Consider the following 132,962-nt stretch of genomic DNA (forward strand, 5'->3'; position numbering starts at 1 on the left):
CATCTTGGAGCATGTTCTTGAATGGGGAGGAAGGGTTGTGTCCCTAATCAGTCCTGCTGACCATCGTTGCAGTTCCCTATTACCCCAGTGACCCCTGTTGGAAAATGACTTATGGGGGATGAATTTATGACTCAGAATGCCAGTCACAGCCTGGTGGGACATTTAGGGCAGACAGGTCTCGCATGAATGTTCAGATATCTGTTTTCACCTCGAAATGACAAACTGTACATATATCACAGCTGTCAGATAGGAGGACAGTCATGAAATACAGGGAAAGATTAGACCTACGTATTCACACACACTGCAAAACCCTTAAAACTACCAAAAAATAAAGTCAGTCAAGATATTTTGTGAATACTAACAGCTGTTTTTGAATAGGTTTTGCCAGTAACCTAAATATGTTATCAACCTGGAAACAGCCAATTAGCAATCTCTATAATGAGAAAGTTGCTGTCTGCACGAGATTTGACCTTTTTCAGGTGTTTCTTCATCTATTGGCACTTTTGGCCATCTAGACTTTTAAATGAAATGCCCTTAAAATACCTTAAAAATTACCAGTTCATTTACTTTGACCACCAGGTTCTGAAGTGCAAAATTATTAATTTTGGTAGAAATAACACCGCAGCTAGGGAGTGTCATAAGTTGTGTAAAAACATATAATTTAAATATTGAACAGTGTACTTATTTGACTCTTCATTTATCAGCATTTAAAAAAATTATTAATACTTCGTATGATGAACTAAATTAATGATAAATGCACTGCAAAAAGTTCCCCACTTAATGTGGACTTCATATAACAAAAGGAAAAACACTGAAATCTATTATTTTAAAAATAAATGTGCTTATTTGAAAAGAAAAGAAGAAAAAAAACTTCCAGAATTCCTCCTACACAAGGTGAACAGACCTTAAAAATGTTTCTTTTTTTTTCCACCACAGTAGAGAACATCTTTCTCTTAAATGAGAAGTTGTTTCTTATCTGTGTCCTAACAGGCGTGCAGCAGACTCAACTTGCCAGCACATTTATTTCACCCCACTGCATTTGAACTGTCACACCTCCCTACACTTTCCAAAGCATTTAAATGAATACTGATATACATGTTCTTTCAATGCACAAGGCTGCACTGATCTCTATGAACTGTTCAGTGATAAGGCAACTTGCCGTCTTTGGTCTTTAATTTGAAACAGCAGTTTTAGATAAGGTCGTAATGCTATATGGTTTAATCTCTTAGCGACAAGGGGAAGTAATACCTAAGGGTTCAGGACTGTCGTCTTGATTATCTCCCTGCGTTTTGTATTTTCTCTGCGGCAGTAGAGTTATTGTGCTAGCTCAGAGTTGATCTGCAAAAATCACATCTTACTGCACACTTTATAGGGCAACTATAAAGCTAATCAAGGGAAACTGTCATTTCTAATAAGTTGTTAAAGGTGAACCACCCAACTGAAAAATTCACTTTAAGATGGCTGCTGTGTTTTAGAATGTGGAAGCTGTTTTCTAGGTGGTCTAAGATGGTCATTAGCTGGTGCAAGCTGGTAGCTTTAAGTTGAAAAAGCTGTTTCTTACCATATAACATGATGGCTGGTTGACTAATTAATGCCCAACAAAAAACCAGCTGCCATGTTTCAAAACAAAGCTGGATTTTCCAAAAGGATGACAAGCATGCTTGTCTTTGATCTCAAGCCTCTATAGTATGAAACAGTTAGTTCTGGCTCTCAAATTTGGTTAACAAAACAGCATTCCAAGAGCAATGATACAGTCCAAAAGCACTGGGACTTTTTGTATCACTCTGCTTGTTTGTGCTTCTTTCAGGAGGTTTTGCAATTGGTCCTTCTGCAGCTTACATATATTCTTTAAGAGCGATTGTTTAAATAATAAGTTTAAAAAGTCTGATTCATTCAGGAACAAAACAAGCTGAGCGGGGTGAGTCATTTGAATCACAGATTCAACTGATATGTTCAAAAACTGATCAATTTCAGAATGAAACAAGTGATTTTATTAACGAATCATTAAATAATTAGTTCAATCAATTTGTATGTTCAATTCATTCAATGATTCATAAATTTTTTTCCAGGAATATATTCAGGAATGAAATAAGTGACTGTCACTGAATCATTCCGTTGACAGATTCATTAAAATACAGTGATTCATTCAGAAGTGAAACAAGTTGACTGGAATGAGTCATTTAAATTAGATTCAACTAATTTGTTCAAAATCTGTGATTAATTTCCAAATTAAACAAGTGACTCTCTTTAGTCATTGAATCATTCGTTCAATCAGTTCTTTCAGGAGCTAAAAAGGTTACACTGATTCAGTAAGGAACATAACAAGTTGCCTTTCTTTAAGAGCGAGTCATTATTTTATTTATTCAAGCCACATTGATTCATTGAACAATGCCGGCACTGTATATTACTCACAGATAGTCAACAGTTTTTTTTTTTTTAGCTTTGACTTTGTTGGAAATACTTACCCTGGTGATGCAAAAATGGAAAAACTAACTGCCAATATCTTGTCTAAAATGTAAGTTACACAATATGAACTTTCAAACTGTTGTGTAAAATCATTTTCTCAATATTCTAATTTGTATGTATGCTACAGAGATGTTAAAATAGTCAAACACTAATTGTTTTATTCTACAAACAATTATTGCATTTAAAAGTGCTTCACAGAACTGCATGAGGACATTTTAAAGCTCATACATGTAGCATTTATAAGTTAAGCAGATCAAACCTTGCAGTTTGCAGTACAAGCAACAGACCTCTACGCACGTCCTCAGTCCTGCCGCAGTTCACATCAGCATGACTGAAACATTCGTTGGAGATCTGGGGGGTGGGGGAGCGTGGCACAGGATAGAGCTCACAGCATTTGTCCGATGAAAGAAGGGCGGCCTGTCAAACGTTTTGTAGATTAATCAGCAATGACACATCCAAGGGGTCAGCGGGAGAAGAAGGCCTCCCCCGGGCTCCTCAGCTCTCCTAATCAAGCGTGCTGTCGGCTTTCAGAGCTTTGGGTTTCTGACTTTGAGGATGAGGCAGTAATCCAGCCTGAATTCTCTTTAGAGAGCTGTGCTACCTGGAATTCAAAACAATTATAATCGACATCCTGCTGTGATCAGATCAGGTTTCGAGCATGCGGTCAGAAATCTAATCGGATTCCCTCCCCACAGGTCTCGGGCAATCAGCTAAGACATCTGAGGACTTAACACCATTTTATAGGAAGGGTTAAAGAAAAACTGAACAGCATGTTGCTTGTATTACCTATAATTTGCAGGGTAATGCAGTACATGTGAAAGCATGTAGCCCTAGAATTACAACAAAGAACAAGACTTGAACTGTAGGTTGGATTTGAAAAGCAGGTTCCACAATGTAACGGCTGCTCTGGGAGTTACTTCCGTGAGAACAAGACACTTTAGGCTGACCTTCACAATCTAGCATATCTAATGAAGGGAAAATAAACTAATTGCATGACCAGTGAGGTTGTGGTTAGCTATTGTTCTCATTGGGAGCTGTTTGAATCATTTTTTCTCTCTCTACTTTCACTTTCCAGTTGGATTACAGCAAAAAGCTAATACATAAACTTGAGAAAAAAAAATTGATAAATTGAATATTTGTCAAACAAGGACATCTAATAGTTTCCTCAATTAAGACCACAGACTAATCCATGCCATTTATCACAAATGTGTGTATTGAGTCATATTGCAGCATTCAAAGTGGCTGCAAGAGACAGAGGAGAATTTCACCAAAGATAACAAAAAGAACTAATTGTCAGTGCTAGAGAGGAACGGAGCAATACGCAACAGCAATTAACTCAATCTCTGTAAGGACTACAAAGAGAAGAACAGGATGAAAAAGTGTCACTGAGTGTTGGAGTAAAACAGCGAGTCAGTTGTCGCCCCAAGCTGTAAAGAGAGGAATGTCCTTACTTCGCTAATTATGTCAGTGTTCATTTTGTTCTTTTTTTTCCCCTTCTTGGCACTTCACAGTACAGAAAGGGCGCACACGAAGCAAAATGAGAATTCTGGAATATCTCTATGCTGCTTTTGTGTTCCAGGACTCTTTATATGGAATAAAATAGACTAAAATGAATAAATGAAAGATTATCCATATACAGTACATACACATAGTTTGGGGCTGATAAGTTATTTATTTATTTGTAATTTAAAATGTAATTCGTTCCTGTGAAAGAAAAGCTGAATTTTCAGCAGCCAGTCTTCAGTTTTACATGATACTAAAATGCAGATTTGGTGCTTTTGGAACATTTCTCACAGCTAAAAACAGATGTGCTGCTTAATATTTTTTGTCAAACCCATGATACATTTTCCCCCATTTTTTAATTAATTCATTTAAATTTTAATTTTAATTAATAGAAATTTCAGCATCATTTATTTAAATAGAAATCCTGTGTAATAAATGTATTTACTGTAATTTTGCAGTTTAATTCATCCTTGCTGAATAAAACTATTAAAAATCTTACTGACCCCAAATGGTATTCTGCACCAGTTGTGTAAATGTCTATGGATTATATGGATTTGAGCAAAGTTGGTAAACATGGCCTAAAATTGTATTTTGTATACTTTTAGGTTCTTCTCGGATTAGCCAGCCGTAAAATGTCTTTGGGAGAAGATATGCTGTAGACCCAAACCCAAATTCCAAAGAATTGTCCTTCCACTGAGTAAAGCTGGCTTGTCATCAGAACTCCAATCAACAGTCGTGATAGAATCTGAACAGTTGCGAGTCAATTTGGATTAACTCCCTGAGTCTCTCTCCTCGTGAATTGGAGAACCATACTTCCATATGATGCTCTAATCCAGTGCAGTCAAGGAAGATCATCACACTGGGGGAGATGCTGGCTGGGACATTGGAGGAGTACACAGTTTGCAGTCCAGACAAAAAATACACAAAACTCAGCTTGCAAATATTTAGTCTATAATTTTTAAATTAGTTTTAATCAATGGCTCTGCATTTCAGATTACAGATTAACTGAAGTAAAAAAACGATCTATCTATCTATCTATCTATCTATCTATCTATCTATCTATCTATCTATCTATCTATCCATTCATCCATCATCTATCTATCTATCTATCCATCCATCCATCCATCCATCCATCCATCCATCCATCCATCCATCCATCCATCCATCCATCCATCCATCCATCCATCCATCCATCCATACTTCCCATCCAGCACACTTTCTCTTTGAACTGTTGCCGTCTGGTCGACGCTACAGAGCACTGAGCACCACAACGGCCAGGCGCAGGAATAGTTTCTTCCCTCAGGTAATCCATCTCATGAACACTTGACAATAAATGTGGAACACACAACACTATTATGCAGTACATTTATTTATTTAACACACATACTTATTACATTTAAAATTTGCACCTTACATTCTTGTACATATTAAATTATCTGTTTTGTATATTGTGTTTTTGCTATTTTGCACATTGTCTATTTTGTATGTTTGTATATTATTATTTTTATTATCTGTGTCTTGTCTTGTCACTGTCATTCTGTCGCACTGTAGAGCTTCTGTCACTAAAACAAATTCCTTGTATGTGTAAACATACCTGGCAATAAAGCTCATTCTGAATCTGCATTACATGTCCAGTTGCTGGCAGTGTTAACATTATTTTGAACCTCTTAACCACAGTAACTATTACTCCTCTAATGAGGGCTAACCATTGCAGACGTGCCGTCTGAAAGAGATGTTCTCTTCAATGAACAATGGAGCCCCATCACCACTTTGGATAGGTTTCGGTCACACATGCCACTCCTGAGATTGACTGTCTTTCAGGTAAAACCAGCCATGCTTGCTTTAAAAAGGGTTTCAGAGCATCTTGTGACACCTTCCCACCTCCTATTGTGTCAGCAGCCTGGGCAGACAGAACTTCCATTGATCCACTCCAGAGCTACGGTAATTGGGCCATTAAGACATCAGAAAGACAGCCAGCACATTGCTTAACTGAATCTCTAGGGAAGTCATGGTATATACTGTAGATCACAATCTCATATCATTTCATAGTAGCCATATGTTTTCATGTCATTGGACAGTTTAACTTGTAGACATTATGGAATTTGTGTGGTCATCCTGAATGGTTATGTTATTGATCTTTTAATCATAGTTATGGCAGAATGACTCTAGCAACAAGCTAGACAAAGGGGAGTTTGATGGGGCCAGGGGTATCATATGCTCACAGCCTTTTATTACCAGTGTTGGGGAGTAACTAGGTACATGTTACAGAGTAGCGTAATTTAATTACAAAATATATGTAACTCAAATAAATTTTACTGAGAAAATTATGTAATTAAATTACAGTTACTTTAAAATGTTAACGATTACATGTGAATATTTTTACCTTGACACACACAAACACACAGATTTAATTGATTTATTTTCCAAAATGCACTGACTGCTCTAAAATATGAGACACCAATGTTTCAGGAGTTTAAAACACATAATAGGACACATGCTTATTCGATTACTGTTTTATTTTCTATTTGGGGTTATGTATATGTATATATTTTTCCCCGAGGTATTGTTAGATATCAGAGTTTCATGTTAGAGACATCATGCCCATTCAAACCGAGTGGTTGCATGCCCCCTCAGATTTTTGAGCGGGAATTTGAGAGTGAATTTTGAATGCAGCTTCCAAAAGAGAAAACAGTAGCATAATAACTTTTTTTTTTTATATATGTGCACTAACGCAATAAAGAGACAGGTGTGTTTTTACAGCACTGCACATTATAACCAATCACATATGACTCTGTTGAGATTATGAATGCAATGGCCAATCAGAGGCATTCAGAAGAGTCAGGGCTGTTTTTGAGAATGCTTGAAATCTAGGCTGAAGTGATATTGTTTTTTGATAATGTAAATGTTCTTTGCTCTCTTCTGTACAGTGAAAGTGTTATAATTAATAAATTACAATGTTTGAATATGTTTTAACATTTAATTTTTTTAATTTTTTGATTGTTTCACGTTTTATGTATTATTTCCAAAATTCTAAAACATTTGTTTATTTTTAGGTCTACACTAGATTTTGAATCCTCAGTGTGAACTTTTGCATGCCTCTGCATGTGACAGCTTACACAAATGCCATATATTTGCAATACGTACTTATCAAACATTTTTTTTTTTTTTTAATTCTTATTTCTTCATGACATTTCACTCTAATATCCAACTAGCAACTCAATTTAAAAGAATGCTTGAATATTCCGTATAGTAGCATTAAACAAAAGGACTCCTGATTGAACCTAACTGTTAACAGTCTCCGAGGCCGTCTTTACCTCTTCACTCTCTATTCAACTGGATTTCAAAGATAAGTGTGTGTCCTTGGAGACAAGCAGTTCTAGCTTTCAGCAAAGCAGTTTGCAGAGATCCTATTAGTTAGACATTATTGGATAGGGTGAATTTGAACAGTTTCTCTGTCCACATAGATCGGTTCACCTTGTCCCTTAGGCATCTATTTTCAGTCATCTAGTTTTGTACTTTCCTCTTTTACCATTTTTGGGGTGCCGTTTAATGTCAAAGCCAATCTTATCCACTGTATTTGACTCTTCGCTTGCATCAATGAGTGTCTCTATTGCTGGTTCCCTCTATAAAGACATTTCTTATTGGCTTTGCTTCATTTTCTCTGTCCATAAAGAAAGTGATGGTAGACTGCGTAGACAACAGAATGCACTTTCTGAAGACGTGAATGCCTCTATAGTAAGAATGTACCATATGAGTCTCAAAATTGCAGAACCTATACTCAGAATTGAAGATCGCAAATTACATTGGCTCTCCGAAAGGTCGTCTCTTTATTACTGTTCTCATTTTTTCCTTTTCTTTTACAGGACTTTTATCCACTGCTCTTGTTTAACAAAAAGACTGGTATTACAGAAATAGGGTATTACAGTTTTTCTCGATTGCTAACACACTATAACTGAGTCATTTAGCTCAATTTTTTAAACCATTCATCCAGTTCTCGAAACAAAGACACATTTCTCAAAACTTTTAACACATTTCACCTGTTTGCAAACACGTTCCAATTTGTTCAGTGTTTTCTACAAAACCCTGTACAAAAACGCCATAATTTTGCACAGGTTTAACCATGTTCTCATTCAGAAAACACAAACACACAATAACTACCTCAAGAATCACAAAATGGACTCAAACAGCACACATTTATCCGAAACTGATGACACATCAGTCAGAATCTCAGGGTGATATAAAAAGGAGCACAGGTGATAATGTGATTTGGAAAATGAAACCTACTAGTGGGAGACAAAGAGGAAGAGAAGGGAAAAGAAAAATGAAGGGGATGGGGTAAAAATACATTTATTCCTGATGAAATACACAGCCCTGTAGTTGATCATATTCTTGTGCATGAGTACAGCTGGCCTACAGGCTCATCTACAGACTTTCAATACTACTTACAGATAAAATATAATGACAGAACAGTAGCAGTACTTCAGATGACAGAACTTTTACTTTTTATATATATGTACAGTAAATAGTTGTACACCCTTAAACTCATACTGTAACTGCTGAACTGATTTGTAGCCAAGTACTTCTTACATGTACTGTATTTTTGCAGAACTACAGTAAGAGAGGACTCTATATTCTGTTGTGTGTTCATTTGCAATTCTTTGGCATTTAACATTTTCCTTTCTAGTGCTTTTCATCTACTGTACTGTAAGATCTCTTTACAGCAGTGTAATCTTTTCTTACTGTAAAGCGTATTGTTGAATTTCACTGTATCTGCTATATTTACTGTAATGTGTATCTGCTCTAATTATGTTGTATACTGTAAGAGACATTGAGCTGTAAAATTATACCTGATTGCCAAAAGAAGATTTTTGCAACAGTGTTATGAACTGATCTCATTAGTGTGTAAGACTATGTTGTTGCGTGTGTATTTCTGAGGGCTTGTGTGTTATGTCTGAGGGCAAAGTTTGTTTGTTTTTTTCAGCAAGATTGAATAGTTTTGAGTGGAGAGCTTCACTGACCTGAAAATAGGAAGTATGGGGATTTGGGTGATAAGTTATGGATTTGTGTTTAGAGTTTGAGAAAAGGAGTCACAATTTCAAGAAATGTGTTTAAGCAATGGAGAAAACTGTAATTGTGAAAGAGCAGAAAGAGGTGGGAGACAGAGAGGAAGGGGCCAAAGAAAATTTGTTCCTGACGAAATACGGGCAACACTAGTTGACCATGTTCTTGTGCATGGGATGACCACGAGGGAAGCTGGCCAACATCTTCAGCCGAATGTGAGCAGATTCCCAGTCACATCTATCATTCGAACATTTAGAGAAGATAACAGGTACCTGATATTTGCCAAAGACACTGTGCAGGTGCTGATATTTCCACAGAAATGACTGAACTGGTTTCTAAAATGATCAAAGTTTATGTTAATGAATGAATTATGTGTTTAATTACAGTATTGTTTAATGAAAACACATTATGAATGCAAAAATAGTTTTTTTGGGAAGTGGCAGGAATAAGGATTATACACTGCACATTATACTATAACAACTGTAACATTGGCTAATTTTGAAGTATTATACAACACTATGGCAAATTATTGGTGATTGGTGTTTTAGCACAATTTATTAAATAAGAGTAGTTGGTCTTGATGTGATTCTGAGGATCAACTTGCACCATGAACTGTAAAGGGATCCAAAGCGTCATGGAGAATTGCACATCTCTTTTCTTTCCTGACTGCCAAAAGGTCATTTTTCTCCCTGATGTATGACAGACGACCCTCAGCAGTCTCATGGGGGTGTGATGGAATCAATACAGAAGTTGAAATAAGACCATAACCCTCTTGGTCTAGCTTCACTGTTGTGGATGACATATGTGACACATTGAGGGGCTTTGGAATGTTGCATAGCCATCGCTTCCCTATCCTCTCAGTCCAGCTCTTTTAAAAGAAACACAAAGAAGCAAAGAAGAGAAAAACGGTGCTCATTAAGTTTCCATTCAGGGCTTATTTTTCCTGTTGCTAGCACAGAACAAGCCCTCTCGTCTCGCCCCTGACCCTTTTTCTCTCTCTAAGTTCTCTTACTCACAAGGCCTGTCATATTGTGCTACCCTTGGTGAATCACACAGAGAGCTGGATGTGAGTGCCATTCACTTCGCATGAAGAGTGATCGTCTCTTGGCCGGGGAGGAAAGGGCCGAGTGCATGCCTATAGTAAACCAACCAAGAATTAATATAATTAACAGATTGTGCCTGAACCCATAATTATTGTCATGAACAGCTCACGTCTACGAATGAAGAGTTTAGATGAAAATAGTAATTTCAGGCCACATCTCTGTTGTAGAACTCATAAGGCATTGGTCCCCAGATGCACTTGATGAGTAATCAATGAGATCACTTATGTCAACATGAGCTCGTAGCCTACGGAATTCCATGAAAAGGGCAGATTGCTTTTACGGTAGCAACAAAAGAGGGCAAATTCCAAATGGAACTGAGCATCCTTGTGACCCACTCACTCTGAAGGATAGAGCCCTTAAAGTGGGGACTTTGGGAGCAGGGTACTTGCATGTCATAATGAAGTTATTAGAAACTCATTTGGAAGGGAGCAATGAAAGACAATGTAATTTCCTCATTATCTTCACCTGGATTGTTAACATAATAATGCAAGTTGGCAACAACAGGAATATCTTATTATCTTGTTAATATGTTGCAAATAATGATACATTTCATAATAAAGTTTTTAAAATTTACTTTATGACTTGCCATCTCTTCTTTGAAGCCTGCAGGTATAGTCACATTTATTTAACGTATACTATTAAACACATTTCTAATCTATGAAATATGTTTAAACGTTATATGAAATTCATGACGAAAATGTGTGTAATACTATATATCACAACAAAACTTTCTTCTGGAATGCCCCTATAAATGGTGTCCCCTTCTTGAAGTGCCCTTCAAGGGTGCAAAAACGCAGTTTGGAATTTTCCCAGACTCAGCTATCCACTTTAACCAGAGATGCATTTATTATTGGGAGATATGAGGGTTTATGGCTCTGTCATGAGAGAAAGTGTAATAGTCAACTTGGATCACGTGTCCCTTGATAGCCAATCACATCACAGATTTGACGTAGCTGAATTTCAATCAGAGTTGTGCGAGAGTCAGGCGGTGTTTATGTTTACTCTAGGAATGTATGAGCAGTGCCGTAAACTGAATTCTTTGGGACATGAACACCACATTATTGTGCCATACCAAACAGGCAAAAAATCACTTTTACAGATTTTTAAATAGACTGTTCGCTCTTTTTGGAATGCTCTGGCCAACTCTGCCATCTTCAAGAAAAGGCTAAAAAGCTATCTTTTTTTGACCCTCTAACTCTAGCACTCTCTATTCTAATTCTATTTTATCTATTTTTTTTTTTAAATTTTATTTAAAAAAAGCCCTCTAACACTATTCAACACAAAAATGTCTGTTCTATTCTATTCTATTCTATTCTATTCTATTCTATTCTATTCTATTCTCTGACTGAAGTTTTCTAGCACCCATAACCTTATATTAAAGAGAGAGAGAGTGAAGGGGACAAAAAAAATCATACTTGGGGAGATTAAAAAAAATATGGAAAATATAAACAGAATGAAGAAAACAATTTAACAGCCTTCTTAGTGCCGGAGGAGAAGGCAGATAATGAACACATAGAGCAATAAATACAGAAAGCAATACCTGGATTATACGTGGCCTTGCAGGCTGCTGTCCAGTGCTGTTTATTATTTAGCAGGCAGGTTAGTAGGCCTGCAGCAGCAGATTAGATTGCATTGCGAGCCATGCAATAACATAGTGAAGACAGCCATGGGCCTGTGCGGTTTTGCACGATTCCCTCCATGCAGAGAGGAAGCAGCCAGGAAGCCATTAGTCGACTTACTGCTCTGTGATTCGCATGTTTTTGTCCAATTATAGGCTAATGCAGAGCTATGTGCATAGAAAATCATGTGGGAGCTGTTGTCATTGGAAGATGCTGCAAAGTAGTGTTGCATTTGGACCAATCAGACACACAATAGTTCATTAGATTCAACAAATCAATTATTCATTAGATTAACAAACAATCACAGACCCGTCACCCAACATCAGACTTGGTGCCTATATGTCTGTGAACGATCTCCAGGCCAGGGCACCTCATCCAGATCAGATAAACTTTACGACCTAAAAGTATGTAGAGAGAATCTTCCTCCCTACTCAGTTCTCTATAAAACAGACACATACTGCAATAGGAAATTACTTCTTTCATTAATTCATAGACAAATTTTTCTCTGACTTTCCTATCATGCATATCCCCAGGTCTTTGTGTATGATTACTACATCCTTGTATATCATCTTGTGTATTGTATACTGTTTTATGCATGCTTAGATCACTAGTTAATGTAAACTCACCTATAACATGTTTGGTCTCTATGTAATCATCTTCGGATGATCTACTTGAGAGTGTATATTATATGTTTATACCTATGCAACATATTAGTGTTCTAAGAATGTTTAGTAGTCTTTGTATCAACATTCAATCCAGTTACATATGCAAATGACCATGTTCGGAGACAAAAAGTCATAAACATGGGGATGCTGAGCTAGAACTCTTCTGGACCCCTAAGTTTGAGCCAGACTGCGGCCTCGTCTTTTCATTCAACAAAGATTTCAGCTGTAGCTCTCTTAGCTTTTTTTCACTTTACACTGGGAAGAAACTCCCAATCACCATCAAGTCAGAACATCTTTGGAGTTCATCACTCTTCAAACCCAGAAACATGTGATTGCACAAACAAACCTTGAAAACCATCAAGACTTTCATCTGAGACTGCATGTGGACACTCGTTCAACGACCAAGGCAATGCAAGTATTGTACATTTAACTAAACAAACAGAGGTTTAGTATAAGCTGTAGACACCATTGTAAAACGGCACTGATGGTTTCACTCAAAGGTTAACTGATTAATTTTCCATAACTGCATTCTCTTGTTTCTCTAATGGCTTCATTTATCCAGTTTAGCTCCCCTTTGTATGTACGCATGAGTGTATGGTTATTTGTTTGTTTGTTTAGACTAGTTATGTGTTAGTGTTTAGTTCATAAAACTTTTGTGCACATGAGTTTCTGATACTTCCCTTTTACGATGCCAATCAAGCTACATGCTCTAATGCATCAATACTGTGAGAAGGTTATTTTCTGTGGCCACAAAAGTATAATTTCTTAGAGTTGATATGAAATCGTACTGATATGTATGTTATGTTGGTCTCTGAATTAGTTTTTTGCATTTAATTTGTTTTTTGTATGGCAGCTGATATAAATAATTGTATGATATGAAATTACACTGAATGTTCACTGGACGAGCAGATTAGTTGATGACAATATTAATTCTGCTACAGTTACTGCTGGCAGCTGATATAAATAATTGTAATTAATTATAATTAATTGTAATTATTTATATACATTTCACTTTTGATCTACAGTAATTTGCTACAGTAGACATAGTATATCAATAAGGCAATACAAATCTTTACGTTGTTCCTTATACTCTATTAATTCTTTTGTATCATGATCCGTGGTTTCTCATAAATATGCATGGACTTGGCACTGAGTCAGTTTCTAACTGCGGATGGCTAAACCTGCCCAGAGACTCTGCAAAATGTAAGCCTTAGAGAGAAATTCTGAAATTCATCACATTCACATGCTTATTATATTTGACGTGGGGATATCTGATGAATACGATCTTGAAATTATTCTTGTGATTTTAAATGAAGACAGCATTTTGTTAAATATAATACACTATATAAGGTTTTTTTTTTTCTTTTTTTTTTTTTGCACAGAAACCTCATTTTGGGACTTCATGGTGTCAGACTAATTAATATATTATTATATCTCTGAACACACTTATTCATCAACAGTGTCTATTTGGAGTTCATCATGAGTAAAGAAACACACATGTACTTAAAAATAATTCATAACTATATATTCTTGAAATTCAATATTGCTGTATTTCTAATAATATTTCTAATATGCTCCTGTATGATAAATTGCTTGTGTTAAAGGTACACTCTTTTTTTTTTTTTTTTCTTTTTTTTTTGAGGGCTTTTGCCATTTTTTCTTCTAGCAGTATGGAGAGAGACAGGAAGTCAGGAGAAAAAAGAGGGCAACATAATTGCAAACCAGTGTAGAACTAAGTTCTCCCTTTACAGCTCTATATGTTTAGTATGTAGGCCGTTAGATATAGGCCATTTCTGAGATGGCAAAATAAAGGCTATGTGTGTGTGTGTGTGTGTGTATATATATATATATATATATATATATATATATATATATGAATATATATATGAACATGGTCAAGCCATTCATTCATTGTCATTCTATCCTCTTTCTGAGCTGTACTGGACAACAAAAAGCTCCTTGATGCTCCTTGATGGACAGAGAAAGTGAGAGAGGGTCAGAAGGTCAGAAGGCTCTCGGATTTCACCAAAAATATCTTAATTTGCTTTCCAAAAATGAACTACGGTCTTTTCGGTTTTGGAATGACATGAGGCTGAGTAATTAATGATAGAATTTTCATTTTTGGGTGACAGGAGTAGGTCTTACAACTGTTTGTTCCGGACAATAGGAAATACTTTTCACTGAACATTCTTTCTCTGATCATTATGTTTTTACTGAAAGACAGCCACACTCTACTTCTAAGTGCTTATAAAAGTGTAAATGCATGCTGAAAGAATAATCCACTTTGATTTCCTGCCGATCTGACTGTACGCCATCTCTTTCTTTAAAAATAAGACATTTATCAACCACAACATGCTGTTCAGTATTCCCATGAAGAGAAGACAGACAGCTTGTGCTATTTAGGAATGGAGTGCATATAATTGTTGTGGCATGCTCTTTGCACTTTCTTCAAACTGAAAAACATTTGCGTTTGCTATCACAGATGAATATCTTTGCAGAACTATCATGAATTGTGCTATCACGACAGTAAGCATCACACTGTCCACAGCAGTAAAATCTGGAAGACATAAAATATATATTTCCTCACCCTCTTGATTCAGTCTTTAGCTGTCTTCTGCATCATCTGAATATTAGGTTTGGAGTATGGAATGCCATAACCGTTTCCCACGAACATTTCTTTTATTCAAAGGACCTTGGTTTCCATGGCAACTTGCAGATATCCTTTACTAGCTTGTGTGTCAGGGTTGTCAGCTTTGGCAACAAGTTAGACTTTCAGTAATGCATTAGCAGATTGACTTAGTTGAACTTAACACTTAATGAAAAGGTTATTTGTCCTTCTTAATGAGTTGATTGTGTCTTTATATCAGCAGCTAGCAACTAACTAGCATATATCTGAATATATAGTGTGAAGAAGCTTACAAAATTAACATTTTATAATGCAAAACAGAATTAAATCATATCAGACAAAAAAATTATTACTGTGGGTTGCAAATAAATGCTAAACTTAAAACATTTCCAATATGCCATTAAAATACTGTTGAACATGCAGACCTTCAAAAACACAGTGGGGAATCAAACTAATAGCCATTTATGAGGGTTACACAAAAGGGAACATTTTGTCAGATCTATCAAGAGCGCCATTTCGGTGACCTTGGCAGAATGAGAGTCTTTAAAGATCAATTTAATTGATGTCTTCAGTCTGAAGTTCACTTCAACTCATAAAACCTGTGACCTTAGCTTTAATTACAGACCTGAAGTTTTACTCCCCTCTGTAATAAAACCACTTCATGTAACTCAAATGGTCGCATAAAGCACCATCCATCTCATCCCATTCATTTAACACACATCACATGGAGATAAAGAACTTCAAATCAGATATTATTTGCGTTGTACTTGTCTGCCTCATGCAGAATTAAATCAAATGAAACATTACTTTAGGTTTAAAACCTCATGCAGAAAAAAAAAAAAAAATTTAAACAAACTTCTTTTAAATTACTTCAAAGGAATCAAACTAATATCACTTCATTGAATTCATAAATTCACAAACAGGCTGCAAGCTTTGATTGAATCTTTAACCCAGCTACAATCCATGCCCACACATCAAACAAAAAATAAAGAGGAAAATAAGCTTTAACTAATGCATTTGTCAAAGTTAAGTTACATAACTTAAAAAACAAAACAAAAACAAATGAAAAATAAAATGAAACTGAAGAGGAACATCAATGATTGTGCAAAATGAAAAGTTCGTCAACATTCATGCCACATTCCTACTCCTTGAATTTTTAAAAGACTTTTTAAAATCTTGTCTGAACACCAATTCAGCTGGCGGTAATTGCAGTAATTTGGTGCTCTGATTGGTGAATGGGTTTGGGGTGCACAGGAAACAGGTATAAAAAGGTCTATACAAGGAAAAATCTATTAGCATTCCAGAATGGCATAGTTATGAAATATTCCAGCAGGGATTTAACTTAATCATAGGACTCCTGGACAGAAGACTACAAAGAAAAAAAACTAACACATTTTTGAAAGGGAATTAAATAAATACCTTGTCCTCCCTCTCCTAACTGTCTATTTGTTTATGTCAACAGTAAGAAGAAATTTCCACAAACTGCAACAACTGAACCACATACTTTCTAGTGTGTACATGCTTATATGGCTACTCAGTAAACATCTCTGTATGAGATCTTCCTGCCTGTTTATTATTTCTTGAGCTAGACCAGCCAGAGGTCCCCTTCAGGGCTGCCTGAGTCTCCACATTAACTGACCACTTTGGCTTTCTTATTACTTATGCATAGGCCTGTACTTTCCTCCTCATTTCTTCTTACTTCCGGGGCACTTGACCCTTTGGGCTGAGTCTTTATAAGTGATGCAAGGCCCCACAATTTGAACTGCATGGTGCTTAACTGCTACCATTGCTGACCTGCAAGTGGAACACAAAGGTTGTTTTTTGTGCCAGACCCTCCATGACAGATGCTTTTCTTTCTGCCTTCAATTGTTCAAGCACAGGATTCATATCAGTACTACTTGACATAGGGACATGCTATTTATTCCGATTTAAATTGTCTTATTAAAGCTTGGTTGAAAAAAAAAAAAAAAAAGCCTTATTCACTGGTGTTTTGACCAATATTGTTGCCAAGCATGTAACTGAAACACATAGACACTGAATTAACAAATGCAAAACATAATTTTTGATGACTGAATGCCTCATTGTTATGTGTGCATTCTAAAGCAACTGCATTTAATTTTAAGGAAGATTACCCAGATGCAGTGTCATAGAAAAAAAAAAAAAAAAAAAAAAAACTGAATGTCAAAACAACATGCAACATTGCATTGATTTAATTAATCTATTGCATGGTTAAAAAAAAAAAAAAACTAATATTAGTTTATATTTGCCTTATATCAACCACTAAAATATTTTTGCAAGTGTTAAATGCATTTGCTTCTTGATATGCACATGTATTGTTCTCTCTGTATATTGGAGAATTTTAAATATGTTTAGTGACATGCTAAAACAGATATTTCTGATGATGCATATTACTGAATCTTTACCATAAAATATTCATGAACAACATGCAAACAGACAACATTTTGGTAATCTCATTTGTGGCCTTATGTAAACCAAATGATTTTATCTGTAAATGGATTTCGAATGTAACATTTCCAAAGACAGATTTCTATCTTTCTTTGTGTCATTAGCGTTGAATTAGCACCACCAAAATTTAGTTTCACATGACTTTGTAAAACTAATGGTTTGTACTGTGTTAATGGTACCTATGGGATCTGCTGAGATTTGCACACATACATATTTTAGAGCTGTCAGCGTCACTTTCCATCACCTGCAGGCCATGTTTACACCTGATGTTAACATCTGTCTTGGGTGATCACGACTGGTTGTGTGAGACAGATTGTTGTTTACACACATGCATCGCAAATGCGTCTTTTGTGACCATTGTGAGTCTTGTCAAGTATAAGGTCTTTGATTTGTGACTATGCACCACAGTACAGTACTACAGTGCACTACTGCACTACAGTTTGCTGCTGCACGCTGGTATAGCATATACTGTATATATACAAAGTGAACTGTCCAGTGAGTGGTGCTAAAACGCAGGTTCAATACGCGACCCAGGCACGTATTTGTTACATTGATATAGGAACCTATTGCTGTGTTCATAATTCAAATATTCGAGGAGTGTTGCTAAAAGTTATTGCTCTTTCGTGTCGGAAATATCCCCTACACCAAACCCAAACCTACCCGATAGTGTTAACAAATGCAAAAGTGATATAAAAATGCATTAGCTGATGCAGCCGTGCTATCTTAACTTCCTTATGCGGATTTGTGCTGTTTTGTTGAACTGTTGTTTCACGGGGTTTGTACCAGAGTTCCATATCGTTCCAATGCCATATCGTATGAGCAACTGAGCAAACCTATTGAATTAGAAAACCCATGCATATGAAACTCTATATGTGTCGACAACATTCAAATGCATCAGTTTTCAAACCTTGCAGCATGTTAAAATTGTTTTGAACAGAATATTCCTCAAGTAATTTTGGCAAAATTAGGCTTTATTAATCAAAACTGTGGACCTGCAAATCATACTTTGTGTGTAAAGGAATAAAAGTTGTGGGAGTTTTACTGCCGAGGGAGTTCGTTTCAACTGGAAACTGCAGTGATTTGTATGTAGGTACATTTTTTGAGTTTCGCAGAAATGTAGGATAAAGGGTGCTGCTAACTACATCTGTCTGGTGGATGACACAGAGCATCCTAAAATGCAAACTTTTTTTTGTCCTGAAATGATATTTACTTACATTTCACTGCTAGTCATATGCTCTCCATATAACCATGTATGTGACAAATAAAAATCTTGCATCTTGAATGTATCATTTTAATAATATTAATATATAATGTATAGTTTTAAATAAGCAAAATGTTTATTTCAAGAATGAACAAATTGGTGTTGATATATATATTCACGAATCGATGTTAGACATTCAAAATTGTCCCTGTATACGAACTCAACCAGTTTTATATGCTGGGTCTCATTTAACTCAGTTATATAAGCAGCCCCTGTCCACCTTTTACTAGAATACTGAGTGTCAAATTTAGTTCCAGTGTTTATGAATTACTAATATGTGCCCTGCAGGCTTTCTTTTTCCATCTATAGCCAGCAATGAACATGAAATAGAAGTGAGAGATGGAAGCAAATGGGAGAACAAAGAGCTGCTGATTCACTAAACTTTATTTATTTATTTATTTTTACACATCTTATTTTTTGGCTGGTTGTACTCTGCCCATACTGTGGTCCTGTTTTTCAATATATGTTGCAGGCTTTCATTTTTTTCTCATGGTCAAGTGTTTAAGTCGACAGATGTGCTAGATTGCCGTGAGTTGTGTATTTATTCTCATTAAAACAAATCTCAGCTGAAAGCATCATGCATCATGTTTTGGACTCTATGAACTCTATGAATGAGTGCTTTCCTTGACTGCTTATTAAACTGACTGAATGCACCTGTCACTGTTTTAAACAGCTTTTCCCATTTCAGGGCTCTCTCAATATGAATAAATATTATGACTTACTGACTTAAAATGAAATGTTAACTTTCTGCAAACACATTTTGGCAGATTGGCTTTATGGCAGATTTGAAAAGGTTATATTTTCTCTTCAAATATTTTTATCTTATAACATACAACTGGATTCTTTGTCTTTTAGCTGTCTAAATTTCTCTTTAATCATATGTTTAGTTCATACCCTTCTAACCCAGACTACTAAAACATTTCTCATATATTCTCTTTGATGTTATCGGGATTGTGTTCTCAGTGGCGTTGCCCTCGTCCTCAGCTATTTTACTTCACACACTGAAATCTCAGTCTTCCTTTCACAGATGCTGCCTTTGAAATGGATTTTCTTCATGTAAAGAGCGGTAAGCACTCTTCTCACTGTAGGTCATGGAACAGGTATGAGAATTTAAGCATGCAAATATTCAATGTCGCCAATGATTTCAGAATAATAATTTTGGGCTGAACAGAAATGTCTCAGCACAATACATCTGATTTACGCTGAAAAGCTGAGTCATTTTAGCCGATTTGATTTTGTATTAAAGCAGCAGTTTTGCTTTAGGGTTCAGATTTTATATTGGACATCAAGGTGTGACCTAGGACTTTATTATGACACAAACATTAACAAAAACAGCATATAATATTGAAATTCTTATTAATATTCGAATTAATTTTCATAAGTTATTATTATTAATAAATATTATTGGAAATATTAATACATACATTTTGCATGAACTGCATGAATCGAAGAATATATGCAAAATTATTAATTGGATGCAGGCTGAATGGGAAAGCCAATTTATTTAGATTTTCTAACTACACACCAGAATTATATGGTCTTTTGCATTATATTGTTTTCATTTAACTATCTCTGACCATATTTTAGATTTTTGATGGAAAAAGTTGTATATAAAAAAAAATGTTTTTAGCGGCATAACCCATATGTTTCATTTCTAGTACTTTGCTGTACATTTAGTTCATAACAGCACTGCACTTAAGAAATACTTTAACTATCACCTTCCACACTTACTTTATTATAGCGCAAGCATTTTGTCTTCTTTAAAAAGACATATGCTTCTCTATACAATACTTCACTGTCCGATAAGACACCATATTGCATTATGCATTTGTTGTTCATTATTTGAATGAGGATTTATGTGAAGCTAAATACAATTACGCACTGGTAACCTAACTCCTAACATAATCATTGCAGTAAACCTGTAAGCCAGTGAGGTACATCCCTGCCTTTCTGCCTTGTATTAGATTAGAACCTATTGGTTGCAGGAATGTGCGTCTACAAGTTATCAAGGCACATCAGATTTCCAAGTCTGCACTTAACCATTGCAACAGAGTGGAAAAAGATGCCTTTACTATAAAACCGGAAAGAGGTTGTTGTTTACATCTTAATATGACTAAAGCACACTTTTTAGTGGGACAAGGGGAAAACAATCAAGCAAAATTTTAGAAACTGGGATTGTGGAAACACATGCTGCTGTAAAACACATACAACATTCCCGGTTTCGCTTTTATTTAAATAACAGCAAATTTGCATGTCTAGTTGAATTGAATTGTCTTTGGAGACCTTGAATGGTGACAGGCAAGAGTGTGTAACAAGTTGTAGAGCAATTTGTGTTGGTTGGTTTGAGTCTCAGTGGTGCGATTACTACTTCTGACAGGTCCAAATAAAGACAGATTGAATAAACATGTTGGAACCACATCACATGACCTGAGCAATCCAATCAGATATCAGCAGCATGAATGTGCCTGTAAAACATACATGCATGGATGCATTCAGAACTTAACTCCTTTTGGAAAGTTGTGTTGGCTTTAATAAAACCAATAAGTAGTATTTTTTCAGAATGGCCCCTTTAGCATGAAGTGCTGTAAAATTGCTTTTCAGATCTGACATTTGAGTGGCACAATAGGCAAATTGCCATTTTATATTACAGCTGGACGAAAGTGTTTCACACAGATTGAAATGCAGAATTGTGGCCCTGACCAAATTGGCATGGAGTTTGATGTGTGACCGTCCTCCTTTTCTTGTCACACACATCAGCCCCTGCCGCCCTTCCTCTTATGCCTCAGTACATCCGTTGACATCTTGCTTTTTGTTGTTTTTCCATCCACAGCCATGAATCTCCTCAGTCAATATCATTCCTTTTAACTGCGCTCTCGCAATATCTGAGCATCTAAATCAATTGTCAGATCATTTGATAAGAATGCAATCAGATCTCTCAGAATTGGGCTTAAAAAAAGACAATGCCCTTTAAGAGAACATAATTGGAGAGGAATGTCTGGCAGTAGTATGATTGATGTGGGTATTCTGCTTTTGTTGATAACTAGCAGATTAAAGATTGGATAACACTCACTGTTGACACTTCTCTTTCACTGAAGCAACAGTGTCCCACTTTCCTCACAACAGAATACAGCAGGCTAGAACTTTTGCTGTAACTTTTATAAAGTTATTATTTTTTAAAATTATTATTTTAGGTTTTGTTTAATAAAAAAAATGACAGCAATGTTGGGAGTCTTAACAAAAATGGATTTTGAGGAAACTCTAATAGGGAACCTGAGGTAGACAGGCTTATGCCCAATTATAGGGCAAGTGATTAGACTTAATAAAACTCTCATATGGAACATTGATCTTTGCGGGCAGAAGTGAAGGCCTTTCAGTCTGACTAAGAGCCAAGGACAGACATGTTCTCAGATATATAGTAAATATATCCAGAAAGATGATACGGGATGGGAACTGGGAAGAATTTAACAATTTAGGTTACTTATTGCTAAATTAATGTACAACACATACCAAATGAATAAATTATTTATTTATTATTATCTTTTTTAATATTTATGAAATGCTACTGACAGAACACTTAACACGTTGCAATATAAACGTAAATATCAATACAGGTTATTTAGATGTGAAGAGCCATTTATTCAGGAATCAGACTACACTGATTGTGCTATATGTCTTTGAACAGAATCACTAGATAGAGCTGGCTCTTAGGGGTCATTCAGTGTGTAATTGAAATACAATTGCTGCCCTTTATGTTTTTGATTTATTAAAAAGAACCTGCCATAGTCATTCATTCTGGAGTTAGACTAACATGTGCTGCATGTTTATGATTAACTAAAAATATCCTACTCATGAGAATCATTCATTTAGGAATAGGATTGGTTGTGTTTTGTATTTCTAATTTTCTAAAAAAAAAAAAAAAAAATGATGATGGTCATTCGCTCTGGAGTTGGACTAACAAAGCTGTACTGTGTGTTTTTGATTCACTAGCATATAAGTGCCATTTGTTCATTGTCTCGCGCTATTGACTATCAAACAGTAAACAATAGAAAATGTTTTCACCTTTTCTAACTCTACTATTCAAAACGATGACTCACAACCACTTTCTGCAACATTTGTTTCCTGAACTGTTCACTATGTACCTGAAACACTTTCTCTTTCAGCAGCTTCTATATTCCATGAAAGTAAGATAGGAATAACATGATACTTTACCTGAAATTGACCTGATTCAAGAAGAATCTGCACTACTGTAACATTGTAGACTACACATTATGCGCAAAAACAAATCATAATTCAGTCATTGTCAGATTGTCAGTGGTGCCTCAGAGGTCTTTTGGAACCAGTTATAGACCTCATAAATAAAACTCAGTCATGCAAAATGTTTTTCTGTATGACATCCTGGAAGATATTCCTCAGTACCTCAGTCACAGCCCTACAGGGTTTCTCTAATTAAATTTGCTCTCTAATGAACAAGCTGATGTATGTGTTTTTTAACACATAACACAGAGCCAAATTGTTTTAAACAACAGAAGATATAAAATAGAAATTTTCTGTCAGAATTAGGTATAGAATCTTTTTGTTGACACATACATCGCACAAGAAGATAAGAAAGATATGTGAGTAGATTTAAATGGTACAATATTAAATAAAATCTACTTAACTTTTTAAGGCAGTGAATAAATCTAACTCAAACCATTTTGAGTTCATAGAGTACAGTAAATACAAAGTGCATGAATGTCTAGATACCGCAGGTCGACAGGTTCTAACTCAATCTGAGATAATAAGGAAGGAAAGGAAGTGACATTTAGCCAAGTAAAGGTGAAGGAATTTTTGCTCTGCATTTCACAACCTGCAACAAACGATGGAAACAATAATTTGTGTATTTAAAACATACTTGTATTTCCATCTCTTTTGCAACAGCTTTGGAAGTGTCTAAAAGGACTGTACCCATATGTACAAGTCATTGGTGTTTGGTGATGAGTTTTTGGCTCAAGGTCTACATTTCAAGTCACACCAGAGGTGTTCAGCTGGGATTAGGACTTGGCTTTATGCAGACCAGCCAAGTTAACACTGACTAAATTAATAATTTCTTTTTGAACCTTGCCTTATGCACAGAGGCATTGTCATGTTAGAATAGAAAAGGGGTCAGTCCAAACTGTTGCTATAAAAATTAGAAGCACACAATTCCTTAGAATATCACTATATGCTTAAACATTAAGATTTGTACCAGTTTCCAGTACTCATGGAAATGACTAAAGTAGTCAAACCTGTTCATTAGAAGTGGGTGCCTCAATACTTTTGGCAGTATAGTGTATATAGATATTGAACATGGTGGACTTTAAAAGGCATACAGACATGGCCAAAAAATATTGGCACCCTTGGTAAATATGATCAAAGAAGGCTGTGAAAATCATCTGCATTGTTTAATCCTTTTTGATCTTTTATTAAAAAATTCTCAAAAAATCTAACCTTTCATTGGATAATAAGAATTTAAAATGAGGGAAAATATCATTATGAAATAAATGTTTTTCTTTAAAACACACTAGCCACAATTAACGGCACCCTTTTATTCAATACTTTTTGAAACCTTTATTTGCGAGTTTAACAGCTCTTAATTCTCTCCTATAATGCCTGATGAGGTTAGAGAACACCTGACAAGAGATCAGAGACCATTCCTTCATCCAGAATCACTCCAGACCCTTCAGATTCCCCAGCTCCATGTTGTTGCTTCTTCTCTTCAGTTCACCACACTAATTTTCTATAGGGTTCAGGTCAGAGGACTGGGATGGCTATAGCAGAAGCTTGCTTTTATGCTCAGTGACCCATTGTTGTGTTGTTTTTGAGGTTTGTGTTTGGATTATTGTCCGTTTGGAGGATCCAAACGTGGCCCATTATAAGATTTCCAACAGAGTCAGTCACTTATTGATTTTTTTTATCTGTTGGTATTTGACAGAATCCATGATGCCATGTATCTAAACAAGATGTCCAGGACCTCCATCAGAAATATAGGCCCACAGCATCAAAAATACAGGAGTATATTTCATTGTACACATCGGGTACTTTTTATCCCTGTGTTCACCAAAGCCATCTTGAGTGTTTGCTTGCTAAAAAGCTAATTTTTCTGACTATAGAAGCCAGTCCTGTTTGAAGTTCCAGTTGTGTCTGATAACTGAATATGCTGGAGTTTGTTTTTGGATGATCGAGGAGAATTTTTCTTGAAACCCTCCCAAACAACATGTGGTGATGTACTGTAGGTGCTGTTTGACAATTATTTATTTTTTTTGTTAGGTTTTCTGACCCCGAGACTATTTTCTGCAATTCTCCAGCTGTGGTCCTTGTAGAGTCTTTAGCCACTCAAACTCTCCCTTTCACTGTGCATTAGGACGATATAGAGACACCCTCCTCCTTCCAGGCAGTTTCGTAACATTTTCTGTTGATTGGAAATTCTTAATTATTGCCCTGATGATCGAAATGGGAATTTTCACTGCTCTAGCTCTTTTGTTAAAGCCACTTCACTAATTTGTGAAGCTCAATAATCTTTTGCTGCACATCAGAAATATATTCTTTAGGTTTTCTCATTGTAATGGATGATTAAGGGGATTTGGGCTTTGTTTTCCCTCCTATTTAGATTTCTGTGAAACAGGAAGCCATGGCTGGAAAATTTCATATTCATAATCACCCTGGAGTGCTTAAAATTGTGAATATGAATGGGAATATATATTTCCAGAGATATTTTACTCACTATAAGAATTTCTAGGGTATACTAGCAAATAATTATGTGTCCCAACGTGTACTTGAGAAAAACACTTATTTCATAATGATATTTATCCCCATTTTAAATTTTTACTATCCAATAAAGTTAGATTTTTGTGTGATTTTGTAAAAAAATAAAGATTAAAAGGATTTACAATGCAGATATTTTTGGCCAGGGTGCTGATATTTTTTGGCCATGAGTGTATTTCAAACATCTATGTATATATGCTGAACGTATGTTGTCTAACCAACAAAACACATATAACAGTAACAATCAACAACCAACCAATAAACAAACAGATAAACAGGGATGAATTTGCTTCCTGTTTGGTAGATGTGTACCTTGTGAACAGTTTAGGTACATCTAAAAGCTTTCAAAATTTTTTGTCAAGTTTTCAGATGGTCTGTACAAAATTTTGGTGAAGACCAGATGAAAGCTTTGGAGTTAAAAACATATGCATTTTTAAGGATCAAAATGTCTGAAAATCTAGACTTGAAGTCAAAATCAATTTGATGGTGCAAGAGAGTTTAAGGAACAACCTGCAAACTGGCATCAAGAAATTGAGAAAATAAGTGACCTGCCATTATTACATAAGATCAACATACTGTGACAGCAAGCACAAAGAATAAAACAGGCAGGACGCTATTCAGGGGATTTACCATGTCACACATAAGAAGAACATAATATTTAACGCAATCAAACATTTTAAAGTTTGAGTTTTGCACACATGTAGTTTGAGAAAGGACTTTGTAGGGACTTATTGAGGTCACAGATGATTAATTTACGGACATCGGTGTGTGGCTGTTGTGAGCGTCGGGGATGTTTTTGTGGAGTAAGTTTTTCTAATCCCCTTGAATCAGTTATCGAAAATGGCACGCAGTGCAGCTGACCCATTAACCGTAGTCAACCTAATTTTTAGTTTTTTCTCAGCAATAGCATAAGTGTCCTTCTTCTGTCCCAGAGGGACCACAATAACACAGACCCAAAGGAGTGAAAAGGGCCAATGAAACAGTTTTTTTGCATATGTCCTTTGGGTTTGACTGAGATTAGAGAAATTAGAATATTTCCTAATGTTGGCCAGTAAACCCCACAAGTGTCTTTGGGGAAATTAATAGAGTTACAAAACAGACCACAGTCGCAAATTAGGTCTCCCTTTGGCAGAAGTGGGGATTCTGTTTTGATGGGTGGCTTTATGGTTAGTGCACAGCCTTATAGTCCTGGTTTTAAGACACTTTTTTCAGGTAACTTCATATGTTTGGTGTTCTGACTTTTTTAGAGAAAGACTATGGGAAAAAAAAGAGGACAAAAAGTTCTAACTAACAATTAAGAATCCATAAAAACATCTCTCCCTTGTCAATTTGTATTAATTAGTGCTATCATCCACTGTGATTTTCATGCCTAGTGTGTTTTCTCAACACATTGTTTATTTTGCATGATGAATGTAGGATGGATGTGACATGATGGATATATCTTAACCTACTCATTTCCCTCATGTCACAGGTTAACCAGCTTTTTCTAGAGATGTGTTCTTCCTAGATAACATGTGCTTCCTGCTGTGAAGAGAATACATGCAAAGTATCTTAGTTCAGCAGCATTCGGTTTCATCTTATCCTCAGGTACATTTTCCTCTGATTCATCCAGTTTCTTAGTTCTACCTCCTCAGATTGCCTAACCATGTTTGGACAGCAGAGTTATATGCAAACCACTTAATTATATGTAATTAAATTGTCTTTCAAAGTGTATAAAATAACATTTCCTAAGAAACACTGTACTTAGCAGTGTGCAAAAAATATAAATTTAAATATAATATATATGCAATTAGATAAGTATAAATACAACATCAGAATACACGATGCAATATTCTTTATTTCACATACATGTATTTTTTTTTTCTTTACCTTGAACTGTTTACAATCTAAATGATTCAACAACAAAATTGAGAAACTACCACAACAAAGTCAGAATTCTTCTTACTCGCGCAAGGAAAGAAAAAGAATTATTAAAAAATGAATAATGGTAGAATTGACTGGAAAATGGAGAACATTTGGTATTTTGTATCAGATGAGGGGTTAGAGTCACAGAAATGGACAAGAGCACAACTAAAAATGGTGTGTATTAATTAATGTGTATACTTGCAGCAAAATCATAGGGGAAAAAATCATGAATTTAAAACCAATTGAAAATCTTCACCTTGTATTATTGTGTTTGAACATAAAGGCCTTTGCTAATAACATAATCTCTCTTCTTTTTTTTCCAGATTATAAAACAAAATAAAATTCGTCAACAAATATCAGATCAGGAGATAACTTTTGGGTAGACAAACTGGCACACATGTTCCCCGGAGTAACATTTCACACACCCGCTAAAGCCCTTTGGTCTCCATCCTCAAACAGTTTTTGAAGTAGCGAGACGATGGCTTTGGTCACACAGTATTTCCTTCGAATCAAGGCCTGTTCAAATTTTTGGCGGTCATTGCATTTTGTGAACAATGCAACAAAAGAAAGTGTTTTATACATGTTTAACATACACATACATAACTGGGGCATTACTTACATATATGCAGGATAATGAGGAATGAGAACAGAACAGATTCCCGAGCATCTGTTAGTCGCAGTGAGAAAGCATGTACGAGCCTCGGCAAATAAGAGTAATACTTGAATTTTACAATCGGGTTCTATACACAATTTGTGTTGGAGGTGTTGGTGAACATCCCCTCTTACCAAGAGGGTTTCATACAAATTGAAAGTTGGTTTCATTATTGACACTATATTATTCCCCTTGCGCATCCAGTGAAGTCTAAGCTTAACCAATACCTGGACTGAACCTTAGGGACTATTTTGAGTTCCCGGCATTGTTTGTGAAGGAGGTCCTGTTCCAGGTAGCATTTGAGAAACAAAGATCATGGTAAAATTCCCACTGGTATTACTTTCAATGTCTTAAATCATTTTCATGTTAAAGCGGACGTGGCCCAGCACCCTGGTCCACCTCCTCAGAAGAGGTCCCCATGGACTTTGAGCGTGGCATACGTACTCAATATCAATGTTTTGTTTTTATGTTTGCCTTTTCCCTCGACTCCATACAAACAGGAGCAGGAAGCAGAATAGAACCACTCCTAGGAATGTGAAACAGCCCATGGCTGTAGAAACTAAGATAGTCTTTAGGTCCAAGCCAAAGGTCACATTGGGGAGGGTGGTACCATTGGCAGTGGCATTGCTTGTATCCATGTAATGCTGGGTCCTGTTGGCATACAGCGAGCCCAGACTTTTCACTGCCAGTGATACCATAAGAGTGTCATTGCCTGCCGTGTTAGAGGCCACACACATATACACACCGTCATCCTGAACCTCTGCTGCCTTGATATCCAATGAGCCGTTGTTGTGGACTATCACCCTGCCATGGCTCCTGTTGGTCAGGTGCCTCCGGCGTGGGGTTACCCAGGAAATAGTGGGTCGTGGGGAACCCTCTGCGCTGCAGGGTAAACGGGCTGACCTGTCCCTCCTCCCCAGACACCATCTGAGTCCCGGTTTTCCTCTCGGATTTTCGGCTTGGTGCAGGTCACGTAATAGGATAGCAGGGTCTCTTTGAACTCCTTGAAGGGGCGTCCGTGAATTCCTCCGGGAGTGCTGCATTCAGGCTGGGTGTCACCAAAAGAAATGGAATGACGGCTCACCCGACTTGCAGCAACCACATGAGTCGGCAATCGCACACCAGAGGATTGTTTGTTGATCAACAGCACCTCTAGGTCCTCAGGAGCATGGAATACACCCCTCTCCAGGGTAATCAAGGCGGGTGTGGGGAGACATTTTCAGCGAACGGAGCCAGCGGATGCCCTGGAAAGCATATGGTTCGATGGACAGCAGTTGAGACCCCAGCCAACCTCAGCTCACGCAAATCGCACCAGGTCCTTGAAGCAGGCCACCCTCCCACCATCCGGATACGACTGTAGGAGAGGTTAAGGTGTGTGAGGTAAGGCAGGTGGCGAAGAGCCTGGTAAGGGAAAGTAGACAGGTTGGTGTTGGGTATAATAGAAAGCGTGGTGAGGTTTGAGACCATGCAGAGAATTAGCAGGGACCAAATCTAACGATGGCCAGTTTGTCGATCTCTAGGTGACGGAGGTGGAAGAGCTTCTTGAAGGAGTAGGGGTGTAGAGAGCTGATACTGAGGTAGCGCATATGTAGGCTCACCACAGTTGTGCAGGTGTGGACAGGGCATCTGTGGGCAACCACCGTCAAGTTACAGCGCTCCAGCGTCAGGCTCTCCAGTTGACAGTAGTCCACTGAAGGCCCGATGGGAGATGTAAACCAGCTCATTGTCTCCAACTTTCTAATGACCTGAGGTTCCGCAGGTCCTGGAACATATAGTCCACCAGAATGACAACTTTGTTGTCACTGATATCCAGGTTTGTCAGGTTGGAGAGGCGGAGAAGACACCTAGAGAGAGGAGCTTGATACGGTTGCTCTTTAAGCTCAGTGTGTGGAGGCTGTAGAGTGAGTTGAACGCTCCGGGCTCAACGTAGGCAATGATATTCCCACTCAGGTCCAGTTCTTCTATGTGTGGATAGACAACAAAGTCATCAGGGTTGACGGCCGGAATGCGATTCTTGCTGAGATCAAGGATTCGTGTCTCAAGTGGGACTCCATCAGGGATAGCGTTGGTAGCGCTTACGGTGGCAGATGACAGAGCGGCTCTGGGCGAGCACTCGCAGCGAGCGGGGCAGGCCAGAGTGGAGCCCACGAACACGGCCACCAGGGCCAGCCCCAGCAAAGGCTGCCAGCAAGACACGGCTGTGTGCAGCATGACTCGATTCAAACAGTCCCACCATACTGTCATGGCTCTGAAAGAAACAGAAAAACAAAAAGTTAATATATGTGAACTTTATTGCATAGAAGCCATAAGTAATATACAGTTAGCATCTTTAGCAAAATAACAATAAAAAAATATAAATAAGGTACTTAATCCCATTTATCAATACTGGTTAGTGTCTTGTAACATTATATGCACAACATGGATTCACCTAAAATGGCAGGAGACACCACTCAATGGACTTGATATAAATTTGTTTGTATTGCACATAAAAAACTAGCTGATCAGTGTAGCCATGCTCATACAAATGAACACTGCCTCAGTTCTTGCTTGTGGGTTTGTATGTGCATGGATTGATTCTTTATTGTTTTTCACATGAATTCACAGCCCTACGGGTGTCCTGCTGTTTTTCTTTCTCAGTTGGTTCAGTACTTTTGAACATTTGGACTTTCTCGCCATTGCATATCTGTGTGGTTTTGCAGTTTTCCTAAAGCTGCTTTTTAAATCAAAATCATTTCACAAAATCTATTCTCATTAATAGTAGTACACAGCATTATACCTATTTAAAAGAGCTGTTCAAAGTAATTTTTTAATTCATATTCATTAAATGCTAATTTAATTATAAACATTCATAGAGTATTACTTAGAGAACAAAGACCATAATTTACACAATTAACTTAATTAACTTAATACGTTCTTAGTTTCAAAGTGGACAGCAGCATAAATTATTTTTGGTGTTTGACAGATTTTGTTCATTATGTCTACAGAAAAAAACATTTTGCTTATCGGATTTAGCCTTGAACATAAAAAGTTTGGCTTTATTTTTTTCCTAATTTCCCTTAGAACTTTCAAAGACTATACATCTACATTAATCATTTGTACAGCACAAACATATACAGACACAAGACAACCAAGGATTATAGTGATTTCCAAACTGCACTCTGGTGCATCATAAATATAAATAGTTGGAGGCACAATCCACTGGTGCAGACATTACAGATGCAATTATGTAGATTATTACAAAGGCGGAAAAGATGAATAAATGAGACCTCAGAGGTTAATAAAACACATTTACTGCTTTTTTAGACATTCACCTTAATATGACCTTTGTGCAAGACTCAAAACAAATCATAGAATCATATAATTTCTGTCCTGACATAAACACTCACATAAATTCAGAATCTATGTATGTGAGCCCACCTCTAAAAGAGACTCTGACTGCATTTGAAGCCAAACACAATAGCCAAGTGACAATGAAACGTGCAACTTCTTGTTTTTGAACCACCTGTACTGTTTATTTTTTAACTTGTGACCTTGATGTTGGCCTCTTTTTTTATCACTCTTACCTGTTGCTAACCGTTTGTCATATATTATTCTCAGACCTTCATAAAGCCTTTGATTTTAAAGTCAAACATGAAAATCAAAATTCAACCTCGTTTACTTTCTGTGGACCTGGTGGTCTTCATACTCTTCAAAATATAATAAATGATGTTATGGCTCATGAAACAACTTCCTAGAATTCTTTGAAACAACCTTGCTTCTTGGCTGATATCTTGTACTTTTTTAACCCACCCTCTTACTCTACATGGCTTTATTGTGGTGACAACCACCTGATGGACAAAATAAAGCCCCACCCTCAAATAGTTCTAATTGAATATCCAGTTTAAACTGGAAATATATGTCAAATTGTGAAACAACATTTCCTGTTGACTTTAGAAGCCTTGGCAGTGTGATTACTCTTCTCTCTTGTTTGAGGAGGTATTTTTTTATTTTTTATTTTTGGCTCAGCATTCTCAGCATCATGTGAAAAATCTCACTGCAGTCAAGTCACAGTGGTGTCTGCCTGTGTGCATCAGCAAAAACAAGCACTCACACATGATGCATGTGGAGACACTTTCATAAACATCCTGCAGTGTGACTAAGTGTGCATGTTTGTTTGATTGTTTATGTAAATATGCAGTTTCACATGAAGTTTGCACTTGCACTGCATCTGGTATGAACTTACTTTGAATTGTGGGATGTGCTTGTCAATGTTTGACCTCTAGAGGGCAGGTTTGCATAATAGGGCAATTCAGAAAACAAGGACATAAGTAATAACAGATTTAGTCAAACGAGTGCGATTTATTTTAAGTGTGTTCATTTGTAAATTTATACAATATTTAAATTAACTATAATGTAATTTGAACATGAGTTTATGAGAGCTAGATTAAAAATTAACATTTTCCTGCTTATTTGTAACCTGTGCACTGTAAATTCTACATAGGAAATTACAATACAATAAATTAAGACAATATATCATCTAAATGAACATTAAAAAGAAAAAACTTTGCAGCCTTCAATGAACAGTACAAATGAATGAATGTCAGGAATGCATAATGAACTAGAGTTTAATGACGTAAGCATAATGTTTTGTTCCTACGCATTTGGCAAAGATAAAACAATGTGATGTTCAAGTAGAAAATGCAAAAACTTAACGATGAGTAGTGTGTAAGTGTGTGGGTGTATGCTGGTGGAGCAGACAGATTGTGAAACAGGTTGTGAAAAGTGCACGGGCACAGCAGCTCATCTGGTGTGTCATGGGCCACACTAAATTTAAAGAGAGAAAAAGAGGTACAGAAACCCCGCAGGCACAAAACACAGCTTGGTCGAGTTTAAAACATGTTTATGCACTCTCATTATATGACAGAAGACGTATACATAGGTCTAAATATTGACAGTAGTTTACCTCTACCCAGAGAAAATGACCAGTGAAACACAACAAAAAAAGAAAAAAAAAAAAAAAAAAATATTACAACTGTACAACTTTTATACATATTTAGACAGATTTTCCTTACCAAAATACAAAAAAATAATCACAAAAAATGAATTTGGTGTCCTGTTTATTTCTGGTTATATTCTGGCTTTATTAGCGTTGCCATGCTCTGAAACTAAACAGAATAGGAATAAATGAGACAGTATGATTAGACGAGAGCATATTCTCCCTTATAGTAGCCTATGTTTAGATTCCCACAATGAGCAATTTGAAGCATTAAGCTTGTGTTGACACGCGTCTCCAAGAGAGCAGGTGCTCACAGTGAAGAAACGCAAACATGACATCACCCTGTTTGTATCAGGAGTCATATTAGATGACAAAATTAGTCTTTCTTCCGCTAACATAAACATACACGTAGAAACTGACAGACCAATGTAAACAAACACGTATTTACACATCCAAAGACACTTCACATTTAATCAGCAATTTGTACCTAGGTTAACCTTGCACTGATCTTATTGGCTATGTCCCCCAAGCTGAATATAGATGCTTCTTTGCTAGCTATTCAATACCGTATTGATCGCCACTATCTGGGAGAGTTATATATGGAACCAACTGGTCTTTTGTCAAATCCATACAACACATTTGTTCATGACTCATGCCTCATGATAATAACGCATTTTCAAATCTCAGGTGGTTTGGATAGGCTAATTACAGCATTCCACACAATGGTTTGGATGTAATTTTGTAACGCTATAAATATAATGCTATTTAAATAAATAAGTAGGATTGGGTGTGAATTAATCCACTGGGTTTAGATTGGACTATGAAAAGTTCTCAGTATCTCTGCTGAAAAAAAAAAAAAAACTAAACTGGTCTTAGCTATCTTAAAATGATCTCCCAGCCTGTCTAAGCTGGTCTTCAGCTGGCCTACCTGTTCTCCCAGACTGACAAGTGCTCAAAACCCTTTTAAAACAAGCCAACAGAATCACCAAGCTAGGAGTCAAGCAAACCAATTTGTAACAAACTAGTAAAAGGTACTTCCTCGACAGGAGAGGTTGAAAAATAAGAAGTATTTGGTGACATCAGCTGAAACTGAAAAGTCATTATGATTTAATTTGTACGACGACAAACATTTTCTTTTGGCTTTTGGAAAAAAATGCAATAATTAATCGCTCCAAGATTTCGCTCACAATTGCTTCATAATAACATGTATAAAGAAAATAAATAGGGCCAATTTTCATATCATAACTTTAAAGCTTGACATAATCAGTGCATAAATAAACTAAATAAAGTCTATAAAATATCTAACTTAACCTTTTCATGAATGACATGTTCTCTTCAATAAGTGATGATGTGTTTTGCTTGCCATTCAATCTGCAAATTCATTTTATTTACTCTTCTATGTGCTGACATGTGAATGCATGCCTGTTACAGAGATAGGGAGAGAAAGATAGCATTTAAACACCTGGGACATGCATTTTGTCCCGACTGGGCTGTGATCGGCTTAAAGTGTGTGAATGGTTCTCCCTCGGCTCTGTCAACCAGACTAGAACCGAGTCTAATACCCTTACATGCACTCTCCAGCATTTTCCCGGTCTTTTGCCCTGGCAGTTTTAGGCTTTAAGATAACAAACTGGACTCCTGTGCAATTCAAGCAACAAATGTCATTTTAAGTCAGGATGTGCTCTATCTCCACTCACAAACTATCTTGGTCCTTCTGATGTGGACCACCTAATATGATGGCCACACCCCTGCAAGAGCCCTCTGGATATATTTTGTTTACTTTCACCATTAAGAAAGGCTTGATAGTTCATTATATCTTCAAATGGCCTGGAGTGAACATGGCAAAGCTCTGGAAAAATTACACAGAATTTAACATAATCATTGCGCAAAGAATGAGGTACAGCGTGTTTTGCATGCAAGGTCACTCCCATATATAAAATATTAATATATATTATATATTCCATAATGGCTTTTTACACAGTGATTTGCTAAGACTTCACTTAAGGAAACTGTAATGCCAGATACTTTCTCAGTTGTTTTTTTTCCACTCTCATTAGCGCATATACACAACACACCTGCCTCAGCTAGACATGAAGCTTTTAGAGAAACAACCACCTCACACAACACAGATGTGTTAGAAGTACAGCCTAAATAGCACGTGTTTTTTTTTCCCTTTTCACACCTTTAGTTTTTTTTAGAAGACAACAAATTAAAACAAAGGCAGTGAGATTTCCATCCTGGTGAGCATAGCTTGTTTGCTATATGCTTACTCCAATACAAACACATATGGATTTCACAAATGATGTTCTGTTGTTCTAGGTTAAAATATTGTAGTAAACATAATCAGCATTGGCATGGATGTCTTCGTTTGCCAGCTCTGTCCCAGCAGTAAGCTCAGTGTTCACATCAATATAATTGTTAATGTTATTAAATCATTGCTTTATAGTAATGAGTCCTCATATCTTCTGAACGATGCTACCCTGAAGGAAAGATGTAATTAACTCAGAGGTTAAAACCGAGGAAGGGTGAATATCTAGCCCTTAACATGTTTAGTGGGCTTGTGTGATGTCATCACAGCCACTGGTAACGAGGAGTCAAAGAAGAACCCCTCAAAAGTTTCTTGCAGCTCATCTGTAAGGTGAACTCTGGAGATCATTATCAAAATGTCATCATCTAGGCTGAGAACGGCTACAGCAGATTTACAGTATAAGGACATTGTGATGTCACATCCATTAGCCACTTGCTGGAGGTTCAATAATGGTAGCATAAAAAAAACACCACACCATTAAACAAAACACCCAATGCATCAATTAAATGAACAGCAAACCAAACCCCACCCTCCACCAAAACAAAACAAATCCACCTACCATACAATCAAATCAAAAAAGACAAATTCAAACACAACACATAATCCAATCACAAACACCTCTGCACATAAACTGAAAATACCAATACCAGATTGACTAATGCAGAAATGACAAGTTCATTGATTCCTAAATACACAACCATTTAATCCAGTTTGACTGACAGGCCAAGGGGAATGCCTTTTAATCCAAGATATCCTCAGCAAAAGAATAAATTTTACTGGATTTTATTTTTTTTAGCGAAATGCTTTTGTAAACACAAATATATGTTTTCTAATGTCTGTGTTACTGACCCTTTACTTTTTAAAACAAAAAATAATCTATATGTTAAATAAATAAATGAATGAATAAATAAATGAATAAATACATAAATAAAATACCAAGCCCAAAATTTAGAACAGTATTGCATACTGCTACTACTAATAAAAATAAAATTATAACGAAAAGCATGTCAGTATAAACACAATAAACACACACACACACACACACACACACACACACACACACACACCTGGACAACACACACACACACACACACACACACACACACACACATATTTCTTAATAGAACAGAACTGATGGGATGGTAAACTGCATTATTTTTGATGACTCTGCTTTTCTAAAGCTGTCTCTGACCTGGAGTTTGATTTATTTATCTGTATCCTTTTGTGAGGTGAATTTCATACTGGGTAACAAAAAGCCCCGAAGAGCAATTTACAGTTTTTCACCACCCCTCTTGTGAGGGGGCTCCAATTGCTGCAGCAGCACAATTGGCTGCCCCCCGCTGAGGAACTGAGGTGGGATCAACATCTCTGACTGTGAGAATCAAAGGCAAAATCTGAAAACCCCACTAATTATGCAGCGACCAACCATACACACTCACACAGAGCTCATCAGGAGGAACGAGCTTGCATTAATTTAGTGATAAAGCAATAGAGGAAGAGACACGCTTCTCTTGTTTCTCTCACCGATAGCCCTTTTGTTAATAGTGCAGCCAAAGAATAGAGTGAAAACTCAACTGCCATTTTCCTTACACTCATTCTTTCCTTACTATCCGGTTTCAGTTAAGCCTTCAAAAAGTGTTTTTTTTTTTTTATAATAAAATTTGTTTCAATTTGTTCATTGTGTCAAGCATTATGGCATGTTTCTTAGTTAATTGTTTTTAAATAAATAGTTACCCATGAAAAACATGAAATTGATGAAATTAAAAAAGAACTGATCGAGTCTAGCATGCATTCATATTTAGAACTCAAAAACAGTGCATCACGTTTGGCTACAATACCTTTTTGGCGTCAAAGCACCGATTTTCTTTTATTTAATACATATTGTAATTAAATCATTATAAGACTTAGGGATAGGGCTGCAACATCTATAATCAATCAATAAAATTTATAACAATCGATAATGAAAATAAGAGACAACTGATCTGGTTATGAATTAATCATGTTTTGTGTGCAAACGCTAGACACATCACTTTACAGTAGTGAATTTCTGACAGAGCTGCTGTGGAAAAGTTGCACAAACCATGCTATCCTTGTCATAAGAATCCTTTATATTATTTCTATAAGCAAGTCTCTACTAAACTAAGACTTAATTCAGTAAATTATGTGTGCAATAATTCTGACTAATATAAACATTTTATGTTAAATATAGGTAATAAAATGCTACACAAGCATTTAATTTGGTATACACTGAAACATCTTCCACTCTTTTCAAATGCTAGTAATTTTACACAAACAAGTACAAAGAACCAGCAAAATGTATGTATTTCAATTAAATGCAAACTGTATGTGGAAGTAGAAAAGCTATATAATTTCTTGTAAAATGTATTTACATTGAACAGATTCAGGGAAAAATGACTAATATCAATTTAAAACAGAAGATGCTATAAACATAATTTCTAAATTCTGGCTCAGTATGTGGAGCTAGAAATCCTCAACCTTTTTAAAATAACAACTAACTCAGCCTTTAAACCCTACAGGTTTTTAACATAGTATCTCATTTCATGTGGTGAGATTATTGAACTTACTTACATTTATGCTCACGGCAGAGCTTTCTTTCTATAGGGAACTACACTTAAGCAAAGTTCCCTACAATATTACTCCTTTTTTATAAAGAGCCCTGCTGTGAGACTTGGAGGCAGAGTGATGACTGAAACACATTTGTAGGTTTATCTCTCTAGGAAGTCCTAAACAATGAGAATGAATGGCTTCTGGGAGCCATTCGACCACCATTCAAAATGATAAAGTCATAATCCACACTTTCCCCAAAGTTAATCAAATTAATAAAATTCAAAAAGTTAAATAAAAACATGTAAAAAGATGATACACACACAGTAGCAGCTGAACTGGTGGAACTGGTTGGGAGGGAGCCAGATAGAGAAATGCAGAGTGCATGGCAATATACTTTCTGACTTGAATTACCTTTTAAAGGTAATAGTCAACACTTGAATGCTTGGCACAGCTGGACCAGCATCACAGGCCCCACACAAGTCACCTTGCACTCTGTTCTTAAATGCATTGCTACAGTGCAATTTGGAGTGTAGGGCCTCTTATCAACATCATGGCTTTCTCAGTGCTCCTTGAGAGAGATATCTTCGAGATACAGAAAGTACAGGAAGGCACTTTCCACACACTCTGGTGTTCCTGTGACTTCTGCTAAAGTAGTAGAAGATCAAATCCAATGTTTTATTGTGAGAACTTTTATATATTTGATACATTAACCTGACTATAGCTAAATGGTTTTAAAGACGTCTAGAGCCTGCATTATTTTTTCTTTTCGGTATAATTATTAGCATTATTGTTATTATTATTTAAATTTGTATCTTTAATTTTATGATTAATTATATAGAAATTAAAAAAAAAAAAAAATAAATCACACACACACACACAAAACACACAAAAAGAAAACAAAAAAAGAAGAAGCTTTAAAGCATATTCATATCACCACTTTTGCTAACAGCGTTTCAAAACAGGCAAAAATCAGTACCATCAAGTAGAAAATAAAACAGCTTCCAAGGTTGAGGATCAACATTTTCTGAAGGTTAAGCATTAAGTTGTATCCTCAAAGAGTTGTCCTATAAACAATGAAAAATGAAGATATAGGTGAGATGAAGGCTAGAACAATTGTCCAATGTAATAGCATCAGCATCAGCGGTTATGCCAATATTTCCTGAAGGTATGTGTAAAAGCTGTTTTATAATTATAGACAGTAACAAAGCCAGCCAGCATATCCAATACTTCAGAAATCTAAAAACGGAGAGGAAACAGATGCCTTCTGTTCTCAGCGTGAATACATTTGGAGTGTCAGCAGGAAGCAACAGCAAGCGTGTGTGTAGCCCGTGTGGTCTCAGAGAGGCTGGGGCCGTGTGGGAAGCTGAAGTGTGCGTTATCAAGTCAATATGCGCACACTCACTCACTCGCTCAAGAGCTTTAGTCATGAATGTGGGATAGACTATATTAGGAATACATCAGGGGTGTATGATCACAAACACTTGACTTTGCCCAACAAGAGTGACAGCACATGAAACTGACAACCTCCCCACGTCCCAGAACAAAATAGTACAGACCTGATTTGAATGCAGTTAGATTTTGGAAAGTTAGATAATGACAATAAAGCCTGTCATATAAAGCATTCTCCCTTCCCCTAGGATTTATGCATACATGTGAGAAGAATATCTTTCAAATGACATCTTGTAGAGTATGAAATTACATTTCCAAAGGAATGCACTGCAAAAAATAATGAAACTAAGAGGCATCAAAGCATTAATGATGCTTCAAAAACAACAGCTCTCAAGTTTGTCCTCCTCAAAAACAAAGCACCAGCTCCATCTCTCTCCCTCTCCCACATCCTTTACTCAAGACTAAAATGAGAAACACAGCCAGTTAGATATCCAATCCCAACCAGAGCCATTATCATCGCTATAAGAAGTGCAAATATTCAGAGAAGCTCATAATCAAATGAAAGAAGCAGCATACCAGCCGTTTTCCGTCTCTCTTCATCCTGCCCGAGCATGGCCTTTGACAAGCTCTCACTAATCCCAGCTGGAATCCAGCTCAAACACAAAATGGTCCTCTATCTCTATCTCTAAGACTTCTATCCTATCTATCTCTATCTATCTATCTATCTATCTATCTATCTATATCTATCTATCTATCTATCTATAATTATAATATAAAGAAAACATAATAATAATAATAATAATAAAAATTAATTAATTACATTAAAGCTTAAGTATTGAAATGCATGCCGAAAACCTTTTTTAAACCATATAAACATTATTTATCTGATAGAATTTAAATATTTTCAGGGATTCATGGTAAGCCTCTTTAATAACATTAGGAGTCAATGGCCTTTCTTAGATTTTATGATGTGTCCAGGCTGAAGTGGATGAAGTGTCCTTGTCATCTTTTTTTTTGCATGTTGCTGGCATTAGAGACACTCTCTCTGCATATTCAGTCACTTAAACAGAGATTAGCATTTCATTTGAGAGCCATTACAGTAAATAAGTTAAAATGTATTCAAATATAGTCCATCACATCCATGATACAGCTGTTTTTTTTTTGTTTGTTATTTAATGATCCATGAATAATAGATATTAATTGTATCAGTAAAGCCACATGTCTGCGGCTTTGGATAATGCCTGTAAGACCAGGTCCCATCATCTAATCTTTTGATCTGTTATGTTTTTTGGAGAGTGTGTTTTTTGTCAAAGGGAAAGTGAAAGAGGCATAGGGATTTTGGTGCTGAGATGACAATGACAGACAAATTGCCCTGTTGTCTAATGACATCTCATGTGATTCTTCTGCATAAATTTGTGGTTGATACGTTACAGCACATAGATTGCTGTATTTTTTCTAATGAGGGTTACTAAGATAATCAACTTGGATGAACTCTAGTGCCATATAATGCTGTATAATAATAAGGGCTGTCACAGCAGTTTTGGGGTTTTCTTTCGTCATGTCTGTCACCAGATGGGATGGGGTCATGCAAGTTGATATATTTACAGCCAGTAGCTTTAATACACAGTATGTGAAGGAAAACAGCTGCACCTATCGCAAAAAAATCCAGTGCTGGTGTGGTAAGTACACAGGCTTGCTTTTTATCTGCCATCTGTTGACACTTTATTGAACTTTATTGAATGTTGAGAACTTCCCCAGTGCATCACCACAATCGAGCTTAGAATAACCATGCTTTGATGGTTTTTTTCAGAATGACTGTGATAAACTGCAATATTTTATTCTGTTTTTGTCATTATTGGAAAATATGGAAAAATATTATGGGCCCTGCAAGATATACAATATAACCGAGCTACTACATAATTTATTTCAATTGTAATGTAAAACAATAATCTATATGGCATATACAATCTTAATCGCTTTTTTTTTCTTCAAACCACGTTCAAACAAGGTTCTATTAAAATAAATGAATTTGAATGCATTTCCTTACATTGGAAGATCAAATTGTACTTCTTGCACTTCATGTTTACAAATTGAACTTCATGTTTCACCACCTCCCTTTATATTAATTTCAAATGCAGGCATTCTCAAATCAGTTCTCTGATTTGTGCACAACCCTTGTTCAATAACTGCAGCATTCAGTAGGATCATGTGTTCCTGTGCCATGAATTTTGTTAAAAAACCGAGCGTACTCACAATAAGGCCATTGTTCCCCTTTGTGTGTCTTAGTAAGTAGATTAAAAACAACCCGCGCTCTTTTGAAAAGTGACTCAGGAATAAACTGATTAAAATTTTCCCAACGCTGCCCCCTGGTCTCGGAGGAGCCTTAAGAGGGACCACAGCATGGCTAATTCTCTCTGCTACTTTATAAGCAACTGTGCTTAAGTGAACTCATCAGAGGCTGAATGCATAGGAGTCGGAGTTCCTCCAACACCCTCCCCATTTTTTAATGTCTCCATCTTATTATGTGGCAAGGAAGAACCTCTCGAGGGAATTAGGTCCTATTTTGCTGTCCAGGAGATTTGATTAGTTATTGATTATAACCACAGTTTTGAAGACTGAATGATGAAAAACATATGCGAAATGAAGATTATGGGCTGAATTTTCCAGATTGCTGATCCTTGTCTTTGTAACTGTTCAATCAATATGGCAATATTCCCCGTTTAATGCACCATGACAACCAGTGTTGCCTGTGATTATGACTGGGAATGGTATCTAAAGCAATACACATCAGATCCAATAGTCTATGAGATCAAAGCTGTATTATTTTGTGCCATGCTTTAAAAAAGAATAGTCCCACCCGAAAATATTTACATACCCTCATGTTGTCTCAAACCTGCATGACTTTCTATCTTCTGTGAAAGAACCAAAAGACGATATTTTGAAGAATGCTGATACCATATTGGACATTTCCATTGTCATTCGTTGTATGGACGAAAAATAACGCTCATATGATTTGAAATGAAAAATGAAATGAAAGAAAAGAAAAGAAAAAAAAAAAAAACCCTGAGATTTTTCTCCAAAATATATATAATTTTCCACAGAAAAGAATGAAAGTCATGAAATTTAAAACCCCAAACAGGCAGTACTTATCTTGCAAGAGAGCATTTGATGCTTGCAGAAGTTTATAAAGGTGATCTTATTTTTTTTTTTTTGGGTGGAGGTGGGGATGAACCTACCACATTATTTATTGTCATGTTGTTCACCCATAGATAGCAAAGTCATTTAGTTTGCTTGTCATCTATCTCAGACTATAACAGCGCAAGCTCTAGTCAAACATATTAAAAATACAACACAATTTTTAAACTCACTTTTAAACTTGCCTGCTCAATAAAATGTTAACTCAGTGACTCTGTATGTGCATAACATGATTTTTTGTGCAATATAAAACGTGACAATTTCCCATCTTAATATATGATATCTCTCCACTGAAGATATGATAAACATCTCCATGTGTTCCCCACATGCTCTTTCTTATCGTATGTCTCAGCACTGTTCTTGCTCCAAAATGATCCTCAAATATGTTATCTTTTCCATTTTTGGCTTTTTTTCTTATGCTTGCCTCTGGGTCTTTAAACACTTTCACATCTCTGTATATTTATGTGAGTGTGCGAGTGAGTGACTGAGTGAAGAAGAGAAAATCCCAGTATGAGGCAAAACAACAAGAAGTATGAAAAGCAGTGAATGTGAGCATTTAGAGTTACAACATCAAGACAAATACAGATCAAAAAATGAAGTGGTACTTATATCTTTTGTACGTTGCAAATCATATTTTCTGTTTAAACCCAGTCACGTGTCCTTGAATATTGCACATTCTCTGCTATGCACCATAGAAATCGTAATTCTCCAGCACTCTCAAGAATGTTTTAAAGCTCACGGTGGATAAACTGCGAACAAATTTTTCAGCAGCCGTGAGCACTGGAGAAGCCACTCTGCATCTGTCCTATATATCTGAAAGAAACATGTTTAACCCCTCAGCTGGTGGTTAGCTTTGATAAATGGTCACATGCTGAGATTCAGACTCTCAAACAGTCAAACATATCGGTTCACATGTGAAGAGCCGAGGCAGGTGTTGGGTCTGTGGGGGTGAAAGATAAGGTGGAAAAAAAAAAAAGGTGCTTCCCTGCAAACAAAGCCCGTTAACAAGCCTTCTATCTCAGTCATTACCCATGGCACATTAGCGATTTCTCTTTCCTTTTCTGGCCATGCCTACTTTACTTATTGACTCCTGCACTGGCTTCATTAGATGGACCTGATAGCGTACGGTCTTCTCAGGAGTGAACTAAATGACAACTTCCAGCTTTCAAAAAGGGAATGCCATGGATTGTTAAATGAAATGGATCGTATTGATGGACAAGATGGATCACAGACAAACCAGGAGACACACAATGAGATAAGTGGGGAGAGGATATTGTGCCGCTCTTCACCATCTACCTTCATCCGTTAGCATCCACCACATATCTCGTCACGAGGCCACTGCTTTGTAAATTGTTGGGCAGATAAACCTCTCCATCACCCTAAACGGCATTGTTTTTAACTGTCATCCTCTTTATCCTCTCCCCAAATTTCCCGTCCCAGTTATTCCCATTTTGGGCTCCTCCTGGCCTCACTCAGAACAACATCCGTCCCATACCACCTTCTATTTAGGGAACTGTCATAGGCTAGTAGGAGCCCCGCCTGACTCCTGCATATGCTCAAAAATCCCAGGCAACATGCTTGTATGACAGTCGTTCACTGTCACAGTCCCATCAAATACACCTCTAATGACACAGTGAATAAGGTGTCTGCAGGTCTTCGTCCAAAAAATAAGTGTGTGCCATTGTCGAAAAGTACTCCTGTCTGTATGAAACTCAGAATTGCCTTGCCCGCGTTTTGGGACCCCGCACTGTGGCTACAGGATACTCAGCCATAAAGACCCAATTCACAGAGACAACGGTTGGCCTTGTGGGAAACTGTGTATCTTTAGACCCTTGTTTTACCAAATCAAGAATAGGGTTTTACAGATTCGAAGTACATGTTTTGGCTCATTTCTTAGGAGTCTTTTGCTCTCACTCCGCTTTGGCCATGTCAGTATCTAGCAAGCTCAAGACTAACAATTCATTAACTATTCTAACCTTAAGTGTTCCTTCCTTGCAAACTGAAAGGACCCTTTTCGAGTGGTGATCCAGGGGCTGGTCACTATTCCCAGTCCGAGACTCTCAAATTGCTTTTAGGGTTCATTGGGACTAATTACTGTCCATAATGTCTTGGTATGCACAGAGTTCCGGATAGCCCCCAGCCCATCCCGTACTGCTGTTTTAAATCAGCATTCTGACTTGTTAAACAAATGTGTCAAAGGGGTCATATCTGTTGCTGATGATGCTCGGCAAAGGAATCATAATGGGATATAAAGAAGGAACCTTGTATAAAATATTTTAAGGTAACCGGTCAAACAGTATACTCCCAAGATCAAAATTCAACAAAACAACACAAACACAAAATGAAACCCACGTAAATAAATAATAAATAAAGAATAATTTTGCTGCTGTTTGTCACAGCAAAACACCAACAAACATATTTATTTATGACGATTTGATTTATATGCTTCCTGCCACATCATGGCCTTGGTCCTCATTTGTAAGCAGTTTTCAACTGATACTAATACGAATACTAATAGTAAATACTAATACTGACGACTGAATACGGTACCTAATAAAGCATATCATATGTAATTTAGATTTTTTTTGTACCATGGGCTCTTACTTAAAGAGTGGTCCCTGTTGACTCTTTTTCAAACGTTTGTTATTCTGTACTGTTTCTGTTTGAGCTACAAAGATCTGCAAAGTTACAAAAGCTCAAAGTCCACTTCAAAAGGAGTTATTTTATTTTAACAGAAATCACTTTTTCAAAAACAACTACAATGAACGACTCGTTTGGACTACAACGCACATTTACAGGATTTTGTGACAATCACAAATACAGACGACTGGGAGGAGACCTGTTTGAGCTCCACGAGAGAAAGCACCTGTGTTATCCTATATGTTAGGCGACACACTAGCTTTCCTAAGGCAGATGAACTTAGAGTGTTACAATCATCCGGTTTAGTTCACGCTCAAGTGTGATTGTTTTTTTGATACAAATTTCACACCACTGAAGCTGGCAGCACCAGCATCTATGGTAGGGGCATGTACATTTCCCACCAGGCACCAATGCTGTCAACCACAACACACACTGGCCCAGCTAACCAATCACAACACAGACTGGCCTAGCTAACCAATCACAGCGCATTTCGTATTTCAGAAGGCGGGCCTTCATTTGATACAGGAACTATTTGAGCCGTTCACCGCCAGACGGGGGATAGAGGTATTGCAATAATGGTAAAATATGTGAAAAATAGTGTGTTTTTCGAGAACAACCCTAGTATGAGAGCCTGTTCTAGTACCCCCCAATACAAAATCAAGACTTTCTAAAAGAGCATAATAGGACCCCCTTTAAAGAAATATTTCACCCAACAATGAAAATATTTGTCATCATTTACTCACCTTCAGTTGTTTCCAAACCTGTATACGTTTCTGTCTTATGCTGAACACAAAAGAAGATATTTTGAAGAACCAAAGAGCTGTTTTGGTCCCCATTGACTTCCATAGTTGTAGGGAAAGAAATAATGGAAGTCAAAGGGACCATCAACTGTTTTGATTACCAGCATTCTTCAAAATATCTTCTTTTTTGTTCAACACAAGAGAGAAACTTTAGACAGGCTTGGAATGATATGAGGGGGAAGTAAATGATGACAAAATTTTCATTTTTGGGTGAACTATTCCCTTTAAGTATTTTTTAGATAACAATGATTTCAGTAAAGATAAAGTGATATTGTATGGTCCTGAGAAATATGCTTTAGACTCAATATATTTTCCATGTCTAAAGTCTCTTTAAAAAAGAACATTTGGCCAGTATTAAGCATTTTCTGTTTCACTTTACATTGAGGAATAAAGAAGTAATGTTTTATATATAGGTAGGTCAACATCTCCTTGCTAAGTTATGACTTCATACACCAGATTAATAATAATAAAATAATAATAATAATAATAATAATAATAATAATAATAATAATAATCATAATAAATCACCTAGTGTGGTGACTTAAGGTTTACACAGAGCTGCTTAATAAAATTTTTATAAATAAACAAGACCGCATACTGGGCACAACGAGGCGGTCAACTCCACTTAGCTTTCAAAGAAAGCAAGAGTTAAGCCATCAGAAATGCAAAAAATATACTCTACAGATGTATAAATGCAGCTTAGAGTAAGCACAGAAAAGTGCCTTTCCTAAATGGTTCTCGGTCTCTTAAGGACTCCAAACCTTGTTCACATTTACTGCTCATCAGGATGGAATAAGGCTCTTCTCCCACACAGAGCTATCGGCAAACCCATCTCGCTTTCATCTGAATTGAAAGAGCTCAACGAGCAACAGCAAAAGAGAGCGCTTCTTGACAATCTGTGCTGTGTGCTCACTGGCACTATGGCACATCCAAGCAGGTGATGGGAACTGAAACCATTTCAAAGTGTAGAAATGAAGTTGGCACTGGAAGGGAATTTATAAGTTGCTTGAAGTTCAGAAGAGGACCACATCATGGACCCCTGCCAAGCAGCGGCCCCACACTGGAACGTGTGCAGAAAACACCTGGGAAAGCTGGAGCTGGCGAATTTCTCATCAACAAAACCACAGCCAAGATTGAGAATGTGTGAGAAACAGAGGACCGACTGACCTTTATCCGCACAATGAAGCTAAAATAGAGCTTCACTGTAAAGGAAGACTTTACAGCTAAATTGGACATACTGTATATCACAAGAGTCCCAAGAGCCCCATTAACAATATCCAAGACATTTTATTGTAGAAGTGAGGGGCTTTCAGATGTCACCTCACTTGACAGACCCTGTGTGCATTTTTTGCTTGCACATAACAGATGAGGTGGACCTCTCCAAATTTCAGCCCCATTTTCCTTTTCCTTTCCTTTATGTGGCTATCAAACATACTTGCATAAAATGGCAACATACAGTGTAGTGAAAGCATCTAAAATATATTGACTGCATTTATAATAAATGAGCTCAAACATGTTTAAGCCATAATAGGTATTTATTGCATTTAACACTTTTACCTAATTCGACATTATAAAGATTTCTAATGAGGAGTGGGAATCAGTGTGACAGAATACTGTATAGCCTACATAATGATTTGTCAAAGTAGAAAATACAATTTTAGTCTTTCTGCTTTCAAAATTTAATTGTGTGTTGCTTGCCATTTCTTTATAATCATTTGTGAAATTTACAAGCAATTTCTTAGTGAAAATTGTTTCTCTACACAATTTTTTTTTTTCAGAGTACACAAATCAGTTAAATGAGTAACATAAAATGTGTTGATGTTATACTGCAAACACTGATGCTGTTTCAGCTTATAATTTCATTCTTGGAGCTTGAGATAATTAAATGAATCCAGATTGCAAATGATAGTGCAAATGAATCTGTATTAGTCCAATTTGGATTTAATTTATAAATAAACTAGCCCTTAAAATGTCTTTAATGTGACAATATTTCTCATCATCTAGTGAAAAATGACCCCCGGGACTGTGTCTGATTACTGAATGTTCACATTTATATTCACCATGCCGCACATTCATAAAACATCATAAATGTTCACTGGGAAGATACTGAGAATCCAGGCATAATTAAGTACTCATGCTATTCTTCTAGCACTATAATTTTAATAGCAAAATATCCCACCACTCACTGGCATGTTCAGTCACACTCAAAATCAACATTTCATGTATGGTTTAAAACGCAAGTGTCTTTTTGCGGATAGCAGTTGCAAGTAAATATTCTGTCATTTATTTTTGCTTGACAAAAAGCCATCTCAGTGTGAATGAAAGGCCAAAATGTAGATAAAAAATATATGTTTTAAAAATTTTCTGGATTATTGTGGACGTAACTTCAGCCACCTGTACCACTACTTTTTGCAAAAGTTCCAAAAATGTCAATTTTTGTGCATTTTGTAAAAGTTTGTTTTCAATGTCTATCTAAATGTTCAAAAGCATAGAGTACGTGCACACTTACTGTATACAAATGACTATTAAATACCGGAGATTATCCTGGACTATCAACCTCATTCTACAGTGAATTGTCCAAAGCATTTCTTGTTGCAGAAAAGATTATGGAAATGGACTGAGGAAAGATAGAACAAGAGAGAGTGAAAGGAAAAGAAAAAAATATGTGGAATCACATGATTATATTGTGAGGCTTGTGAAGTATGCAGCACATCCTCAGTCTTAACAAAGCATGTGTGTAAGGGGATTCCACGGTTCTGTGGAGAGCATTACTTTGAAGCCTTCCATTTCACAACGATGGAGTGTATGCGGAAACTTATGGTAATAGCTTGTCAAGAATGCAAAGCATGGTCTGAAGTGCTGTCCCCCTATTGTTAACAGGAAGAAATTGAGGTACATTTTGGGGACAGGGAAGGTTCCGGAAATTATTCCAACCACCAGAGACAAACAGCAGGAGTTTCTTTACACCCAAAGCCGTAATGCACTCTAATAGCCATGTAATGACTCCAGGATCCCTTTAACATTGTCTGAGTAGCCACCATTTCCCCCGCTCAATGTCCACTCTCCCATTGTTAAGCCTTTCGGACCTTTGAAAGCCTTCAAATTCATTAGGGCAGTGTCCTAGGTCCAAATCTTCTTATTCTTCTAATTTTATTTTTGTTGATGGGTCGATTAGAGTGTCCACATTAAACCAGAGCACTTGGAAGCCACACAAATACAGTCGAAAAGCTGATAATTGAGAGAGAAACGGCCCATATTTGCATTGCACAGCACAAAAAAAAAAAAAAAAAAAAAAAGGAGAAAAAGAAAAGATAATGTGCCCTTTCTTCACCAGCTTAAAATACAGCTTCCAGTACTTTTTCAAAATATACGCAGCAGTCCACTTTTTACACATCAAAAGATTTTGTGTACCAAAAGATGCATGAAAACACATCCTTATTGTAACTTAAAGAGGGCATACATAAAAGATGCACTTAAATATATATTTACATCATACTGTTCTTGTCATACAAAAAAATAATTGGAACTTGCCATATAGTACTATCATGTGTAAAAAATGGACCTTTTGTGATGTTGTAGCTCATATTATGAGAAAATCCACACTTTGTCCCTTCAGATGTAGTTTACAACCAAGCAAAATAAAGACAGATGGACAGACTTTGTTTCTAAAAGGCAGCCTGGACACCATGTACAGTCACTCCAACAACGTCTCATCTCAACTCAAATCAAATTCTCAGGGTGTAGCCAAAAGCAATTACAGGGAGGCTGGATGGGAAAGCCTAGTGAAGCCTTTCCCCACCAAAAACCCCCATCCACACTCTCACTAGTCCTAATAAGGCCTTGCCTTCCAAACAAGATGAATCATGTTCCACTTTTTCTCCGCGCCTCAGCACTTTTAGTGGTGGTCTCGCGGTGTAGCTTTGTAAGCCTTATTAGCCCGTACAACGAAATAGACGAGCCAATAATGCTTGGGTTTTCTAAAACTCCACCTGGAGCGATTGTGAAAATAAAGGAATGGAATAGAGACATCGGGCCCTGCAGGGTGTTCATTTATCACAGTTTTTTGCTAATGTAAACAACGTATGCTTCTTAAAACTGGATCCAAAGCTACTTGATGCAATAGCTTATATTGCCACCACAACAGGAACTCAACGAGTAAGAGTAAAGATCGATTTGCAGGTGAAACTGTAAACAGTTTTCACAAACCTGCTAAAAATTAGATCTTAAACCAGCCTATGCTTGTTTGCTGGTCTTAGCTAGTCCATTATTTATTTATTGTAATTAATTATAAACATTGCAATCAAATTGAATTAGTGCACACACACACACACACACACACACACACACACACACACACACACACACACACACAATATATAAATGAAAAAAAAAAAAAAAAAAAAAAAAAAAAAAAAAAAAAACACACACACACACACACACACACAACACACAACACACACACCACACTCACACATGTATGAACTGTACTGTATATTTCAGATTAACGAAAATATTGTTTTATATACAGTATTAGATAATCTTTTTCTTATCTATCTATCTATCTACTATCTATCTATCTATCTATCTATCTATCTATCTATCTATCTATCTATCATTATAAAATAAAGAACACATAAGAATAATAATATCTATCTATATTATCATTTATATGATTACAAATGTGCATATGTAAATACATGTAAATATTTTCAAAATATATACTGTATGTGTGTATTTATATAATAAACATAATACATAATAAATATACACAGTACACACACAGATATTATATAAACAAAATCATTTATTTTGGATGCGATTAAAATGTAATCAAAATAGCTGGTTTAGCAGTTTTCATGTCCATACTATATATGCAGTGGTATGTTTTTTTTCCCCTAAATATAATGGTATGTTAGTTCCAATAAAACTGAGAAATAAAAAATCTATGACTTCTTGCACTCACTATATAAATCGAAAACCAAACTGAACATCCCGAAATGTCATTCACAAAGGATTAATTCCTTTCAAGAACATGTATGTGTGAATTAAGATCTTACGCTTCGACTGTAACGACGCTGTTTCTATTGATGCCTGATATCTCTGCTGAGCTCTAATGAAAGTGGGCTAAAAATATCAGCACCTCGTCAATATCTCACACTTTCCTGCGTGCGCATCCTTGCCTTTCAGGAGGTGAGAGCTCTGTGACATTGTGACATGCTCATACACGCTGTCCACAATGCTAATGCCAACAGGACAAACTGCCACTTAGTCCTCAGGGTCAGATTTTGACTCTGCATACTTGCATTGAGAAGCACCTTCAACAAACCCCCACGTTCTTATCCTTCCACGTCACATTACATTACACGAGGCAGAAGAGAGAAAAATCAGTCAACAGAAAAGTGCTTCGGAACGTCTGCTAACAACTTGGCAATCTTTTCCCCTGCACCGCTAAGAGAGAAAGAAACTTTTAATTAGTTCTTAAAGATTTAGTGCAATGGGCTATGTGAAACTGGGCTTAAAATTAGAACTTAGAGAAAGGAAAAAAAGCAAATTTCATTAAAACAAACAGAAAACTTTATTCCATCTCTTTGATCTTTTAAAAAGCACAATAAAACCAATTGAAACAGAGATTAAAATACGTCTGAAGTGAATGCAATTGTACCTTACCGGTGTCTCGTGGTGACCAATTCGGCGTGACATATCCATCAGTAGCTCCTACACAGCAGTTAGCCTCCTATGTTCCATCTTTTACAACTGTCGCCCTCCATGAGCAAGAAATTTTCTCACGCCCTGTCCATATCACAATAACTGCCAGCTAATCCAGATACTCGCATTTCCCCCGACACGGATGACCTTGTTTCCACCTCCAAGGACACAGAAAGCCTGTTCGTCTGTGACTGCATGTAGCTAACACTGTTCTGTGGTTTTCTTTTGACTGATTGCAGCTGTGCAGCAGGTTTTGTTAGTTAGTTAAAGCTGGAGTTTGTACATGTATAATGCGTAATGAAGCCCGCGGGGCCAGGCCTGGCTCCGCTCCTCCTGATTACAGGCCCTAATAGGTCTACAGGGTTCAATCAAGCTAGAGACCCAACGAACACTGTATACTGCAGGAAAGTGGTGAAGTAAGTGAGAGTAAACACTATTGCGCACACACCCCAGGGACAGGTGTCTCCAAGCACACAACGCTAATGATGGAGTGACACATAATGAAAGAAAGAATGGATGGAGAGAAATATATAATTGCATGCATGCACACGCGCATTTGCATAAATGAATACATGCAAACACATTTAACCTCATGCTAAAGCTTAGCAAATGTAGCATGAAGGAAGTCTTCTCAAAAATGAATGCAAAATCCCACGCGCATTACGGAACAGGGATGAGAGATTTCAAGCCCTAACTGTGACGATAGCACTTCTGATTCCACCCAGATCTTCAGTTGACTGCTGTGCATGGGAGGAGGTTGTTATGGCTTTGAACAGCAACATCCCTATCTGAACGGCTGGTGTTTTGGTGCTTGATTACTAGTGTGCTGTTTTGGCTGATTTAACTCAATTGTTTTGTTCTGTAAAGCATGCAATGTTTGTTAATAGAACACTAAAATACTGGTGAGACCATAATCTCAACATCGCTGTTCACCAACGTGCTCTATGCTTTTGTAACACACTGATGCAGTTGACGTTGCAAAAGTAAGAATGAATTTACTACTGGCAACCCAAGTCAGCCAAGGCCAACTATGAAGTGAGCATGAATTTATTGCCCCCTGAAAACAGCAGCGGCCGTCTGGGGGTGGGGTGGTGAGAGCCTGGGGTGTGATTGACAGCTGTGATCCATGCAGATTTACCCTTGCAGAGGAGGGTGAAGGGGAGGACAAGCGAGGACCCAAATGTGCCGGCTTGTTTCTTATCGATTTTACAGGTGTGAGGGTCGACAGCAGGTCAAGAGCAAAAGGCCAATGTAACACAAATGGCCTCTTATGTAGTTCCTGCACAAATGCCAAATAGTGCTGAATACGCAGAAATGCAATGCTAAAGTCTAACATTACAGTCCTGTTAATTGATTCCCTAACATATGGTGAATAGATTTGATAGGACAATACATGCAGTTTTATTGTTATACTAAACAAAAAACAAACAAACAAACAAACAAACAAAAAAAAATACTATATAATTTACTGTGAAATTCTACAACACATTTAATGAGACAACACTATTATAAAATATTTTATTTATTTATTGTTTGTAAAATATGTACTGTATGTTAGTATATATATATTTATAATCATATATATATATATGTATATATATATAAAATATGTATATATATATGTATATGTATATATATGTATATGTATATGTTGAATATATATGTATATATATATGTATATGTATATGTAATATATATATATATATATATATGTATATATATATATATATATATATATGTATATATATATGTATATGTATATATATATGTATATGTATATATATGTATATGATATGTATATGTATATATATATGTGTATCTGTGTATATATATATATATATATATATGTATACGTGTATATATATATATATATATATATATATATATATATATATATATAGAGAGAAAGAGAGAGAGAGAGAGAGAGAGAAGAAAATCTCCTTTAGAATTGTCCAAATGAAGTTCTTAACAAAGCATATTACTAACCAAAAATTAAGTTTTGATATATTTATGGTAGGAAATTTATAAAATATCTTCATGGAACATGATCTTTATTAATATCCTAATGATTTTTGGCATAAAGAAAAATAGATAATTTTGACCCATACAATGTATTGTTGGCTATTGCTACAAATATACTCTTGCTACTTATGACTGGTTTTGTGTCCAGGGTCACATTATTTGAGAAAAAAAAATAATGGTGCTCATCAATATATAGTTCAAAATATACTCTAGTACGTATTGTTTGTGTTGGTTGTAATTAATTTTATATCTACTGTAAATACAGTTATGGATTATAAAATACACACGACACCAAAACCTAATCCTCTGTTACTTAAAACATATACTATTGTCACCATATTTTACAGTGATATCTGGCAACCACAAATGCCTATTTGTTACTGTAAATTTAACAGGATTTTCCCTGTAAATTCACTGTAAATACTATGAAAACTTTTTTATGTAAAACATCCAAAGTAATGTATAATTTAAACAAAAAAAACACTATATTTTTAAGTTCACACAAGACTTTAGTAAATAAAGTTAGTTGGTTGGTTTATTACTGTTAAATCTAATCCTGTAATACTTCAAACATAAACCACATTGTCACCATATTTTAAAACACTGATTTCTTGCAACCACAAAACACTTGCTTTGTTTTTGACTGTAAATTTTTGAGTGTATATGTGTGTACAGACACACAAGCAGTTTGTTTGTGTTTTGTTGACTTTTAACGCACACCTACTCAGAGAGAGACAAATTTATGCATAATTACAGTCTTGCCTTTGAACATAACGACACACTCAAACACTCATACTCTGTCTCCCAGTGCATATATTTATACACGCTCACACATATTCATACCAACACATACACACACAACCATCTGTGTTGCAATAGTATGAATAATCACCACCTAAATGGCATGTATTTAAGTCTACACTTATTGTTCATAATGTTCCACGTCATGCAGTATCTATTGTTAAAACTGACTTCAGGACATATTGTTAAGTGTAACAGGGTATTTTGTGCTATAAACAAAAACCCTGAGAAGTGGCAATGTTATGCTATACAAATCACCCTAAATGTGACAATAAAGCCTTGTGTGTTGCTGTTTCTGTGACATACACAAGAGTGAAACAACAGTCAAGAGCAGGACTTGATATTGCATTAGCAGGGGGCAACCCTGTAAGAATAATCACTTTTACCGTATGCAAGGATCTACGCAAACAAACCACTCTCTCCCCCCCATCTGAAGGGCGAGATTGTGTTTGTGCATCAAGTGCACGCGGTAAATACTCTAACTCACACAGTCTTTTAAATGAGCATGGTTCTCTTGCAGAAAATACATTAACATATGCACAAAGATGCTTCTTTTTTTGCTTAAGACTTCAATTTTCCCTTTTATTCGTTCCCCAGCTTCTTCTTCTTCCCAGTGTGGTGTTGTCAGCTTGAATCCTGAATGAAATGGATGCATTTGAAACATGTTCGAGTTTCCATATGAACTATGAAGGAGAAGATAAATGGGCCAGATATGTTTGTGCTTGTAGCAGCATTTTGCTGTGGTGATACATTTATCAGAGCTGTGAGTGTGAGTGTGTGCGTGTGCGTGGATGCTTAGATTAGAGAGTGGAGTGATAACATTAGGCTTATTAGAAGCTCTTAAGCAGAAACTGTGCAATGAATGCAGCTTTTTACTGTGGTCACCTTGCCCAAACTGCCAAACTGTATACTAAACTTGAGATTACATCTGGATAATGTGTCTGACAGGTTTCCTTTCTCTCTAATTCAGAACAAACGTAGGCCTTTACATTACATTCCCAAGCTGATTATTACTATCAATTATTGGGCTGTTAAGTAATTAATATTTAAATCAAATGAATCAATTAATCAAATGAATCACAAATAATTATGTATCTCAATACACACAAATGAAAATGATTTAAAGACATAAAGGTATTATAGTGGCAGAAATAACACTGAAGATGTTGCAAAAAGAGTTCAGTATTATAATATCAGTACTAATTATTTTTTAATTATTTTTTTTAAATTAAATAATTAATCATGTTTTTAAAGAATTCTCTTCTGCTGACCAAGCCTGCATTTATTTGATCCAAAACACATCTAAAGCAGTAATATTGTGAAATATTTTTATTATTTAAAATAACTGCTTTCTATTTGAATGTACTTTAAAGTGTAATTTATTCCTGTGATAGAAGCAAAATTTTTAGCATCATTAGTCCAGTCTTCGGTGTCACACGATTCTTCAGAAATCATTCTAATATTCTGATTTGCTGTTCAAGAAACATTTTATTTTTTATTATTAATATTATCAATATTCAAAAACAGTCTTTGATGAACAGAAAGATCCAAAGATTTTGTAACACTATTCTCTATACCATTCAAAAGCTTGGAGTCATTATTTATTTATTTATTTTTGGAAATAAATTATAAAAATGAATACTTTTATTTAGCAAGGATGTTGAAATCACAGGAATAAATTACATTTTAAAATATATTCAAATAGAAAGCAGTTATTTTAAACAGTAAAAAATATTTCAGAATTGTACTGTTTTTGCTGTATTTGGATCAAATAAATGCAGGCTTGGTGAGCAGAAGAGACTTCTTTAAAAACATGAAAAAACTTACTGTTAAAAAACTTTTAACTGGTAGTGTATGCATATACACAGTATATATTCATCAGTAACCACACAGAATAAAAATCAAAAGAAATAAAAATAATGGCACTCACTCTTAAAAATAAAGGTGCTTAAAAGGTTCTTCACAGTGATGCCATAGAAGAGCCATTTTTGGTTCCACAAAGAACCATTCAGTCAAAGCTTCTTTAAAGAAACATCTCTTTCTTACCTTTTTTATAATCTGAAGAACCTTCTTTCACCACAAAGAAACTTTTGCGAAACAGAAAGGTTCTTCAGATGTTATGTAAAGGTTCTTTATGGAACCATTTATATAAAAAGCTTCTTCTATGGCATCGTGAAGCACCTTTATTTTTAAGAGAGCTGAACACTCTGAACCATATTGATTTGATTAACTGAATATTCTATGATTCTAAATGGATAAATGTAAAACCTTGTATATAAAACACCTTTTTTTAGACACTGTCAGTACATTAATAATGTAAATCTGTGCAAATGTGCATACACTACAGATGTAGGTACAATAATCTACAATAACCAATACAATCTTGTTGGATTTGGCGACGCCTGAAGTACTGACTACAGACTCACAAAAAAACAAAACAAACAAACAAACAAACAAAAAAAACATTTAGGCCTTTACTTCAAAAATGATGGCTCACGTGGATTGTTGTCACTGGGATGATTCATTGCATTAATTGTTTTATCGCACTATTTTCTTTATAATTAAATGCACTAAATTAACACGTTAAATTGACAGCCCTATTAATAATGACTTATTCATTTTAATTCCAACCTTGTTAGGAAAATGAACTCGTACACTAACTGGAGGCCAGAAATATTAATGGAGTCACCTTCTTAACTGACTCAGACAGCAAAAGATGTCTGAAGCCCGCGGCAACACTCTGACCTGGGCTTTAGACGTGAAGTCTCTGTTTACTGAGCTCAGAGAACAGGGACTGACCGCACGTCTACTGCTGTGTACAGTAGCAGCAGGCTGGAGATGATAGCAGCAATCTTTTCCAGACCTCTCTATCTCTCTCGCACCCAAACAACCGAGCCTTTAATCCAGTGAGGTATGGACAGAGCCGTGGGGATTACTGTAAACAAGCGGGGAGCCGAAGATACACTAAAAATGAGCATCGGTTATGCTCTCTCTCTGGCCAGAAAGATCCAGGGCTTTTGGATTGATCTTCAATGCTCTGGTTGCTTCTGCCAGCCAGTCACGCCCCGCTCTATTGCACCATGCAATTGGTCAAGAGGCCTTGACTGGCGTGTCTATAGGAGAAACGAAGATCGTCTGCAGGGTTCGTTAATTTCCGGCTAATTGCAGCAGGCAGACTTCCTTGGGCGGGTGTGTATGTGTTCTGTCAAATGGAAAAGCAGCCGTGATACGGAAGTGGCAGGCCCTGGTTGGACTGCTAGCAGCAACACGGCGTTAAATTGAACAGAGGTGATGTGAGAGGAGAGGAAATGTACTAGAGCGGGACCACAGTGTGGAGGCGCACTAATGGAATGAATCTAGAGTTAGGCAGACATGCTGTCTGTGTCCCTTCTGCAGTCTCACCATTAATCTGACGATTTCCAGCTCCGTGTCCGGATCACTTGGTGCCGTAGTATCGTTTGAATCTGAATAAGAGGCAATAGGATCTGACAATATGTTTCGGATATGACAAATGTAGCTCGGCTTTTGCTGTCATCGCGGTGCATGGTTATTCTACAGCAGCGCTTCTCAACTGGTGGGCCGCGAGTCTGTTTGGGGTTGTGGAGAGCAGGCAGAAGACAGTGATTATGTACAGTAACTAATCATAAAATCTTGCAGACCCAAAAAGATAGCACAATAAACAGGCTTATCAACTTTTAACCCCAAAATGTATGTAGTATTTACCAGTGTTACTATTGTTTCTAAGATTACGTTACTTATGTTTTTTTGGTCATTTTAATAAAGAAAAATATAAATAAATATTAGATGAAAAACTTTAGGTTTAAGAAACTAAAACCAAAATTTTATTGATAATATGGGTTAAAAAAACAAAAGCACATAAAGTTACTAAAAATTAAACAAAAATTAAAAAGAATGGAACTGAAAACAAAATAAAAGCTATGATCAAAAATAAAGTTATATATACATTTTAGATGAAAAGTCCTAAAAAAAAGTCCTAAAATTAAAAATAAAGATTAAATGACAAAAGCACATACTGTAACAAAGTTACTAAAACATAAACTAAAATTAATAAGTAAACTAAAAATAAAAATTATAAACTGAAAACAAAATAAAAGCTAATATCAAAAAATATAAATAAATAATTTATTTATATATTACAGTATATATAAATATTAAATGAAAAGTCCTAAAAAATTTAAAATTATAGTAGTAATTAACTAAACTAACTACTAAAACAACCACTAGTTTAAAGTAGAGCAAAGAGTTTTGCATCCGTTTACATTGGCTGACACACTGACAGATTTACATATCAATCCATAAAGTGCATTAAATACAGCTCCTTTTCCACAACTCTTCACCTACATCACTCCTTCAATCTAGCTCTATTCTTTACTTACATTTCCTTGCCTTTTAGCCAGCACTGTTTTTTGCGGTTAGCTGAACTTCAGATTTGCACAAATGTAGCACCAACTTTTTAGTAATGCCACACTTTACAGTCTTTCATCCTTATAAATCAATGATTTCTCATTCAACGCTGATGAGACAGCCTCCCTCGGCTCAATCAATGTTTCTGTAACTCCTTTTCCTATGGTACCCCCTCTAGTACATTTAGTGTAAACACACAAATTAGCCCAGGCAATTTTCATTTGAACGCCAACAATAAGGCAAAGATTTATGAACAGTTACACTTTGCATCCAATCATATAACATTCAGCCATGAAAGAGAGCTTGCTAGAAACACGCAACTAAAGTTTCACAGCCTTTTCCAATAGTTTAAGACTTTTCCAATAGCACTCTGAATGGATAAACTGCAGCCTTCATTAAAGTGCAACTGTGCAAAGTTTAGTTTATGAAGCGCAACCCTCAGATGGAACAGCTGACAAAAAGAGGTCAACTGTAGCCTATGAGTATAATGGAGCTAAATTTTAATACTGTAACACATCTCATCTGATACATAAGTCAAACTATAACAAACAAGCTTAATGGAACAATTCTGTATGGCATGAAAATCAAACTGAAATATTCTGTCAACAAAACGCTACTAAAAATGCCCATCTATTGAGAAATTCAGACAAAATATTTTTAAACTTCTGTTACTGTTATTTACCAAAAAGTGCATTGTCCGTAACAGTGAGAGTATAAATCAGATTTATCCCAAGTACATATATTACACCACTATATGGCTATAGTTTTGTTGCAAGCACACTGGTTGAGCAATAGTTGCATTTGGAATAAACAAGCACTTGTCAGTCCATTCTAGCTGGAACAGATGGTTTCCGATGTCTATTTTACCTTTTTTTTTTTTCTGGTTGGAGAATGACATGATGACACTGCAAAAGCTACCACATATTTTAAAACTGAATGACGGACAACTGAGATGCACATTCTCCATAGAACAGGACGGATGTTAGTGTCTTACAGCAAACAGTAGAACATATACCAAAAAAGAAGAAGAAGAAGAAAAAAAAAATCATTGTAAGGAAAGCTGTCTAGGAAAAATGTGGAAAAAATAACTGGCAACCTCATGTGGGTGACTGAAAATTCAACATTTGCAAAGAATAAAATTATAAAAAAATATATTTTAAATTAATATACACTGATTATAAACCGACAATTAAAAATTATGCAAAAAAAAAAAAAAAAAAAAACATCATTGGTAGTTAAGTTAAAAAAAATAGTTTGAGATCAAATGTGGTTGCTGTTAGGAATAAATCTGGTGTTCTTACCTGTTTGGAAAACAATCATGATACATTAACTGTGGACTGTGGTCAAAAAAAAAAAAAAAAAAAAAAAAAAAAAAAAAAAAAAAAAAAAAAAAAACCCATAAATGCCTCACAGAGAGCAGAAATCTTAATATAGCTACCATCCATACTTGCCCTTAAGCAAATCAGTTATGACCACTGGGCGCACATTATCTGCCCTTATTAATATTCATGAGTCAGGTAGAAAAGGTTCATAAAGTGTTCCATATCATTATATGCCCCTGTATCCTGCTTTCAGATACATGAGGATTGCTATGAAAATAGGTGATCATCTTCAGGTAAGTTTGAGAACAGCCGCCTCACACACACACATACACAAACAAACACCCAGCATCCACTGTTTATGCCTAATGGGATAGTTGGTGGCACCAGTTTGGCCCATTTTTATAGCTGCTTGCATTTCCGAGCAGTAAGAAACAGGAATGCAAAACACCTGAGGCTTTCTGGAGGCTAAAGACTGCTGACCTGTCATTCTTACCTCTATCCTTGCCTCATACAGAAATACACACACCCACACAGCTCGATATTAGTTGTAAAAGTTTTGGAGCGGCTTTTTCTTTTTCACCCTGAAACAGCTTCTACACACTGTTCTACTTTTAGAAGTAGCCTTGTGAAAACCCTAAAACACTGTACTGTAACAATCCTAAAGCCTGAGGCATTTATCACTCACAGAACTGAAAATGCCTGTTTGGAATGAAACAGAAGATTATGGAAATAGATTTATGTTTATTGATGTTTAGGTTGCACCAAGTAGACAAAGGGAGAGAAATGCTCAATATAAATACAATTCATCTCATTTATATATCTGCATATTACAGTAATAAGTCCCCTTTATGAACCACCTGAACACTTTACAAAGCCACATGCATTACCATGAGTGCATGAACAAGGAACTATCCAATTTACATAGTTATCTATTATTTAAATGATGAGCAAATGCTCATTGCGAACCTAATTTGTAATTTCCTGGCACAGCTCAGTTGTTTCCTCCAGTTTAGATTTAAGTATCTCCCTCAATGTCAATTAAATCCATTATCTCGTCCTCACTTCTGCTCTGTTTAAGAAGGAGTTCAATATAACATGCTTGCGATAAAATCTTTTAGATCATGATGAATGCTGAGATATTCAAGGCATATTAGACAGCCAGTTGGTAATTATCTCAAAATAGACCCAAACGAAAAAATAAAACTTTTACATTCAGCATATGCTACAATATCACAGATGACTACTTTTCAGAGACATAAAATTAGGTAAATTAACCTAAACAAACTAACCTTGCTGACTAAATGTCACAAATATTGATGTTTAGATGAAATTAGAAAATTAAGAATGGCATAGCCATTCACTAAATGTGTTAAGATTTTGTGGCATCTATGGTCAAGAAAAAACAATAAGGTGGAGGAGCCATCTTACCCTACATAGCATACTACATTTTTTTTCTCTGCCCTCCTCTCCTCTCCTCATGTATTTTTCCTACTGCTTCCTGTTGAGTTTTTCACAGTCACACACAATGCTATACAACTCAGACCAGGGGGCTGTTTGGTGAAACAGGTTTTACCCATTTTCATGGATTATTATATTCCAGAGCTGTGCAAAGGAAGACCAAAAGAATTAAATACTCCTGGCCTTCTGGAGGCTACCAACCTCTCTTTTATACACACATTATCTCACCTATAAATTCTAATATTAATTCATACCATACATGCACTGTACTGCAGAACCAATTGTATAGTCTCACTCTCAAGCCAATAGTCTGAAAACCATTAAATGCTCATGCACTATAATGCAGAGTCTATAGGGGAGATGTTTTTTATGATTACAGAGGTATGTATAGAATGTTCTGGTACATTTGTGCATGTGTCTTCTGGGAAATTAAGTCTGGTAATGGGTGGAGATACTGATTCTGCACACTGAGTAAAACTACACTGCCAAGACCTGAGACATCAGCTTCAAAGCTCCAATAACGCTCCATTCACTTCCAAAACAACAACAGAGGATGAAGTATTCTGGTTGGTTGAAATGTCAGGAATATGTCTGAATATTGAATATGCATATTCATGAATATTCAGTAGACCTTCTGTAGAGGTGTGATGTACTGTAACATGCTAACTTAGCATCTGTCTAGATATTTCTCCTCATTTTCAACACATTCTCGTATACATTATTCTTGTATTCATTATTAATATACAGTAACTACTAAAATCAGCCAGAGAATGTGTCCCCCATTTTTTTTTACTGTGCTGACAAGGTGAACAGGTGCTTGCAGGCTGTTTCCATTTGCAGAGATGGGAATTTGTGACACATCACAGTTTCCTGTTTTCCTGGAAACCCTGCAGTAATGTGGCTACTTTAAGGGTGAAAGCAGATGATTGCACACCTTCAGTGTAGAAACACTGTTGCAGTGCTCAGATTACTTTTGACATTTCTTCTATGTGATTTGCTGTACTTTTTTTTTTTTTTTTAGATTTTACTGCAGTCTAATTAAAAAGAACATCAGCTGTTATCTTTGTTAAAATGGCTCCTACCTGTGAAAGCTCTTAGCTTTACGTTTCTTGTTGTGCATTATATTAATATTTCAGTCAGTATAACAATAAGAAACTTTAGAAAAATTGTAACTTGTGGAAAAATGTTTATCCAGTGTCCTTTTTTTTTCCTCCAGCCTGTTTCTCTGTATAGGCACATACTTGAAAAGTCTCACAAAAATTACAAATAAATAAATAAATAAATGAATGAATAAATAAATAAATAAATAAATAAATAAATAAATAAATAAATAAATACCATTTCCACTGTTCTTACCATAAAAAACGAACTAAACTGATCGATGGGGGCATTTTTTCCCTTGATACAGTACGTGGTAAGTTGTCTCAATGGAACCAGCCATTAATCAGCCATTAAGCTGAAATGTAATGGTAAAATTATACTAAAACACAAAATAATTTATATAAAAAATATTCTTCAAAAAGTCCTTCAAAGAAAACACATTTGTGTATTTATTTTCTTTTTTTATGGGACTAAAAAACTGAGATACAGTCCATGTGACTTTCCCATGTTGAAAACTAGCTCCAATCTCCCTATAATTATGTAATTTCAATGTTTTCTTTTCTGTGAAATCAACTTTTTCGGCTTCTGTTACAGTAAAATATGTATTGGATAGATTAAAGTGATCTTTAGGATCCTTTAGGACTATCAGAGACTTTTCAGTCTCTAGATGAAGTTCATCATGTCAAAAAGTTTTGGACTGTACTAAATATTGCAGTACAAGGGTGTGTTAAATACCTTCCTGATATTACTGTAGCTGCTGTATGAACACCTGTAAATATCATTTTTCATAGCATAGTGTTTCCCTCGTGTATTGGTGGAATGCAGTGTGTGTGGGTGGAGGTTGTGACTCAGGCCTTGGCACAAATGTCTGGTGGCAAAATACCCCCTCCTAAATCATATGTCATAGGATTTCATCTCTCCAACAATATCGTGTCATTTGTGAAAGGCATGACCAGTTATCTTTTCATATGCCATCAGTTTCAATTTCCTCTTGTGCCTGACTTCCCGAAATTCTCCAGCGGGGGTTCAGACCCCCTCCCAAACCCTGCACGTTTTTCTGACAGTGGAGCGAAAATGAAATACAAAAGACGACCAGAAGATCAGATGGGAGTCGTTTTCACACCTCTGTGGGTATACACACCTGCTCAGTAGCAATTATTTACACCTACCAACCCTGCCTCTTGAGGGTTTGGTAACCTTTGGAGAAAATTCAGAAAATAGAGAAGAAAACAGAATCAGAACTTTGATCTCATACCTGCAAAGCCAAATAAACATTTCACCCCCAAAATGCAAAGTCTAGTATCATTTATTCTCCTTCCTGTTGTTCCATACCTGTATGACATCATTTATTTTTTAAATTCTGAATAATATTCTAGTTTTTCTTTCCTTTCCAATTGCATATATGAGCACCAAATCAGCATAATAGAGTGATTTCTGAAGGATCATGTGACACTGAAGACTAGAGTGATGGCTTCTAAAAATGTATATTTGCCATCATAGGAATAAATTACATTTAAATACATATTCAAATAGTAATATTACTGTTTTTACTATATTTTTTAATAAACAAATCCAGCCTTAGTGATTCATTTGGAAAAAAAAAGTCATACATGTTTGGAAAGATACAACACCAGTAAATAATGACTGAATTTTCCTTTTTGGGTAAACTATCCCTTTTAATTTTCAGTTGACTGGGTTTATTTGTGACCCGGCTTTATTTCTATCCGATAGGAGCCTCCATGTGGCATAACGTTTGTCTCAAATCTATTGGCTGTACATTATCTCAGGGCACACATTGAAAAACAATGATGTGTGCTAAAATTTATGGAGCGAGAAACATTCTCTCATTCTCTCCCCTCACCTTCTTTTCTTCTCCCTCTATTGTCTGGTTTCTTGCCAATCATCATGTCTTCCCGCACTCCCACACAAATCTTTTCTTTTACTTACTATGCTCTTCTCTCTCACATGTAATTTCTCCTCCCTCTTCTTTGCATCTCCCTCTCTGCACCCTTTTCTCACCCTCTCATTCTCTAGAGGTCCTTTTATTCTTTCTTTGCAGCCTTGAAGTCTCCACTAGCTTTGCGCTTTCTCTCATTCACTCCTCTTCTCTCTCCCATTGCCCAAACAAGCACACACACACAAAGCAGTCTGCGTTAATGAAACATTAATGGGGCACAGACTGTGCCTCCTCTGCAGTCAGAGTTTGATCCTTATCCTTCAAAGCAAAGCACACATACGCACACACAAGTAAAGCGCGATCCTCTGCATTACCAGAACATTGTGTAAATACAAAACACCCAGCGCGTCAGATACTTCAATGTTTTTAGGACTTTTCTCTCTGAAGAGGTGATTAGATATCCCCTTTCAAGTTACGTTAGGGTTGTCTGTGGCCTCTTAACCAGCAACATCAAACATGCTTAAAAGTAAATATACAAATGGTGTTCACTCATTTCATTAGAGCATTCGTTCTCAACTTGTAGGTTACAACGGAAAATGCAAGTTTTTGCAGCTCTGTTGTGGTAGGTTCAAGGAGGAAAGACTTTCTAAATGCCACCACCACACACACACACACACACACACACACACACACACACACACACACACACACACACACACACACACACACAATCGTATAATCAAGCATAGTTAGGACAGGCATAGCAATGTCAAGGTCATGAGTTTGACATACTGATAAATACAGATAAATGCTATGTTTCAGTTTAGCGCAAATACTCACTGTTTTTAAGGAGGTAATCCTACCCCACACCTTTAAGATGCTTTGAAAATAAAAATACCACACAGTTTGTGCATGAATGGAAAATAAAAGCATATCATCTACGATATATATGATAAATACAAGCCAGATTTTCTACACTGTAGATGCGGGTTTATTAAACAGTCCAGTGCCATGAAAAACGTGCCTGTGGGTACATTTTTGCACAATAATACTAAGTTGCTTGCTTTTCAAAGCGTGAAATGTCCAGTGACTGGCACTAAATAGCATGCTCAGTTTTCTCCAAAACAGTTAAACATAGCTGTTTGCAACATTTTATGGATGTATCACAGAAGTTTGGAAATGAAATTTACAGCCCTAAAAGGTCAATGCTTAATTGTGTTTGAAATTAAGGCACCAACTATACTAAACTCTACTCTAAACCTAACCAATAGTGTGAGCAAAAGCAAATGAGATATAAAAATGAAACTACCAAATCAACCATCCCATTTTAGCTTGCTTTTATGGAGGAGTGTCGTGAGTAATGTTTCACATCGCAAGTATAATGCTGTACCAGGTCAGCTACCGAGCAAGTTTACCACATCAGAAAAAAACACACACTCATACTGAGTCTCTAATTAGACATTTGTTGGAAATGGCTATTAACACTAACTCTGCCTACCAATGTGTCTTTGGGCTTGACAACATTACAAAAGACACCTGCTAAACAACAGTAGCTGTGGTGTAGGGAGTAAGGCACATACAGTAGCTTTTTGAATCTGCTTTTTGCCAAACTCATTCTTTTCACATCACATATCTGATCAGCGTGGGAAGGGCTTTATTGTCCCAATAAGACAGCACCCATTTAATAATTTTAATAAAAATTATAATTTACACTCATTACATTATTATTGCATACTGTTTTGAAATGTACTGCAATAATGAAGTGTAGATATCTGCCACTATTTGCATTAAGTATAGATAACTTTATTTGCACTTAATGTAAATAGCTTAATATAAATATTTGCACTTAATGCAAATAGCATATTGCTAAGAAAATACTGCCAATTTCACTTGGTGTAAATAGTATCTGTTTTCTATTTACACAATGTACATAGCATCCTTCGCTATTTGCGCTTACATATGGAGCTGGTTTTGTAATACCAAATTGTATTAGTTGACATCCTAACATAGCATTGCGCAAGGAACTATGTAAAAATAAAACTTTTTAAACTGTTAATCTGCACTGTGTTCATTAATTTGTGTGACAAAGAACAAAAGTTGTTGGTATTTTAATGGTGTCTGTTTCATTGCTGCCAAACCCCCTTTTGGAACCTTTATTTTTAAGAGTGTAACTGTGTTGGGTCACCAAATATCTGAGTCTTGAAGCAAAACCAGTTGAGAAGCACTGCATTAGACTCTCCAGCCAGTCTTTAGGATGCTGAAGTAAAGTGAAACCACTGGCATATTTTGTGTCACCAGAAACAGAGGTGACTGGTAAAAGCTATGAGGCCTTAGAGCTTTGGTTTCCTGCTAGATCCTCCCGACTTTAAACCTGTAATTGTGACAGTGTGCTAGTGTATCTAGGGAGAGGGTGGTGGGGAGGAGAAGGGGGAGGAGAGCTTATAAAAAAACAGGCCATTAAAAATCAAATGTGGGACAGAGAGGGTTCCCTTTCCTATTTCTTGACTTCCTCTTTCTCCTCCCTTCCTCTCCTTCTCTGTCCCCGCACTGCTGTGCAGCACACAGTTTATGCATTTATGTGCTTTTGACAGTCAAAGGCCACACTACTGGGCCTCAATGGGGCGCCTGAGCCTTTCACTGACACTCACTCTCAAATGCTCACTCTTTAAATCCCTCCACTTCTTCTGCTTCTCTGCTCTTTGTAAAAAAATAAGTTTTGAGAAACTCAAGTCGAGGAGCAAGTAAGGCCAGTGGTGGGACATTGTGATACACTAAACCCCTTGACACGGAGAGATGAAGCCTTTGCCTTGCACTGGCTTACTTCATTTTGCACAGAATTGCCTCAGAGTGTGGTTAAATAAACAAACACACACATGCACAGCACACACATGTGGATGTGGACTCCTTCAAACAGCAAACCCCAGAAATGAACTGAACAGAAATCCCATATATTCTCTTCTACACTACTGTGAAGTTTAGGGTCAGTAAGATAAAAAAAAAAAAAAAAAAAAAAAAAAAAAAAAACCCACACAATTTAGATTTGCCTTCACAGGAATAAAACAGACTTTAAAATATATTAAATTGGATACTCTCACAAAATATTGCAGTACTTTTAATCAAATAAATGCAGCTTTGGTGAGCATAAGACCCCAAACTTTAAAGGAACATCCTTTCTATGAAAGACAAAAGCCCCCCCCACCCACCACATTAATAATAACTGCTAAGAAAAGAGTGGCCAATATATTATTTAAAATATCTTGTCAATATTTTAATTTCTGGTCAACTATGCCTTTAGATGTTTAGTGTAGCTTCCTTGTAAATCCCTAAACCCTTGTTGTTTTCCCTAAATTTTTATATTTTATGGATTTTTAGATGTTTCATTGTTATAGAAGAAGCATTTGTTAATATTTTTTTTTTATGATAGAAGCCTCCATTGTGTAAATAAAAAAGTAAAATAAATTACCATTCCTTCCCTTACACTTAAAAAAATAACGAAGCTGAACATTTATGTGTAGCTCCACTGCATTTCAGCTCATCTAAAATGATGTACGATTCTAGGCCTTATCAGAATTTCACAGCATTGACAAGTAAGTGGACTGACTTGTAATGGATTCTAACCTCATACAGATTTTGCCTGGTCATTTGGAAGTCGATAAATGGAAAGCAGCAGTGCATATTACATGATCAGGCTTTCTGCCAGCAGTGGTACTGTAGTGCTGGCGTTGATCTTTGCTTGCAGCCAGACAGATAATTCACATTTTTGACAACATGTCTGCTTTAAGAAGACCTCGAGTTTGATGCATTTGTTTAGTAAGAATCATCTGTCTGTGCGGGTGAACTACTGGCTGTTAAAAAAGCAGGCAAGATATAAATAAGATAATTTGCCCAACAGATAATAAACTGGTGAAGGTCTCTCCAGAGAACAAATAATTGTACAAAATACATCCTAAAAAAATCAAAATTCTGTGATTATTTTTTAACCCGGCATGACTTTATCTTTTTTTATCATGCTATAGCTTAGAGTAAGGGAAAGGGAAATATCTGAATATATATATATATATATATATATATATATTTTTTTTTAATGAATCATCCACTTCTCAAAACCAATCTGAATGATTTGTTGAATCCGACTGAACCAATTCTTGATTCTCACTGTTCCAGTTAACCATTAACATTTACTCCAAACAAATCTATCGTATGAATTCAATTCATTATAAAGGTGTTACTTCAGGTGTTATAAAGTGCACAAATCTCCCCCCCCCCCCCCCCCCCCCCCCCCCCCCTACTTCAGGTGTTATAAAGTGCACAAATCTGGACTGTTTTTATGGTACTGTTGTGCTGGTTTTGCATCATTTTTGAAGCTTTAAAGCTGCAGTCCCCATTCATTGTAATTGCTCTATTTATATTCCACAGCAGAAAGGAAGTCATATGGGTTTGGAATGACTTGAGGGGGAGTAAATAACTGCATTTTTAAGCAAACCATCATTTTCATTTTTGAGTATTCTTGAAGCATTTGAACACTACAGTTTCTGCTTGTTTATATTACACTTAAGTTTTGGTTTATAATGTTGTTACTATTTGGCTCCAACTGGTTTTAGACTTATACTAACTCAATCACTGCACTGCACTCACACAACAACACACACACCACCACCACTCTCTCTCAGTCAGTTTATTTATTAATCTTTATATGCAGTGAGTATCAGAGTTGCCAGAGATGCGGTCCACAAGTGTGGTTGCAGTCAGAGGAGAGGGCAGTTTCCATGGCAACTGAAAGACCAGACCCAACTCCATGTACCAGAGCTGCCAATCAGACCGCAAAAAGAGAAAAGAGAGAGAGTGCAGAGAGAAAAAAGACGAAGGACGAATATCTTTTCATGAAGGTTGAGGAGATTGAAATGCCATCATCCTTTCAGTCCAACACAGCACACGAACACACACATACACACACACGCGCGTGCGCGCACATTCACTTTCACCACCCCATTCAGAGTCAAGTCTGCAGAGTCATTTACATAAACTGAAATCTAAGCATTGCCAAGTCTTAGACAGATATGTGCACACCTTGGACAGAAAATATGTCAAAATATTAATTGGAACTGTTGGAATGACTTTTCTTATCAAAATGTTATCATAAAACATATCTGTATGCATCTGATGAGATATAAGGAAGTCATATTGTGCACATATGTACGCTGATTAAAAATGATTTCTGCATAAAAAAAAGAAAGTATATGGCAGTTACTCACCTTTTGTGACCAACATCATTGTCGCCCAAGCAGAAGAGAGCAAAAGAGAAAAGAGGAGAGAACAGAAAGTAGATTAATTAAATTGCGAGTCAGTAATTAAATCCATCATTTTAGAATAGAAATTGCTGGAATCAAACAGAAAATGTATTTATGTTTTCTTTATTGAAGCACTTAAAATCCCCAAGCTGGCACGACACTTGAACAGAACAATTGTTATGCATGCAAATGTGTTTCAATTATGCCATATGGGAAAATACCTGGGCCATTTACTGGCAGAAATGTGTTTTGAGTGACAGGTGTATAATAATGCTTTCTACTCATTGTGAGCAATCGTTTCAAAGCAGCCGTTTTCACCGATCTTTCCTGGGTGTGAAAACAAAAAGACTTTGCAGTTGTTCTAAAGTGGAAAGCTACAGTGTTATTTTCTTTTGAACAGGTGACTTTATTTTGAAGGATTAAATTATGTCCACCCCAAACTGAAAATGATATAATCATTTCCCAACCCTCACAATTTTCTGTCATAGAACACAAAAGCAGACATTTATCAGAATCAGGCTCTTTTCCATACAATTAAAGTGAATGGTGATTAGGAGATCTCCAGCTCCAAACTTGACCAACAAAAAGTATCATAAAAGTAGTTATTTCAAATCATACACTGTTTTTAAAAGTGCTGGACGGTTGAAATTTAAGTTCTATACATGTTTTGTAGGGGTATAAAAATTTTCGGTATGGGTCTTTTGATTCGGTATGCATGTGTACCAAACAAATACAGCATTGTTTTAATCACTGAATGAGTTGAACTTCACTGGAAACTTCCTGTATTATATATTGTTACTTTTGATAAAAAAAACATATCAGTTATGTATGGTAGGAGGGTTCCCTGAAGGAGGGATGGACACATTTTTACATAAGAATACAAATTGGGAAAACTAAATTCTACTGTCAACGAAGTGACGTCGAGCGTGACCGACACAAATTTATCAAAGTCTCATTTTTAAAATTGTGTCCTTTTTTCCAGGAAATTCAAACAATAAATGCCATCTTTGATGTATAAATGCCTCAGTTCAAACGGCAGCGCAGAACGTGATCATCCCTTCCTCTTTACTACTAGTTTTAACGTGAAATAAACATAAATGAACATCTCATGAAATTGCTCAATTAGTGTTTCAAATAACTAGTCACAACTAGTCACACAGGGGTGAGTAAATGCTGCCAGTTTTATTTTAAGGTAGACTATGCAAACTTTTTAGTGTAAACTGTGCTCGGTTAGAAGTTTTTGCTCTTTGGCTGGCTGTTACGAGTAGCACGGCTTGCGCTGAACGACTGGAGGAGTCTCCCCTCTCTCCTCTGATTCTGTGCACACTCCTTTGAGCTAGTAGTTATGGGACCAAATGCAGTACGCCGTCTCCCACTCCCTCACTCTTTCTGTCTGGATGGGTTGATAGTGGGGGAATGGATTTGTTCCCCTGCCCCTGAGGCAGATTGGAAATCTCCGGCCTGTCAGGTAGTGCAGTGGAATTATGGGAGTGAGTGGCTCCTTATTTGTGGCTCGCCTGCTGCTACCAGTTGATGGATGGAGGAGTGGAATCACCAGTCACTATGGAAACTGTACGGATACTGCTTAGGTACCACCCCGGCCCCCATTTTTCTCTCTATGACTCTTCATGGAGTTACAGCCTTAAACTTTGTCACTTAGTCCAGAACGTGACAATGTAATGCATAGGACTGTAATACTGTGAGCAGCTGGACTGGCTATTTAAATATACTACTGGTTAAAAGTTTAGAATGATTATGATCTTTTTAATGCTCACCAAGGCTAATTTATTTAATTAAAACAGTAATATTGTAAAATTGAAAAATGTCATTTATTACTGTCACAATCTTTCAGAAATCATTCTAATATGCTGATTTGGTGCTCAATGATTAATAAAGGTTCTTATTAAGAAGTTAGGAAACAGTTTTTGATGTGCTATTATGTGCTATCACAGGATTATAATACATTTAAAAATATATCAAAATATAATAATATTTTACAACTTTTTTTTTTTTAAATCAGAATAAACACAGCATTGGTGACAATAAGAGAATGGTAGTAAGACCAAAATAAATGATCTAAGAAGCATCTAAATGAAAATGAAAGATCCAATCATAATAGGTTTACAGGGACATGGTATCTTTACATTATGACAGGCTGTAGATTTGTATACTAGTGATTTGTTGGAAAAACCCCCAGCTGTGAGTGCCAATATGGCGTTAGAAAAGCTCTAACTGCAGGTTTTACAGCTGGTTTAAATGGTTTAGAGTGGAATAGAAAACATTTTTGCACAAATTATTTACTCAACACATGCTTGAGTTTTCATGTGGGAGAAACGCATTTACCTCCTCATCTATTATTCGTTCCCCACAGCAACTCCACTTAGTTTATATGTATACGTTCACTTTCTCTCAAAAGAGAGTGAGTTCCAAGATACAGTAAGTGACGGGCTGGAGCACAAGACTTCTTCCCCCGCCTGCCAACCTGCTCATGGCTGGTGGGACTCCATAAATCTCATGTGGATTTACTCACAATCATTAAAAATATAGGTGGTTCAGATCACATTTTACAACAGGATGCCTCTTCAAGCCCACTGTGCCTTTCCTAAATGGCTGATGGGGGACAGTGAAAAATGACAGCATCATGCTGCTTTCCCGCCATAAATCATTCAGTAGCTATACTCACATGCACAGCTACAGCTAGAGGTAAGAAACTCACTCTATAAGCACCACTCTGGATTTTAGGGTTTATGGAACCAGGGTTGCAGTGGTTATTGAGAAATATGGTAAATATGGACCGTGGTGAAAAAAAAAAGAAAAGAAAAAAAGTACAATAGTAATAGGTACACTATAAAAGTTTGGGGTTAGTAAGATTTTTTTTTTTTTATGTTTTGTGGAGTCTCTTTTGCTCAAAAAGGCTACATGTATTTGATCTAAAAATACAGTTAGAATCAGTAATATTTAGAAAAAATTACTACAACTGAAAGCAATGTTTTTTTTTCTAATTTGATATATTCTAAAATATAATTTATTCATGTGATGAAGAAGCTACATTTTCAATAGCCAAGCTCAAGAAACATTTCTTATTAATATCAATGATGAAAACAGTTGTGCTGCTTAATATATTTATAGCAACACAAATATATATATTTTCAAGATTCTTTGATGAACAGAAAGTTTCCTGCAATGTGCAGTTTCGGTGTCATTAGCATCTGAATAGCAAAAATAATGTTTTTTTCTAACAGATTTTTGTATTGTTATTGACCAAACAAAGCAAGAATAAAAGAAAAGAAGAAAAACAGAAGTAGAAGAAAATTATAGAAATTATAAATTTCTGCTAAACTGCTGTTTTGCCTGATTTGAACGAATGCTTAGAGTGCTTGGGGTAACTCAGTAGGTACTCAAACAATAAACAAATAACAGAAATGAAGAAGTGATCAAATAAACGTCCCAGTGAGCTCCTATTTCACATCAGCTGTGACTAAACGCTCTGCTGCAGAAACAGCCCCAAGACAGGCCTGTTTTTATACAGGCTAGATTAAAATGATTCATTTGGCTTTTTTTTCTCCTCCTGTGAATCTGCATTTCTATATTTAACGTCAAGGAGTAAACAAAGAAAATGGACAACAAATTTGCAGTTCCTTCTATTTCTCATGAAATATACAATTTTAATGAGATTCTGCTAAATGTTTGAGTGAAATGAGCATACTAATAAAAAAAATATTATTTGCAGCAAAAGGGTCTAGGGACAATAATTCCAGTTTCCAGGAATTCTTATTTTGGTTTAGGGTCTACAGTAAGTCTAAAGAATTACACAACATACACAATGTTCCATGAGTCAATACTAAATATTTAGTGAGAAATTAACTATACCGCAGAGCCAATATTGAGATTATTTTGTCTTGCATAACTATGATGCATTTTGTGAATGTCTCCTAGAAAACATATTCAGTGCACATGACTCTAGAAAACAAATTGCAAAGTATAACATGCTTAATGCAACTGTGAAAAGCCACTTTTTAAAATGAATTCTTGCCAAGGGATTTAAAAAGCCAAAGGATTTACATTTGTAATGTTTAAAGACTATAAAATGCCCATCCAAGACATGGCAAACAAATATTTATAATTGACACATGAACTCCAAAAGTCCAGTGTACTGTATATGATTATTTATTTATGTATTTATCTATTACATTGTGAAATTTTCCTCTGTCATTTTTTCTGGTCAATTCAATGAAGCAACACTGTATCTGAAGGCAATCATTATTATGTTTGATGATGCAAAAATAAAAAAATATTTTAATTTGGGTACTAGGTGAAGTAACAACCAGCTATACTTACATTTACATTTCTACATTTTATGCCTTTGGTAGAAGCTTTAATCTAAAGCGACAGTGCATATGCTGTGGGATTCATAAAGACTGGGTGGTGTGAGTAAGATTCAGCTGAAAAAGGCTCGGCGGGATGGATCAGGTCTTAATCACAGCTGAAACATCTGGGAGCAAGCTAGCAGCACGCTAATGAAACGGCTAATAAGCATCTCCTTCCTTCCTTCCTTCCTTCTTCGCACACACGGCACAGACATCTCAAGGACGCTGGTCCTTCTGTGGCACATGAGCAGGTTGCTGTTAATTACTGATTTTTTACTTGAAGAGGCACGTTTCTCGCATCACTGACAGAACGGAAACAACCATACCTTGCTCTCACATGGAGACCAGGCAGCCGTTAAAGATGCGTGTGGGTGGGAGTGCCTGTGTCTGCCACTGTATGGGAATAAGGGCTACAAATCGAATGCTTTTTGGACTGCCAATTATTTATTTGGGCATCTAATCTACTTAGAGACTGTTTAGATCAGACTAATTTGGTGGGTTGGGGTAGCAGGTCAATAGCTGGTTTTACTCCAATTTGAATCTAACAATTATCCACTAATTAAATCTAATTGCTATTTTCTTGTGTTTTCAAGTCTGAATTTGAAGCCAAGCTTTGGAGTCCTGAGATCCTTAATGGAGCAGCCAAAAGATGAAGGTATTCTTACTATTCTTAAGCCTTCCAAATAATCTTTTGTTGGCATTTCACACTGACCTGCAAACTGATAAAACGCTTCTGGCTGTGCACTCAAACCAGGCCAAGAGATCAAAAAATCTGAGAATAGTAGACAGGTATTTTAAAGGCTGTGTGCGATAAGACAATTTCTTACGATCTTGGACAATCTTTTTTTTCCCTCTTGGTGACTGTGATGGTTGTGGTTCCATCTGTACTGCTCTTCAGATGTTCGCTCAGCTAATCAGTTTCTGAGGTTAGAGGAAAAAATGCCTTCTCACTGGGAGTGTGTCCCACTATAATCATGAGGAACACTTTGAAATGGCTTGGCACACTCATATCATATCTACTATTATTTTTCTCTGTGTGATGTGACATTGACCGAATAAACTGCGTAGGTTATTTAGGTTGATTGTAGAAGTTGTCCTAAATTTTCCCCATTGTCTTTTTCTATTTTTATTTTTAAAGAACTTACTTGATATGTTGCCAGAAAATTTTAATTTCTCACATAAACATGCATAAGTTATAAGTTATATGTATTGGATTTCTTCATATGCTATATGTGGGGGTAATTATGATTGTTTTATTTTTTATTTTTATTTTACTTATTTATTCATTTATTTATTTGAAATAAACTAGTATATATTTTCAGGAAGGACACATTACATTCATCAAAAGCGACAGTAAATACTAAGTAAAAACAAAAATCATCATACCATATAATTACTTAATCAAATAAAACAAGCATTTGACATCAAAAAAATAAAACACCAAAAACAACAACAACAACAACAATATGTACAATAATAATAAAACATCAATTTATTTATGTAGCTGGATTTATGTTTTGAGCTGGACCTTTGCTAATGACATGTTTGAAAAGAACAATAGAAATCTGCTGGCCTCAGATTCCACATAGACCTGACTATGACTGGGCTCATGGGTTTAAAATCTGACCTCTTTCTCCTTTTTTTTAATACACCCATGCACAAGCATACACTATTAATTTTGATGAGTGCATCACTCACCAAAAACATTTCACAAATGCTGTCAGCGAGAGTGTGAAGTGAAATTCTTTTCCGGGCGTGTGAACACCCTTGAGAGGCCATCCAGGCAGGCCAAATTTCCAGAAATGTACTAGATCCAAGTTTAGCATGACTTTGACGCATGCTGCCAAGACGCAGGTCTGCACTGACTTCTATTGATATGCCAGACTTTTAATTGCTTACAAAGGCTCACCACATCCCAGTCATGAAAAAGTAGGCAATTAAATCAAACATTTGAACATATTTTGTAGAAGCACTCATTAAAACTTCATTAAATCCTAATTTCAGGAACTCCTCTAACTCAACTGCTCTTCATTAATGTTACAGACAGTGAAGAGAAGCAACAGACGCACATTTTGTTCCCATCAAGAGGATTAGCTCAGCAGATTACACATATACATGCTCAGGCATGCAGGACGCTGTTTCGCTTTCATAATCATGAGCCGATTTGAATCGTGAGTTCAGAGATCATTTGCTAAGATTAGGCATGTTCCCCTAATGCTCGAATCAGCCAGTGTCGAGCTGCCGGAGTGTTCCGGTAAACAAATCTGTAATGATAAGCCTCTGATACATGTCTAATCCCCTCTCTAGGAAACAATGACTGATTTATTAGTGATAGGCAGGATGTATTCAGCACTCGGTGGAGTGTGGAATATAAATAAGCAGAATATGCTGTAATGAAGCAGGACTGCTTTAAAACACTGCACGAATCTGAATTAAACAGGATCTGCTTTGCTCATGTGACGTTTTCTCAAAGTGAAGTTGACAGTCAAATGCTTGTATACGCTTCTGAGAAATATTTCTCGTATATTTTTCTCCATCACCTCACCCACACATGTGAACTTGATAGTATTTAGTGCATACACTGCAGCTGATTATGATCACCGGCCAATATTTTAAGAATCTTTTGGGCATAAAATTTCTCCCTGGACAGCTGCCACTGTTGCATTTGGGCCACCCACACACTCGTGAAAGCTAATAATGAAAGTTTTCTTTTACTTCTTAATAGACTACCGCATTTATAGACGAGGCAAGAGTCAAAATCAATTTAATAAGGTCAACAAACAGAGATTTTAAACCGTTATAGCTCTCAGTTGTGCAGTGAATCATAGCTGAATAAAGAACTTGTGATAAATAAAATTAATTAAAGTCAGTTCTGCTTCTTTAATTAACAGGACAAGTGGCATTCTGAGAGAGTGGATGTTTTTTTTTTTTTTTTTTTTATTACAGCACTAGAACACTTCACTGTGTTCACATTCCTGTCAGTCTTGGTGTTGCACATTGTAGCAGCAGTTGATTTTATTTTAGCTGCTTTTGGAATGATCCCTGGAGCAAAAACGGACAAAATATTAGGCAGTATTGTAAAATGCTATAATTATAAAATATAAGTTTAAATATAACATGTTAAGATGCGGACCGAGAGCACAGGTAGTCATACGTGCCGATGTTCAGAAAAAAATTATTGCATTTATGTATCAGTTCAATTAAACAAGCAGTTGGTATTGAGTAACATACATTTTAGAGACAATACGTTTTTTTCTCTGCCAACAAAAATAGTTCCAAAAAAACAAAAGTAAATTCATGTCTTTGAGCCAGACATGGCAGTGGTGTTTTGGTTTTCAATGACTTGTTTATAAATACAATTGCATTTTTTTTCAAAAACCGATAAATTGGTTGAAATGACTACATGGTTAATTAAATGGTAACAATATAACCCGCAGGAAGAGTCTGAACTTTAAATTCAATATCAAATGCGCAAAATGTGATATTGTTCATTCCGTCTCACAAGTCATTGCATCATTGACAAAAATATTTTCAGATTTGTAAGAGAGAAGAAACATGTAAATCGATTAGATTACAAGTCATTATTTGCAAGTTAAATTTAAATAAATTATGTAATTAAAAAGTGAATGTAAAACTCTTAATCAAGCATATGTGTCACACCCTTGGCTGTTTTGTTGTGTTTTCCTTCCCCATGTGCTCCATGACCTAGTTTCCCTTCTTTGTCTGATTGTCATTGTGTTATCATCCTCATTTACCAACTCTTAAGTTCAAGTCTGTTCATGCTTTCCTTGTCCAGTATTAAGAATGTGATGTGATTGTGAATATTTCCCTACATTTGGATTTACCCTTGTGTGGATTTATTTTTAATGTATAATATTTTCTTTATCTTCTTCGTGCAATTAGCTGTTCATCATATTCTCTCTGTTTAGTCAGTAAGTTCATTGTAAAAGTTCAGACAAACATTACTGTCCTGTTTTAATGTATAAATGAGTTTTATCCTTAACAAAAAGACCTGCTTGGAACAATTACATGTTTTCACAGTAAAGCAAAACTAAAAAATCCAATTAAAATATCCTGCCTTTGGCTGCTGTAGTACATACATCACAGAGTTTAACATTTCCCTCACCTCAATTCTCTACAGGGTCACTTGAAAATATCATGGTGCATTCACAGTATTCAGTCTGAACCACCAAGAACTACCAGTAATCCACGTTAACCGTGTGCTGTCTGGGCTGGAATATGCTGTTAGAATTTAAATTTAAGAAGCTGTCATTTCCATGCTTCACATGGCATCTTTATATGCAAATTATTGATATTTGTGGTGTGCTTGTGCTGTTAAATGATTTGCATAAATCCTTTAGTGATTCAGGTGCTAAAACAACACAGATAGCACATGCACCTAAAAAAAAGCTATCAGTAGGCGCTGTACATTCTTAATGAATTTCCCCCGGAGCCTTTTAGCATCTCTGGGATTAAATTGCAACTAAACAAGTAGCAGTGTGCATTACTCCCTTTCATTTTCCTCCTTTGAACTGCCTGTCTGTCACCATATTTGTCTGTCCTCCCACCCTATCTGTCTTTGCCTCTTTATCTCTCTTGTTTTTGTTCTTTTTCTGTTGCCCTTTTTTGACTGCTACCTCAAGTAGCAATGACCTGACCAGGGTTGTATTATTTTTGTAAGAGCATTTACTGGTTCAATTATTGTTGCTCCGGCTCACACACACACACTCACAAATCACACAAATTCGAGCTCAAGTGGCTTTTATGCTGAAGTGTGAAGAGTCATTCTGCAGTAGGATGTTGATTTTTACCACCCTCTCTTCTAACTTCTCGCGGCTTCAGGAGAGTGTTTTGCTCTTTGCCTTTTGGTTTAAACGTTGCTATGCAAATATTTCCTGTACTGCTTGAAACATAGCCAGCCTGGGCATTTATTTTTATTTTTTTGGACACAGAGAGGAATGAAACCTAAGGTTAGGTTAGCTACTTCGTACAAACTTTACTTTGCAGTGCCATGGCAGTACTTAAGGGATCAAGGTTTTACTGTTTAGCATGATCTTGTCAACTCCTGCAGGTAGACCCCTAACCCCTTGGTTGTCAAAGCAATTATCCTAAACTAATCCTAAAACAATTTTTGTTGAAATAAAGCTAAAATAAATAGAATAAAATAAAATATAAATCTTACATAAAAAATAAAGTAAAATAAAAAAATCATGAAAAACTTCAATGAAAATGAAAAATGTTAACTTGACAGCTAACTGAAATAAAATACATTTAGACTAAAGTACTACAAATACTAAAACTAAAACTGAAATAAAAATTAAAGTTAAATCACAAAAAAGACAAAATGACAACTGAAAAAAATAATACATTAATACGATAAATATGTTAGTATCATGGTAGGCTACTTTTAAAAGAAATTCAAACTACTTGAAGTATACTTTAAACTTTTATAATTTTTGTATTAGGAAGAATGAGTTAAAGAAAGAAAGAGAAAGGAAAAAACAGAAAAAGAGATAGAGAGAAAGATATAATTTTGACTTGAGATGATAAAAGTGTTATTTAAATACAGTGGAGGAACAAAACGAACAGGAAAGAAGAGATTGGAGGTGCTTTTGTACTTTATGTTAGGTTTGAGAAAGTGCTCGTTTGAGAAAGTGCTCGCTGACTTTAAACCACCACTCCTAAAACTGGTCTGAGATCATTACAGATTTGTGATACATATATTGAACACTGTACTTCCTGAGGCAAGAAATACATCATGGCCTGAGACAACCAGCAATTTTTGATCCCCAGCAGTCTGCAATACCGACACACACTCATTCAAGCACATCATACATTTTCACAATTGCTGAACATTTCAGGCTCAAGACAAGCACTTTATACTCATCAGTCTCCCTCTGATCTTTTGAGCTGGGTTTATTCAAAATATCTTCAAAGACATAGCAAAAAGCCAGTCAAACAAACAAAAACCAAAACAAAAAAGAAGATGAATTACCAATGTCCTGGTAGTGGCTACAGTCCTGTACATTTTAATTGTATGTTTTAGTAGCAGTTATATGCATGCATGTGTCTGACAGTATATTGAGTCATTTGCTTCCATATAAAATCAGAATTGTCCAGCAAGCTGATTATGCGAGAATGATGCAACCCATGGAGCAACATCTGCATGATGAGATGAGTAATCACAGAGGAAACGGACCCTCTATAGGCAGCTCAGGCCATCCCTCTTCCTCCTAATGTCTAGCTGCAAATGCTAGCAACACTAGTTCCACTTCACAACTCCCACCTACTTACAAATTTTCAATAAAGTGCTTTCAATAAAAAAAATGGTATCAAAACCTGTGGGATTACATTTCACAATTGAAGGGTATTTATTTTATTGTTCATTAGTACACTTTAGCTGAGAACTGTGTGCTAACAAATGAGATACAAACAGGTCTTGGTTTCCATATCATGGTTTTTCCTAATTTGTAATTTAGCAGATGTTTTTATCCAAAGTGACTTACAACTACCACAGAGATTGTTAGGGTGTAAAGTGCTTGATTATTTGTACTTAATTAAGGATTCATTTATTATTTGTTCTGGAAATGTATACTGTACTTTAATTTAGTATGCCAAAACAAAATACTCTTATTCAATAAGATTTCTATGGCAAAATAACTTTTTTACTTCTTACATTTTCACTAAATGAAGTACATTAACTCATGACATATACATGGAATTATGGTTTGTTTAACATCTGATTTGTCCTACAAACTTTTAAAGTCAGGACAATGACTGACTCTGGTCTTATGGATTTTCTGTCTTATGTATTTATGTTGTTATTTATTCATTCATACATTTATTTAGTCTTTTTTTTATATTTTATTTACTTTTTTATTTTTATTTTTAGATATTTTAACTTCTCAAGACACTTTTAGTTCTCAAGGAATTCATGAACTGAAGAATGTATACAGTATCTTGAATTCCACGTTAGTTGTTTTGGATAAAAGCATCTGACAAATGCAAAATGTAAATGTAATGCCATGGTGCCAAACCAATTAACTTGCCAAGGGTTTTTTGGCCTCTCCAGTTTTACCTTAGCATTCACCAATAAACCCGTCTGAAACAATTACAACTGCACAGAACTGGTTCTGCAGACACCATAGAAACAAAGTGTGTGAACAAGGTAATCGAATGCAAACACTGGAAATTGAGTCAATATCTACACACCATGCATTCTTCATGAGCGCCATGTTTTTTTCAAACAAAAACAAAAAGGTTATCTTCGGCTCAATATTAAATATGGATGTTTTCTGTCTGGGGAGTGCAAATTATGTAAAGAGTAATCACATTCTTCTGCATAATTAAAATCAACTTGGTTCTCCAAGTCTTGGAACCTTTGGAACATTTGAATAATGTAGCAGCATGTGCAAGGCTTTGTTTGGAGTGTGACACTGAATGCACAAGATGTGGATAACTTTCTTTCTTTTTTGAATTTCAATTAATTTAGTGATCCTAAAATAACAATAATATAAATTTAAGCTGTCCTTTCCTAAGATAAAAGGTGCTACCCTTGCCATAACATTCTCTGCCAGATGAACTCAACCTTGAAAGATGGTCAGTTGGGACCATGAGTTCAACTGCACCATAAGTCACAAAATTAAACAACTGAAAGACAGTCCCTTGGGCTCAGGTGAGCTTCAATGTTGTGGTGGCTCGTCCTTATTCAACAGCTGCCTAATAAAACCAATTACCCTTTTGAATGAGCTTTGGCCTCTTGGGTTCAGTCTGAGAACCTGTGCAATGTTCTGGTTCTCAGCCTTTATGTCAAACTTTTCTTGTCTCTTCTTCCTTCCTGTCCACATTAAAACAAAACTAATCTAACAAATGTGACTCTGACATTTTTTTTTTTTTTTGCATTTGCTGAGATTTGTTAAAGGCGAATTAAAACAAAGCTGATCTAACAAATGTTGCACAGTAGATCAATCATAATTTATAGAGATGCAGAAAGTATTTCTTAGAAAATAGTTTTCTTTGTTGTACAGGTGTGTGGAAAGTTGGCACAGTCACTTTCCAAACACCTGGTACAACAAAGAACATTAATAAATGTATTGTACAGATAGCTAATGGAAAAATTACAATTAGGTACATTTTTATAATCAGTTTAATGAAGAATTAAAGTTCCTGTTAGAGAATTCACAAGTCGTGAAGGTGATGTTGAACTAATGATGGTAAATTCGAAGGGTTAACATTGGACATGGTTTATGAACTTAAATGAAATACAAATAAAAAACAATAGCTCATTAGCCACTCATTATATACATATAAATAAAAACAAATGTTACTTACTTATCTAATGACAGAACTGAATCTGGTTGATAGTCCAAAACACAACCTGGGCTGCTATATAATGGCAAAGGAATTTTACTGAAGTGATCAGAAAGAGAAAGAGACAGTAAACAACTGAGGACAACAAAAGCAGGGGATGGACAGACAGTGAGAGAGACCCGATCTCTAATTGCCTGGAGCATTTTGAAGCATCTAATGCTATTTCTCACAGGGTGTTCAGCAAGAGAAGAGGAAGTGATAAGCTCCCATGGGCCAGTGTTGCAGAGTATCCCTCTCTAGCCTGAGGAGTACTGAGAGGTAAATTGGCTGTGGGTAATGAGCTCATGGTGCTCTGATTAAGCGGAATGAAGCGTTTGGAACCAGGGAACTCCACTCTGTGCTCAAAAGTAATGCTCTTGATAAGGATTTATACGAAGGGAATGTGATGCTGGCGAGCTCTTGTCATTAACACCATCTGCAGTTTAGTCAATCTCAAAGCCATCAGGTTCAGTCGCCATGGAGCATGATTAATTACTGCTCCAGCGTGTCTCCTTCCAAGCTGCAGATAGTCACAGACGACTGCTAACAAATGCTGTAAAGGTATCATTAGAGTAAATAAAAGAAAGGAAGGAATGCATTTGCTCTCATCAAGACAAAAAAGTCTTATGAAGGCTAATGTTTACAAACCCAAAGAACATCCAAATCTGTTTGTTTTTTTGCAGTCTGAAAAAAGTATATCTACAATACATTTGTTATTTTTTTATAGTCAGAACATCAAACAACACATGCAATCTAACTTTTACAAACCCAAACCAACTCCAAATTTTATTTTATTTTATTTTTGTGTACCTAAACCTTTTTTTGTTTGTTTTCTGTTCAGACTACAAAGAACTAAAACTGAAACCAAACCCAAATCACAACATATTTTGAATGTGTCTCAGTCTGAACAAATTTCAAATATTTTATTTTTTTGTTCCATTTGGTACGTACAGTAAATGTAATATTATTCAAAGTGTAAAAAAATTGTATGGTACTGCATCTGAATATATATTTTCACTCACTTTCCTCATAGAGCAAATGTGACATTCTGTATTGCAAAGTATATGTATATGCATGTGTAAAATCAGTGATGTTCTCAGATGAGCACTGTGATGAGATATGCATAAGCACCTCTAATTTATAACTACTTTTACTTGCTATATGAGAAAATCTTTGGCATTGTCCTGATGTTTACATCATTACAACAGCAATGTATATACACCAGAAACTGACATAAATATTGTAGAAACAAGTTGCTGACATTGTCTAATTCACAAAACAACACTATGGACATTAAAATAGGATTTGGAAACCAAACTGTATTTATATGCAGTGTGAAAATACCTTATGCAACCTAGCTCTACAACAAATCTGTTCCAATCATAAACTATGTCTTTATTTCTTTTAGAGAAGACAAAGTAAGTTTTCAGAAATTTGTAGCATAATATTGTCGTGATGGGCATGAATGCTGCCTGGATGACTATGAATTTGGAGAATGTACTTATTTTCAGCTTCCATTCAAAGTCATTGTAAGTCAAAAACAATAGCACTAAGCACAAAGGTGCTACAGATGAGAGTTTCTACATTTTTGCACCGTTTTCGCTGGCTTTGATTCTGTAAGGTGAGTTGTGACAATTGTGAAGCTCTCTCTTAGTCCACTGCAGATATCAGCTGTCAAACTAGCTGAATCTCACTGCAGAAGGATTTGTTTGTTAAACACATCTGATTCATAAACCCTCACGATGGAAAATCCAGAGTAATTTGACAGAGAAATGTAACTGTATTCCATAATAAAAGAGTGACTCATAAAAGAGAATTCATAAAATACTACTAAAACGTTCACAAACATAACACAAGTCAGACTTAACCTAAAATGCATCACTGAAATTTTCTGAAATGCAAATCATCGGTTGATGGATATTCTGCTTGGGACCAAGCTGATAAAACTGTTTGTGAATTTTCAAAACAGTATTAACGTGCTGTCTTGAAACCAACAGGGACTTTGCTTTATGTACACCCCCTTCCTCCTTTTTTTTCACACAGACACATCTAGGTCTTTCAGTCTATCTAAGCTATTATTAAACACATCTTGAAAGGCAGTGATCACTTCAAAATGTTCAATGGCTCTTGCTTTCTCTGTCTCTCCATATCCCCTGTGTTTGTAACTGTCTAAAATAATATAACAGAGTAATTTAAGGAGCTGTGCATATGAAAAGAAGAGCTAATGTGTTGTTTAGGCTGTACTGACAAGCAGTGCCATTGACGTCATGTAAGCAAAAAGTGTCTAGTCAATTCTGTTCTATTATTTTGGAGTATGCAATTCCCTCAGACAGGAAACATTTCTTTCCAACTGCAAATAGTTTGGACTCCAGACAGGTAAACCTTTCTTTCACACACACACACATACACACACACACACACACACACACACACACACACACACACACACAAACACACGGCAACACACCACACACACACACACACACACACACACACACATAGATTCCCTCAGACAGGAAACATTTCTTTCCAACTGCAAATAGGAACTTGATTTGTTTTTAATTTTTATCCACAGAGTGTCTTCCGGGCACATTCAGTCAAACGTGGGTCACTTAACCTCCCCGGCTATGGATTCAAACGGTCTAATCAATAGCAATTTTAAAGACAAGAATGCTGTCCCCTTTCACTTCATCTAGCTCCAGCGTGAAGGGATGGCAGCAGACAATTTACTGAGTCTCTCACCTGAGCAGGACAACAGGAGGAGGAAAGTCAGGACTAATGGGGTATTCCATGAACTGATGGAACCTAGAGGGACAGTACTGTTGATAAATGAGTCCGTTTGATTCAGCCTTCTTAAAGGAAAAGAGAGCAGTGGCATCTTTACACTGCATCACCTTGATGTTTCAGCCTTCAAGATTCAAGACATTTATTGCCTGTTGATAATGAGTCCACGGGGAAGCAAGTGTGCTCAAAACCCCTAGTGGTAAAAAAAAAATACCGTGGTAGAGATGGAAGTTCAGCAAACTAAGTTGTATCAGAATATAGTGCCTTGATAAGTGCACATTTAACCCTCAGGTTCTGCTCAGATTCACTTTTTTCCTCTAATGTTCAACCAATCAGCCAGTCTATAAGGGATTAGGATTTGAGTAAGCAGCATGTGGTCAAACTTTTTCTGCAGAAAATGTACACTATTGTTCAAAGTTTGAGATCAGATTCAGAAGGGATACATCGAATTGATCAAACTAAAGTAAAAATGTGAATATTGCCAGAAAAAAAAAAAAAAAAAAAACTATTTAGAATAAATAATGTTCTTGAAAAATGTATAATAGTACAAAAAACAACAAAATTAATAATAATAATAATAAAGAAGAAGAAAAAAAAAAAAAAAATAATAATAAAAAAAAAAATAATAAGAAGAAATGCTTCAGCATAAAATTTGCATATTAGAATGATAAGCATATTAGAATGATTTTTTTTAAACTAAAAGGAGTTTAAAAAAAGTAAAATATATTAAAACATATATTAAAACAGTTATTTTAAATTGTAATTTATTTATACATAACATTACATTTATATTTAGTCATTTAGCAGATGCTTTTATCCAAAGAGACTTACAAATAAAGACACTAGAAGCAATCAAAATCAACAAAAGAGCAATGATATGTAAGTCCTATAACAAGTCTCAGTTAGCTTAATGCAGTACACGTAGCAAGGTTTTTTAAATCATATAATAAATAAAAAGAAAACAAAAAATAAATAAAATTAAATTAAAAGATAGAATAGGAAAAGAATAGAGCAAGCTAGTGTTAGAGGCCTTTTTTGCTTTTGTTAATTGTATAATCAACAAAAAAGAAAACAGATAGAATACAAAAGATTAGAAATGCTAGTTTCTTTCTTTTTTTTAAAGAAAGCATGCTGTTAGTAAATAAATAAAGTGAAGGTCTAAAAGGGGGAAGGTTTTTTTTTTTTTTTTTTTTTTTTTTTTTTTTTTTTAGAGAGTGCTAGAGTTAGAGGGTCAAATACAGATGAAAGAGATGTGTTTTTAGCAGATGGATAAGGACTTGCTCAGCATAATGGCTCGGACTGAGTTGGGCAGGTCATTCCACCAGAAGGGAACATTTCATTTAAAAGTCTGTGAAAGTGATTTTGTGCCTGCTTAGGATGGCACAATAAAGCAATGTTCACTTGCACAACGCAAGCTTTTAGAGGGCACATAAATCTGAAGTAATGAATTTAGGTAAAGGGGTGCAGAGCCAGTGGTGGTTTTTAGGCAAACATTGATGCCTTGAATTTTATGCGAGCAGCTATTGGTAGTCAGTGCCAATTGATAAACACAGGTATGACATGCATTTTTTTTTGGCTCTTTAAAAAAATAATCTTGCTGTCTGGATTAATTGTAAAGGTTTGATAGAACTGGCTCGAAGACCTGCGAAGAAAGAATATTAATATAGTCCAGCCTGGACAGAACAAGAGCTTGAACAAGGAGTTGTGAAGCATGTTTCGAAAGAAAGGGCCTGATCTTCTTGATGTTGAATAAAGCAAATCTGCAGGACCGGACAGTTTTAGCAATGTGGTCTGAGAAAGTCAGCTGATCATCAGTCATAACTCCAAGGTTTCCGGCTGTTTTTGAAGGAGTTATGGTTGATGTGCTTAACTGGATGGTGAAATTGTGATGAAATGATGGGTTTGCTGGAACCACAAGTAGTTCTGTCACACTTATGCCACAGTTAAAATGTATAAATATTTATAAATTATGTAAAATATATAAAATATAATATATATATATAAGTAGCATTAAAAAAAAAAGTTATTTAAAAAAAATAACCTTGAGACTACTTAAAAAAATTATAGAAAGTGGAATAAAACAACAACAACAACAACCCCCCATATTTCAACTGGCATGATATTTTCTATTCAATGTAATTACATGAAATGAAAATCTATATATGCATGCACATACATGTGCAGATCACTCTCAGAGGCCAGACTAGATCGCTGGCTGGACTGAAATAACAGTGATTTGAAGCAAAGCATAACAGACATTATCTTCTTAGAATCATAATATGCTGAATCCACCTCCTTTTCTTTTAGCACTAGCATGTAATTTGCCAACGTCTATGATGAGCTCAGGAAGACAAATGACGACAAAGGACAATACTGTCTTACTTTTCTTATAATTCACAAAAAGAACACAAGATGAAATGACAGATTTGTGTGCTTAAGTGTGCTTTGATTTGACAACACAAAGAGACAAAGTCACATAAAAGGCCAGGCCGGATGGGCAGGGTTGTGTAGGTTTAACCACAAAACATTTTATCCTCTAAGAGAAACATGAATTACAAGGATTTTTCTTCCCTAGCTAGTATTGATTTGCTCAAAAGCAGACATACCACTAAAAGTATGTGGTGTGTTATCTTAGTGGTTCTCAGTAGTGGCGTGCGGCGCGGTACAGAAGAGGGGGTCCTGACCGTACACAGCCTCACTGCATTATGGGCCGGTAATATGCTGGTTAGATCTGCCTGCAGTCATTTTTACAAAGTAAAGACTGAAACTGCTTCCAGTTGGCATATATGGTGGTGGCATAAATGTATTTTAACAAGAATCATAATATGCACTGAATGTCATGCAGGCCATATAACAATGCTTTAGAAGCAGACTTTTGTTTTTTTTTTTTTTTTTTTTTTTTTTTTGTGTAATGCAGACTAGCTGAAGCCTACTATATTTACTTTAAGGGACAATTCACCAAACACAAGTCAAGACTGAACTTTAAAATGTAAGGCTTAAAATGTCCAAATAGCACAATCGTCTTCATTAGTGATACTAATTAGTCTCCAATTCAAATGCTTATGTATGATATCATTATTTGTGGGTGTGGCTCCAGCTTTGAGTTCACACTTTTAACAACACAATGTTTAACAATGTTTCCAGCAGAATTATTCAATGACAACCAAGTAAAGCAAGTACTGTAACTGATCTAACTTTCAAGAGAAAGCCCATTATATTTAACAACCTGTCATTTCTAAAATATGCTGGCTTATTTGCACAACATACAAATATAATTAAGCATCTACACAGCGTCTTTGATGCTTCTTTATACATGCAACTGTGGTGATTTGTGCCATGAGTTGTAGCACCACAGGATGCTAAGCAGCTTGTGTAAAAGAGCTTATCGCTTTTGTTTGCTTTTCTTTATTAACTTTAAGGCTTACTACATTTTTTATATAAATTCTGTCGGTGGAGAGTGAAAATCACCAGCTGAGAAAGAATAGGAGCACCTACTGTATTAGTGATAGTATTTTAGGGTGGTCAGTGGGTGGGCTTCAGCTATATGATATGTGCAGATGGGACTCAATGGGAAATGATTATAGCACTAACTGGACCAATTGAAACGATTCTTGCTTTTAATAAGCTAACAGCAGGCATGTGGCGTCCGGATGCAGTTGGCTGACAGAATGTTATGATATGTTTAACCTATATGCGCATGAAAAGGCCAGACACGATGACCCCTTTTCTTTCAGCCTAAATCCTGGAGCTCTTCTGGTACACATAAAGCTTCCCACAACCTACTGCGTCAAGATTACATAAAACAAGGACATCATAAAGTAGTACAGACCATAGACCCCGAGGACATCTTCCTTTAAAAATAGCCATGTGACTCCCTGTGATGTTCAGTGTTCTGCTAGAGGCTGTTTGCATCCCACAGCATGCATTTGCATATAAACAAATGAGAATGATTACCACACGCCAGTCTGTGGTAAGAAGGTACAGCAGTTGGAAATGTTCTTTATACAGATGTACAACTCTGAAGGTGGATTCCACATTAAAAAACCTTACATTGGTGTTTTCAGTTCAGCAAATCTTGAATGGGGCAAAGCAAATTTGTGCTCAGCCAGGTACCAAGAGATCTAGAGTTAGGTTTTTGCTTCACTTATTATTTTTTATCAAACAGATTCAAAACAAATATACATATATATGGTATACTTTTCCAAAAAATGCTAGTTAATGTTATCGCACTGGACTAAAACTTACTGAGGGTTAAATTGTTCAATCAGAGATACACTAGATAATTCGGAGGATTTATATATATAATATATATATATATATATATATATATATATAGATATATATATATATATATCTATATATATATATATATATATATATATATATATACACACAAACATGAATATATAAATGCATTGTATGTACTATGTATACATATATTTTGAATGTAAATGAACATTCAGTACCATGTTCAGTACCGTTAAATGTCATTTGTTGCATAATGTATATTACCTAAGAAAATATGTTTGACGTTTCTCTTATTATTATTATTATTATTATTATTATTATTATTTTTATTATTATTATTATTATTATTTTTATTATTGTTATTAATAATACATATATATTTAATTTGTAAGATATTAATTCATAATATAAGTAAACAGAGCCTAGATAGATAGATAGATAGATAGATAGATAGATAGATAGATAGATAGATAGATAGATTTAAAAAATGTGGAAAAAATAATGGAAAAAAATTTTATTTACTGAGCTTAAACTGTATTGACCCTGGGGCATTCATTAAATGCACATTGCGCCCCTTCACTTACAGGTAATTTTTTTTACTTCTAGCTCAAGCGTTCAAGCACTAGCATTTTGTACTTGTATGGAAAGTGACAGTTCAGAGAATCATTGTAAGAGAATACAAGCTCTTTAATTTGAATTGCACATTTGAAACTAGGCTGCTTGTCCACATGGCGCACAATATTTTGTGAAAAAAAACATTCCAAGAAACAGGTCTGAAACAAAATGGCAGTGAGTTATTGTTCTCCGGCTGCATGGTGTTCTCTCACTTGTATGTCTATAACGCCATCTGAACATTAACTCCAACATTGCTTTCAGGAACAAAGGGTAGACAGGCCAAAAAACATGAGTAACAAAGGACAAGAAACCAAGAAAGGGAGAGAAAGTGGAAAAAAGTAGAACTGTTAAAATATTGAAGGCTCTCCAAGGCATTGACACAATGACCTGCCCTAACCTCTGCAGCTCAAGCTGTGACACTAAATAAAAACCTCTGCCAAATTTTAACCACATCAAGCATGTGGCACGGGTTGTCTCTGATGGCACTGCAGGACACTAAGATATCCCAAAGACCACCTAAGCACATGCTGGATACACCGTCCTCACAGCCTTGGGACAAAACAAACAAACAAATAAATAAATAAATAAATAAATTGCCAGTTTTTAAAGTCTTGTTAATTGGACTCTAATGGTGGAAGAAATGGTCCAACATCTTGCATTCGACTCTCTATTGATCATGGCAGCTGTAATTAATCAAATCATGATGAAATGGGCATAATGAAAAGAGCATAATTACCAGCCGCACACTGTATACAGAAAGTTGAGCGCATTTTCTGCAATTTGAAAAGTTTACTATGGCATGTGAAAATAGAAGGCTATGAGGGATAGATCACGTAATTTTCACAACTCACAACATTTAAAATGGTTTTATCAATTTTTTTTTCAACTAAATCTTTTTCAAAAAGATGTTTCATCAGCTGAAAAATTGCTGTTGTTTAACAAGAGTACAATCTATTGAACGCACTGCACTTCTTTCCCTCACAGCCTATTTTCATTCCTGTGTCAACAATCTTAAAAATAAAGATTCTTTTTTGGAATCAGTGGTTCCATGAAAGATATTTGAAGAGTCTTTAACATCCATAAAACTCTTGCATAAAAGGTTTATTATAGTGGGGAAAAGGTTCTTAAGATTTTTTTGTTTGTTTGTTTTTAATGCTATTCAAACTAAGTTTTAAGAACTGATCACTGAAAGGTTCTCTGAAGTACCAAAAATGGTTCTTCTATGGCATTGCCATAGAAAAAGATTTTCTTAAAAAGTAAAATAAAATTAAATTAAAATAACACAACCAAAAAAAAAAATTAACACACCATCAACACAAACTCAACTTCATCTTCACCTACTCCTACTTTCCTGTGTAGAATACAAAATAAGATATTTTGAAAAGCACTGGTGTATAAAATATAATTTCGCTGGACATTTTTCAAAATATATTTTTCATTTGTTTCACAAAATAAAGAAACAATACAGGTTTGGAATAACATGAGTGTGAGTAAATGATACCATAATTATTATTATTATAATTTTTTTTTGTGTGTGTGTCAACTATCCCTTTGAAGCTTAAACCTTTCATAGAACGCAGCGACACTTCTCAAGTCCCCATTCAAGTCCCTATGTTCCTCTGCTATTCTTTTTTTTCTGTCAAGTAAAGTTATCCCGTGAAACAATGCACCCGGCACGTAATACACGCCGCATTGAGTTTTTAATTTAACTAAACCAGATTTGAGGCAACACAACTAATATGGCCTCATCCATCTTTATCACACAACACTGCAGCCTCGGACTTAACAGCTGTGAACGTAATGACTCTGTTGATAATATTGCTGGTCTCCGTGATTGTGAAATTCACAAAAAGCTCTTCAGAAAATTAATTGCTTCAACAGAAACACCTCCCATCAAGTATAATAATGGTGTTAAAGATTTATATTGAATGTTGCATAGTAAAATATTTACGTGGAGTAAGAAACACACACAGCGACAGAAAGAACCACTCACACCCCTCTAGGCCCTTTCATCAGACTGCCATTGCTCTATCTGTCTTTTTCTTCATGAAATAATTGTCTCTCACTTTCTCCCTCTGGCCAGAACACCGTGTCTATGTCTGACAGAAGAGAAAGATGAAGTATGACAGTCTCAAATGACGTCCTTTTGCCTTTGACCTGTAAGACCGAGGCCACTTTTGCTCTGCAGTCACTGTAAATTCTAATTCTAATCTCTCATGATTTTGTTTTTGTTGTCATCTAAAGTTTTGTGTAATAACACATTTATAAGTTTGTTGTTACACATTTATAATAAAAAATTTTTAGTTAAAAAAATTAAAATAAAATAAAATAAAAAGTTTTATTCTAGAATAGACATTTTCTTTGGTCCTGGGTCCCCCAGTGGGTCGCAAGAGGGTGTCAGAGGGTCCACAGATATAGGTTCAGGAGAAAAATACAGTAAAAATACTAAAAATAACTACACTAAAAATAATAAAAAAAAAAAACAAAAAAAATAATAATAATAATAAAAAAAAAAATAATAATAATAATAATGATAATAATAATAGTAAGATTATTCAGCTATACACTTAACAGTATTCTATAATGTGAGTAGAAAATGAAAGTAGCAAACTTGATTACAAAAAGATACAACCAATTACAAAATATATAGTTAGCTTTATATTTTTAGAAAGAGGGATTCTAATCCATCAGGAAGGGAATCATCATATATGGGGGTCAATGAAATCAAAACTTTTGCAAACGCGTGCATTAAAAACTGATAATCTGAAACTGTAATGAAACATTGATTGAACTCGAAGAATTTTCCAAGTCAAGAACCCCTTCCAGTGAAAAATGGTTCTTGATAAGAAGAGGGTTCTTTACTTAATGTGCTGCTAATAAATAGATGAAGATAGCTTTGACAAATGTATCTCATGAAGCCATGGGCAAAGTGATTCTGCTTTAATTGAAATAAAAATGCAGAGAGATGTATGGATTGTTAAATGTGTGATAGTACTTTCCCCCTTTCTTCTGTCATTCCCTGAAATTGTGATTAGACCAAAAGACTGAAATATATGGTAAAGCAGAAGCGCTGCAGAGAGTTCAAATGAGTCAGGGAGGGAAATGTCAAGATAAAAAATGGAATATCCTGAGGTGCAATTATCTCACTCTCTCTCTCTGTCGTATACACACTCATTGTCTCTTGCTTTTCTCAGCCACCTTTCCAATCACACACACACACACACACACACACACACACACACACACACACACACACACACACACACACACACACACACACAAAGAAGCAGCGGTTGAAATAATCTAAGATAGACACACAAACTCACACACTCGGTACACCCCTGAGTAGAGCTGACGAGATCAAACTGGACTTCAGTGGGTTTCATTTCTCTTGTACTCACTCTATCCCCTCGTTTCTCCACTCTCTGTCTGACTCATCCAACCCTGCCCTCATAACAAGTCTCTGCAGCACTGCTTTTGAAGAAAGCAAAGCAATTGCACCCTGACAAACACTCCGCCATCTTGTCTCCACCACAACAGGAAAAGAGAGTGAATGTGTTTATGGTGAAATACATCAATCACAGAGTGATCCAGCCATAAGAGCTTCTTATGAAAGGGAACAAACATCCTGCTTCGTCATGCTAAGGGTAATAGAGGTTAAGTGTGGAAAATCACATCGCTGTAGAGGAAGTTCTTTGCATTTTAATGTCGATATGTCAAGGTGTTTTGAAGAGACATTTGCATCAACAGTTGTTCTGAAATAAAGCCAGACTTTATCTAGTCTTGCTTAGCCAGACCTTTTACTAACCAGCGTAAGGTCTGGTCCACAGCGCGGCTTATTCTGGCCAAGAAGCACCCACTTAAGAAGAGTGAAAGATTTTACATAACGCTGTGGTTGTCTTTGTGAAAAGAAAAAAAAAAGAATCTTAAATTAGAATATTAAAATCCTACAAACGCTAAAAATTCAAAAAACATCATTAAAAAAAAAACAAAAATAAAAAAAAAATAAAATTGTTGACATCTACAATAAATAAATAAATAAATAAATAAATAAATAAATAAATAAATAAATAAACATAAATCTAACTCTAATCTATCTAAGTTTGGGTTCAGTACAGTTTTCTGAAAGAAGTTTCTTATGATTGAGAAGGATACATTTATTTGATTAAATATACAGTAAAAACAGTAATATTGTGAAATACTAAAATTTTTCAGGAAAAAAAAGTTTTCAACAGCAATTACTTCAGTCTTCAGTGTCACATGATCCTTCAGAAATTATTAATTGTTGCTTTATATTCTTTTGGAAACTGTGATACATTTTTTTTTTCTCTGGACACTTTGATAAATAATTTCAGTTTTGATCAATTTAAAGCATCCTTGCAGAATAAAAGCATTAAATTCATATATATATATATATAGATATAGATATATATATATATATAAAAAAACCATGTCTGTGATAAAATGACAATAATGCAGTAATTAGTGCTTGAAATTATTAGAAATGTTTTTTTTTTCCCTTTTTTTTTATGTGAAGCCTGTGTATGATGCAGTTTTCTGCCTAATTCCCTTCATCTACAGTCACATAATCATGAATGTTCTCTGAGGCTTCATTGCTGAGATCCACTCATTAAAGGATACACGCAGCTGACAATCCGATAAAATGATTTTTCAAGCACTGCTGCTCATTGACCATGTTGCTCGCAGAGCCCACAGATGGCCTGTCGTTTTAAATGCGTCAATTATGATGTGATTTCCCATAACATTGGCTAATCCAGTTCCAAAAGTACCTTTAAATAAGTCACGCAGATGTTGAAAATGCAGATGGAAGCAGGTGTTTACTTGCTTTTCGTTCAGTATCTCTGCTGTTGAAAAGCAGACAGTTACAGTACTTTTAGGAAAGTTACGATACAGAGAAAGCTGATTTAAGTTCACCAGTGGTTTCTCCTCCACGACCCATTCAAACGGCAATATTCAAACTCCAAGACTTCAACTAAAAAACACCAACGAATAACGGACACCATGAAAAGCAAGATAAATAAAATAAAAAAAATCCAAAATTTCACTGGTCACTGCTTTCTATCACTTCGTGCTGTCCACCGTTCCTATCTCTGCGATCTGCCGATACCTCAGGGGAGAAACTTCAGGAACGTTATCCAGACATGAATCATAAACTTCCACATTAATATACTTTTGGATTCCATTCAGAGCCCGTAAGGACTCTTCGCTTTGGCTTTTTTTCTGCTGTAGCCTGTGGAGCGTTGGTGGCGGCTTTTTTAATGAAGTCATTCACAGTGCAGGAATAATAGTGTGATTTAGGCCCTATGTTCAAAAAAATCCTGGCCTCTTTAGTGCACATTTAATACGCTTCCTACAGCCTTAGAAGCTTTAACCCCCCAGAACGACCGAGAAAGAACAGATTGAATTAAAGAATGGGATTCAGAGAAAGCCTGATACACAAAAGCATCATGCTGAAGGTTAAAAAGCATTAAAAACATTATGATAGAACACAGCATCATTTTTCTTTCTTTAAATGATAGATTTTCTAAAAGCTGAAACAACAGCAAATGTTTGTTTATGAGGCTATTTAGTCAGGTCATTAGTTGATTGCTGCCTAAGGTCGTAAGGCAAAACCAGGGGAGCATGAAATTTGAAAGTTTTATCTTACTGAAGCATACAACGCAAATGCCTCAGGTTTAAAACCAACGAATCACGAACGCTGGTATAGAACCTACATTTGATTCCTGAGGTAATGCATAGCACAAATCTAAATTGTTAATACTATTAGTATTAGAGATTAGAAGTAGATTAGTGTGCTTCAGAATTCAAAACCATTAGAAAAAAGGATCATTTCTAGACTCTGCGACCGTGTCACAGAGTCTTTGCACTGCGACAAACAGAATATCTGTGGAGATGAAAAGCCAAGATTTAAATTGGCTATCTATTCAGGCAAAGTCATACTTGCAGCAAAAGTCTGTGAATTATTATAATTTTAAATTATAATTGAGCCGTGCATTGAAAATCAATCAAAATGTTAAATAACCACATTCACATAGAGATGCATGGGTGCATTTCAACAAGAGATCTGGCCTTGAATATTTTCTCTAAAAGGACAGCTCGCTCTCTAACGTAACAGTGCCAGAGAGAGAGGAATAACAGTAAATTGTGCTGGTACTTTTCCGGTAACTGGACTGAAGAATGTAAAGTAATCACTATTCGTCCATGTACTGTGTACTGCAAGTGCTTTTACTGTACACTGAAATATACATTTTTTTTTCTTGTTTCTTGAATTACTTGCAAGAGAACTCATTTCTTTCCAAGGACAGCCACTTTCACATATTTAAGTACTTCCAAACAACTTTTGGCACAAGAATCCAAATCATTTTACTTTCTGAGGACCAAGGTTTTGTAACTGTATTTAAAATTGGATGAATTCAAAATATATAGAGACTAAGTAGTAGCTTAACTTTTTCATGTTTTTACCCCTTAATTTCATTAGAGATATATTTTTATAAGTTTATAAGAAAATTTCTCTGTCATATATCATATATGTCTTTGCTAAATTCTCACTTATCTCAGGTGGGGGAGTTGTTTTTGGGATTGGGATTGGGATCGTGCATCTCATCAGACGGCTGTGTTGATCACAACACACACTAGATAGCTGATACTCAGTTACATGCAATTCTGCTTTAAAAAACAACAACTAAAAAGACAATTCAGAGTGGTAATAAAATCACTCTGCGTGAATGGTCTGTTTTTTCCTTCACCCATTATGTTCCTCAAATGTTTCAGATACCAACAGCAGAGGGTGGTCTGTATGTTGACAGTGATGTACGTACACACACACACACACACACACACACACACACACACACACACACACACACACACACATCACAATGGGCTGCACACACACACCACACAACCTTCCAAGGGAGACAGAAGTGGCTGCATCATTCCTCTTTCCAGACATAAGTACGCAGTATCCACATTTCTCTCCTCAAAAATATACACACACACACACACACACATATATATATATACTGTATATATACACACAAACAAACATAAAGAAACAGACATAAGTACGCAGTATCCACATTTCTCTCCTCAAGGGTACACGCTGCAGTGCTTTAATTGGAGAAATAGACACCACTGAAAGCAAGTGTTTACACAACCGATAGAGCAATGCTAACGCTGCAGGCAAAACCCTGACTGAGAGAGCGCCAATTCACACACAAAACCATTTGAGCACTGTAGGGTTATTTCGCTTACAAGCTTTTATAATACAATATAAAATACATTTGGCAGTTTTTTCTTGAAACTAGTATCAAACTCTTCTTAAATTCAGGGTTATATTATCTAAGGTGAGTTTTAAAGGAGTTCACCCAAAAAATAACCCATATGACTTTCTTTGTTATGCGGAACACACACACACACACACACACACACACACACACACACACACACACACACAAAAAAGCTATTCTGAGATACCTCGTTTAACTCATACACTCAAAAGTCAAAATGTTCATTTTTGAATTCTTAAGTGGTTTTATTATTTCAGATCTACAGTTGACCATCTTTGGAAGTTTTCTTCTCTCTCTGCCTCTACGGGCAGAAGATACATATGCAGAATTTTTGAACATCACAATGCAATTGTGGAGCTGGAACAAGTAGCTAACCGCCAACTCTACTGCTGCCCCCCAGGGCCCAGGAACTTTTTAATCTAATTAAAACAAGCTGAGAGACGAGTTGAAAGATAAGGTCGCCACAGGGAAATGGAGGAAGCATTTTGCCAATGTGGGCTTTTCCTCAGCCTCCATGACAGTAACGAGTTATCAGGCTTTGAGCACGTGGTGGTAGCATAGGGACCGAGCCACCAACCGACTGACAACTTTGGAGTGCGGGTGGGACTCACTGTCAGTGGTTGAGACACTGTGACTGACAGGGTAATTAATCACACAGTTTGGACAGAGCGAAGCAAAAAGAAGGCAACTTCCCTCTTTCAGCAGTAAGGACAGCCAACTTATTAAAAATACTTTTGGCACTATGCAGCCATGCTTAATTTTTAAGTCAACTCTTACACTTATCAGATTTCATTATACACCTGGTCCAGATTTAGAGTAACAAGCGTTCTTGATTGCTCGACACTGTTGGACCAGCAAATACTGGTACAACTGGAAGAAGAAGAAGAAGAAGAAGAGAAGAAAGAAGAAACAACGAAGAAGAAGAAGAACAAATTAGAGTGTAATCATTTTGCAACAATAGCAAAGCAAGAGACCATTTTAATATGTGGTAATTAACTAAAATAACTATAACTATATATAGATATATATATATATATATACTATATATATATATATATATCAGAAATACTCTTTATATAGTGGAAATATACGAGTATCAAAAGACTTTTTAAAAATAGGACTGTTAAATAACGAGGTAATTATATGACACAGTTAAGTGTTTACAAGTAAATAAAATAAAATAAAGCATATATATATATATATATATATTATATAATATATATATATATTACACACTATATATATATATATATATATATATATATATATATATATATATATATTATATATATATATATATATATAGATATACACATATATAATATTATATATATATTATATAATATATATATATATATATATATATATATATATATATATATATATATATATATATATGGGAGACAAAAATTGCACCTATGCATCGTTTTGTCTTGCATGAACAATGATGAACAAATTGCAATTATTATTAAACTTCTGAATCAAATTTAAATAAACAGGGGAAAAGAAAAAAATAAAACAAAAATGAAACAGAAAATGAAAAAAAAAAGTCTGCTAAAATAAATTTTAGTGTGTGTGAAAATAATACATTCTGTTGTTGCCAGCATTCAGGTCACACACAGCTTCATTACTGACATATGCCTTCTTGACCTCCTACTAAGAAAAACTGCAACCTGTATTGACATTTTCCCTATTTGAAGTATTTTAACGAGGCTTTGTCACTGTTCAGAAAATATAGCAAGCCATTGGTTTTCCTATTAGCTCATTTCATTTCCATTTACCAAGAACTGTTGGAGAAAATAGGACCCACATATTCCTTCCCTCCAATTGGGGCAGCTTGACTCCACTGATTCTCAGTGAGGTCATGTCCCCTACTTAAAACCATAGAAAGAAACCATTTCCCTCTGAGCAGTCCAGAATGACAGATCTAGTGAACTTGAGGAACCCTTGTTGTTTACTGTGGATCCAGGCAAGGCAAAATCATTAACAACGCTCTGTATGCAGGTAAAATCATAGTTTTATTATGGGCTGACAGTCAAAGTACACATTGTAAAAGCTTTAAATAAACAAATAAGTATAAATCCTACATACTGTGTACTGCTTTATACAAATTTACAAAACTGCTTAAAGAAATAGTTCATAGTTCAAATAGTTTTTTGCTTCACAAGACATTAATTTATGGACTGGAGTTGTGAGGATTATTGTGATGCTTTTATCAGGTACTCTTAACCCTAATTCACACGTAACCAGAATGCAGAGGATCCATTGATAAGTAAGTTATGCGATGCTAAAATTTTCCAACTGATCTACATCCTGGATGGCCTGAGGGTGAGTAAATATTAAGAACATTTTCTTTTTTTGGTTGAATTATTCCTTTAAGATGTCTGAACATCCCACAAATGAGATCTCATAAATATCTTAACAGTTTATCCTACACAGCAATGAGATTATATAGAGACCACATGGAGAGTCATAAAGTCATTTCTCATAAAATTCTTCGAAAACTAAATTATCTTAGCTATGCCATCTACAGCTCTATAATCTTACTGAATGTCAACAATTGTTTTGGTTGTGTCTATTTATATTTCTCCTTATAAATTTTATCAGAAACATGTGGGACAAAGTTAACTGTGAAATCCATTAATTCTCAAAGAGCAACCTCTGAGCAATAAACAAATCCTTTGGGAAACCAAGCTCTATCAGCAAACAAAAGTTCTAGATTTTTTATGTGGATCAGAGCGGGTTGCTGTTCTCATTGTTTTTCAAACACATATGTGTGTTGACACTCTGATACGGTTTGCACTCTTCATTTCCATATGCTCATGGCTAGATGGAAATGACATCTAGTCACAAATATCTCTGAGGCATGAGACATCACAGGCAATTCCGTGACAATGAGAACACTATGAAAAGAGGCAATAGTATGTTGCAAGAAGGACAGCTTTATGACCCCGTGCTGTTTTGTTTCAAAAGAGGACGTCAGGAGGCACACCGGTCTATAAAGCTGCCGCCACAAGCCCTCATTAAAGTTTCCTGTGTGGTGGATGCACCCAGTGGGCTTTCATATTTCCCTTTTTTCTGTTTACGTTGCTGTATAGCTGCTGACAAAGATGAACTCATCTTACTGAAGTATTATTATATTATGCATATATAGCCCCCTATATACACTCACCGGCCACTTTATTAGGTACACCTGTTCAATTGCTTGGTAACACAAATTGCTAATCAGCCAATCACATGGCAGCAACTTAATGCACTTAGGCATCTAGATGTGGTGAAGAAGACTTGCTGAAGTTCAAACCGAGCATCAGAATTGGGAAGAAAGGGGATTTAAGTGACTTTGAACGTGTAATAGTTGTTGGTGCCAGAGGGGTTGGTCTGAGTATTTCAAAAACTGCTGATCTACTGAGATTTCCACGCACAGCCATCTCTAGGGTTAACAGAGAATAGTCCGAAAAAGAGAAAATATCCAGTGAGTGGCAGTTATGTGGACGAAAATGCCTTGTTGATGTCAGAGGTCAGAGGAGAATGGGCAGACTGGTTAGAGATGATAGAAAGGCAACAGTATCTCAAAAAACCATTCGTTACAACCAAGGTATGCAGAATACCATCTCTGAACACACAACACATTGAACCCTGAAGCAGATGGGCTACAGCAGCAGAAGACAACACCGGGTGCCGCTCCTGTCAGCTAAGAACAGGAAACAGAGGCTACAATTCGCACAGGCTCAACAAAACTGGACAATAGAAGACTGGAAAAACTTGCATAACTTATTTAAAAAGTATGCGGAGCAGCTAGTATTAGATTTATTTATTAGGTTGTTTATTTAATAGGGACAATGCAGAATAACATTGCAGATGCTCTACATACAGGCTTCTAGCCAGTGGTTAATTTGTAGCCCCAGGCACTTGTAAGGCTTTTAAAATACAAAATACTTTTATTTTTTTTATTTTTCAAAACCATTATGAAGGATCAAGTGTTTAATCAATGGCTACATTCACCCAGTGTGAATGTATTTACTAACAGACATGACTCTCAAATGCTCTTCTCTTACTCACCACAACTCTGTAAACACCTGTAACCGATAGCAACGGATAACAATTCTAAACATCAAGTCTTTTTATTGCTTATTTACAGATGTCATTTTTTTTTATTCCTATTTCAACTATTTCAAGCATCTCCTGATGCTTTTGTCCTTTTAGACATGCATCCCCCCTGTCTGCTTCACCCAAACATTTTACAGGAGTTATGTCTCAATCCCTAACAGCACAATACCCTAATTTTCTGGAATTTTTTTTTCTTTTTTTTTCATAAGAGATAGTCTGACAGCTCTAACATTAAAGTCTGACTGCAAAAAGTGCAAACCTCATGCTATATGTATGCTGATGATGCAACAGCCTACTACCTGACTGTGGATCCACCCATACATACACACAACCAAACTGGCTGTAAAACTTCAACTACACTGTAGCTGTCACTATAAAATAACTAAAATATGTATGCACAGAATCATATTTTGCTCTCTAAATAGCAGCACTTTTCACACAGTGAAAATGTCAGTACAGTTCTGTCCAATGTCACTTTATGTCCCTTTAAAAATACGTCTATACAATTAAAAAGAGCATATGATTATTTGTGCACATGCTTTTGTGCATGGCCTGTCACGTCTGAAATGAATGGTGCTCATAACAGAGGAGTCATAACCAATTCTCCTCCACTTGCCTGTCGGGCAGAGAAATTGCTGATGCTCTAGATTTCCAAGGTAAAGAGAAGATTAAGTGTGGACCGCTGGTGTGTCCTTCTCCATACAAATCTACGCTGAAGATAAAGTAGTGCTTTGTTCATGTCAGATTTAGTTCCTTATGTGAGGGAAAGCCATTTATTGTATATCAGTGTCATGAAGGTTTCAACCTTTGGGATGTTTTTACTTGTCAGAGTGATGGGATTTATACGCAGCCTGTCTCAAGGTTACACATTTGTCTGAAGGCTTCACATCACAATAAATTAAAGTTACTGGCAGCTTTATTGTAGACACCGTAATTATAGCTTAGGACATCATGGGCAAAAGTTCAGCCATAGTGAATGTCACAGTCTACAAAAAATAAGTAAAAACTTTGAACGTCAGAAAAAAGTTTTGTGTCATGTTTGGCTATTCATAAATGCCTAAATATATTTCAAAATAGCCTAAAAGGCCAGATTTCTTGGAATAAAGAGTCAGAGTGAAAGGAAAAACAAACAGAAGTAAAGCACAAACATTTATAGAAATAACCAGTTGATCTATAATCTCGAATTTTTGGGAGAACAAATGTTGACCCTGCAGGCACTTTCAAGCAGTAAAGTTTTGATTTAGCAAGTTTTCAGTGCATAAGAGCCAGACAAATGCAAAATGCAGCAAGCACTTTTGGTGATGACTATAAATCTGCTTGGATAGAGAGAGCCAGAGGTCAGATTTGTTGTTCTACACAATTACATCAAACACGTACAACCTCACAAAACGACTGAAATATCAGTGTGCATTAAATCACTAAATGCTCCACAAAGCATGAGGCAAACGGCCATTTAAAAGGACATCTTTTTGTTGTTGTGGGTTTAAATGTAAAAAAATAAAAAACTTTGTTCCTTTCTTGGTTTAAAGGCCCATCATAAAATGACTGATTTTTATATTTTGAGTTTTAATTAATTATTATTTTTTCATCCATAATGAAAGTAAACTAAAGAAAAAAAAACAGCTGAAAGAAATCTGCCAAGACATTCAACTGACTAAAATCAATTACTATAAAATTTCAAAATATTGACTCAATTCTAAGCATTATGGGCAAAAAGACACAAAATATGACTAAAGAAATTGTAAAACTGCACCAGACACATAAAATCCCTTGTTACTAATTATAATACAACATAATAAAAAGATGAAAAAAGTGAAAAAGATTTATAATTTTAATTTAAAATTAAATCGAAAATTTTGTTTTACAATATTTTTTTCTACTTCAAACTTTCATTCAGTTCAATGTTACTTGCTGTTTCTTTTTAATTGTTTGTGAAATTCATAAGCACTTTCTGAGTGAAAATTGTTTCTACACCATTTTTTTTTTTAGTGTGGATGTGTATGACTCTTCATCTTCTTCCGGCTTCTTCTATACACTGCGTTGGCTAATTAATTAGCTAACATGCTGTCAGACACAGTGTGCAATGGTTTCATGCCACACAGAAAAAAAAGCAACAGCAAAGTGCATTCATGTGAGATCCAATGGTATCAAGGCGTAAGCACAAAACCGTAGCCGTTTAGGCAATAAATACTTCTGTGGTGCATCCATGAATTCCTCCAAGACAAAACATAAATAAGTCTGACTAAGCTCTAACATCACCCTTTAAACTCATTTACTATGTCACAGCCATTCTTTTTCAGGGTAACTCTGCATGCAACTGCTAGCAGTCTGGATGTACTTCTGTGATGAGTTTGTTAGCGGTGCGGATGACTGCCACACTTTTTAGCTGCAGCTGGCGGGGCATCCGCCCCTGCTGCATTCGATTATTGTAGCCAGGCGATTTAAACACTGACCTTATCTAAACTGACAAATGGACAATTCTCTCTCTCCTCAATCACACATACCCAGCGTGTTCTAGTTTCTTATTTACAGCCTATTTTCCAAATGCCACATTTGTTTCTGTTTACACCAAGGACTGAGGGCCATCAGCTGTGAAGCATTGTTCAGATGGGCTTCACCGAGTGAGTTGTGGCAGGCGGATATGGCACTATATTCACGTTTATCTTTGTGGGTCAGATCTGGTATTCACCAATTTGCCTTATATCATGCTGGCTTAGTGCTACAAAGATGAGAGGGGAAAAACACACCCTTACAAATAACGGAGTTGTATGGTCATATTCTCTCTTTATCTACAGGGTTTCCCAAATAATGTACCACTTCTTATTTCTAACAAGAGTGTTGTGTTATGAGCAGCAGTGAACATAAAATTATATAAATAAAATAAATACATATTAAATTAATAAATAGTCTGTTCACTGCTTAAAAAAAAAAATGTTTCAAAATATCCAAAAACACATTAAAAAAATATTTATATTAATAAAAAAAAAAAAACAACTATCAATAATACAATATATTTTTATTAAATAAAAAAATGAACATACCTAAATTAATAAATTAATTTTAAAAAAAAATCATTTATTTAACATTATATTTTATCTAGTAAATCACACATAATGTATACATATTTTTATAGTTAGTGTATTTTTATTTGAGCTTTATCAGTTATGTATTTATTTAATTATATATAAATATTTCAAAATAAAACTTTAGATTCAAATATGAAACACATGACCTCATGAAAGACCTCTGCACTCTTCTTCAACCCTCTCCTCTCCAGAGCCACAGGAAGTTCAGTTCACTGCAAGCCTCTCAACTACACTATCCCAACTTCATGAGGCCAAACCCAAGTTTCCCATGGTGCTGAGTAGGTGTGATTTTCTAACCTTAGCATGTGTGCACTTAGCATTAGCAAAGTCTCCCTTGAATTCAGGGGTGGTTCTAGGGTCAGTGAATATTCTTGGTTTAGCCTAGACCTTTGTGAATGCATATAGGCACATATTTTCATAACATTTTGAAAAATCATACATTGATGTGCACTGTGTACTGATAACTGTTTGATCCAATTAACTTTAAAAATCAGCATTCAATTTTATGTCTGTGAAACATCATGTGCTTACTTCATCTATATTAGGGGTGTCAAACTCAATTCCTGGAGGGCTGGAGGCCTGCAGAGTTTTGTTACAACCCTGCTCCAACACTCTCTGTACAACCAACCAAGCAACCAACCAACCAACCCACCCACCCAAACCAACCAACCAACCAACCAACCAAACCCAACCAACCAACCAACCAACCACCCAACCACACCACCCCACCCCACCCACCCCAAACCAACCAGCTCAACCAACCAACCAACCAACCAACCAACCACCCAACCATCCATCCAACCAAAAACCCACCCACTCACCCAAACCAACCGACCAACCACCACCCAAACAACCAAAAAAAAAACCCCCAAAATTTAACGTTGTTAAACTGAAAAAATTAATCACATGCGTTAACATGCTAATTTTGACAGCACTAATTTATTTATAAAATATTTTATACAATTTATTTTATATTATTATATTTAGAAAATAAAATTAAGTAATTTAGTTAGCATTATGTAAAAAATATATTAATATATTTATTTTAGAGCTGTCAATCAATAAAAAAAATGAACTAATTAATCACACATTTTTTTTTCTGAAATTAATTGTGATTAATCACACCTAACATTATAAAGTTTTAAAAAAAAACTTTTACATTGCAATGATTTGATATTCATCAGAATAGGTAAAGAGATGGGTGTCAGATCATGCATGAAAACATATTGGCATATTGTTTGAAAACCAATTCAGAAATCCCCTAAAAATATTTGGGACTACTGCCTACTGCCTCCTATGGCTTATTCTCTGGATCAGTGAGTAAAATATGACCTCAAAGTTTGCCTGTCCATTCTACAATCTCAAGCATTTCATCACACACTGTAAAATTCAATGAAATATGTATTTATTTGCGTGTTCAGTCAGTAAGCATCTCAGAGTCACACCCAGTGATCCTGCCTATTTTGCAGGGACTTAAAGCTGGTCTCATGGTGGAATGCGCATGCTACAGAGTATCCCATCATGTTTGAAGTGGCTGACTGTGTGCTAAAAGGGTGAGACTGAAAGAAACTGAGAGATTCTCTCCCGCTGTGACTCAAGCTGCCACCAGAGAGCTTTGGATCTGCATTTCCCCATACGAAGAGGTAAAAGCCACCTGTGCTACTACTTAGCTTCCTATTGTCTGCACAACTGGAGAAAGAGAGAGAGATTTTGTGGATCTAAGTGTGCATTACCCTTCAGACCCAGATAACTTGACTTGTAAGCCCTCATACACATGCATGCGGTCAGCTCACAACTACACGCCATTTCCATGCAGTTCACGTGTGTCTCTGTGTGTGATGACTTACACATTCAGTGTTTCTTATTCGCCCCTGTTTACCAGTGTGCTAACGTGCTGTGCATTCATGCATGTCCTCTCGCAAGCAAGATACTTGAATATAAGCATATTGTAACCTTTTCTGCACATGAACTGCCCGCTTAGAAGGGGTAAATCCAATTACACCTCAGTTTAATGTGACATATAGAGGCGGGTAAATATGGAATCAATAATACAGCAAAACTAGACCTCTAAGCACATTTATAATTCCTTAAAATAATGCTAAAGTTCAAACAAATCATTTATTTATTTATTCATTCATTCACTTGTTCATTCATTCTTTAATTCATTCATTTATTCGTTCATTCATTTATTCATTCAAAATACTGCAGCCATAGCAGTAAGGGATGATGGACATTTAAAATTTGTGTTTGATATATATAAAAGTTTCCCCCTTGTGGTTCACTAAAGAAACATTTAACCTATAAATGGCCTTATTAATAATATGATATGATATGATATTTTTTATTTTTTTTTGGAATGGTAAATAAAAGATTATTTGAGTATAATTAACAAGTATAAGTTTCTGAATGAAAATAATTTCAAAGTAAATCCATTTTTCAGCCTAATATACATTTTTAATTATATAATAATTCCACTTTTAAAATGTGACATCATATGGATTTACAACATAAATAAGTTTCTTTTTTTATGGTGTTTGTGTGTGTTTATACGTGTATGTATGTGTGTGTGTGTGCGTGTATGTGTGTGTTTGTATTGATTTATTAACAGAAATGCAACAGAACAAACACTGAAGAAATAAAACATCATCCAAGTCTTATGTCCTGTAAATAGTTTTGGACACTATAAACTTAAAGAGCATGTTTGTCTGCGCTGATAATGCATTACACAAGCACAGTATAAAAATGACCTAGTTACATCCAACACAATGCTGTCTCTTTTTCCTACACACACAGCGCAGACACTCACACACACACATGTACCACTGCATCAATAAATCATAAACAAGAAATAAATTAAACATTAATTCCAAGCTTGTGGAGAGCCGCTCACAGTTGGCCAACAGGAGCCTCTCTTGCTCTAGCTCCTATCTGGCACAGCTTAATTAGGATCCTCATATTTCCAGTGAACAAACAAAAGAAGGGGAAAAGAAGCATAAGAAAAGCAGCAGGAGAACAGGACACTCTAAGTAGGTTAGAGCTCCCCTCTTGGGTCAAACTACCACAGCTTACAGTCCTAATAGCAAAGCAGTGAGAGGGGAAATTAAAGGAGGGCAGATATATTTTAACAGCCCCTGCTAACTCCTCTAAAAACTAAAAATCTGTATCCCTAAAGGCAGAAATACATCATAAATACTAAACTGTAGAGTGAATTCACTGAATGTGAATTAGCGTTGCACTAAAATTCATTGTCATTCCTTTCACTGCAAACATGCCACATTTATGTTTAAATTAGCAACCTCGTACTGTAGATGCTAAAATAATGCTGTGCAAATATCGATTTGCAAATAATGAGCACAAAATTTAAAAAGTGCTATTCCTTTCATTATTCCTTAAATAGGAATGTTTGTGCATTTTTATTGATCAGACGTAAGTAAATGATCAAATGATTTTGTGCCATTGTTAGCACTGATTTACATAATTCCTTTAGCAAATCATGCACTTCTTGCTGCAGATCTTTAGTATTCATCTTTAGTAAATTCTAATATCCGGTCTGACTGGAGTAGCTTGTTCTTTAAATGTCATCTCCAGCCTAATAGTTCAAAAAATCCCATTCAAAAACCATGAAAATTAAACAGCAAAGTTTTCAAAAATAATGTGGCACCCAGCAAAGTTTAAGATGGCTTTGTTGCAACGTTTCATTAATCTAATCTGCATCAGATACTAGTTTTCACTCACTGCATGCAGTACCAGCACTTCTCATGGCCTTTTAAATGGCTCTGGATATTGATTCATGAGAGAAATCCACTGTTACTATAAGTGCAAATTTGCTTTTTCTTTCAAAGCGCACATGAAAGATACTGGACACAAGATCAGCAAATCACTTAAAAACAACTGTTTATTGAATAAACATTTCATTTTCATGTGATCACATTTGACTTAACTAAGAATTTTTTTAATGATTTATTATCAATCTAGATAAGCTTTCTATTATCCAAAAAAAAAAAAAGTACAAAATAAACTGATTCATTTAAAAAAAGCACCATTGTTCATTTGTAACAACAGTAGCTGTGGCTGTAGAAGCATAATCAAAATGCAATTAGAAAATTAATTTTCATGGCTCAGTAATATCTGATGTCTCACATCACAAACAAATGGAGCAAAATGGCAAATCCAATGTCAAGCATTTCAGACTGGACAAAGAATTAGAGCAAACCTAGTCTGTTTAGTCATATGTCCTCCTTTAATAGCAATTAACCGTGGACAACAACACGGTAAACAAAACAAGTGGCCGTCGCACACCAATACAGCTCACATTTCTTTTAATTAAAAGTGTGCAAGATCGTGGCTGACATTTTGGCTGTCCCCTGTGAGTGAGTCTTTGGCTGAACAAGACTCATCTGGTCTAATTAAATTGCAACAGAAGCCTCACACTGACTGGGTTGTTGACTGGTGCTGAGACATATGGTTGACACGCTGCGGTTTTACAACAGCAGTGCTAGATAGTATACTCCTCCTAACATTCACAGAGGTCTTGAATCTATTCCAAAAATTGTCACTCCATTTTCACCCCCGCATATGCACAAAAAACTTAATAATAGCCCTTGCATGTTCATTCAAATGAAATCTCCCTGTTCCCTGTGGCAGACTCATAAGGGAAACATTGTTATAGCAACTTTTATTCAGCACCACCAAAAACATCTGCTGATATTCGTTATCAAAGTCTTGACAATCTTTGGATTATCTATCTACACACACACATATATACAGTATATACAGTATATATATATACATATATATATTAGGGATACTGCGGTCCGGTACTCGTAAATATGCCCCGTTACCAAAAGCTGATACCCACACAGCGTGTGAACAGAGCTGTGTCCAGAAAAAGAAACGTGTATAACGAGTGGTTCCCTGCATTTTTTTAGGAAAATGTTTTGTGATTACTGTATTTATTGGCATCGGCGAGTACTAAAAATTAAAAGTATCGGTATCGGACTCGTTCTGAAAAATGTGGTATTGGTGCATCCCTAATATAAATACATAAATCGCTTATCTCTCTTAAGTCTCTTATGTATTGAAGTTTTTGCCACAGAATAGAATAGAATAGAATAGAATAGAATAGAATGTAACTGTTATTATTATCTCTTTATTATATAAACTCACAAATGCAAGAAAAAGACTGTATTGTGAGTTTTTATTATTATTTATTTTTTATTCTGAGTGGCGGACACTACTGAACAAGAAAAGTGAGATGCAAACTCAGAATTTAGAAAGAAAAAAGTCTTAATTTCGAGATCTGAACTAAGAATATACTTATTACTTTCAGACTTTTCCACCATAACTCAAATTCATCACAGTTTGTCTCCTTTTCTAAGACACGCTTAATGAAACTGCGATCCACTTGATCTTCATCATCACATTCTTAGCACAGCAGAAGTCTTCTCTTGCAAATGTCTCAACACTTTTTTTTATTTGTTTCACACATTTTTCATACCCTTTTGCAAAACAGTTACCACAGATCTCATTGAAAGACCACAAACTTTATTGGATTAACTGTGTTGAACAAAAGGAAAACATCTTTTCACAGCTGATAGAAAGTACATGCATAATTATGAATCTCTAATGCACCTGCATGAAACTCGTCTGCACAACTCTTCAATCAGCAATCAGTCTTCATCCCTCTACAAAAGATTTCACCTGACCAAAGAGGCCAAAGACCATGGCAGCGGGCCAGAGAAAGAAGAAGTTTGCATACATGGTGGAAGAGCTGCATTACTATTAAAGAAGAAAATACAGCTCAAGTTTTAAATGAAATTCAGGCAACTATTATTGATCCATGTCATCAATCATAGTTTGTTCTTTAGAGAGGCTGGACAAAGAGTGCAACCCATTCTGAGTCGGAGCACTTGTGGTATCTATTGCCAGGCATTTTTCAGGATGACAACAAGTAAGTCACAAAGTTACTGTATACCACTGTGTATTTCAGCTTTACTGTATTGCCCTGTTGGCACAAAAAACTGTCTACAGCAATGCAGATGTTTCACCAGTCAATTTTAATATGCTTTGTTCAGATTTGTTTTTGTAATGCATTGTTTTACCATAGTTTCGTGCAACTGGAATTTGCTCAAAGGTTGTTTTTTTTTTTAAGAGAATAATGTACTTGAAATGAAGGTGCACATCACAAATTTATGTGAATGAAGCCAGCTTCCACCTCTGTAAAGTGAGGAGACGTGGGAGGAACATTTGTTGCAGTGCCAGGTCAGAGGGGCACCAATATCACCATGTGTGCTGCCATCTCCAATAATGGTGTCCGTTGCCACATACAGACTATCAATTCAGTATAGAGTAAAATTTTTTGATGTACTAAATGAAAGATTGGTTTCACCCAATGAGGGCTATTGATGGATTTGCCATGCAAGGAGGTATTTCCATTGGTGCATTGCAACACTGCAAGGGAAAACATCCAATGTGAAGGTCTGAGTATTAACTCTTTATTGTTTTTTTGATATTCCCACGCATAAGTTTCCTTTCTTCCTTTCTTTCTTTCTGTTTTTTTTTTTTTTTTAAACCTATTCAACACTTCTGAGTTTGAATAGTGTTGTGGGCTACACTGACTGGGCTTTCATATTGAAAACTGTGTTTTGTCTTTTGTTGTCCATTGTGTAATGATTGAAAGAATAAATAAATTTGACCACAAGTTGGTGTTTGATGGAAGTATTTGCTTATGTTGCATGTGTTTAATGTTTTGTGAGTGTTGGAGCATTTTGCAAACAAAATGAGTCATTTTGGCCATTGAGCTTCAGTTTCAGCCTGTGTGTTAACTGTTTTGAAAATGTGTCGTCTGAGTGGAAAAATGTGTGCAACTGAAAAAGAAAAGAAAAAAGAAAAAAAAAAAAAATTTAATTCAGTTTAAGCAGGAGATAATCATCATTATGCCAGCTAGCCATTCAATCAATAAATGCATATACACACACACACACACTACATGCATACATACTTATTTGCGGTAATTCATTCTCTTCCTGTCGGTTCTTCCTTGCCAGAATATGACTCATTTTACCTTTATACTGGCTTAGTACTGCTTACATTTATGGATTTGCTTGTGCAACAGATCTTGCCTGTGAGCTGTGTTTGACACAATTATACCTCCTCATTTTCAATAATTATGGCTTACATTCTTGTGAATTACCAGAGAATTATTAAGGAAGATTTAGTATGGCATATTGAGGTCTTCTACTGCTACCATGCAAATTTTACTCAGCTGATGTCATCAGGAATCTGCTTTTGTCTTTTTTCCCGTTACAAATGAGATCACAAGAGGGGTCTCTCTTTAACTAGATGAGTTACAAATCTTACAGACACATTTTGAGGATTTCATCATCTCACTCCAAACCACATCAATGTTTTGACAGGCATTTCAAAAATTGCCCAGACTGGGAGAATGGTGAGCAAGATTGTCAAATTAACCAATTCTTTAAGAATTTTCGAAAACATATTCTCGCTTTTTCCACTTTCAATATGTTGAAAAGTATTTTACACAAAATCTGCTCAGAACTGAATATGCCTAACGTCAGTTTTTAAATAAACCACACTGTCTGTCTAAAGCTGTCTGTCTCTTAGCTTAACTGTTTAGATGTGCAGGCACATAATTAGCCAAAGTAAAACCTCATTTGTGTTAAGTGCATAAAAAACTATAGTAGGAACCAATGTTTACTGTTGAATAGCAAGGGAAGTCAGTATGCCCTCACTGTGACACAAAAGTGGATCTATGATCTTTTTCCATACTAGAGCAGCTGAATATTTCAGTAATTTTGAATGCAGAGGTGAAGAGGGCATTTTTGCATTGCATTGAGGTCATGTAACATTTAGCATGGGCCCTTTTTTGATCTTCAAGAAGAAGACAAGAGTGCAAGATGTAAAACTAAGTGTGATATACTCCAAGGAAAATATTGATTTGAAATCTAAGTCGCACCACTGCCAAAGGGAACAATGCATATTTGAGACTCATTATTTCCTGTTCAAAGCATGAAACTTTGCTCTGATCAGGCACACATTGTTTTACCTCAGTGTATTTAATTGCCATTTGTAACTGGCTCCGTCTCCCTCTACTCTGTGAATTAGACAGTAACTAAGGCTGAAATGTGTTAACTGTGACAAATAGCTCTGGTATTTAGAGTTGCATCTCTGTTGTTTGCTTATGCTAATGATATGAAGGTGGACACAAATATACCCACTCAGGCATATCTATATTCCCTCTCTGAATCAGCAGCTTTATGACCTAGCATATAAATATATCCTGTAGTAAACAAGACTCATACTGTAGCACAATGTCACGTATAATTCATTCTTAAATGTTAATATTAGATGTAATACTGCAACGACTGGTTATGACACAGCTGAATCCTAACATTGATGGTTCTCTCAAAACGGTTTCCACAAAATATTAAGCAGCATAACTGTTTTCATTATTGATAATAATAAAAAATTATTCTTGAGCACCAAAACAGCATATATATATATATATATATATATATATATATATATATATATATATATATATATATATATATATACACACACACACACACACACACACACACACACACACACACACACAAACACATATATGTATATTTATAAAGAGGAAAGGAAGAAAAAAAGAGAAAGAAAAATAACGAAAGATAAAGGCACTTGGACAATGTTCTTTCATAGAAGTGCCTATGATGCAACCTACTGTAACTCTAGCAGCAAGATGAGACTGTAGATTGTGAATAGGATAATGCTGCTTTTATCAGTGCAGTGAATATGACACACAGTCACAAATATTCCATACAGAACTCAATATGTCCCTAAACAGACACATTAAATATTGCATCAGAAAAAAGCAGGCAGAAGTGCACACCATTGTAAGAAACAGGCCACAAATCTGCGGCATGTGCATCCAAGAAGAAGATGTTATCTGCAAGGTGAAGAATAGCGGAACTAAGAGAGCGAGATACATTTTTAATAGATTTTACAGCTGTATGTTCACATGTGTATATACTGTACATGTGTGTGATTTCTTTTTTACCCCAGACAAATAACCAACCACTACACACTGATCTGTATAAGCTCTGCTGTCTGACCTCTACCATACCGCGACTGCTAAATTCATGCCTGACCACTGGACATGTCCTTGCATGATCCCACCGATTACAACACAAAAAATGAAAGCAACACAAAGGAGAAATTTATTATGAATGTAACTCATCAAATCACACAGCAAGGTCACATGGATGTGGAACCAAACAATGTGAATAACAAGAAATGCACTTTTACCCTGCAGGCCAGTGCTGAACAGTTTTGAGCATTGAACACTAACCAGAAAGTGCTTAAAACATGGGGGAATTCATAGTGACACAATGACAAAAAAAGCATGCTGTCTAGAGATGACCACATTTTCAACCCTTGTTTTCTTAAATCCAAAGAGATTAACAATACACTTTGGAAGTTCATTCAGCGTTCAGGAATCTCATGAGACTATTGCTGATTTTCAAGGAAGGATCAAAACCAAGGACACAGGAGCCACAGGAGACATGGGAGACCACTTAAGAAAAAAGTTCTCCTGAGTGCTGCTTGCCCTGATTTCAAACTAAATCCAGGAAATGCTTAACTGCTATACACAAACTTGTCATTGTGCCTCATTTTCATGACAGCCATGGACTGTAAACTTACTCTCAAGCCTTCTAGTAAAAATTCACCGTAATCAAGACCATCTTTTGACCATTCACTCATCCTTATTGTTACATCAATCTCTGCAAGTTATCATGTGAATATCTACATGGTGTTCTGCCACAGGCATTTGATATTATTTTTACTTTTATTACCACATTTACAAGACAGAAATCTACAGTTAAAATATGCATGCAAACGTTTTAAGAACATGCTGCTAAAGTCCAATACTGAGATGCAACTGCTAAAGATAGCTGATTGCTAATCTTCACACAACACCTATCTGTCTAATGAAGGACATATACAGTATTTTCTAATTTATTTGTTAGAGCTGTGTACTGAGTCTCAACATCTGCATGTTTTGTGACATAAGGCTGTGCTGATGTTTATACACCATCAGCCTTGATTGTTTTTATAATTTCTAGATTAAAAAAGATGAAGAAAAATTGATGTGGATTTCAGGCATTCAGAACTAAATTGAAACAAGCCTTTTCCATTTTTTCACTGAATAAATATGAATTGATGCAGCAAATTTGAATATATAAAGGGATATTTGAACATATAAAGAACATATTGATTAAAGGGTTTTGAAACAGTTTACACATATCTAATATACACTGAACAAAATTATGAATGCAACACTTTTGTTTTTGCCCCCATTTTTCATGAGCTGAACTCAAAGATCTAAGACTTTTTCTATGTACACAAAAGGCCTATTTCTCTCAAATATTGTTCACAAATCTGTCTAAATCTGTTTTAGTGAGCACTTCTTCTTTGCCAAGATAATCCATCCACCTCACAGGTGTGGCATATCAAGATGCTGATTAGACAGCATGATTATTGCACAGGTGTGCCTTAGGCTGGCCACAATAAAAGGCCACTCTAAAATGTGCAGTTTTATCACACAGCACAATGCCACAGATGTTGCAAGTTTTGAGGGAGTGTGCAATTGGCATGCTGACTGCAGGAATGTCCACTAGAGCTGTTGCCTGTGAAATGAATGTTCATTTCTCTACCATAAGCTGTCTCCAAAGGCATTTCAGAGAATTTGGCAGTACATCCAACCGGCATCATAACCGCAGACCACGTGTAACCACACCAGCCTAGGACCTCCACATCCAGCCTCTTCACCTCCAAGATCGTCTGAGACCAGCCACCCGGACAGCTGCTGCAACAATTGGTTTGCAAAACCAAAGATTTTCTGCACAAACTGCCAGAAACCATCTCAGGTAAGCTCATCTGCATGCTCATCGTCCTCATCGGGGTCTCGACCTGACTGCAGTTCACCATCGTAACCGACTTGAGTGGGCAAACGCTCACATTCGATGGCGTCTGGCACTTTGTAGAGGTGTTCTCTTCACGGATGAATCCCGGTTTTCACCAGATGGCATAGTGTGGGTTTGCTGATGTTAACGTTGTGGATCGAGTGGCCCATGGTGGCGGTGGGGTTATGGTATGGGCAGGCGTACGTTATGGACAATGAACACAGGTGCATTTTATTGATGGAATTTTGAATGCACAGAGGTACCATGACGAGATCCTGAGGCCCATTGTTGTGCCATTTATCCACGACCCTCACTTCATGTTGCAGCATAATAATGCACAGTCCCATGTTGCAAGGATCTGTACACAATTTCTGGAAGCTGAAAACATCCTAGTTCTTGCATGGCCAGCATACTCACCAGACATGTCACCCATTGAGCATGTTTGGGATGCTCTGGATCGGTGTATATGACAGTGTGTTCCAGTTTCTGCCAATATCCAGCAACTTTGCACAGCCACTGAAGAGGAGTGGACCAACATTCCACAGGCCACAATCAACAACCTGATCAACTCTATGGGAAGGAAATGTGTTGCACTGTGTGAGGCAAATGGTGGTCACACCAGATACTGACTGATTTTCGGACCCCCCAGACCCCCCAACACAGTAAAACTGCACATTTTAAAGTGGCCTTTTATTGTGGCCAGCCTAAGGCACACCTGTGCAATAAGCCCCCAAGTCGTGGCCTAGTGGTTAGAGAGTTTGACTCCTAACCCTAAGGTTGTGTGTTCGAGTCTCGGGCCGGCAATACCACGACTGAGGTGCCCTTGAGCAAGGCACCGAACCCCCAACTGCTCCCCGGGCGACGCAGCATAAATGGCTACCCACTGCTCTGGGTGTGTGTTCACAGTGTGTAATACATTTAATTATGTTTAATAAATTAACTGTTGTGGAACACTTCATTTCTCAGAATGCATTACATTTAACATTTACATTTATCAGATGCTTTTATCCAAAGTGACTTACAGTGCATTCAGGCTAACATTTTTTTACCTAACATATGTTCCCTGGGAATCAAACCCATACAAATATATTACAGTAATTATATACACAAAAAAATATCAACAGGAACACTCATGGCTTTACCTGTGTTGAATTTCTGTGAATTGGAATTCCATAAATTCCTCTTCGTGTCTCTCCAATTCAACTTTCTGTGAGGTGTGGCCAATTCAATTCAGAGTTAAAGTTATGAAAGGGAGCTGATTTTCAGTTTTCAATTTTGCATAGCCCTGGCTGTATGACAATCAATAACTTTGTTCCTAGAATCCGTCCATTATTGCTGCACCTTGCCGAACCCATTACCGAGACCTAATGCATCTTGAGGGACTCGAGCCCTCCTACAGATGGCAAGCGCTTTGATGCATGATTCCTTACTTCCACTGTACCAGGATTATTACACTGCTGCTCAATCAACCCCCTGCTTTCCACGACTTTTGGAGGCATTTAGGAAAATAAATCTATATCAACTCTGTGTCATACAGTAATGAGTATGCATACGTCAGTATATTTATGCATGTGTGTGAAGGGGTTAGACAGTGAATATACATCTTTGAACAGCCGTCTGCAGAGAGCTTAGTGAAATGGAAATGTGGTTAAATATAGATTGATTAGTTTGTTTGTTGTTGAAGTTTGATGTTTTCCGAATACATTTTGCATATTTATCCCATTTATCTGACCTAAACAATATGGCGTGCCACCATAAAATATCAGGAAATAACAGGCAGGTGCTCACCACATGGAGAAGAGATCTTCCCCTTGGCCATGTTTTTGTTCTACTAAAGAGCTTTCTCGTTAGGGTTTGTTTCTTGAATCTGCAAGAAAGCACAAAATAAATGAATTAAATAAAGATGAAATGGAGGGAGGAAGAAAAAAAACAAGGTGTAATTAGGAAGCATACAAAACAAACACAATCAATAGTCTGGAGAAGCTCTGAACACAATGGAACACCCTTATAGATGTGAAAACTGACACAGTATGTTATTACTGAGAATGCTGTCTGCAAGCTCTGTGTTTCACGGCTTTACCCGTAATCTCTAGGGCTTGGGTTTCATATGCGCTTCCAGAAAAATCTGGGCCAAGCCACGGTGAAACTTTTGCACAATCAATATCATGTAATATGTACAAAGGCCTGACATGAAAAAAAGAGGCTTTACCTCTTTTTTCGCTTCCTCTATCCTCTTATGCACAACACAGGATGCTGTTCTATGACACAGGACATTGTTATTGTTATTTAAAACCCAGAAATCTCACAGCAAGGATTCAGAATATCTCTATCCCAGTCCACTCGCACTTCTCCTTTCCGCCTTGTGGAAATCATTTCATTCTGACAGTATTTCTTTTTTTCTTTTACTGTCTGAAAAGACACTAATGAGTCTCTCCATACAGGACTGGCGGTAGACAGAGGCAAGATGATTATGCAAACACCAGGTCCTGAATTGCTAATGAAAGCTGGGGAATATGTAGATGACAACTGTGTAGTAAAGGAAAAGAAGAAGAAGAAGAAGAAGAAGAAGAAGAAAAAAAAAAACGTAGAAAGTTTATTTCTGGAATCTCTTGTAAAATCAGTCCTGACACTCAGTGCTATTAGTAGCCCATTAAACAGTTCAAGGACAATAAGCTGTCCTCCTGTTTGATCATTTATCCTCCGGATCTCGTTGTTATGCTCGGTGCCTAAGATCAAGACGACCATAGAATATCAATGGCCTTGCTGAAAGTGGGCAAACTAGGTAAAATAATTCTTCTTGGCTTTATTTGCACTCTGCAAAATATTGTTGCATAAGGCTGCGGTATTTATCTTCCACATGAAGTATTGGAGCAATAAACTTGTTTTGTTCAAACATAATGAAGCAAGTTTTGGTGCCATATGAAAGCATAACATTTCAAAAGCACAAGCTGAATAGACCCTTGTTACTGACAATCGACATTGAAAAAGTAGGACAATTCAACCTGTGCAAGGTGAAACGACAGAGTGTGCCTTCCCTCTCTTATTCCCCTGAACATACTGTGTATCTGTTCAGTGAAAGGACCACAGGAAGAGGACAGCAAATAAAATTAATCTCAACCCCTTCCTTAATCATCAGCGGTAGTTTCCCCATAGCCACCCTCATGGATAACACATATGTAGGGGCAATCAGACGGTCATTGTTTTCTCAGACGGTGTGGTATAAAATGGCTTCCTCCTTCCTTAAAGAAGAGAATGATGCTTTTTCACTGCTTTGAGATGCCTGCTTAGAGTGTCCAAAATTAGTTCTATTAGTTATCCAAATGGTAGTCTCGGGCAGTTTTATGGGTTATGATTCATTTTTCAAACTGCTTAACTAATAATTAAAGCCATTGTCTTAGATAGTTCCAGTTTTTTTTTTCTGAAAGGTTTTCAACTTATGAAAATGATGTTGAAAAGGATTCAAAAAGGTAGATTCTCTGAATGAACAATGTAAAACCTATTTTTTACTTTTACTTTTTTCTTCCTTAAGAAATACCTTCTTTTGTGTTTACAGAAGAAAATCATAGAAATGACATGCAAGTACTTAAATAATTCTAAAAAAAACCCCTCTATTTAGAATGGATGCCTTAAATTGTTTTTAATGTTACAAAAGATTTAGATTTCAAATTTATGCTGTTAGTTTTGAACTCTCTTTCTCTCTTTCCAATCCTCACAGATTCCTAAAATAAAATGTATCACTGTCTCTACAAAAATATTCAACAGCTCAACTATTTTCAATATTGATAAAAATAATATTGCTTTTCACAGCAAATCAGCTTATTAGAATGATTTCTAAAAGACTATGAAATTGAAGATTGGAGTAATGGCTGCTTAAATTTCTACATTTCCATCACATGATAATTATTTCTATTAGTAAACAGATCAATAATTAAAATAGAAACAATTTCATTTGATATTTTATGCTATTACATTTTTTTCCCTGCATTTTTAATGCAAGCTTGGTAAACATGAGAGACTTACCAACCCCAAACCTTTTTAAACATATACAATAGAGCACTTAACAGAGAAAAGAACAAAGGCCCTAATGCTGGTATTTATTAAACACTGGTATGTCCTCTCAATGACCAACGGCCATGGTGATATCCATCTCATTCAATTATTCTGCCCACATGGACATCTTGCTAAATCCCTTTCAATCTCATGTGCTTGATTAGTCTTCAGTTCATGCTTGATTTGCCCTTTGCTGTGCATCAACCTGGGGCCTGTTGTAATGGATAACAACACACCAATTAATCCCATAACTATGGCATTTAAGTAGATTGAGTGCTCTGATACCAGTGGGGGATTCCAGTGGGTGCCGTGGGGTTGGCAAGGGATGGGAGCAGTGGATTGATGCACCCAAGAGCCTCCAGGACACTAAAACAGATGAACGCATCGGTGGCACATTCAAACAAAGAGTTAAGCGCTAGAAAGAGTGAAACTGAGTATTAGTTTAATGCTACATAAACTGTGCTCTAACATAATGTGACATTTTAAGAAGGGAGCTTTTCCCCTCCTGAGTTAAACCAGACTCCATTAGTGTGGCTTGTTAGCATGGGTCAAGTTTGATCCTTGTGATCCTTGTGACGGTAGACTGTTTTGAAGTAGCTTGTGTTTAGGCAGTGGGGATATTGCACAGCTGGAATGAAGACTTAGTGTCACGGTGCTCCTAAGAGGGTCTGGATCACAGAGATTTCAACTAACTTCCCTTGCGTAGTTAAGCTCTAGCATGACAGTGGAAAAAGTTCTTGCTTTTGCATCTGCCTTCGTTTTGCCATTCATAAATGCTACTTTCTATCTCCAGTGTGCTATTTATGGCACTGTGCAAATGCTTTTTTAACAATGTAAAATAAATAAATAAAAAATTAATGTAATTTAATTAATACAAACACAAACACATTTTACAGTTAAAAACAAGATAATGGTACATGCCACTAAAAAAACAGATCACAAAACGAATTCATTATTAAAAAGATGTGTTGTGTTGACCCCGTTTCCAAATAGTTCAAATAAAGGCTTCCTATTTACCTTTTTTTTTTTTTTTCCTGTATCAATGATCTTTCTGTGCATTCTGCTTCATTTCCTGTTTCCCATTGATTGCCCATTCATTGCTCTACGGTTTTTCTTTTTCTTTTTCAGTGTCTTTTTCTCTCCCTGTGTCTCTTCTTTGTCTCTGCTCTTTTGCCATGCTCATGTTGGGTAAATGAGAAGTGGCAACACACACAGGCACATGTACAGCGTCTGTTCTCATTATCTCAAAGAGAACTGCCTCCTCCCTCGGCCCCAGTGGCACTGTGCAGTGCAAGGAAAAAAAAGAGATGAATGCACTTAGAGCACTCATCAAATTAGTTAAAGTGCAAATAAACAAAGAATGCAATGCTTTAACAGTGACAGAGAATGGGATTGAAAAGAAGAGACAGGTTTACTGAGAAATAATTGAAGTTTTTCACATTGATCTCATTGTTATATATCAAAGGTGTGGGTATGAAGTTTGGGATTTTTAATAAATTAATGTTTATTTTTAAATTAATATTTTAATTTAGCAAGGGTGCATTAAATTGGTTAAAAATGACAAGTGAAAAAAAAAACAATATATATGTGACCCTGGACCACAAAAAGAACTGAGATGTATCTGAACGCTGAATAAATTTCCATTGATGTATAGTTTGTTAGTATAGGACAACATTTGGCTTAGATACAACTATTTGAAAATCTGGAATTTGAGGGTGAAAAAAAAAAAAAATCCAAATATTGAGATAACTGCCTTGAAAGTTGTCCAAATGAAATTCTTAGCAATGCATATTACTAATCAAAAAAATAAGTTTTGATATGTTTAAGTTAGTTAATTTACAAAATATCTTCATGGAACATGATCTTTACTTAACATCCTAATGATTTTTGGCATAAAAGAAAAATCTGTAAATTTGACCCATACAATGTATTGTTGGCTATTGCTACAGATACAAATACCCATGCTACTTGTGACTTGTTTTGTGGTCCAGGGTCAAATATTTCAAATACTGTCAATTTGAAATTTCTTCTCATCAAAGAATCTTGAAAAAAAAAAAGGAATCTCACGGTTTATTAAAAAAAAAAAAAATATATATATATATTAAGCAGCAGTTTTTATTTTCAAAACATAAAATAAGAAATGTTTCTTTTTTTACCAAATCAGCATATTAGAATGATTTGTGAAGTATCATGTGACATCATTGCAAGAATAAATTACAATTTAATATAAATTCAATAAGAAAATGGTTATTTTAAATTGCAATAATATATGAATGTTTTTAATGTTTTGATGTAATGTTTGACCCAAACATATATATGCGCTTTAAAATAATAAAGCTATTTTATTCTTCATATAGCTCATATCATCCATGCCATGTTTGAGAGGTGTAGACTGTTTCTGTAGTGCAGCATGTTAGAGATATCATTACATGAACATAATGAGCTTGTTAAGGAAGAGTTTAACCCATGGGCAGAGGAACAGAGCATTAATCTCTTTGCTTTGGGCTAATTAGGGTAAAATCCCTATACAGAGGCATACCAGCATTGTGACCTCTGTCTCCATCCTCTCATTTAACATTCATAAATGAGCATGAAGACAATTTGCAAATTGTCTGCGCAGGCTTATTGCTCTGTTTGCAGACCTGAAGACTGAGCTGAAACAACCATAATGTAAAAACACACGCAACACCACTTAGTGGCTGCGCTTTTTCAATAGATTCAATAAGATGACATAATGGAAGTACATCAGTGGCATTCAGGCTTATGTCCAGTATGACATTTTGATTTATTCATGTAATACAGCAGTAGGAAGCAATTGAACAAAAATGTTTGCAAATTACTCTTGCCCTTAATTGAGATTGATTTTAAGAACATGTATTTATGTTATTAATGTGAAAATCTTAGATATGTAGTGCATGCTGGTTTCATCTGCCTGTTAAAAACCTCTCTGTTATTGATCTTGTGGTTATTGATTAAGTTATCCTAAACTGGCTTTTAAGGTCTTTTTTTCACATCAATGCTAGAGTTCCTTTAACTGATTGTTATATCCAACATTGATTTAAAAAATCTTACTGGTGAAAATGCACCGACACAGTATGATCAATGCAGCCTTTTTGATATTTAAAATTTAGAATATGTGTAAAGCTTACTCAGATAAATAAAACTGGCTCCATTTTCCACAAAAAAATGAACAAAATAAACGACACTATGCTCTTCTGAACGAATTATTTTACACCAACTAAATGAAACATCCCAAAATCACAATACATTTAAACGCAGAAAATGTCTGGATTTCATCAGTCCAATCAAGTCACACCTTCCAGATTATTTGCTTAAAAAAAATAAAAAAAATAAATAAAATGAATTCAATTATTATTTTTATTTTATTTTTATTTTGTAAAACAATACAATACAATACAATAAGCATAAACCTTATTATATACAAAAACATATGCAGTGTTTTTTCAGGTAATTTCATGTTGTTTTAAGAATGTTTAGATATTCTTACTCAGAAAAAAAGACAAAAAAATTCCTTGTACAGAATATAGTTTGTGAGAGGAGGTGATTATAGATTTCTTACTAGTCAGTAGACTAACCCCAATTGATAAAATTCACTCTAGTGTACCGATCTACTCCAGTGTCACCATTCGATTCTCAGTCACCCTCATTTGAATATGTGTCATATCCTGAGTCGAATCACCACAACGACAGCTTGGCAAGTATTGCTTTCCTCTTCCCCTTTCTCTCTCTCTCACTCCTGAGACAGAGGGGGCAGCCGTGATATATGGTCACCAGCAAATTGAGATTCATCAGGCAGCCTGTCTTGCTCACTTGAATCTATATTCAATTCTGGAGCATCTGTTATGGCTGAGGCAGTCCAGGACACACTGGTATTGTGAGGGTGAAATTGTGCTTGGATAAATAAACTTACAGGCATAATAAAACCCAATGAAAATATATATCACAACCTCAATAACAGTGAGAATCTTGAAATCAGTTTCTTGAAGAAAAATAAAAAACAAACTATAACTGCTTGCTGGTGGAAGGCTGCAAGTAAGACACATAGTAGTTTAATCATAAATACGAGAATACAAAAGAAGTATTTTTAGACAAGTTGCAAATCATTTAGTGTATTATTCTAAGAGTCATATCTGCTATGTTCAACATTCATGATAGTGTTTCTGTTCAAATGTGAGAACAAAGAATGTTTCTCTTTAATGGCTTTTAGGATGTTGTCCTAGTTCATTCAGAAAACATACAGGTGAAGTGTAACTGCCTATCCTCTTGAGAGCTCATCAAAGATTGAGATGCACCTCTACCGTAGGGGAGACAAAATTAATGAGTGCACATACTGCTTAGATAAGCACAAAACGTCCCGACTGCAATGCCACTGTAGCAATAGCTGCAGCTTTCTCAACCCTAGAGGCTTATTCAGCACAATGCATGCTATTAAACAAAGTCTCCCTCTGTGAAACTGGATTCCCTGTCTAGCTTTAGATACACACAATGTTTCTTTGCATGCAACGAGAGATTAAACAAATGTATCTATAATTTTACGGTTGTAGCAGTGCTCCCCCCAACTTAGTCAGAGTTTCACTAATTATTAGCTTGCTGTGATGTGAAAGGTGAGACAGGTTGTGACACGAAGCAAAGCAAAAGACAAACAAAGGCATGATGCCAAGGCTCGACATGAATTAACAGGAAGAGCGAACGACGATAGCATATTCAGAAGGCATTTAAAAAGCATTCTTGTAACACAGACGTGACCTTGTTTATAGAGTGCCCTTGCACTTCGCATGCATATTTCACCTCTCTTTGCACACCTCCTCCTCAAACATCACCTGATAGGAAAATGTCAAATATATCCAACACCAACAATCATCCATAAAAGCGCTCCATATTCACACTGGAAAGTTAATACCTCCTGTGCCCTTCAAAGGCATGCTAAAGGATGCTCACATTTGCACTTAACTACTCTCACATTTATGCAAGGTTTGCTCTCTGTCTCCTTGTGTGCATATGTTATTTACTTTGCTTGTTTAACCTGTACTAACATGCAGAGGCATAGGAATGACTGAAAAGGTCCCCATAATATCAATATATAAGGTTAGATAATGAATATTAATTAGGTGGCATAACATTCACCTCTTAATTTAGAAAGGCAGGTAAATTGGCATTAGTACAAAAATGTCAGGAATCAGGTATATTTTAACCACAATAACTGGTGGTAGAATAAAACACATTAGCATATTTTCTGCCCACTTGTTGGTCTTTTCACGTTGGTCTGAATGAAAAAGCAAATTCATTCTTTGCCACTAGGTGCTGCTTTTGGAGTGGTAAAAATAGCAGTTTCTCCAGTAACGATGTACACAAAGCAGCACTGCGCTAACAAACGCTGCTTGATCAGGTTTTACAGGCATGAAATGGAAACAGGACCAATCGGACCAATCACCTCAGATTAGCGTCACGCAAAGGAGAGCTACGGAAAAATTAATCGTTGAGCGAATCATTGGGAGTCGTTGAGCAAGTAAGGGAAAAATTTATGCATATTATAAGACAATGAAAGTGTTTTTGACCTTGCATGCATGTCAACCTGTTGTTGAGGACTCCCAAAACCAAAATATGAACCTTTCATTACCCATAATACGGGCACTTTAATAATTATTAGTAATCAGTTTCATAGCCTAATAATTATTCACTGTTGACTCACATACAATTAGTACACACAGTACTGGTTACAAAGAGTGATAAATGCACAAACTGAAAAGTAGGGAGACAAAATAAGTCATTACAGTGTATTACTATGTAGACTTGGCTTATGAATAATAATTAGGTGGCATAACAAAAGGCATGTGAAGGAGCACAGAAGTACAGGGATGTCAAATGAAGTCCAGAATCAATTACGCAGCTTTAATCACCAATACTGGGGATAAAATGAAAAGCAACATGTACTATTTACTAAATTCACACACCAGAGGGCTTTAGATTGCATAAGCATGATAATCAAGGAATATTAAGCAAATAATTGGCCTATTATCAAGAAAAAGAGAAAATCGCTCATTGCTTTGGGCTGGATAACTTTAGCTAATTAACCAACCGAAACTGAAAAATGAAAACAAAAATATGCTTAAAATATAAACAATATTTAATCTAATAAATGTTTATTTAGTAATTATATTGCTACACCCTGTCTAACTTTTACATATTCCTCTCATTCTTTATGGGTCTCACAGCCTAATTCTTAAAGCACAATGAGTTGTTGAAGCTAATAAGGGAATACAAGGATCAGAGTGAACAATGGTCAGTAAAATGGCAATCAATACCCACACTTCATTAGTTCATGCTAATCTGCACTCTGAACAACATATTTAATATCTTCTCACAACTGGCCCTCAAATGAGATTTTGTTTATTTAGCATGGTAAGCCTCACAGTCATTTACACACATTAGCATCACACCTGACTGGATATCCAGAACAGGACACAAAACTGCTTCAGGAATGGATTTTTGGAACAAAATGGAGATGGTGTTTACACAGTGGAGAGTAGGAGAACTGACATGACAGATTTTTTGGAGATGAACATCTCAGCATTTGCCATGAGCTTTGGTATGAGTCACTTTGACAAGACGTCACGTCGGATGTTCAAGAAGAATGGGATGTCTTTCTATGTTTAGAAGCAAATTGGTGAGTGTATTCTTCTTGTTTTTGATGAAAGGGTATTTCTATTGAAAAATGCAAGGATCTTCAAATGGTTCTGGGGCTTTCGGAAACTTTTAGACTGTAGTATGACATGAGTTAGCATTAAATTTAGAAAACACAACATGTTGATGACATACCTTTTTAAAGAACATCTTAGGAAAAAACTCCAACCAATCAGCCCTTGCTTAAAAAAAAAAAAGAAAAAAAAGTGTGTAGTTGTCATACTCATGATAAATAAAAATAAGTATTAACTGATACATTGAGAACAAAGGAATTATTGGACCTCCAGAGAGCGCGTGGTAGAAAGGAGAGGATTTTTTCCACGTGTATTAATTTATTTGGAATGCCAGAAGAACACATTATCCAAACATATTGTTTGCCAAGCCCCATGCTATTTTTTACTTTTTTACATTTATTTATGACTTGGAACCCTCAACTAGGAGTCACACATTATCAGGGCAATCAAAACTTCTAGCAAACCTAAATTTTTTGGCCTCCGGTTCTTTTCAACGCACTCTGACTTCTTTATTTCTTTATTCTTTATTTGGAACTACACTAATTTGTGCTGCGCTTGCATATTGCGTTGGTCAATATGTACATTAGATGTTACGTCTGTGTTCTTTAATTTGCACATAGTTAGTAAATCACTCACAGAAATTTCCTCTCTCATCGTGCTGTTTTGGAATTGTGCTCTCACGCTAATTTGTCCTCTTAAGTAAAACTGGCCCTAAATCTTAAATAAAACCACAATCCATATCATTATTAGAGAGAGAGAGGCTTTTGAAAGAGGTGACCTGTTTGCTGTGCACTAGTCAGAGAAGTGAAGCTGAATGGCATGTCATTTGCATAATCAGGGCATACACTAAGTGTCGGTTGGAAATCCAGCACTGATTTCCACCACTCCGCTCGCTGTGTCGACGCATGGTGCAATCAAGCCCGAGATTAAAGGTCCTCCAAAGATCAATCTTACACCACTGCACCTCTGCTTACACCGATGAATGCAGATATTCTGATACTCAATTTGTGGGTTGATGCAGAAAAAAAAAAAAAAACCCACACCTTCAACAGAGAACGAAATTAGATCAGTAATTTTCTTTTACATTCACCCTCAAAATTTCCACCCATCACTGTAGCATTGCTTGTACGTGACTATGCTGCCATTTAAGTTTCATTTCCTGCTCATTACAAACCTCCAGCTCTGTGAAAGATGGATATAGTCAGAATGTATTTGTGATTCTTTTTCTAAATCTCAAGACGGCAGCACATCTGATTAAATATTAGTTGATAATAACTGCAGCTAGATTTGAGAGCAGGAACTGAATTCTCCATAGTTCTGTCAGAGCTCATTGTTTTTATTACCCTTTCAACACCAATGTAATAGCGCTTGCATTCATAGGTATTTGTACGCAGTACAATATGGTTCTTGAAAGTATGTTTCAAAGAAGATTTAAACATTCTGATTTAATATATTTCAGGGGTCACGTCATGTCAGAGGCTGCACAAAATGAATTATTAAATCTCACTGAGTTCTAGTAATAAAATAAAATAAAATAAAATAAAATAAAATAAAATAAAATAAAATAAAATAAAATAATTCTAGCAATTTAATTCTGGACAGTTGTCAGATTAATCCTTAAGTTTAGTACATCTCCAAATTGCTAATTTGTAAGAGCCTCTATTTTTTAAATGTCGACAAAACACTGATATTTTATGTTGCTGTACCCATTCAAACATTTGAATACAAAGGATTCACCCTATTATCAGAGTTCATACAAGATCTGTGAAAGGAAAAAGTGTCATCTTCAGCTTGAAGCAACAGGTGGCCTTTCTCGCTCCACTTATATCTGTGTACATTAACAGTGCATAAAATGAGCAGGTGTTAATTCACTAATTAAATAAATGTAAAACACTTTCCATAAGCCTAGAAAACTGTGCATCAAAAAGCCTCCAATAAAAAGCATCCATTGTGGAAAACCTCATAATGGCAAACGACTGCCTGAAATCGGATAAAAAATCTTCAGATGAGTGTGATTTCAGCTTGAAATACACTGTTGACATTTAGAACTAAGCTCTGGTTGACACTGCATAATCAGCTTCTGAAGACGTAAGAGATGACATGACCCCAAAACAATTGTGATTCAGAAAGGTCACTACCAAAAGATTGCAAATGCACATCAGAGACCAACTTATACCCCTACGCCTCCCATTCAGTGGCTCGCTGTGTGGGTCCCATTCAGCGCTCCAGAGGTGTGGGGTTACACGGACATATTAACTTTCCAATCTTGAGTGTATCAGATCTCTCTCATAGGTCAATGCAAGTGATAATGCACAACATGCTCTGGTGCACAAAAACAAGAGGCCATGATTCAGCATGATCAATGATGAATACACCATGAGCGACATATATCTCAATGATTTTCTTCAAACTGAGATTAAATTTACCAATGATACGGCGCCCTTTTTCTTATGTACTTTACAACCTGCACATTTAGTGTAACACTATGTTGACCAAGCTTAGAACAGCCTAAAATGGTTTGCTGGTCTCCCAGCATGTCCAAACTGATGAAGTCTGTTGTTTTAAAGGTTTTAGATGGGATTTGGGCACAGGTTTAAGCTGTGCGTGTGTGTGTGTGTGTTTTCATTTAGGAAAAGAATGAAAAGAACATATTCATATGTTCAAACATATTATAGTACTATTCAAAAGCCCCTTGTTTTTACATCACTGGGTGGGTTTTTGAGCTTGTTTTCCTCTCACAAGGGTAAAATGACACGTTTAAAACTTCTTTCAAAAAATGTTTATTTTGAACAGCTGAAAAGCACTGAACAAAACATTGAAATTCAGTATTTGTGAATAAATTAGAACTTTCTGTGCCCGATGCTTGCAGAGGCTTGCACTCTGTCAATGAAGAATAATGTCTCTATTCTTCCTTTTGTTCCTGTGAAGTTTAAAGTTTGATGAGCATGGCATCCTGTCCAGCATTATAAAGCTTATTCATAACTCTCGGTACGTCAGGTGTATCATGCTACCTAGCATCCCTCACATAGATGGCACAACACACACGCAGAGGACTTGAGTTGGGTTTGTATCAATTCAGAAAGGCTGTAGTTCTAAAGTTGAAAGTAAATAAAGAGAGACATAGACGATTCTTGTACTTACAGCTTTGGCATTCATTAGTCTGGAAAGTTGACACACGTTAGTGTGTTGATAAACGGATTTAAAGCATGTTGTTGATGGGGAGGCTTAGCTCAGATTAATGGATTTAAATCCCTGTTCCCACTGATTAGATTCTCATTACTGCCCTGACCTGTTGGTCAATTAACATCATCTGTGACACACACACACAAACTTTCATCAATCATACTAGCTACAAGTGAAAATAGTAAGGCATCTAATCCTGTATTCATGCCTACTTCCTTTCTATGACGCATGGCAAAACCAGTCCGTGCAATAACTGTACTTAGATAGGCCTATAATTAGTTATCTTTACTTAGCAGTTATACTTACTAGGTTTTATTAAGTTACAGCTAATTACAAGGCAAAAAAAAAAAATAATAATTTACTTACTGCTTTGAGTGATGCTTACTTAAAATATTCAGGTAGCCACAAAGTTTTTGAGGTGGGTCAATTCTCAATAGACTTTTCAATCATTTCCTCCATGTCTGCAGTTATCTTCACTTGTTGCATTCAGCCATCTTGAATGTTGAAAATTTCAATACAACTGAAATATTTGAGTTCTTTTGAGTTCAGTTGTTTTATAGTCACTAGAACGCTTGTGTAAGTAAACTTTGTCAGTACAACATATTATTCCTATTTCACTTTACTTAGTTTTTTTTAAGGCAATCTGTTTGGATATTTTTTTAAAATTAGCCCAAGTAATTACATTTTACAGTGTACTGCTTCTATCAATTCAGACAGAATTACTAAGAGAGAAACATGTAGCATTACGTTTAATGTTGAGTAAGAAAATGCCCTAACAATAGGAATAGAAATAAAGAACATAAGGAAAAAGTTTGTGTAATTTCTTTAGCTTCAGTATAGCCATTCAGGTTTGGAAGCAAATGGTGTCAAAAGGTTAATGTTGATTTAATAAGCAATTAATTTTAAGCTGGTACCTTTGAAATTGGCAAAAGTGAGAATGATGAAAGATTAGAATCAGCTGTGGTGCCTGAAAAGTGAAGCATTGAGTCCTGAGTAAATTGCCTTTTCGCTGTAGAAAGCTGGGCTTGTTTGTTCACAGCTCAGAGAGGAGTTGGTTGGCGGTTAATTGGTGCAGTTCTCCTAGGAACAGGTTGATGATGTCATAATAGCACATATACGTGAAGCTCCTGATGAGGTCTGATTGTTTTTTTCGATGAGTGTGAGTGCAGATCGATAGGCTCAGTCTCTCTTGTCCAGAAAACTGAAAGCGTCCCCTCTCTTATTAAATAAAAGCCAGATGGCCAGTGGATTAGTCAGGTAGAACCACTGAGTGGCACCGGGTGAGTGCAGCGCTTCAGAACTATTATTTCCTACATCTGACTTTTTGTTTTCACATGAATGAATACATAAAAAGAAAGAAAACATTGTACTTTAACTTTCTGAAGAAAGAAAAACATCAAAACAACAAGTACATTGACTTAGAGAGTCTCAATTCTGCCATCGTTTACTCACCCTCACATCATTATAAATCTGTAGTAATTTCTTTCTTCTGCTGAACACAATCCAAGATATTTAGAGGAATGTTTTAATTATTTCTGTTTATGCAGTGCAAGTCAAACATTAACCCTTCATCTGAATATGCCTATGAGTAGTATATCCGAATTCATATTATTCTTAAAACAGTAGTCGAAATGTTATCAGATAATTTGTTACATCCGGCGAGATTCTGAAGTGCACATCTGATGGACACTTTACTGTCTCATGAGGCCACGGAAGAGGAATTGTGAATGGCAGTGAAACGAAAATAGACACTGGTAGGTCACATAACAGTGAAAATATGGCAATATGAATTCATACTAGACAAATTCATATATACTGTAAACATATTTAATGTTGAAAAGCAAGGTTAAAACCAAACACAGTACCTAGTATGCAGTATGCAATTTTGGATGAAGCATAAGACATTTTCAAAATATCTCCTTTTGTGTTTCACAGATGAAATAACGTTATACAGGTTAGTTTGGTGACACAAGTAGCTAAAAAAGTAGGCCCTGTTCAGTGTCAAATGATATACGCAAAGGTCATGCACAAGACCTTAACTATACATCATAGCCTTAATTTGCACCAAACATTTCCTAGTTTTCAATCTGATCCTTTATAAAAGGGTTGTGTTAAACAGTCACAAAAGTTGAAATGCATACTGCATGCACTACACCTTTTTCTTGCCCTATGTTCATACGTCATTAGAAAACCTGTCAGCACAGATGATGAAATTTCACACACTTAATCCTGTAAAAATACTTTCCACAATACAATGACATGAAAGTGCTGCAATTATACACACCGACTATTCTTCATACATCACCATCAGCCGTGCCTTAAAGGCAAAGACTGAACCCACTTAGAGGATCCATTCATCTCAGGAATTATTAATTCATCGCCACTATTAATTTAAAATAATACAATATACTAAAGTTAGGCACCAAGCTCCCCAGACATCACTGCCCTGTGCCCTTTCTTTAAGCATGTGTTTTCTACAAGAACAGCATGATTACGCAATTGGCAGACAGACAAAACCACAAACTAATCAGCTATACGTTCACCGCACTATAGTCTCCATCACTTCCTCCTTTCTAAAACACAGTGACCCAGACAGACCTGGCTGTATCAGATGACCCACCTCTGTCGTATCCCCATGCGGTTTATCCTGTTCCTCACCTTTTAAACAGGTCAATCATGGCTGGTCACTCAATGGCAAACACAAGCATTGTAATCCGCTAGATACGGCGAGCTTCTCTCATCTTTTTGCTAAAGTTTCTCTGTGATGCAACAAAAGTTATAAAGGAATTAAGTGTGGAAATTAAAAACAGTTCTGGTCCAACTTGTTTGTTTCCATTAGCGGGATCTGGATTCTGTCTCCTTACTCGACTGATCACCACATTTTCCCCTTTTCTATTCTTAATGCATTCGCAGCAGGAGCACATTAAGAAAGAATCAATTTGTCAGCCAGCAGTGGAAGGGATGGTGGGGTGGGGGGGGTCAAGAGAGAGAGTATATGTGTGTGTACGTCGGGGTATAGTGTATATCATGGCTCTCTCTCTTCATATCGGATGTCCCTGCTTTCGGCAGACTTAGAAAGAGTTGGTGACGCGAGCTGGTGGCTCATGTGCAAATTAAATGGAGAGACAGAAAAATGCATTATTGATGCCAGCGGAGGCTGAAGTGT

General features: G+C 36.0%; 1 pseudogene; it reads right to left on the bottom strand.

The window, feature by feature from the left end:
* Positions 1 to 28,457: 28,457 nt before the first annotated feature.
* On the bottom strand, positions 28,458 to 117,940 carry LOC122139630 (annotated as a pseudogene).
* Positions 117,941 to 132,962: the final 15,022 nt, after the last annotated feature.

Source organism: Cyprinus carpio, chromosome B14 (assembly GCF_018340385.1).
Source record: "Cyprinus carpio isolate SPL01 chromosome B14, ASM1834038v1, whole genome shotgun sequence".
In the NCBI taxonomy this organism is placed as follows: domain Eukaryota; kingdom Metazoa; phylum Chordata; class Actinopteri; order Cypriniformes; family Cyprinidae; genus Cyprinus; species Cyprinus carpio.